The 144,179-nt window shown below is 44.5% G+C and overlaps 3 protein-coding genes and 1 long non-coding RNA gene across 5 annotated transcripts; all 4 read right to left on the bottom strand.

The window, feature by feature from the left end:
- LOC106502944 lies at positions 12,824 to 15,440 on the bottom strand. The gene is made up of 2 exons (XR_001296616.2): positions 13,459 to 15,440; positions 12,824 to 13,306 (listed from the first exon to the last, which is right to left on the bottom strand). It is a non-coding gene; the product is annotated as an uncharacterized LOC106502944 (long non-coding RNA).
- NUCKS1 (nuclear casein kinase and cyclin dependent kinase substrate 1) lies at positions 16,845 to 49,103 on the bottom strand. Of its 2 annotated transcripts, none has more exons than XM_018060064.1 (7): positions 48,818 to 49,103; positions 31,534 to 31,583; positions 29,866 to 29,971; positions 26,970 to 27,025; positions 24,479 to 24,631; positions 23,509 to 23,655; positions 16,845 to 22,501 (listed from the first exon to the last, which is right to left on the bottom strand). In XM_018060064.1, the coding sequence occupies exons 1-7, from the start codon at positions 48,832 to 48,834 to the stop codon at positions 22,302 to 22,304; spliced, it is 729 nt and encodes a 242-aa protein (XP_017915553.1). In that variant the 5' UTR covers positions 48,835 to 49,103; the 3' UTR covers positions 16,845 to 22,301. The 2 variants fall into 2 exon arrangements, with proteins under 2 accessions (XP_017915553.1, XP_017915551.1); XM_018060062.1 differs by having other exon boundaries at positions 23,509 to 23,658; positions 48,818 to 49,102.
- Positions 61,850 to 68,926, bottom strand: RAB29 (RAB29, member RAS oncogene family). The gene is made up of 5 exons (XM_018060065.1): positions 68,319 to 68,926; positions 66,411 to 66,482; positions 65,058 to 65,239; positions 64,644 to 64,765; positions 61,850 to 64,365 (listed from the first exon to the last, which is right to left on the bottom strand). The coding sequence occupies exons 1-5, from the start codon at positions 68,440 to 68,442 to the stop codon at positions 64,254 to 64,256; spliced, it is 612 nt and encodes a 203-aa protein (XP_017915554.1). The 5' UTR covers positions 68,443 to 68,926; the 3' UTR covers positions 61,850 to 64,253.
- Positions 87,653 to 109,168, bottom strand: SLC41A1 (solute carrier family 41 member 1). Its single transcript, XM_018060066.1, has 11 exons — positions 108,982 to 109,168; positions 106,301 to 107,311; positions 97,998 to 98,105; positions 96,819 to 96,890; positions 96,029 to 96,173; positions 95,740 to 95,886; positions 95,011 to 95,158; positions 94,155 to 94,234; positions 93,536 to 93,670; positions 93,101 to 93,249; positions 87,653 to 90,195 (listed from the first exon to the last, which is right to left on the bottom strand). Exons 2-11 carry the CDS (start codon positions 106,673 to 106,675, stop codon positions 90,010 to 90,012), a joined length of 1,545 nt encoding a protein of 514 aa, XP_017915555.1. The 5' UTR covers positions 106,676 to 107,311; positions 108,982 to 109,168; the 3' UTR covers positions 87,653 to 90,009.

The raw sequence follows: 144,179 nt of genomic DNA on the forward strand, positions 1-144,179 counted from the left end.
AGGAGGCAGCCCGACCCCCCACGCCCTCTGCACGGCCCCCCTGCTCTGCCCCTAGGAGGCAGCCCCCCCTTGGTTTCCTGTTCACCCCCACGCCTCGCTCTGGGTTTGCTCTGTGCTCCCCTCCACCACCCGCCCCCAGGCCACACAGCAGCCTCTGGCATCTCCTGCCTCCTTCAGCCCTGAGTCCCTGCCACGAAGGGGGAGCCTCCCGAGGTGATTATAAGTTCCCCAGAGAGACAGGCCTGTCATTAAGAGCAGACTTCCCACATCCTCCAAGCAGCTAGCGCTCCTGTGTTTTCCTAAGAAGACTCTATCGGAGCTCTCACAGGCTGCTCTTTGGGGACCCCAGTCTGGACCTGGAAGAACTTCTGGGAGGACTGCCTTTGTCTTTGAAAGCTGACACCCCAGAAGTTAAGCCCCTTAACGTCCCCACCACCACCTTCTAGAAAGAAAGCAAAGGGAGGTCGGAGGAGCAGCAGCAGGGCGAGGGACTCTGGGGGGCTTCATTCTGGGGACGGTGCCCCCAAGGCTTACAGGTGTGCAGCCCCCTCGGTATCTCTCTGGACTCGGGGGCTAGCGCTGCTTTCATGGCCGGGCTGAGACGGGTCTCACTGACCTCCTTGTGGCCAGGCAGCCTCTCACACCAGCCTTTCACTTTTGAAAAGCAGCTAGGAGTCTGCGTGCATTTTCTGTAAAGGGTCAAATAGAAAATATTTTAGGGTGGCCTCTGTCACAATTCAACTTTGCCCTCATGGCATGAAAGCAGCCCCAGCCAGTGTGTAAACAAGTCGACAAGGCTGGGTTCTGATAAGCTTTATTAATGAACCCTGAAATTTGGGTTTTTCATACAGTATTTTTTGTGTCAGAAAATGGCTTCTCTTTTTCCCAACCATGTAAAAATGCAAAAACCCTTCATCATTTATGGTCCAGACAGAAACTGGCAGTGCCTGGATCCGGCCTGCAGGCACGAGCTTTCTGTTCAGCTCTCCATTAGAGCTGCCCTGTGTGTCAGCCTCCTTAAATAAAAATAAAAGTTGGTAAAAGAAGTGAAGAAGTTAGCGGGTAACAGCACCTAAGCTCTATTTTACTGTCTTTGGGTAACCATGCGGATTTATTTTTAAACCGGTGCTTATTCCACATCTTATTTTGTGCTTTCATATAATTCTCTCATCCTCCCCACAATCTTATGAAGCCACATGGTAGCACTTCCGTGTTACAGATGAGGAAAATTAAATGCAGAGGTAAGGCAACCTGTCTGGAGCGACGCAGGTAATATACGGCGGAGTGCAGCTGCAGACTTATACTTGGTTTTCTAGTCTCAGCAGCCAGCGTTCTGCCCACATGTGGGCCTCTCTCTGCCCGAATGCAACCTCAGGGGATTCATCTGTCCATCCAAGAAAACATTGGTTAAGCCCCTTCTAGGTGCTGGGGACACACTCTAGGTCTCTCCATCTTGGAGTGTGGAGGAACCCGCACATGGCTATGAAGGAGGTAAAAGAAGACGATGTGTTAGGGTGCCTTTAGGGAGGAGGTGGCGGGAGGTCCAGGAGGAGAGCACCGTCTGAGGAGACACCGAGCTGCATCTGGAAGATTAAAGGGGAGCCCATCCCAGGAAGATGGGAGGGAAGGACGAGGCAAGAGGGAGAGCAGAGGGAAAGACCCTGAGGCAGGGCCAGCCTCTGAGGCAGGCGAGTGCCAGGAATGGGAAGAGAGCCAGAGCAAGGGAGGAAGGCTCTGGGGTTGGATTGGCGGGTATGAGAGTGGACTTCACTCTTGCGCAGCAGGAGGGCACCACCAGAAGCAGCCAAGCAGAGGAGTGACATGATCGACCTGATAGTTTTCAGGCTCACTGTGGGCCGTCTGAGCTTGCCAGGGAGACGTATCAATAACTCCAGTGAAAAAAGTGATGATGGGTGCAAAGACCAATGGACCAGAACTGGACAGTTGCTGACTGCTGGACCGGCTGTGGGGGGTGGTCCCTGAATGGGTGGGAAGGGCTCCTTGTGACTGGGCACACCCGAGGGGGACTCCGCCTCCATCTCCCCTCTCCCGCCACAGAGCTGGCTTTGGGTTCCCCGTGTCATACAGCAAACTCCCACCGGCTGTCTATTTTACATACGGCTGTTCTCTCAAATCAAACCACCCTCTCCCTCCCCCACTGTGTGCCCAAGTCTGTCCTATGTCTCTGTTGAAGAAAGAGTTAGTCGTGCCCAACTCTTCCCGACCTCATGGACTGAAGCCAGCAGGCCCGTCTGTGTCTCCACTCCTTCCCTGTAAATGGGTTCGTCAGTATCATCTTTCTAGATTTCATATCTATGTGATTTATGTGTTAATATATGATATTTGTTTTTCTGTGTCTGACTTACTTCACTCTGTGTAACAGGCTGCAGGCTCATCCACCTCATTAGAACTGACTCATGTGCATTCCTTTTTATGGCTGAGTAATACTGACTATGCCAAAGCCTTTGGCTGTGTGGATCACAATAAACTGTGGACAATTCTGAAAGAGATGGGAATACCAGACCACCTGACCTGCCTCTTGAGAAATCTGTATGCAGGTCAGGAAGCAACAGTTAGAACCAGACATGGAACAACAGACTAGTTCCAAATAGGAAAAGGAGTACATCAAGGCCGTATATTGTCACCCTGCTTATTTAACTTCTATGCAGAGTACATCATGAGACATGCTGGGCTGGAAGAAGCACAAGCTGGAATCAAGACTGCTGGGAGAAATATCAATAACCTCAGATATGCAGATGACACCACCCTTATGGCAGAAAGTGAAGAGGAACTAAAAAGCCTCTTGATGAGAGTGAAAGAGGAGAGTGAAAAAGTTGACTTAAAGCTCAACATTCAGAAAATGAAGATCATGGCATCTGGTCCCATCACTTCATGGGAAATAAATGGGGAAACAGTGGAAACAGTGTCAGACTTTATTTTGGGGGGCTCCAAAATCACTGAGGATGGTGATTGTAGCCATGAAATTAAAAGACGCTTACTCCTTGGAAGGAGAGTTATGACCAACCTAGATAGCATATTGAAAAGCAGAGATATTACTTTGCCACCAAAGTCCGTCTAGTCAAGGCTATGGTTTTTCCGGTAGTCATGTATGGATGTGAGAGTTGGACAATAAAGAAAGCTGAGTGCCGAAGAATCGATGCTTTTGAACTGTGGTGTTGGAGAAGACTTTTGAGAGTCCCTTGGACTGCAAGGAAATCCAACCAGTCCATTCTAAAGGAGATCAGTCCTGGGTGCTCATTGGAAAGACTGATGTTGAAGCTGAAACTCCAATACTTTGACCACCTCATGCAAGGAGTTGACTCATTGGAAAAGACTCTGATGCTGTGAGGGATTGGGGGCAGGAGGAGAAGGGGACGACAGAGGATGAGATGGCTGGATGGCATCACTGACTCGATGGACATGAGTTTGGGTGAACTCCGGGAGATGGTGATGGACAGGGAGGCCTGGCGTGCTGCGATTCATGGGGTCGCAAACAGTCGGAGACGACTGAACTGAACTGAATAGTCCACTGCATATATGTACCACAGCTTCTTCATCCATTCATCTGTTGATGGACATCTAGGTTGCTTCCATGTCCTAGCTGTTGTAAATAGCACTGCAGTGAACACTGGGGTATACATGTCTTTTTCAATCATGATTTCCTCAGAGTATATGCCCAGTAGTGGGATTGCTGGGTCATATGGTGGTTTTATTCCTAGTTTTTAAAGGAATCTCCATACCATCTTCCATAGTGGCTGTATCAATTCATATTCCCACCAACAGTGCAAGAGGGTTCCCTTTTCTCCACACCCTCTGCAGCATTTATTGTTTGTAGATTTTTTTGATGATGGCCATCCTGACCAGTGTGAAGTGATACCTTGTTGTAGTTTTGAGTTGCCTTTCTCTAATAATGAGCAATGTTGAGCATCTTTTCATGTGCTTATTAGCCATCTGCATGTTTTCTTTGGAGAAGTGTCTGTTTAGGACTTCTGCCCACTTTTTGATGGGGTTGTTTGCTTTTCTGGTGTTGCGCTGCACGAGCTGCTTGTATATTTTGGAGATTAATCCTTTGTCAGTTGTTTCATTTCCTATTATTTTCTTCTATCCTGAGGGTTGTCTTTTCACTTTGTTTATAGTTTTCTTTGCTCTGCAAAAGCTTTTAAGTTTGATTAGGTCCCACTTGTTTAATTTTGGTTTCATTTCCGTTACTCTAGGTGGTGTGTTGAACCTCACCTTTTGTCTCTATATAGAATCTTGCCCTCATTGTCCCCACTGCTTACTGCTGATGACTCTGTGTCTTTTGCTCAGTCCTTTCTTCAGATGGCGCCTTGATTTTTGCTCCTTGTTGAGGGTAACTCCCATCATTACTGTAATGCTCCCATCCTCCCTCTTGGATGGAAGTGCCAAAGTCAATTGTCTTCAGTCTCCAAGGAGTACTGACTGAGGACCCACTGTGTGCCCATGCAATGCAGTCATTGGATAGAAAATCACTTGATATTCACATAAACTGAACATCCATAGCAGCCTTATTTGTAATAGCCCCAAACTGGAAACAACCCATATGTCCTTCAAAGGGTGAATGGTTAAATAAACTCTGGTACCAACATACCACAAATTCAGTTCAGTTCAGTCATTCAGTCGTGTCCGACTCTTTGTGACCCCATGAATTGCAGCACGCCAGGCCTCCCTGTCCATCACCAACTCCCAGAATTCACTCAAACTCAAGTGATGCCATCGAATCAGTGATGTCATCCAGCTATCTCATCCTCTGTTGTCCCCTTCTCCTCCTGCCCCCAGTCCCTCCCAGCATCAGGGTCTTTTCCAATGAGTCAACTCTTTGTATGAGGTGGCTAAAGTGTTGGAGTTTCAGCCTCAGCATCAGTCTTTCCAATGAACACCCAGGACTAGTCTCCTTTAGGATGGACTGGTTGGATCTCCTTGCAGTCCAAGGGATTCTCAAGAGTCTTGTCCAACACCACAGTTCAAAAGCAGCAATTCTTCTGTGCTCAGCTTTCTTCACAGTCCAACTCCCACATCCATACATGACTACTGGAAAAACCATAGCCTTGACTAGATGGACCTTTGTTGGCAAAGTAACTACTCCTAAACAAAAAGGAAAAATAAGGATGAATTATTGATGCACACAACAACTTGGATGGATCTTCAGGGAATTATGCAGAGAGAAAACCCAATCCCCAAAAGACACGTGTGATGTGATTTCTTTTATATAGTATTTTTGAAATAAAACCTTAGAAATGACTCACAGAATAGTGCCTGCCAGGAACAGCAGGCAGGGATGGTTATAAAAGGGCAACACAAGGGATCCTTGTTCCCTGTCGTAACTTCAAAATCTGGATTGTGACAGCTCAAACATACACAGGTGATAAAACTGCATGAAACTAAACACTCACACAGGCACACGTAAAATGGAAAAGCTGAATAAGATTTGTGGATTGTATCAGGGTCAATATCCTGGTTGTGATACTACACTATAGCTTTGCAAATGTTACCTTTGGGGAAAAATGGGCAAAGTGTACAAAGAATGTCTCGGTATTATTGTTAGTAGGTTTTTGTCTGTGAATTTGCAATGATTGCGACAGAAAGAGAGAGAGAGAGAGATCTGCCTTCAAGGGGTTCCCGTTCTCCAGTCCTCTGCTGCTTTATCCAGTTCTGCGTTGATTGCAGTTGAGGTTTAATAATTGAGGGACTTTCTTGGAGGAGAAAGGGCCGACAGAGGATGAGATGGTTGGATGGCATCACTGACTTGATGGACACGAGTCTGAGTAAATCTCGGGAGTTGGTGATGGACAGGGAGGCCTGGCGTGCTGCAGTCCATGGGGTCACAAAGCCTCGGACGCCGCTGAGCGACTGGACTGACTGAGGCATAATAAACAAGTGGGCAGGTTTTCCTCGGGAAAGAGGTTGCTGAATCGTCATCAGAAGACCACAAATGCAGCTTACCCTCACTCCTCTGCATGGTTTCCCCAGTCCCAGCCTCCCCACCTGTGCCATTTTTTAAAACAAAGAATTGGGAGACAGAGGCGTTGGAAGCTGGGGTAGGCAGCCCCGAGGTCAGGGTCAGGGTCAGCCTCCCCCGGGCTCCACGGCCGGCTCCCTCTCGCTGTGGGTCTCGCAGCGACTGTGGATCGTGGGATCTCTTCTCTCTGCGTCTGTCTGCGTCCATCTGTCTGTCTCACCGACAGAGGAAAGCAGAGAGGTGCCCGTAACCCTCACATCCTGGCCTCTGCCGCATGAGCGACCTTCCCCGAGAGGCGGCAGCCCAGCTGCTTCCTGCTCCCATACCCGCCTCTCCGCGTGCTCACCTAGGATCCCACGAGGGGCGCTCTTCTGAGCCCAGCCCCCGGGGACTGGGCGGGCGGAGGAGGCAGCCCCTGGGAGAGAGGAGGATCCTGCAGCCGCGTCCCGGGCTTCGCCAACCTCCCCTCCGAGCCCGGGCGATCCTCCCTTCCTTCTCCCAGTCCTCCCCCGGCCAAGCTCGAGCCGCGGCTCCATCCCCGGCGGCGGCTCCATCCCCGGCGGCGGCTCCATCCCCGGCGGCGGCTCCAACCCCGGCGGCGGCTCCAACCCCGGCAGCTGCGCGCAGCAGGCGTGGGGCAGCCACACCGCCCTCCCACCCGGGCCGCGGCGGAGGGCCTGTGAGGAAACATCTCCGCTTCCTCAGGGCCTCTTCGGACTCCCAGGCCGTGTCCCCCACCTCCTCGCATCCTTCGCCAGGGTTTCCTCCCAGCATCCGCGTCTCTCAGCCCGGCGCAGAGGGGGATTCCGAGGCGTCTGCGTGGAGGAGGAGGCGCTCCGCGTCTCCAGGCCGGGTGGGGCGCCCCGGGCGAGGCCGGGGAAGGCAGGGGGAACTGCGAGCAGCTGCCTCCTTTCTTGTCCTTCCCATGATACCCGCGACGAGGGGGCACCGGGGACTTGGGTTTCCCAGCTCGGCCGGGAAACTATTTCCTTTCATAAAGAGGCATGTAATTAGCCTGGGGAAAAGGGAGGACCCCACAGTCAATGTGTCCTTTGGCTACACTGACGAGAGAGGAGGGGCCCCAGGGGGATGGGAAGCCCCCCTCCCAGCCTCTGCAACACACAAACCCTTGATGCTCTGCCTGTTTCTCTCGTATGCACACACAGGCCGCACTCAAAAGAGAAATCCTAGGTGTGCTGGAATGAATGGAAGACCTTTGGCATCTTGTTGAGTTGGGAGCACACTGTGGTGGATTCAGGAGGCAGGCAGACACAGGGCGACCACGGCTACACACGACTTGCTAGAGGAAGGTGGTCCCCTGGGATCCTGCCCTCCCAGCTTCCTGTTTCACGGCACTTCCCACTCTTCGCCAGCTATTCCCCCAGGACCCAGACCTCACAGGCCTGCACTGGCCGGCAGTTGCAGCCGGTTCACCGAGGTGCGGCTGAAACTCCCGGGCCTCCCCACGCCCCGCCTCTCTGCTCTATAGGAGCTGCAGCATTGAATCTGAGGGGGCTTGCGGGCCGAGTGGGCGTCCACACCACTCCCAACCCTCCCCCGCCCCAGCCCACGTCGCTACAGTCCTATTTCCCAGTCAGAGCCTCTCTGTTAGATGTTTCTCTGTGTTTCCACTGTGCACCACTCCTACCCCTAACCAGAGAGGTCTGAGCAGTCAAGAGAATGTTGTTTCCAGACAGGCCTAGCCTGTTGCCCTTCGGGGGCGCTGAGACATTCTGATCAGAGATCCCCATCTGGTTCTAGCCCCCAGGACCAAAATGTACATAAGAAGCCTGTTGTTTGCCAGCTATTTCATAGGACAAGTGTAAAAAAGTGCTCGGGAGGCACAGAGGGTGGGCAGCCGGGAGCCTTGAGACAAGTTGGCTGGGTGGTTCCCATCCCCTCGCTTACTTGGATTGCCCCCTCATACCACCTCCTGCAGAAGGCGCAGCCAGAGAAACTGCCGCATGCCTCTGCAGCACGAATGAAGGGCACTCTGGTTCCAGAGCCGAAGCTGCTCCTCTTTCATATTAGTGATGCATGATTAGCTTCGAGTCCCCTGGAAATAGCACCATGAGGCCTCTAGGCTGGGCGGGCTCACTTATGACCCTTATAACAACCCTGAGAAGTGGATGTCACTGACACAGTTAACAGTCTGAGAAAACGGACACTTTGGGAAAGTCATCATCCTGCTGGCGGAGAACCAGAACTTAAACCCATATCCCCGACTTTCTGTCTAAAGTTGTTGTTTTTCTTCATTATATATCTTTTAATCTATTTTTGGGAGAAGGCAATGGCACCCCACTCCAGTACTCTTGCCTGGAAAATCCCATGGACAGAGGAGCCTGGTAGGCTGCAGTCCATGGGGTCCCTAGGAGGACTCAGGACTTCACTTTCCCTTTTCACCTGCATGCATTGGAGAAGGAAATGGTGACCCACCCCAGTATTCTTGCCTGGAGAATCCCAGGGACGGGGGAGCCTGGTGGGCTGCCGTCTATGGGGTCGCAGAGTCGGACACGACTGAAATGACTTAGCAGCAATCTATTTTTTGGGTCAATTCACTGCTTCCTGATATTTCAGCTAGAGGCAGAATATGGCTATTCTGGGGAATGTCAAAATGCAACCTGTCAAAGTTGGCCTTAGTCAATAAAAAAGTAGCTGGAAAAAAAAAAAAAAGAGGAGCAGAAGCTTGTGCTTGTCAGGCCATGTGCTCCGGGGCACCCCCTCTAGACCTCGGTTTCTTCCTCTGTAAATTGGGGATCGTGACATTACCTGGATCTCGTGGGACTGTTGTAAGGATTCAATGATAAAAGCCATGATAAATGTTCAAGATGATTCCTTGAACATAAACACTCAAAAACAAGAGGTATTCTCATTATGACTAATGTTGGAAGAAATACAGGGTTAACAGCCCAAATGAGTTCTCCAGGGTGAGATGCAGATTATTAAAGGATGTTACTATGTATTTTCACTTTTGAACATGAACATCTGTGATTTGTCAAAGACATTTTCAAGGTCCAGTGGTCTTCCCAGAAAGAATTTGAAAAAAAAACCAAACACCTTAAGACCAAGGCCTGGATCTGTAGGAAGTCCAAAAGCAGGCAGGATTCTTAAGGCACAAGATAAAAAAATCAGAGGTACCAGACAGATGACAGCGGGATTCATTCCAGAGAAAAGGGCTGTTTCCATCTTTAGAGACTCTTAGAGAGGAATGAAGCATCTAGGGGTGAAGAAAATCATTTCCAGGAAAGGAAAATAAAGGTGCAGTTATGGGGTTTAATTGGTGCTATTGAGCCAAACAGATGGGTGCAATAACTGGTCTGTCGCAATAGCACCGTCTAGGCCAAGTCGCCTTTCCAATGAGAAGAAAAGGGCAAGGGTCTGGTCTAGCTGATCCTTTGTCATGATTTAAACTAGCAGAGGTTCTCAAACTTCAGTGTGCGTTGGAATCAACCGGAAGGCTTGTTAAACCCCAACAGTTGGGCCCTGCTCCGTTTCTGATTCAATAGGCCTGAGATGGAGCTGAAGATTTTGCATTTTGAACAAGTTTCCAGCTGATGCTGAGGCTGTTGGTCCAAAGATTACATTTTGAGAACCACTGGTTTAAAGCCCTTTTCCAGGGCAGCCAAAGTGTATCAAATTGCAGAATCCTTAATATCTTCCTTTCCAACACATATAACAGTTGCATTTACTTACTAGCCATCTAACTCCATCACATTGATTAGAAAATGAATACGTGCATTCTCAATTAAGAATTTTAAGAATGTGGAAAGCACAAAAAGAAATAAACACCCCATAACAAAGAAATCTCTTTGGAAAGTCTGACTGACACAAGCAAGAACTGACGTGGTCTATGCGGTGAAGAGAAGAACAGGGCTGAGGAAGGCAGGTCCAGGACCACTCACCCTGCGTCACCACTGGCTGCTTTTCTATTGAGAACCTGCCTTATTTGTCTGTCTGCCCCCAAGCCCACATTCTGACTCTGCAAGAATGTTGTGAAAGCTAAGCCTGAGGAGAAGAGGGCCATCCTGGTGCATAGCTCAGTTTCCTTAATACCACACTCTTAAGAGGGAACAAAATTCCAGTTCTCACGACCTTAAATGCTGACACTTTTCCAAAGTGCCTAATGAGGAGGAAGCATGTGTCATGCACATTAGCAGAGCTCAGAGATGCTAACTGCATTGCGAAAAGTGAGAATTTTACTAAAGCCCAGATGACCAGTTCTATCTCTTTAGGCGAGATAGCATGACAAGAGGAACTTGCAACTTCTGGGAGTTATTTTATCTACACGAGAAACACAAATGATCTTCTTAAAAATCTGATGGAAGAGAGTGTTCAAGATAACAGGCTTCTGACCAGAATTTCCGTATTTTTAGTCTGACTGTTACTCAACTCACATAAATCAAAGTTTAAAAAAAAAGCCTCTTCCATATCTGTTGAAATTGCATCTTCCTTCCCCTCAGACTGAAGAGAATTTGTGGGGGAGGAGGGAGCATCTATCTTCTAGCTCATCCCTGCAGTCCGGTTGGCAAGATGCTCTTCAACTGCAGAAGGGCCTCCTGATAGGGGCCTTCTACAGAGAGCACTCTAGCGAGGCCCCAGTGTCATGAGAACACAGGATATCACACTGTAACAGCGAAACAGCTCAGCTGACCCCCGGGGGTCTGTTCCTGATAATAGCTCCAGCAGATAGTTTTGCGGCTTCCTTTCTGGTATTAAACTTGAAAAACCAAAGATACAAAAATATAGTGATTTCATACACCAGAAATATGCTCCTGACAAGTATTTCTCATCAGCTCTGCAGTGAAAATGAGCGTTCCCTCTTTTAAAACGTATATCCCTTAACTAGAAGTACAGTTTGTAACTACTGGGTGGAATTTTTTTTTCATGTGAGAAGCTGAAGAAATACTCACACCCCCATCAGTTGTGTGCACCCCCACTATTAAAAATCCTTTTTGGGTTTCCTTGGTGGCTCAGTGATAAAGAACCCGCCTGCCAATGCAGGAGACACATGTTGGATCTCTCAAGGGGGAAGATCCCACATGAAGCGGAGCAACTATGCCCATGGGTCGCACCTAATGAGCCTGTGCTCCAGAACCTCAAAGCCGCAACTACTGAGCTCACCTGCTGCAACTACTAAAGCCCATGCCCCAGAAAGTGTGCTCTGCAGCAAGAGTTCAGTTCAGTTCAGTCGCTCAGTTGTGTCCCACTCCTTGCGACCCCATGCACTGCAGCACGTCAGGCCTCCCTGTCCATCACCAACTCCTGGAATTGACCCACACCCATGTCCATTGAGTTGGTGATGCCATCCAGCCATCTCATCCTCTGTCGTCCCCTTCTCTTCCTGCCCTTAATCTTTCCCAGCATCAGGGTCTTTTCAAATGAGTCAGCTCTTCACATCAGGTGGCTAAAGTATTGGAGTTTCAGCTTCAACATCAGTCCTTCCAATGAACACCCAGGACTGATCTTCTTTAGGATGGACTGGTTGGATCTCCTTGCAGTCCAAGGGACTCTCAAAAATCTTCTCCAACACCACAGTTCAAAAGCATCATTTCTTTGGTGCTCAGCTTTCTTTATAGTCCAACTCTCACATCCATATATAACCACTGGAAAAACCATAGCCTTGACTAGACAGACCTTTGTTGGCAAAGTAATGTCTCTGCTTTCTAATATGCTGTCTAGGTTGGTCATAACTTTCCTTCCAAGGAGTAAGCGTCTTTTAATTTCATGGCTGCAATCACCATCTGCAGTGATTTTAGAGCCCCCCAAAATAAAGTCTGACACTCTTTCCACTGTTTCCCCATCTATTTGCTATGAAGTGATGGGACTGGATGCCATGATCTTAGTTTTCTGAATGTTGAAATTTAAGCCAACTGTTTCACTCTCCTCTTTCATCAAGAGGATCTTTAGTTCTTCATTTTCTGCCATAAGGGTGGTGTCATCTACATATATAAGGTTACTGATATTTCTCCCGGCAATCTTGATTCCAGCTTGTGCTTCCTCCAGCCCAGCGTTTCTCATGATGTACTCTGCATGTTAAATAAGCAGGGTGAAAATATTCAGCCTTGACGTACTTCTTTTCCTATTTGGAACCAGTTTGTTGTTCCATGTCCAGTTCTAACTGTTGCTTCCTGACCTGCATATAGGTTTCTCAAGAGGCAGGTCAGGTGGTCTGGTATTCACATCTTTCAGAATTTTCCAGTTTACTGTGATCCACACAGTCAAAGGCTTTGGCATAGATCAACGAGAGAAGCCACCACAAGAAGCCCGAGGACCGTAACCAGAGAAAAACCTGTGCAGCAGTGAAGACCCAGCACAGCCAAAAATAAATAAAATTATTTTTAAAAATTAAAAAAAAAACTTTCACTAGAGTAGACTTGGGAATTATTGTCACTCTTCCTTCCCCTCTAAAGCCACCCTACATTGGGGCTGGTTAAAATTTACCCTTTTGCAAAAGTGTTCTTACTAATAAATAACTCATTTGTACTTCAGAGACAAAGCTAAAAGGATTTCAGTTTGGCATGAATGAGGTTTTCACCGCCCCTGTACCTTGCCTAGAGGCACACTACTGCTTTTGTTTGAGGCCGGTTAGTCTACAACTTAGGTTCAAGGCATTAGGGACACACAGCCTCATTCAGGCTCATAGCATCCCTTTGAAGCAAGGGAAGTCAGTCAGTCCCGTTGTATAAAATGGAGAATCGCGCATGGGGTATGGAGAGATGAGGGGCTGGGTAGGTAAGTGACTAGCCTAAGTTCACTCTCTGAGCTGATCTGCTTGATCCACAACCAGCCACAAAGCTTTTCTTAAAGCAGGTAGGAAAGATGAGGAAAGATGACATGAGGCTTCAATGAAAGGGAACTCATGCTTTAGTGGGCGTTATGTACTATTCTCAACTCTGCTGTTAACATCTGTTACACTTTTTATACAAGGCACATGCATTTCCTGGAACAATCCGGTTTTAAGTGTTTCACACGTTGGTTCCTTAAACTATAAAAATATCACAGAAATGCTAATACTCTGAGATCCAGACTGTATCTTAGACTGTTTTTTCCAGTGAGGAGTAGGACAAAACTTCATGACAGCACAGGTCCCAATTTTGGGCTGGGAATATCGTCACCATAATTTTCATCGTTGAAAATTGCTGGCTAATTCAGAGGAAAACCCCAGAAGCAACAGATGAGCTAGAAACTCTCATTGGCACTGTCTGGCAGTAGGAGCATGTCCCCTCTTAGACTTGAATCTCCCAGAGCAAGGCATCTGCTTCTCAGTGGCTGCCCAGGACATTGACTTCCTCAGTTAGTGACCCATGAGCCAAAGTTTCGGTCTTGTTGCTTCAGTCGAGGGCGTGGGAAGAGAAAGAGGGAAAGCAAGATTAGAAAAGGAGTGACTTGCTTTGTAATGACCCAAGACTAGCCCGTTGTGCAAGGTCTAGGGCAACAAGCACGGCCTTTGGCTGGGCACCGTGTGTGTGCATCCTGCGCACCTGAAGTCACAGCAGCAGCTCCCTACAATGGAGCTTTGGAGTCTAAGCTCTGCATTGTTCAGGTTTGCCAGGAAACGCTATTTATCTTGCACGTAGGCCAACTGTGTGACTCTACCGGACAGGTGGTTCCCCAACGACTTCTAGGGCTACCTGATTCCTGTAGAAACAATATGTTTGCCTCAAACACACTAACCCCATAGACACTGTTTATTCACCAAAAAAGAAGAGACATGGTGGTAAATTAGGTCAGAAGGCAGAAGACTGAATCCGGGAGCCTAGAGTCTGTAACCGAGATGTGGCCTGCATTAGATATGAAGTCAGATTACCAAAGCCCCAGCTCATGTTCCAGGATCTACCCAGAATGTCAACTGAGCCCTCTATGACTCCTAAAGACATCCCGCGTCTTAGAAAAGCGCTTTGCTATTTCATTTTTCTAAACTACATTAGAGGTAAAACTGTATTTTTAAAATGACCAGGATCTTATTCCATTAAGTCAAACTAGACAATCAATTTATAGTCACAAAGTGAGGATTCAGTGTATGTAACCACCTCTAAAGTTTTTGGGTAAAGACAAGTGTTTCATCGTCAACTTATTAATTATATCACTGTACACATTGAGCTCATTGATGAGAATCAATTTTTACCGCATAACTAATCTAGTTACCAAACTGGTAGTCACCCTAAGATTTAGGTCACTGATTTCCTTGTACCAGTGACTTTCTACCTCCTTCAGAGCCTTACCTAATCCATTTCTCCCCATCTCTTGTAATCAGGAGAGCCTTATGTATCCACGTTCCTGCCCAAGGTGGGCAAAGTGTTATCTACTAGACATGTTACATATCAGCCAAGGAAGTGGTCTTACACATGCTAAGAAAAGGGTGTGTATGCCTCCTTCCTACCAGGCTCCTCCGTCCATGGGATTTTCCAGGCAAGAGTACTGGAGTGGGTTGCCATTGCCTTCTTCTTATGCTATCATATCTTAAAGTAATTATTTTCTTTACTAGGGTGTAAACTCTGGCTGTGCTCTCATTCCCTGACCCCAGAATCAACACGCATTTATTTCACAATATTTGTCCAGGACTTTAACACTGAAGCAGGAGGTACACCCATGCGCAATGCTGACTGCTCCTGGTGGGGCCCCAGCCAAAACATGTCAAATGGGTACCTGTCCATTCTAGTAAAACAGTGGAGGGAAAGAGAAGCATGCCTTCAAGGCAAAGGAACACACAGTACCGTGTTGCTTTGAAGTCTCAGTAATTTTGTCCACAAGCATGTATATCATCAGTGCAACTTGTGCAAAAAGATGAGGCTTCTGAGCTGGAGGGCAATTTTAAAAGACAATGCTTGTTTCAAAATGGGGCCAAGAGTTCACAGCTACTTTTTTGAAATCTCAACATATACTTTCATCTTGGGACCATTATGCACAAAGGTTTTGGGAATTGTTAAGGGAATATAAGCAGACAGATATGCGTGAATCAAGAGATCCTATTTTGCACTGAAAATCAGAAAATGTTACTGCTGCATACACTAGGATCTTAAGCAGGCACACTGATCACAGGACATCGCTAACACAAGCAGATGGTAGTGTCTTGATACTGTGAGTGTTGAGCCCAGGGCAATATGGAAAGAGGTAAGGAGTGGGCTAAGCATATGGAGGACACCGCCCTCTACTGGCAAAGGGTGAGAGCGGCAGTCAAGATAACATTTTTCTCTATGTAGTCACTACCCTAGAACACAAAGATGAAAAAAAGGAAAGCGTTTCACATAAGCTGAAGCTTCCTGTCTAGGGACCACAGGGATTTCCAAGTAAATTAAAGCATTTAATGAGAAATTTTCATATTTCATTGAAAAGAAAATTTCCCATTAAATCTCTGATGTAACACTGTTCAAGGAGCACCTTTACTTAGTGATGCTGCTGCTACTGCCAAGTCGCTTCAGCTGTATCCGACTCTGTGCGACCCCATAGACGGCAGCCCACCAGGCTCTCCCGTCCCTGGGATTCTCCAGACAAGAACACTGGAGTGGATTGCCATTTCCTTTTCCAAGGCATGAAAGTGAAAAGTGAAAGTGAAGTCGCTCAGTCGTGTCCGACTCATAGCGATCCCATGGACTATAGACTATCAGGCTCCTCCATCCATGGGATTTTCCAGGCAAGAGTACTGGAGTGGGGTGCCATCGCCTTCTCCAGTGATGCTGAGGAATATGTTAAAAAGTTTATCATCAGTACAAAGGAGCTGGTTTTAGAACCAACAGCTGTGACAGTTTAAAGAATGACCTGATCCGAAGCCTTGTCACATACTAGCCACATTAAATCACATTCTACCTGAACCAATTTATTTTCTACAAAATTGGAGGAACATCTGAGCAATCTCAGTTGTTGGGAAGACTGAAAGAGAAATGCTTCATAGGCAGAAACCAATAGGGTACTGTTAAGTGATTATCCTTCTATCAAAAATTTTTAAAAATGTTGTTTTTTACATGAGCTGCAACGTTAAATTACTGTAGAGTAATGCTCACAGATAGGAGTCGAGGGAGGGACGGAGTTCCAAATGTGTCTCACCAAATATAAAGTACGCCTCTGGTGTTTGTTGCCCTGATGGCCTTTGAAGTCCTGTAAACCAGACTATTTCTTCAGCACTGTGCTCAAGCAGAAATCTGATGTTAATCATAAAACAGCGAAAGAAGGAAAAGTGGCTGGTCAACATTCTTAGGAAGTAAACTTTGGCTTGAAACAAACAACTCTATAAAAAATAAATGCCAAGTTAGCTAGTCACTAAAGGGTAACAGCATGCAAAAAGCACTTAATTTCAAAGCCAAGGTGAGTTTGTATGTGTATTATGTTTGGATGACAAGGCCCGAATGTAAATCAGGGGAAAGGCTGAAAAGGATAAAATCTCTAATACCTATAATATCTTGTACCATATTCTCCATCAAAGAGGTAACAATAGTTAACTGTAAACTGCAAGATAGTGTAATTCTTACAGGTATTTGAAATTGAACGCAAATGTCTATTTTACACATATAAACGTTATTCTTCATTACATATGATTGTTGAAAGGATTTTGCCCTTGTAAGACTTCATAACCTGGACATGAACGTGAGAAAAGACACTAACTAGGATTCCTCCTGCACCCAGCTTCCTGCTCCCTTGATTAATCAAAAGTTAATGAGTCTGTTTCTTGATTCCTAACTCTAGTCCTAGTTAAGACAAAACATACGTTTCCTGTTACCAACAACATTGATGGTCACTGCTAAAATAATTCTTTCATCTAGCAGTTTCCCCCTAAAGTCAAATTAGACTGGGAGGTGCCAGGCCAAGGTGCCCAGTTGTATAGTAAATCAGTGTATATGCTTGAGTATTACAAGAAGTACACAGAGCACGCATCTGGGTTACAAAAGCCCTTTTATAAAGCCATTTTTAAACAAAACAAAAAAAGTTTACAAAAGAAAAAAAGATACAGAAAAAGAATAACTTGCTTCATATGTCCCAAAAAGAGAAAAAAAATAAAAGGGACAATGCCAACATGCTCAACAATAAAGTGTTCTTTTTTCTTATTTTTTAATACAAAATACAAGCAAAGGATACACATACTTAAAACAGAGCTCAGGAACAGACACGCAGTCCTGGAAACCCTTCAGTAAAAGAAAGCAGGAGTTTGTTTTATCTTTGTTTATGCAGATACATACAGAGACTGGGATATGTAAAAATTAAGTATCACAAAAGACCATCGCACAAGTCTACCAATGCATGTTGCATCTAGAAGTCACGGACATGGTCAACAAAATCATGTTCACTTCAACCCCCATTTCATTTAAATTAAAAGAAAAAAACTTTTAAATAAGTGGTTACATTCAAACTTTTAACTTCCTTAGTACCATGCTGCAGGGATCAGCACTGTTAAGGTGCTGCGAGAACGCCCAGCCCTCTGGTGTCTGATCATGTATTCCCAGCAACATTACAGTCTTGAGGGGTGCCCGGGTCTCAGCCCATGGACAATTCCATACATTTAAGCAGGTTCTTTTCTTTCACCCTTCCTGCTTCTAGAACATAAACGGTTAAGGACCTCAATTAAGGAAGACTGGGAATTTTAGAGCTGGCAAAATGAAGTCTGAAAGATGAATCAAGGCCAACAATGACTGAGCACCTGGCTGCTGCTTAACCTGGCAAATCTTAAAAGTCGTTACTTCAACCTTGTGGGAATTAGGTGTAAAAGGTTTGCTGCAACATGTTCTTGGTAAACAAACTAAGTAGAGCTCTTATTTACAAATCTTGTAACAAATACTTCTGGAGGAAAAAAAAAAAGAATTCGCTGATTTCCAGAAGACAAAGTTTTAATTGCCAGACATATAACAAACACACACTCACACACACACCCACACAATACTTCAGGGATTTTTTATACAAGTTATTTAGGGCATAAACTGAGTACTATACCCCCACAACCCATCAAAAAAGGAACAACAACAAAAAAAATCCCAATTTTGCCCTCCCCCCATAATCTAGAAAACCCTCCCTTCACCCCGATGTACAAAGTGTATGCACAATGGTGGCGTCCCACCAGCCACACAAAGCATGCCGCACAGATGTCACCAGTCCAGTCACTCCATGGCATGGCAACAGGCAGGTTTACAGGGTTTTTTTTCCAATAGTGGTTAATACACAGAAAGCACCACTGTGAATTCTGAATTAGGCTTTGAGAAAAAAGTGTAACTAGGGATTTGGGAGTCAAGAAAACCTATTTTGTATCAAGCTTATCTCAAGAAAAAGGGAAAATGGGTTGCGGATTGAAATTTGGCTTGAAGTAGTTTGACGTCCCAAAATTCAAATAAACTAACTCCTTTTCAAATAAACCCAGCTCCATGCACAGAGAAAAGGACAACTCTAACCTCAAGAGCTATCCCTTGACAGAAAATGAATATTGCTTGTTCTATCTGAATGTCATAAAAACCGGAGGCCAGGCCTCTGCCTTTCCAAACTGCTAAGATGACAGCTTCCTCTAGGCACAGCTACTGGTGATGCAGGCACAGAAAGAAGTGTTCCAATCAAAACTCCCTCTCTTCATAAAAGCCACGATGGTCACATGACCTTTTACACAGCTTTCCCTGTAGCTCCTGGGATTAATTTCTGCTCCCGCCTTTCTGACACCCTCAAAGCATCTTCTACAGAAAAGGAAACGGAAAACCAGGCACTATTCCCTTCCCCAGTAAGGACTCTAAAACTCACTGTCACTTCAATGTTTGCAGCAAACAAACCCCAAAAAACCAGCCTCAAAAAAGTGTCAAGTTCAGTTTAGTTGATCATATCTGTAAGAATGTCAAACACTTCAATGGACTGTTAACCTCGAATTCCACTCTTGATTAGTTACCTGTAAGAAAATGCTGTTTGAACCAGTACCAAGAATAAGTACTGAACTGAGGGCTGAGCCTGGAACAAACCAGTTATTATGAGAGAAAATAAAAAAGGTCACCAAAAGCTCCATAATGGAAAATCAACTACTATTCTTCCAGATGCAAAGATTTCCACTCACTACTTCCCTAGAAGAGGAAAACACCCATTAATTTTCCTACCTGGACTCAATAGGGAACAGAGATATGAGAGGCAGAAACGTTTTACAACGCAGGACAAAGCTACCCTTACGAAAACTAACACGTATCCTCCGAGCCCACTCCATTGATTACAGTCTGAGGTGGGGAAGGCGAAGAGCAGCAGCAGGCTACAGCAGGTATAAAAGGTGCAGGCTACCTAGCTCTGTGTGTGTGTGTTTGGGAGGGAGGTCTGAGAAAAGCATCTGAAGAACTAGAATGTAGTGTCAGTCAGCGTAGCTGCCGAAATCCATGTTCCAGAGGTAACCCTAACAGAGCTAACGGAGAACTGAGATAACACCGATAAGCACTTCCAAAGGGAATGTCCCGCCTCCGGAGCAGCTGCCAACCAAGACAGCAGCACTGCCGCCGCCTCCTCAGAGGCGCTCTAGGGAAAGGGGGCATTTAGCCAGGGGCGGTGCCAGTGGGCAGTCACTAGCAGCCCGTCCCATAACCTGTCCCGACACCACTGTCAGCCTGACTCCTGAGCACCTGTTCCCAGCTGAGACGCCACAGCTGTCCTGGTTGCGTGCGTGATTTGAGGGGAAGACCAGAGTGTTTTAAATCATCAGCAAAACTGGAGAAAACAAAGGTCATTCAGAGCCTGTCTCTCTTGGGGACACAGATCCTCTTTTCCAGTCTATTAGAAATATACATTTTATAATCTCATGAATTAACCTTTAAAAAAGGGATCCCAAACAAAAAGCCTAACCAAATGCACACAAATAACCTAGAGGATGCGATTACTCTAAAGGATGTGCATATATCACAGAAACGTTAGTGCAGATTACTATAGTAAAGAGACTGTTACATAAAATACTAAGGCTAAAGTTTTAAAAGACCCTTCCCCCTAGTCTTCGCGAGGAAAGCACACGTTACTAGGAATGTTAAGACTTAGTTATAAACCCCTAAAAACAGAAGTGCATGGTGGAAACACTGATAGGTTTTTTAAAACATGTGAACACAAACCTTCTTGTTAAAATACCTGAACAAACCAAGAAAGCGAACAGAATAGTCTTTAACACCGCATTACAAAGTTCACAACTGTAAAGTCAACCATCATGAAAGATAATAGTCCAATTGCTACTTATGTTCAAGTTTTACATATTTGGCTGAGTACTAAAATCTCCAAATTCATTCTTTAACCTCCACAGTGCAACAGTGAAACGACACTCTGCCACTGGTGCTTTCTTTAAAAAAAAGAAAAAAATCAGAGTAAGGATATTCCTTACAGTGTCTTAAAAACACTCCTTAAATAACCTTTTTTCTATGAACATCTGTAGGAAAGCCAGGTTGTTTGAGAGAAAAATATGCTATAACAGCAGATAGAAAGGAACAGCTTTAGTATATACTGAGGAAGCAAATCTAGATTAAAAGGCAGAGGTTAAATTTCACTAATTTTTCAGTTTATCAGCACACTGTGTCCTGTGCTAAGTTGCTTCAGTCGTGTCCGACTCTGTGATCCTATGGACTGCAGCCCGCCAGGCTCCTCTGTCCATGGGATTCGCCAGGCAAGAATACTGGAGTGGGTTGCCATGCCCTTCTCCAGGGGATCTTCCCAACCCAGGAATCAAACCCTGATCTCCGGCGTTTCCTGCATTAGAGGCAGTTTCTTTACCCACTTAGCCACCTGGGAAGCCTGTTAGCACACTAAGACCCCCTAAACCTTGCCCCCATTAGCTCATGGTGTCAGAATGTGGAGAAGCAAACCCACCGATCTGTCTCCTGACTACCTTCATAAGGCGTGTAGCTGGTCTGTTGCCCACTGCACACAGGCCTCCTGGATGCATGGTTTCTCCCGCTCTGCAGAGCCCCGTAAACTGCTGCTGTAAGCGACACGCGGTCAGCAAGGGCACCGGTATACAGACAAACGCTAACTGAACAGTGTCGGAGCAGCACGTCACATACTCCCATCAAGTACAGGATATGAAGTGCAGAACCGAACCCGGAGAAACCATGCCCTGGAGCAGGGCTGCTGGGCGCTGCGAGTGGGCTGTGCAGGAGTGCCCTGTGCATTAGCGGGAAGCCAAGAGACGCGCTCCACACCTTGTTTCTACCAAGAGACGGGAAGAACGGGTCTGACAGGAAAACACTCTATCCCTCAGTGAAAGCAGAGCATGGCTCATGGACTCTGAGTGCACATTTATAGCATAAAAGAATTTCAATTCTCTGTCTCCATAAAGCAAAAATCTCAAGTCTTTGTGATTGAGTTTCACATTAACTGGCACTTTATTTTGCTTAAAACCTAAACATTGTCAGTTTGAGAAGAAATCCACTGTGATATATAGATCTCCCCATTTTAATTCTAGGGTTTCTTCTTTTGATCCTTGGTAAAATTTTTTATTCAAGAAACAGAATAGATACATATATATATTTAAAAACATGAACCATTAGAGAATGAAATAGGAAATCAAGCAAGATTTGAGTTTTGGATAGGAAATTAAGAAAGATTTAAGTTTTGGCGGCCCTTGCTTTTTTTTAAAGTTCTTTAAAGACTAGCTGAATAAAAGGATCACTGGCTCCGAGTCTCCTAGAGATAACAAGTGATGAAACTAAAAACAAGCAAACCTATATCCCCAAACAGGGTCAGGTAACCTCAGTTCCCTGCCCCCACAGTATAAAACATGAATACCTTTAGTAGCAGTTCAGAATTCATCTTTATCTCCTACCTGCCCCATCAGTGGAAGTGTAACATCATGATTTTTTAGACATCCGTATTTTTGTATATAGAATGTAAACTTGTATTAGATGACAATTGATTTTTTTTTAAATTCAGGTAGAGAAAGAAGCAATAACTTTTAACTAAACCTTCTACATTTTTTGATTCCTGTTCAACTTGCTACCATTTAGCAAAAAGCAAAATTTTCATAGTGTTTACCTCAAATCTTATTGCTTTACAACTGTGGCATACCCTCCATTAAAAATAAAAAGATGAAGCAGTCAATCCAGTGATTAATTTAACATGGCTTTCATTGGGAAAGAGGGGGAGGGGGAAGAGGGGGTCATGACGAAGAGACCAATAGACAAAAAAGGTAAATTAAACATACAATGCTTTTCTTTAAAAAAAAGAAGAAAAAGAAGAAAATGTTATTTTCAACAAAAGGGAAAAAAAGCATTGAAAGCCCATGAGTCAAGCCATAGCCAAAACCATATTCTATCTTAAGTAGCTTTTCTTTTTTTTTCCCTCTTTTTTTTTCTTTTTTTCTCTTTTTTTTTTTTTTGTTTTTTAAATAAAATCTCTCCCCAGACCATCATCACTTTTAATCTTCCCCAGACTGGGCTTCATCTTCAGACGCTTCATCCCCAGATTTCTCAGGTGGAGGGCTTGAAGACGTTTTCTTTTCCAGAGGGCTTTCTGGTTCCTCATCTTCTTCTTTGGGAGAAGGAGTCTTTTCCTTTGATGCCTTTGAAGCTGTGGGGCGACCCACTTTCCCCTTGCCTTTCACAGGACTTGGCGTCACTGAAAGAAGAAAAATACCAACTTGGGGAAGGGAAGAAACATCTAATGTTTTTAACAAAAATCAGCTACAGAACAATCTGTAAGAAAAAAATCAAAAGACGACACTCTGACTTACTGAAAATGAAGGTGGGTACTGGTTTTCAAACACTTTTAGCCAACACTACTATGTTAACAGTAATGTTTGTAATAAAGAAACAAGATGCTATAGAAACTACATAACATCCTTAGTGGCTTGCAAAACTGTCAGTTGTTTATGTTTAAAACTTGAGTGAAGAAGAGGGGATGCAACTTAACCAGAATAGAAAGCCGTCAAATACCTGTTATTTTTAAATTTTTTGGCCATGCTGCATGTGGAATCTTCATTCCCTCACCAGGGATCGAACTCGTGCACACTGCCCTGGAAGCTCAGAATCTTAACCACTGGAGGGTCAGGGAAGTCCCCATCAAGTAACTTTTAATACTTTCATCATTATCAAACAGTAAGACATGATTAATAAAAGTTCTATTTGCCAGAATTAAAAAAAAAAAAAAAAAGGCAAATCCAGCTTTCTGATTTAATGACAAGCTAGCTTCACCCAGAAGAATATCTGACAGAAACCACAAGGGCTCAAAAAATATGAACCTATGCTGTCAAGAGTGATTTCATTCTCTGTACAAATCAGAACAGTTAAATATATTACTGTAGGTATGTATTTTCACAATTTTCAGTCTTTAGTAGCTGCTGGGATTGTGATATCAGTGGGAAAAAAACAGGCAGTAATAGCTAAGCTGGTGCAGTGTGAATAGGTTATTCCCAAATCTTGCCTTCTGTACAGCATTAGCTGAAGAGCAGGGCCAAGCCGCCAGACTCCTGGAGGGGCTGGAGCCCTTACTAATAAGTGAGTGACACTTCCAGGCACAGGAGACAGGGCCCTTTTATTCTGCTATGTGGTCACCGCCAAGCCCTACTGAAGGGTTTCTGTAGGAAGCGTTCATCAGTGACTTGACCTGGCCTCTGCGGAGCTCACCTGTGGCCTTTAGCCTGGGCTTCGGCATTTTCTTTTCTTTTCTCTCAGGCTTCGACTTCTTAACCATCTTTTTGTTTTTCTTTTTTGAACTGCCATAGTCACTATCATCATCGTCTTCTACTAGGAAATCCTCATCACTGCCGGAATCTTCTGAGAGGAAAGAAGAATTTCAACGTCCAACTTAATGTATACATCCTTCCAAGTGAACAAAGGGAGAGAGCGCTAAGAATGGAGGATGGGATTTGGAAGTCGGACACTCTTGGGTTCTATTTGCAGCTCTACTACCAATTCGGCTGGAGCTGTCATTGGCCCCACCTGTAAAATGGTTTAACATGCACATGAGGGTTCCATGACTGACTGGTTTGAAGAGGAGGCAGAAAAACAGGAAGAGATTAGGCTTAATGTGGATAAAAACTGAAGTCATCAAATGACTCTTGGTAGTTCTACATTTTCCATATAGTCCTGATAAGACCAGGAAAATGAAAGTGAACTGATGTGGTGCGTTTGGCCCAACTATAAACAAAGTAAGAAACATACATACAAAGCTATACATGCAATTAATTAACCTGACTAACCCGTGAAACATCTAAATTCTGTTAACATCTTTTTTGCAAGGAGATGTCTACACCTTTCTCCACTAGGACAAAATACAGATCTTAATCACAGTACCCCCCAGGTAATTGTTACTCTAACAATGGTTCATTCAGTATATGAGAATGAATGATGTACTAAATCACTATCTGAGTATTTCATCAGTACTTGGGTACTTATTTGATGTACTTAATCAGATAATAATCGTGAGAATCTCTGAGTTTTTTAAAATATAAATAGATATCAAACAATCCTCTCTAATAACACTGAGTATCTAATTTAAGGGGCTGATTTTAACACTGAGCATCCAAAAAACTGCTAAAGTAAAACTGAGGTCACAAACTACAACCACGACCAAGACACAAGGCGCGTCACGCACTCTCCTGGAACGGCGCCTCGTCCTCCTCCTCTTGCTCCTCCTCGCTGCCCGCATCGCCCATGAGCATCTCCCTCTGCTTGGAGGCTGCCTTAGAGGCCGCCTGCCGTTGCTGGCGCACGCTCTTATGGTCTTCCTTCTCGTCTTCACTGTCCTCTGCAACATCAAAGTCACAATGCAATGATCAAAGGGTTAGGGTTTCACAGGTGACTGGGAAAGGCGGTGTAAGAGACGAACTGCAGCTTTACTTCATTCAGAAAGGGAAGATTCTGTTCCTAAAAATGTCTACGAAGTACGCAAAAAGAGAGGTGAAATTCAAAGAAGTAACTTGAATAAGGCTATGTACCCATTATTATGGGTTTCCCTGACAGCTCAGTTGGTAAAGAATCTGCCTGCAATGCCGCAGACCCCAGTTTGATCCCTGAGTTGAGAAGATCTGCTGGAGAAGGGATAGGCTACCCACATCCAGCATTCTTGACTGGAGAATTCCATGGACTGAGTCAGACAACGAGTTGCAAACAGTCAGACATGACTGAGTGATTTTCACTTTCACCCACTATTACATATAAAATAACCTAGGCATGTAGTTTTAAGTAATAATAAAGCTCAATTTAGGTGTAACAGATGCTTCCTATAACATGCTTTAAACTTACATTATTATTGTACCCTAAAATTCTCAATTACATTCAAACCTACCTACACAGGTTTTAGAAACTAAAGTAAGAAAAATATTTTAAACAGTAGAACAGGGGAAGACAGTTTTCCAACATATTCATTCTACGATACAAAACATACAGTACTCAAAATAATGCCAAACTACTACCCTTTTCAACGAATGAGGTGTGGGCATTTTAGTTTAGAGGAGATGGAGGGAAATCTTCAAAACACACATTTAGATCAATCAGATCTTAATACAATTTTATAATAAAAAATTACTCTCATATACTATAGTTTATTAATTAAAAACTTTTCAGCAAATAGTTGTGGTCGTACATAAATCTGACTTAAAGGGCAGGATGCCAGCCTACTGTCTGTAGACCAAGTTATATTTATATCAGTTTCACCTATAGCCCTGCTCCTGGACTTTGAGGCTCCCTTATTCTGTCAAGGTTTAGCTGTTACTCTTTTGGAAACACTAGAGTCTTATGAGCCTTGTTACGGACAGTGTTCAAGCCATCACTTTCACTACCAAAAACTTCACCTGAAGACAACAGACACAAGAACAGAGCTGATTTTGGCAGACTCAAAATTAAACCCACTTGGTAGGAGGTATGCTTAACATTAGTACAGAGTTATTCATCTTGAAGTGCTCAAATGCTTACAAACACAAGAGAGTCAAATTAGGGTTTACAAGGTAACTGAATAAAAGTGTATGTTACATTATCACAACATTACTAGATAGTGCGAAAAGTTAACACAATTTCTCTTCAGACAATCATTTAGCAGACTTGAACACGTGAAAGCAAAACCGCTCAGTGGAGTGCTCGCCTGATGACTCAGTGGAGAAAAATCCATCCGCCAATACGGGGACACGGGTTTGATCCCCGATCCGGGAAGATCCCACGTGCTGGAGAGCAGCTGAGCCCCTGCACCACAACTCTTGAGCCTGAGCTCCAGAGCCCGGGGGCCGCAACTACTGAGGCCAGTGTGCCTAGGGCCAGCCCGCCGCAACGAGAGAAAAGCCTGCGCAGCGGCGAAGACGCAGCACAGCCCAAGATAAACAAATTAACTAAATGATTAGAAAAAAATAGCTCAGCAGGGCGAATTCAGTGGAACTTTGTCTACACTTTACATATTACCTAAATACCATGGGAACGTAGACCGAAACTAACATGTTTGGGAGCAAGGTAGAACTCTCAATTCTTGAACGAGTTAAACTTTAAAAAATAAATACCAACAACAAATAATCAGGATTTAACAGTTAATCTAGTCAGAGTCTCTTTAATTGATTCTTTTAAGTTAAAACTCTTACAAAAAAGCTTTCTCTGTGGCTACTGTTTCAAAGGACCTCTTCCCAGCTAAAAAGTCAGACTAAAACTAATCACTGTTTGCTTTTCAACCCAGAGTCATCACTTCCTGTATTTTATACCTTGATTTCACTTAGTATTATATATATTCTATATAGTTTGATATCTTTTATTTGTTCATGTAAGTGGTTTTCAATTTTGATTATGCACAATTTCAATTATGCATGAGAATAATCTGTAAATACTTTTAAAAAACAAAGCCCCAACATCCCGCCTAGACTTACTGAATCAGAAGTCCTGGGATGGGATGGACATAAGTATGCTAAAAAAAAAAAAAGCTTTCACAGGAAACAGTAATAAGCCAGCAGGACTAAGAATCATGTCAGCTCTTTGGAGATGGAAACACTCAGTTTGTAACGTGGCATTTACCACAGAGCCTGGCAATACTATGAAACCACTTATTAAAATGCCCAATAAATAAATATGTAAATAGAATTATAGCTACTACATTAAAAATTGTTTACTACCTGCTGAATGAGAATCATCCTTCTTAGTCTTCACATCTTTTTCTTCTGAGTCCTCACTATAAGAAGAAGAGGGAAAAGTTTAAAAGTCTTAGGTTAAAATCCAAGTGAACATAAATCTCTAGAAATCTGACTGGAGAAGAATGCTAAAGAAAAGCTCTGTTATGCATAAAATAATTCAGATGCTGAGGAGTGAAACTGCTTCCATTATTTCCCTAATACATAGAGATACTGGTGACTAAGAACAATTTTATCCACTTTTGGAAAATATTGCTTCCTTTGAAGACCCAAAGGAAAAAAACAAAGATATCTCAACACAGGCTAAATCTTTTCACCTATGCATAAGCCCTGGTTCACAAGAACATTTAATAAGAAAAAAACTTCATTGTCAGAGACAGAGTGTGAATATAATGAAAATAAACCATGTTATGTATCAATGATGGTAAAGCAGGCAAATTAGTGGATAGCACCAAATATAGATGCAGCAAATACCTTTATAATTATTACAAGGTGCCCAGAAATTTATCTAAAGCAAAATGAAAATAAATTATCTCCTAATATTAATATTTAGGAGTCCAGCATGCTGCACATCAGAAATCTCAACACATAGGCCTGCCTTACATCATGGAGAAAATAAAGCAAGCCAAAGGTCACTGCAGGGTAGAAGTTAAAGAGTTTCAAAGTTAAATGGAAAATTTTATAAAAAATTTTTTTATGTCACAAAGATGCACATTTTATATCCTCACAAATTTTAACTTAGAAATCTGGTGTCTAGTGTTCTGTCTTTGTCATAAATTAATTAGCTGTATCTTAGGCAATTCACTTGGTACTCTTCAGTGCTAAAATTTTGATTCCATGAGAAATTCTGACAAACAACAACCAAAAAACCATACATAAAATTGTCTTCATAGCCTTCTGTTTTTCAACAGCAGATTCGGTAAATCTTTTGGTATTCCCATAATCTAGATCACACTCAAATTACGAACTATTGAGCCCCAAGATTCCTAAGCAAAGGAAAAACCCAAACACATTTCTTTACTAAGCAATTTGATCTAAATATACTGTAATTTTGAAAATTGTGACTGTTCTATCTAAATATTTTATGCAAAATAAGCATTTAATTCACAAGTCTATTAAATGATGAAGAATGAAATCATTTTCTCTATCTTACTGTTGAGTTTATAGAGACCATTAATCCTTGAGCCCCTTTAAAGTAATAGCTAAACTTTTAAGTAGACACCAACAGAAAAATCAACATAATACTGGTCTGAGGGAATAAACATATGAGACAATACAAATGGCAACAAAAACTGTATTTCAACCATTTTTGGACACATAGAGAGTAATAAAACCAAATGATTGCAACAATGAAAAATGTAGTCTAGATATCAATTATATTGATGAGACATGATAGGCAATAAGATGCTCATTCCTAGGGAAAATACAATAAAATAAATATAATAAAAGACAGTTTTAAGTCGGACTGCTGTATGAAACTGGAGTATGGACTTCCCTGAGAGCCCAATGGTTAGGACCTCGCATTCCAATGCATGGGGTGTGGAAGCCTTGTGACCAAAAAAAAAAAAAAAAAAAAAACACACACCCAAACATGAAACAGAAGCAATACTGTAACAAATTCAATAAAGACTTTAAAAATAGTTCACATCAAAAAAAAAAATTTTTTTAAACCTGGATTAGAGAGATATATTAATGAAACTATGGAAGAGTTATCTTCCTACAGTAAAATTTTACCTTATTTTTCCTAAAAAATTTTCCACATTTCTGAAATTCTCCAGGAAATAAAATATTAGAGGTTAGTGACTCAAGCAAACAGAAAATGCAGGTGAATGTATTAAATTTAGCTTTCTGTGAATTCAGAATGAAAGACTTCTACTCAGGGCTTTGTTATACTGATTTTAGTGCTCAAAAATAAATATCTTAGAAGAACTAATGAGAATTATCATTTCATTTCTTTGAAATGCTCATACTTAATAGTATTGTTTGGAAGTGGTGTAGTCTAATGGCTAAAAAAATGGATTTTGGAGTCCAGTAGACATGGTTTCAAAACCTGTTGGTTCATTTGCCAGTCCTTAGATAAATCACTGAGTCCTCTGAGTTAATGTTACTTACCCTAATAAAGGTTTTGTAAGAATTAAATGATAATGATTATAAATTAGCACATAATAGATACTGGCACATAATAATCTTAAATGGTAACTATCATTACCACCACCATCAAGAAGGTCTTGGTATAGTTATACTACACTGAATTTGAGAGCTTACATGTATGCCTGTAAGAGCAGAGATGAAAGCTACTGTTCCTTGGTCTTCTGAGGCAATTACAGTTAAAAATATAACTCATCTGAACTCATTTATAAAACGAAGGGAAAGGGAACAGCTCAAAATGATTAAATTATTTAAACAAAATAGGATTGATTATATAATACTCAGCAGGCAATGCAACTTAAGATTCTATAAGCTTTAGCTATAGTTCTGTCAGTGATTTGTGCCAGTGATTTTCTGAATAGGAAAGGTCACTTATTCTTTGCTCTTTCTACAGTGAAAATGCCAATAGTATCTTTGGGCAACAAATTATCAGTACATACTTAAACAATCTTTCTGCCTTTGTTCAGAGGTTTGCAGTAGCAACAAAATCATTCCGTCATTCCCAGAGCTCACTTGAGACTCCAGGTTGAGTCTGAGCAAGCCTCCATGACCTTAAAGAGGCTAACCTCTAGAATCAAAGCACTTCATGCTTTGATAATATGAAATACACAAAAACAACACCAAGAGCACTTTCCCAAAGTAACTCAAGAGTCCACCAGTTTAGAGATCAGAGACCACCCCCATCTTAGAGTGGTGGCAGTGTGGGCAGAAACGGATTAGCAATGCCTCTTACCTATCTTCCTGTGAATTCTTTCCAGATCGCCTCTTATTTTTAGCTTCTCGGGGAGATGATCGGATTTTCTTAGCTGGAGGGCCTGAATCTCTTCCATAATCTTCATCTAAACAGATTATGAAGATAAAATTTATTTATGAAGATAAAAATTTTCCAATTCGATGAACTATATTATGATTTTTACATATCAAAAATACCACAGTATTTACTGAGATAATTCTCTCAAGCTGTTTAACAGCTAAGAAGGCAGAATTTCCTAAATAATTTTCTTTCATTACAAAAAAAATTCTTTTCTACTCTAGTTCCACCTTGACTCAGTCATTTTTATTTTTGCCTATTGCTTTCTAGTCCTTATGTGTATACTTTAATATACTCACAAATATCTCTTATTTTATATTTAACCCTTTTAATTTGTTAAAGCCTTTAAATGTTTCCACATCTTTGTATTTATTTATTTTTACTATTATAGTAACATGGTTATATTATAAGCATTTTAGAATGTAAAGAACCCACAATTCTACAATCCTAACACAATTACTGTTATCAAGCAAATTACTTTTAAGCTAAAGTATTATATATAGCACACTCTGACACTTGAAAACACCCTCAATTTAAAAAGTGCCATAAAACCTTCAAGAGTGACCATTTCCAAACCTGTTCACTAGACCATTATATATAATCGTGAGGATCGAGAACAGTGTGAAGCTTCAGCAATTATTAAATGGTTGAATAATTATAAATTATGGAATACCATACAACCACTAACAAGCATAAACTTTTCATAACACAAGAAAGCTAAGTAGCGGCAGCTGGGAGAGGCACAGAATCCAAAATTCTACAGAAAGATGTCAGCTATATTTTTAAAAGGAAAAAAAAGACCAAAGCCTTTTTAAACAAAAAGGTTACTTGAGGGCTAAGGGACCTTGAATAATATTTGTCTCAGTTTCCTTATCGGTAAAATGGAAATAACAATACTTATAACCCCATTTTAACAGGACTGAGCTAAGGATTAAATGAGTAAACAAAAACATTTAGCAAGTATTGCCTCTGGGAAGTTGGGTTATGTTCTTTTTTTATTCTTCTTTATACATTGCTGTATTTCCCACATTTCCCCAAAGCATATAGTATCTTTATAAAGTAAAATTAGATTAAAAAAATAAAGAAAAAAAGAACAGTAAACACATCTTGAAAATGAGAGTAAGGACATATTCTAAAGAAACCTTTCATGGCTAAGATTTACAATACCCTAGCCTCTCTATAGTTAGTTCACAAATCAAAGGTGTTTCACAAAACCTCTCATCTTACTTCATCATGCAAAATACATACACGCTCCCTATTACAAGGTATGAGTTTTGTCATGATTATAACAGGATATATATTAACTGATAAACAATGTATAAGAATTATTGAACATTTAAACTTTAGACTCCAAAACTAGATAAGAAAAAAAATTATTGAAGTGTTTATTATCAATGATTTACTAAGGAAAAATTAAAATCCATGCAGGTTCAACATTTGTTTTGAGTGACACAGACTGATGTAATTTATATATGTCAAAATAGTCTAAAAATTAAAAATTATTTCAAAAGAATAAAAAAAGTGTAAATAAGCTGGGTATTCTTCCACTAATCAGTTCAATTTACTACTTACTGAAATCATAAAACTTACCAGCATCATCGGATTCCTGAAATTGTGAATAATCAACGACCTTCCTATTTCTGTAAAAAGAAAAGACTCTAAGCAAGATCATAAAAATATAGGACTTTTCTAAGATATTAGAACACACATTTCTATTTCATAAACAGAATTAGAACTAGCTCTCTGAAATTTATTTTTCAAAAAGCTGTCACCTCAGCCAAAAGAATGTCACATTGTGTTATAGGAAAGCATAGCTTAAAACAAAAGTATTTCAAATGACAATTCTTACAGTGCTCATCTCAGGGATAGCTCAAATATCATCCTTTCCAACAAAACAAGCTCCCAGGAGTACATAAAATAGAGAAATGAGCCACAGTACCATATATTCTTTATATACAGAGTCTGATACCATATGCACACAAACCAAAACTGTAAATGTTATTTTATTCACATTTTCCTGATAAATAAGGTTACTACTAATTTTTTTTTCACGGCAAAGTATCTTAGCTTTTAAATATAATACAGTCAATTATAATATACAAACTATGGTGACTGTAAGTTAAGCTTTACACAGAAGGGAATGGAAGAAACTGATTCATTCAAAAGCTGTTCTTGGGGACATCCCTGGTGGTCCAGCAGTTAAGAATCAGTGCTCCCAATGCAGGGAACTCAGGTTCAGTTCCTGGTCAGGGAGCTAGATTCCCTATGCTGCAGTTAAGACATGGCACAGCCAAACAGACATATAAAGATGCTCTTTATTAGAGAGCATTTGGGACCACACCTGACAGCATGCAGATCTCTGCTCCCATCCCACAGCAGTGAAAGCCTGGACGGAGTCCTACCCATTACACCACCAGGAAGCTCCCCTAAAGAGCATTTATTGAAGGAACAAGTTTATGTATCTGCTTGGCTCAGTGATTTTTAAGTCCTTTCAGTTCAGTCGCTCAGTTGTGTCTGACTCTTTGCGACCCCATGGACTGCAGCAGGCCAGTCTTCCCTATCCATCACCAACTCTCAGAGCTTGCTCGAACTCATGTCCATTGAGTCAGTGATGCCATCCAACCATCTCATCCTCTGTCATCCCCTTCTCCTCCTGACTTCAGTCTTTCCCAGCATTGGGGTCTTTTCCAACAAGTCAGTTCTTTGCATCTGGTTGCCAAAGTATTGGAGTTTCAGCTTCAGCATCAGTCCTTTCAGTGAATATTCAGGACTGATTTCCTTTAGGATTGACTGCAGTTCAAGGGACTCTCAAGAGTCTTCTCCAACATCACAGTTCAAAAGCATCGATTCTTCGGCGCTCAGCTTTAAGTACTGTGTGTGTGTGTGTGTGTGTGTGTGTGTGTGAAGTCGCTCAGTCCTGTCCGACTCTTTGCGACCCCGTGGACTGTAGCCCACCAGGCTCCACTGTCCATGGGATTCTCCAGGCAAGAATACTGGAGTGGGTTGCCATTTCCTTCTCCAGGGGATCTTCCCGACCCAGGGGCCGGACCCAGGTCTCCCGCATTGCAGGCAGATGCTTTAACCTCTGAGCCACCAGGGAAGCCCTACTTAAAAGTACTTTAAAAAGTATTTCTTCCTAGGTAAAGCATCTTTAATATCTCAAACAAATTTAATTCCTATTTTTCTACTTCATATTCTAAACTCAGAAGTTTAAAATTTCTGCCTTAAGAGAGATATAAGAGCTTCCATGTTAGTATCCAAACAGCCTGGCATTTTGAAGAACCTTAGATGCACTGTAACTAAGGGGAAATTGAACAAATGAATTGAAAGAACTAAGAGAAACATACCACCAACTGCACTTAAACCTAAGCTGAGGACTATTCCTGGTTTTATAGATTAAGACGCTTCCCAGGTTGCTCAGTGGTAAAGAATCCACCTAATGCAGGAGACAGGGGTTCGATCCCTGGGTGGGGAAGATCCCCTGGAGAAGGAAATGGCAACCCACTCCAGTATTCTTGCCTAGGAAATCCCATGGACAGAGGAGCCTGGTGGGCTATAATCTATGGGGTAGCAAAGAGTGGGACACAACTTAGTGACTAAATAACAGCACAACAATAGATTACGACACCGTTTAAAAGGAAAACCAGGGCAGTCAGAATTAGAGTGCAGGTGCAATGTCTATATAACATGCAAAACTGGTAGAGTAGGAGTGAAGTCTGAACACATGCTCGGGGCTTAGATGCGCAAGAGGGTGCGGCCGCATTTTTTCAAGCTGTTCTGGGTCTCCGTTGTGCACAGGTTTTCCTCCACCTGGGGTAAGTGGGGGCTTCATGTTATGGCGCACCGGCACTAGGACCTCCGGGCTTGAGAGCTACAGGCTCATGAGCTGCAGCCCCCGCGCTTAGCTACTCTGCGCCATGTGGGGCCTTCCCAGACGAGGAATCAGACGCATGCCTCCTGGGCTGGCAGGCAGGGTTTTTACCACTGAGCCCCCAGGGAAGCCCTGTGGACACACACTTGATTTAAGAGAGAAAAAGGACTCATAAGGAATTTCGCATTGTTTTTCTTTAGTCTACCAATAATGAATTATCTTCTGACTTTATTGCCTCAATGAGTCACGATGCAAAATCATAAAATATATTGTAACTATGTTTTAAGAAACTGAGTTTATATATTAAAGATACCATTCTATTAGGAAAGTCAATTTAAAAAACATGACTATTAATTCCACTTACATGAGTTACCTAGTCAAATGCAGAGAGACAAAAAGTAGAATGGTGGCTGCCAGGGGTGGGGTAGAGGAAGGTGGAGAGGTCAATGGTATGTATCGTTTCAGTTTTATAAGAGTTCTAGAGACTGAATGCGCAAAAATGTGAATGTATTTAACGACTGAACCGTACGTTTAAAAATGGTTAAGATGGGGCTTTCTCAGTGGCTCAGTGGTACAGAATCCGCCTTTAAATCAGGAGGCCGGGTTCAATCCCTGATGCAGGAAAATCCTACATGTGGCAGCGCAACTAAGTCTGTGCGCCACAATTATCGGCCGGTGTACACCATTTCTGAAGCCTGGGAGCCCTACAGCCTGGGATCTGCAGCCAGAGAAGCCACCGCAGAGAAGCCCGAGCATCCCAGCTAGCGAGCAGCCCCCACTCGCAGCAACGAAGATGCAGCACAGCCGAAAGCAGATGAATAAAATGATATAAAAGAATCAGGGAAAAAAGTTAAGATGGTAAATATGCTACTTTACCACAATTAAAAAAAAACTATTGGGGAGCTAGTAAATATTCATGTTCTAGCAAAATAGTGATTTTTAATGACAGACACCATGAAAAACAACATTAGGAACCCAATGCAAAGACGACCATTTTCTGCATTACTTAGTATCAAAGAAAATGGGACACTGAAGCAGAGGGAAAGGACCCAGGAGAGGGAGTTTCAAACCTCAACTTCTAATAATTATGTGCAGATTCTGAAACTGCAGGCGTAATAATTTTAGGTTATCCACGCTGGTGGAATTGCAGCTAAAATGCGGTACAATTTCCAGGGATCGATAGACATATCCTATGATACTGTATAAAGGCAAGTAATCATAATGGAAAAGGATCACTGTGGTTCTTAAATCATTAAGTTGTGTCTGACTCTCTGCAACCCCATGGACTGTAGCCCACCAGGCTTCTCTGTCCATGGGGATTCTCCAGGCAAGAATACTGCAGTGGGTAGACATTTTCTTCTCCTCCTTCTTCCTTCTTCATATGTAGAACAACTGAATAAACTGGGATTTTTTTTTTAACTTGCAAAAGGGAAAACACATTACATTTGGTGGTCAGATTAAGTATGGGTTCAATATAAAGAACTTTCTAACTGCTTGCTAATGATAGTTACACTTCTCTAGCGTATCCCTAGAAACACTCTTTACAAAGGAATTATGTAGTGATAAATACAGAATCTGCCAAGAGGAATTCCAGGTTCTGGTTCTAGAACTTCAGGCCAATCACTTACTCTCTGGGCCCCAGTTCCTCAGCTGTTGGAACTGATGACCTAAGTTGCTAGAAAGATCTAAAGAGCTGCTCTATAAAATTAAACACAATTACCAAAGTTTAATGAAAAACATGACTGTCAAATTCAAATAGTCAATGATCCTTTTGGGCATCACACAGCTTAACACATACTGCTGTGCCATTTGTTTTCTTCACTAATTTGAGCTCTTTGAAGGTAACAGTTATGTCTTATGTCCCCACTGGTGCTACAGAACAGGTAAAAGGTAGGCACCCAAATATTTTCTGAACTTTTTGCTCTTAGGGCCAAATTTTAAGAGCTCTGTTAGAAATCTAATTCTAGAAAATACTCTAAAGGTTAATTATCCAATCTCTTTAAAGTCTGGAGAAGGCAATGGCAACCCACTCCAGTACTCTTGCCTGGAAAATCCCATGGATGGAGGAGCCTGGCAGGCTGCAGTCTATGGGGTCGCTAAGAGTCGGACACGATTGAGTGGCTTCACTTTCACTTTTCACTTTCATGAATTGGAGAAGGAAATGGCAATCCACTCCAGTGTTCTTGCCTGGAGAATCACAGGGATGGGGGAGCCTTGTGGGCTGCCGTCTATGGGATCGCACAGAGTCGGACACGACTGAAGCGACTTAGCAGCAGCAGCTCCTTAAGTCTTTTTGGAACTCATTTCTTGCCACTTAACAATCAACACCAGAAGGCAACCAAGAATCAGGTTTCTTTTTTTTTTTTTTAAACCACCTGGTCCTGCAGCTTCCTTGCTTAGAATGCTTTCGTTCGTTATCAGTCTCATTCATATCAGCTACAACGTCACCTCTTAACACCTTTAATCCCTTACTGATACTACATAAACCACTAATGCCTGTCTCCCCTTTTAAACGTGAACTTCTTGAGGACAGAGGAATCCCTCCTTCACTTAGAACATCAGATTCAAGGCAGGTTTGATGAGTGAATGGATTTGGCCTCTCCAAAGGATTAGGGTGAGAAAGGGCAACAGAAGGGAGGATGTATGTGCCACTGGAGGTTTTAACCTATCAGACTTTCAATCCCACTGCTCTTAACAACAAAAGAAAATTCAGTTTTCTCCAAACTAAAAAACTGTATTTTAGATTTAAGAGATTTGAAAGGTGAATTTCCTGGCAGTCCAGTGCTTAGGACTTGGTACTTTCACTGAAGTGGTCCAGGGTTTAATACTCGGTCAAGAAACTAAGACCTTGCAAGTCGCCTGGCACAGCCAAAAAATTATTTAGTACATTTTCCTCTTTTTAGCCATGCTGCATGGCATGTGGGATCTTACTTAGTTCCTTGATCTAGCCTCCTGCTTTGGCAACAAAGACCACCAAGGTCCTTGGACCACCAAGGAAGTCCCATATTTCTTACCAATATATTTTTTTCTATCCTAGTTTTCAACACAGGAAAACTACAAACATGTTATGATGCCACTGAAAGCACGGAGTCTTAACTGCTGGAGCAACTATCAAATGCCAAAACCAATTCTTCAGTGTAAAACGAACATCAAAAACTCAAACTGGGAGGACAATACAAAATTTCCAATACAGACATTGTAAAGCAATGATCCTCCAATTAAAATAAATTAAATTTAAAAGTTTCAATATAGCATAAAAGTTAAACATGGATTTTAAATTGGGTTTAAATCCTGGGTCTCCCAGCTACTTCCCCTCTTTGAACTTCAGTTTTCTCACCTGTAAGACAAATAACAACAGCTGTCTCTCAAGGATGCCGTGAGTGCCAGGCACACAATTATCCAATAAACAGTAGCCATTATTTCTTGTAACCACTAACCTGTTCCATCCAGAATACCACTGCAATCTTGAACCCACCTGATTATACAACACTCTTGAACTATTTATCTGAACAGCATGATTAAATCACTCCTCTTAAAAACATTGTGTCTGGTTCTAGTATTATTTAGAAAGATTGTGTTCAAGAGTTTGTTGTTCATTTCACTAAAATGCAATGTCAAAATAGGTATTTTAACATTATTTCCAACTCTATGATAAAGTTTCCAGTTACCATTTAGGCCAGAGAAAGTAGCAATCCTAGCTATTTTAAATCCACCATTCAAGTTCCATCAATTTCTATCACTCAAATCACATGGAGTTCTATCTAAATAAGTCTAAAAATTTATACTAGAAAACAGAACTGTAACCCAGTAAGGAAAACAAATGTTTAAAATAGAAACTATAGGAACACAAAAACTTCAATTATGTGCCTGCTCTTATTTTAAAAGCTGATATAATCACTATATTTAGATTCTAAAGGTAACTTGGTTGCACATGAACCAATTCTTGGATGACCACCAGAGGGCTTTGAGATAAGTCCTCACTTTTGCATTGGTATAAAGTGCAAAGCTCCAGTACTCTTGCCTGGAAAATCCCATGGATGGAGGAGCCTGGTGGGCTTGCGGTCCACCGGGTCGCTAGGAGTCGGACATGACTGAGCGACTTCACTTGCGCTTTTCACTTTCATGCACTGGAGAAGGCAATGGCAGCCCACTCCAGTGTTCTTGCCTGGAGCATCCCAGGGACGGGGGAGCCTGGTGGGCTGCCGTCTACGGGGTCGCACAGTCGGACCCGACTGGAGCGACTCAGCAGCAGCAAAATGCAAAACTGAAAGGCAAAGTTGGAAGCTACACAAAGAACAAGAAAAGATCTATTTTTGGCACCAAAAATGGCTAACTCAAGCAATAGGATTTTTTTTTCTTCCTCTCTCTTGATCATCAACTTCCTTCTACTAAACAGTAGTAATTCTACCCCCAAAATATATTTTCTTTCTTATATCAGCAACTATCTAAGACCAAGTCAATAATATTTGAATAACATTCTAAAGATCAAGTGAAGTGAAAGTCACTCAGTCGTGCCCGACTCTTTGCGACCCCATGGAATTCTTCAGGCCAGAATACTGGAGTGAGTAGCCATTCCCTTCTCCAGGGACTCTTCCAAACCCAGGGGTTGAACCCAGGTCTCCCACATTGCAGGCGGATTCTTTACCAACTGAGCTATCACGGAATGAACAGTATTTCAGAGATGAAAATGACCACACCTTTGAGATGATCTACTAACCCTCTTAACCTTACAGATGAGAAAACAAGTAAAGCCACAAAATCTGATGCTAATCTGTAACAAATGTTCACATCAAATTCCAGGCAAGGAAGCAGAACTTTAAAATAGAAACACACATTTAATTGTTGACACCTTAAGCTTTATACTACTGAAAGAGCACAAAATCATTTTCTCAAGGAAAACCAGACAGAACTTATAAAGAACTTACACTGTTTAGCTCACTCAAGCAGACTGTCCTTCCATTTGTAACCCTGAAGAAATCACACTGCTCTGGTCAATGCAGGGAAGAAATACCTAGCTAATTTTCTAGAATTTAGTTTATCTGAGTTTTGAGAAACAGCTAACATAGCTCTTTTCACTAATCATGTAAGTGGTAAATTTCTAGAACGATGTTTTTCGGTCTGCCAGTCACAACCTGTTATTGGCTCCTGAGGCCAATTTAGGGATGTGTGCCTGTGAGTGTACTCAATCACTTCAGTCGGGCGGGTCCAACTCTTTTCGACTCTGTGGACCGTAGCCTGCCAGATTCCTGTGTCCATGGGAGTCTCCAGACAAGAATACCAGAGTGGGTTGCCATGCCCTCCTCCAGGGGATCTCCCTGACCCAAGGATCAAACCCACAACTGTGTCTCCTGCATTGTACGCAGGTTCTTTACCCACTGAGCCACCTGGGAAGCCATTCAGTCAGTTAGTTCAGCAGCTCAGTCGTGTCTCTCTGCAACCCCAAGCACCGCAGCATGCCGGGCCTCCCTGTCCATCACCAACTCCTGGAGCTTGCTCAAATTTATGTTCATCGAGTCAGTGATGCCATCCAACCAACTCATCCTGTCATCTCCTTCTCCTTCCATCTTGTCTCTCCCAGCATCAGGGTCTTTTCCAATGAGTCAGTTCTTCACATCAGGTGGCCAAAGTATTGAAGCTTCAGCATCAGTCCTTCCAATGAACATTCAGGACTGATTTCCTTTAAGATTGACTGGTTTGATCTCCTTGCAGTCCAAGGAACTCTCAAGAGTCTTCTCCAACACCACAGTTTAAAAGCATCAATTCCTTGGCACTCAGCTTTCTTTATAGTCCAACTTTCACATCCACACGACTACCGGAAAAACCATAGCTTTGAGTAAATGGACCTCTGTTGGCCAAGTAATGTCTCTGCTTTTTAATATGCTATCTAGGCTTGTCATAACTTTTCTCCCAAGGAACAAATGTCTTAATTTCATGGCTGCAGTCACCATCTGGAGTGATTTTGGAGCCCAAGAAAATAAAGTCTGTCACTGTTTTCATTGTTTCCCCATCTATTTGCCATGAAGTGATGGGACAGGATGCCATGATCTTAGTTTTCTGAATGTTGAGTTTTAAGCCAACTTTTTCACTCTCCTCTTTCATCAAGAGGCTCTTTAGTTCCTCTGCTTTCTGCCATAAGGGTGGTGTCATCTGCATATCTGAGATTATTGCTATTTCTCCCAACGATCTTGATTCCAGATTGTGCTTCATCCAGTCCGGCACTTCGCATGATGTACTGTGCATACAAGTTAAATAAGCAGGGTGACAATATACAGCCTTGATGTACTCCTTTCCCAATTTGGAACCAGTCCGTTGTTCCAAAGTGAAGCCCTTACTGATGTGTAACTAGCATTTTTTTTTTTTTGCCACACAGGTGGGGGATCTTAGTCTCCCCGACCAGGGGGTGAGAGCACTGAGCCTTAACTACTGGACCGCCAGGGAATTCCCTGTAACTAGCTCTTTAAAAGAAAAAGCAGCAAATAGAAAATATTAGAGAAAACTGCACCTAAATAACTGGCAAGTTCCTGAAGCTTGTCTCTGTGTTTGTATTCTTACATGTAACAAAACTGCAATGTCAAACCTATTCCTTACAGGAACCCCATAGAAAATGTCTTGAGAGCCACTGCTTTAGAATATACTGATTTCCAAAGCAGTTTCACTTTTACAAGAAACAGTTATAATCTGTGGCCACAAAAGTACAACATTTTTTCCTACTTTAATTCATCTTTTCACGAAAATCACTTTTTTAACCTTAAGCACTCATAAAGCCTATCCAAGGTTAGTGGCCTGTGGGGGTCGGGGGAAGGGTGATAAGCCACCAGGTACTGGAACTACTGGGCCTGACAGCTGGCCCAGTCTTACCCCAAACACGTTATCCTAGTAATGGATATACTGTAAGGGCTTGACTGAGGACCTCCATGATCTCCCAAGGCTACTAATTCTAAGAAAACTCCATAATGGAAGTTTCCAGTGCCGTGAGATCTGCCTCTGAAGTCCACGCTCCAATTGTCTAGCTCCTGGTATTGCCATGGTCTAACTCTCAACTTTCTTCCACAGAGCAGCCCTTAAAATTGAAGTGAGTTTCCACTCTTCCCTCCAAGGCTAAATATGAAAATTTCTGCTTATCACCAATTACTATCCACTCTCCCCTTAAAACTTAGGACATTTTACCTCTATTTTCCTAACTCTCAAGATTATTCATGTGCCAAATTTTCTCAGGATGTAGGAAAATTAGTTCATAGAAGCTGAGATACATAAATTCAATTCAGGGTAATTTCTCACAATTGCTTATCTTTGAGCTTCATGTTCCTTTTGACTAAGAAATGTTGATTTAACTGCATATCATTCTGCTTTTTACAATTAAATAGAATTCAAAACCATTCACAAGATACAAGAAACCAAAAAATTTTAAATAAAAATTTAAAAATCAAGTAAAGAGTTCTCAGTTCTCCAAATGGGAATAGTAAATTTCTAACTTCTGCACGAGAATAAAGGCATTGTGAATGATGAGCCAGATATATATTAGATAGTTATTACAATTCCCTCCTAAACCTTTTATCAACTTGCTAGTATTTCAGTTCAGGTGAATAAATATGAACTATTACATGGCACTCCTTACTCCCAAAATAAATTCAGTTCCTCCATATAGGAAAACATTTCCAAACGTACGTTTACTGCAAAAACTATGCAATCAGGAAGAGTAAACCTCAAGCAGCTGAGATTAAAGGGGTCTCAGGTGAGCACATTACCAAGCAGAGTCCTGTCTGCAGCAAAGTCTTGGAAACTTCAGCGGACTCTTCCAGTTGTCTTAATAACTATCAGGGACAAATGTGTAGCCTAAGAAAGTCAGATTTACTGACTCATAAAGATGATGGAACATCAGAACTGTGGAGCATCTAACCCAACAGGAAAACTGAAAAGGATTTGGGGAAGGGTACAATTTAGGTGAAATTTAAATGAATCAGTGTCTTGATGGGCTCAAAGCACAGTAGGACTATGTGAAAACGGGTCTTCATCAGGTTTAGACTGTGAAGTGGACCTTGGGTCCTATTTCTTGGCAAAGAAGTTAAGGTAGATGTGAATTTTGTGCCCAAGAAGTCCTTATTTGAGGCTTCAAGGACAGCTTTTCCTGCCGAGTGTGATGTCTCCCTCTAATGATGCAGCCTCAAGCAGCAGAGTCTGATGGTCTGATTTTAGAGAACTCAGTGGGAGAGCAGTAGTCAGAAGAGTATTCTAGTTTACATTTATTCATTATTATAAACTATTATAGATCTTTCCAGTTGTAGCTTCTCTGGAAGAAAGTCTGTTATCTCTGCCCAATGAATAGATGGCTGGATTTTTACTTCTCAGTGGAGCTAAGTTTTAGTTTAAGAAATTCACTTTCTGGGTCATTTTATCTGGACAGATGAAATCTTCCTGAAGATCACCTTGCTTTGCAGGTAACTGTACAGGTGCACAGTTCAAAAGATACTAAGAAGCACCTGAAAATATAGCCAGTTGAAACACTCTGGCAACCTAAAGTTTTTCAAACACCTCTGACTATTTAGATACTAGTTATTTTAAAAATATGGCAATGCAATTCTGTAACATCAGTTCTACTTTCTAGAACCTAGATAGGAATACATTTTTTGAGACAAAACAAAGGGATGCCCCAGTTTGATCAAGTTGTCATGTGCTAGATCAAATGTTTTCTCTGTCTACAACACTGCAGTCTCTATTTCTAGACTCAACAATCCAAGAAGCCACTTCTTCATAATCCAGAACAGTATGTTTATTTCCCTTTGCAGCTAAGAATTTAAAAAGGCAAACAGAAGTAACACTTCACAGGATACTCAACAACTTCATTAAGTTCAAGTGACTCAAGTTTGCAAACTCTATGTGACTGCCTATCATTAACTCTCAACTCCAGAGAGGCACCATTCACATGGACTGTAATGTGGATGTTAACTGGGTTGGTATCCCAGAGCTACACAGAACAGTGGCCTTGTTTTTTATATTTCTGGGGAAAACAGACCAAAAACATAAATAAAACCAATCTCCCTTTCTTTATTCCAAATTACTTTCTCCTTACTAATGAGTTGTATTGCTAAATGATTTCAATCACTAAAAGTCAACCACTTACCTTAATTTATAACTTGTCAAGTTAAATCAACTCCAATTTATTAATCTTAATTTCCTAATTGTAGTATACTAATGAGTTTTATAATTGGTGCTGAACCTTTTCAAATGCTATGGTCTTTCTCCTTTGGTTGTTTAATAATATGATGAAATCAGTGAAAGATTCTACATTTTGTTTCTGGGACATATTCTACTTGATATTTTTAATACATACTAGCTTCAGTTAGCTATGTTTGGCATTCTTGCATCTATGTGTATACGTAAAACGAGCCCATTAATTTCCTGTGGTGTCCTTTGGGTGGTTTTGGAATCCATTCACTTATCTTGGTCAGGGAAAAATGCCGACTTATGAACTGTATTCACTTAGAGCCATGCTATTTTCTTCCCGCAAAAGCCTCACACTACTTCAGTAAGTTTTCCTCTGCATTCAAGTGTTCTTTTCCTTTAATGAACCTCTTCGCATGTTCTCTTACTCTTGCCCCCGACTCTCCTTTTCTCCATTCACACCCTCCCCAGCTTACTCTAAAGTTGGTCGTGTCCACCGAAGTCCTGCTATGAACTAAACGCCTCCAAAGATGGCAAAGTGTGCTGCTACCACGTGAGTAATGCCCCGAGGCAGTGACTCACAGAAACGCTCACACTGGCTTTGGACTGGCCAGTTTCTATTGGAATTCCTGCTTCCTCTTAACGGTTAGGTCACCTGGGCCAATTATGTAATTATCTAAGTTTCAGCTATCTCACATACAAAATAGGGATAATATATATACTTTGCTTAAAGAGTTGTTTCAAGATTTTTATTTTTTCTAAAATTAAAGGTTGAGAAAGGAACTGCACTGTTAAAAGGCCCATTCTCTCATCTATGATTTGGAAATACAAAAAGTTCTGAAAACCAAGTTTTTTCATAATGTATATGGTGGTAAATATATGAGGGGCAAACGAGAGGATTTTTAGAATTTTAGTGTGAAAATTCCTAGGTTTTACCAGAGATTAATGTGTTTCATTATAGGAGCACTACCCCAGACTGGTGATAGTACATTATATATTCAGTATAGGAACCCTTTTACTTTTTTTAAATCTTGTTACCTGCTTAAAAGTTTTCAAAATACTGCTCTCTCAAACACATATAGTCCCCCCAGTAGTTTCAAACTAAGGATTGTGGACCTGTAATACATTTGGTGTGTAATCAAACAATTCAAATCTGGAAGAGACTTAAATAAGTAAGACTCATAAAGCCTAAATCCACCTTTACTATTTCTACACCTTAGCTCCTTGACTTCAAAGTTATCACTTCAAACAGATGGTATTGGATTAAGCTGAAGTTCTTTCTAGTTGTTTTTTTAACAAATGCTTTTAATTAACTTATCTCTGAAAGTTAAAGATTGAGTTGGAAAAAAACACAGATCGCTATTTAAAACATTTTGGCCATATATTTCCCCTCAACTATTTTCTATATAAATCTTAACCACCGGTGCATAGAGAATGCACTCACCATTAAAGATGACTAAATAAAGTAGCATTTGCCCATCTTCATGCCAAACACCAGGAAGGAAAGAGTGGTACCACAGAATGAATGCCAGCATTGTACTCAGAAAATCTCAGTTCAAATACTGGCTCTGTTTGATAGTTCTGTGACATTGAGTAACATACTATTGTAACTTATTTTGTCATCTGTTATTTTAAAAAATGTTCTATTACAGGGTGATAAGGATAACACAAGATAAAGTGAAATCCTCTAGTGGAGTACGTGATTCTGTATTTATACTTAGTAAATGTTTATTTATTTTAAATGTTTATTTAATTTCTCTAAAATCAAACTTAAAACTTTTTTTTTTTTTGGCTGTGCCATACAGCTTGCAGGAGGATCATAAGTTCCCAAATAGGGATCAAACCTGGGCCATCGCAGTTAAAGCATCAAGTCCTAAGCACTAGACCACCAGGGAATTCCCAGTGTTGTCTTACTCTAGTTTTCACATTAAATATATGTATGTTGGGAAATGTTGAGTATTTAAGTGTTGTTACAAAATTAACCCCTCCATTATCCAGGCTTTGCAAGTTATGTGAGATATTTTGGAAGGTAAAGTCTACAAAGAGTTTGTCTTTTTAGAGGAAAGTGACATGTAAGTAACAATGTACAGATTCAAGGTTAATAAAAATCACACTTCTTTCACATGCACACACACACATCCTGGACATAGAGAATAAGATGAGATACAAGGAACCAGGCTCATCTAAAACCACATTTATTAGTATATGACATTTTTAAGTATCTTCCTGTGTCTACCTGGGGGCTTTCCAGGTGACGCTAGTGGTAAAGAACCAGCTTGGCAATGCAGCAGGAGACGTTAAGAGATTCCGGTTTGATGCCTGGGTAGGGAAGATCCCCTGGAGAAGGGAATGGCTGCCTACTCCTGTATTCTTGCCTGGAGAATCCCTTGGACAGAGGAGCTTGGCCAGCTAGAGTCACAGTAGACTTAGCACGGTGTATACTTGGTATCAAAATCCAAACTATCGAAAATTTTCAGGTTTCTAAGTTTTTCCCTTTAACAGGCCATTTTGAAACTGATTTCCCGGTAAGAGAGTGTCTTTTTAAAAAAAAAAAAAAAAAAAGAAACCCAGACACATTCCAAACAAAATTCTCTTTGAAAATAAAGCAATTTGAAATCTTGGAAAAGCTGTTAATTCTCAACAAAAGTATAAACAAGACCCAAAATAGTTTTATCAGTATGTAAGAGCCTATGCTTTCACATCTAACTTTCAATGTTAAAGGTTCTTTGCAATCTCAAGTACTAAACAAAAAGAGGCATGATATCAAGTACACTTACAAGATGAAGAAAGGAGAAATAGATTGATCTGAGTGACTTGGGAGTATTTTCAATAAGAAAGGATCTCTGGAGAATACACCAAGCCGAATTTCAAAAAACCCACTTTCTAGTCCGGGCAAGTCAGTAAATCTCTGAGCTTTCTGTTTCATCTTTTACAAGTAGTAGCATTTTTAGTCCCTACCCCAAAGGATAAGAGTCATAAAAACAAAAGTTCAAAGTGTCATACAGTCAAGTAACATCAATTCTTATCTGGTAGAAGGTAGAACATTTATGTGGAAAGGGGGAGGATGAGGGTAAGCAGGGCTGGAAATTAAGAAATCTAGGTTCTAGGCCCAATATTGGCATGTATTAGCGGATGACGCAAGGCACTTCACTTGTCCAGGTCCCCACATAAAGTCACTTGCAAGATGAATTTGCCTAAATTTCTTTCTGGCTCTAAGACTGTAATTTTATGCTATAAACTTGAATCCAAGACCTAAAATATTTGAGCTCTCATTATATGTGAGTCATATATTATAAAAGGTGAAGAGAGCAATATAGCCTGAACAAAACTACTTAGATATGTGTGGCACACACATCTGTGGAAAATCCTGCCGTAGCTGATCAATTCCACTCATTCGGAAACTGGTGTCAAGCAGCCATTAGTACATTTCTAAATCTCCTTTAAATGCTCAGGTTAACATTAAAATAGTCAAAAACATAAACCAGAAAACCCTCAAAATTATATACAGGCCTAAGGACAGAAACATATCCCTAAAGAAGCTGCAAAGACACTTATCCAACACGTGCTTTTTTTGGTTTTTGGTTTGTTTTTAAACGAAGTTCATCATTCTGATACTGGGTCAACATCTGTAATTTTTGGTTACATTCCCTAAACAGATTCAATTACACCTTGAAATAAAAGCACTGCCCTAAGACAGAACTTTTTTTATTGCAAATTTAACAAACCACCAAACTCAAGTTTAATTATTTCTGCTTTATTATTGATCGAGTATGTAAAAGACTTAAAAGACAGTTACAAAGAGGCTTCATCACTAAATATATAATCAGAAACCAAGCTGTTTGAAATTAATAATTTGAAAGTGACTCAAAAAAGTCTACAATATATTTAAGTTCATTCTTCAATTAGGGGCAAATAAAACACTTAAAAAAATTACTTTTAACATACTAAGAAAAAAGCTGTGCACAAATCCCAATGCCTACCAAAAAACGCATTAGAACGTGCTTAATGTATTTATTCCCACCTGGTGATATTTTTTAAAAATCCAAGTTTTCAAGAGATAAAAGATGTTCCTGTCCCAACATATAAATCTGGGGGCACAAACTCAGGCAGAGGAGTTAAGTTGCAACAGTGAAAAGTCATCAAAACCTAGTGAACTGCGGTTAGAAGGTAGAGAAAAATAAATCCATTTTCATCACGCAGTAATTTACTTCCAGAAGACAGAAGATCCAATCCAGGTGAAATAAATCTTTATTATGATAATTGTCGTTTGTTCTGATCCTAAAGAAAATACTCTACGAAAATTGACCGGATACACCGGTTAATTATTATGCAAAAAAGTATGCATACTATAATTTGAAATATCGATTCAGACTCCGTGCCAAAATGCAGGCAGAACTCTTCCCGGTGGCGACGGTAAGGCATCAGAGATGCGGGTTGAAATTAAGCAGAAAGGCTGTCAGGTAGGCAGTGAGCACTCTCCTCACGCCCACCCGGATCGCAGGAGTATGCAGTCCCAGACCACCACCAGTTGGAGCGGGCAGTCTAGTCTGGAGACAGAACGGTGTGCAACGTTTAAAAACCCTTTCCGGGGTTCCAAACCTCCCTTTACAGCTCTAGGTCAAAATACTTCCGTTTCTCACAAAACTTGGAATGGAGAAGGGGGAAGAAACTTAAAATACCTAAAAACGAAACCTGTTTATCCAGAAAACACAACGCCAAGTAGCCAATCCTTACATTGACAGCCTCAAGGACATTATGTTAAAAATAACATTTATTAGCAACAGCGCTCCTTCTTAAGGCCGCACCAGATTGGATTAAGCCACACCCCTCCATAAATGGCACATTCCATACAATAGCCAGGACAGCAGAGGGCGATTCCACCGGGCGCTGGGGAACGGCAAACTTGTTGACAGTCTCAGAATGAAGTCCAACGGCTGCCCGACCCTAGCCCGTTTATTATTAAAGTTACTCGGGGGGTGAAAAGATTACAAACACACCCGAACGTGTTCGGCCACGTGAGAGGAGAGCCGGGTAACGGGAAGGACGAGCACTCGGGATTTGGGCTGTGCAAGTTGACCCGCACCTCTCAGAGCAGGGACGATTCCCCGAGGAAGGGCATTTCTAGACGGGGGCCGGGAGCGAACTCGGGATGGGAGGTGCGGGGGGTTACCCCGCTCAGAAAGCCCCAGGCGGGGCAGAGGCCGCAGTCGGCGCCAGGGCCCAGCCCCGAACTCTTCCTCCCGCCTGAGGGGAAAAGAACGCGTCCCGCCCACGCCCGGCCCCGATCCGGGAGGTGGGGCCCTGCGGAGACCCTGGAGGACGGAGGCGGGCCGCCGCAGCAGCGCGGCCCCTCCCGCCCGGCAGGGAGCAACCCCGTCCGCTGGAGAGAACGGGCCGCCTCCCTCCACCCCCACGCGGGCCGCGCGGGGCAGGCGCTCCACGGCGCCTCTGCCCCAACCCCCAACGAGGCCGGGCCAAGCCACCAAGCCCGCGGGGCCGGCCCCGAGGAGGTGGGGCCTGCGCGGGGGCGCCGACTTCACACCCCTCCCCCTCCGGCCCGCCCCAGTGCGGCGAGTGGGGGAGGCGGCAACGCGGCCCCAGGCCCTGCAGCGGCGCGGGGCGGGGAGGAGCCCGAGCTCGGGCGCGCAGCCGCCGCCCCCGCGCAGCCCCGCGCGCCAGCCAGGCCCCCCGCGCTCAGGGGCGCGCGCGGGGCCCGAAAGGGAGGAGGCCGCGCGCGGCGCGGAGAAGGCCGGCGCTGCGCCTCGGGCCCCCCCCCCACCACGCTCCCTCACCACTCACCCCAGCCCCCTCCAGCCCGTTCCAGGCCTCGGACTCCGCACTGACCTGACAGGCCGAGACATGTTCGCTGTCGAAACAGGACCGAGTCGAGGAGCCAAAGACCAGGACCCCCCCCACCCCGCGCGCTCGGCGCCCCACCCCCCCCAACTTCGGCCGAGGAGGCCGCTGCCGCCGAGCCCCGAGCTGCTGGCTTCTCAGACTCCGCCGCTCCCTGGTTCAGGGCCCCTTAATCAGACGAGCCCCCCGCTCCCCAGTCTCTTCAAAATGGATGAATCAAACCAGCCGAAAATGCGCCAAAGCCGCCGGACTACCGAACCCACTAGGGCCTCTGGGCTCCGCCCCAGCACGACCGGTCATTGGCAGCTCCTGCCAGATGCGCGGAGCTCATTGGTCCGTTTGAATCATCACGTCCCCCAGGCTCCGCCCCGCCCGCGGAGAGGCCCCACCTCCTCCGTGAGGTCCTGTTTGTCAAGATTCTCTGAGAGCGCACGGCCGCAAAACAAAAATGGTCGCTGCTCGTCCCGCCCCCTGGTTGCCTCTCCGGAGTTGCAGATTCGTCTTGGGTCGCGCCTTAGGACGACTGAGAAAAAAGATTTATGAAGGGCTCAGTGTTATTTAATGTTAGCTTAATGATACATCATTTCGCCTGTCTTGGTCATTTATAAACTCCACTGACAGCAAAACCTGTGGGCTAGGCAGCTGATTCGTCAGCAAGGGGCTGCTTCTGAATTGGAGGGAAACTTCACAGCTTCAAAAATTTTGACCTTAAACCCACAAGCCCCTTCGCCTTGCTTCACCGTTAGACCTCAGGAGCCCAGCAACTGCTGGAGCAGGGAGGCAGGCTCTCAGTCAAGGAAAAACTTCACCATCAATTTCCATTCTCCATTCAGGGCCTTGAGATCACTTCAGGGTCATTAACGTCCCAGTCGTGGACTTCAGGGCCCTAAAAACTAGGAGCAAGAGCGCTGGGCCAGAAGGTTTTTCTGTTTGAACCTCAGGTCCACCACTTAATAGGTGTATAGCTTTACCGCTCTGTGCTTCAGTTTTCTCCTATGTAAAATGGGCAACTACTGAATTCGTAGGATTCTTAGGGTTAAATGAGTTGATATATTAAAAGGCTTTAGGACAGTCTCTGGAACAGTAAGCGGAATGTAAGTATTTGTTATTAGTAAATTCATATTCCTAATTCCTTGGTGGGGATGGGGGAGGGGCTGGCTCAAGACTCAAGTCAAATAACTGAGGGTAACTCAGATCGTTCCATTTAAATCTATGAACATTTGCTGGAAGCATAGAACTCTCGGAAGTAGAGCTCAGGATCCCTCTGGGAAAGGCCAAGGTTTACCCGACCATTGTAAAACAGACTTCAGTCCCTGTTACAGGCAGCCTGTTAATAACCAACTGAAGCCACAGTCCATAAACAAACAAACCAAACCTTTACTATTGCCTCCTGAATGTCTCCCCTTGTAAACTCTGGCTTCCCTGAGGGAAAAGAATAGCACAGTCCACCAGTAAAGCGTAAAACAAGTTATATTTTCTCTTCCATGTCGCGCCACCCTTTCCCCCGTGAATGTTGTTGGTAGTTAAAAAATAAAGCATACCATTAAGTACATTCACATCTCCAGAATATTTTCAACTAAACATTATACTTAAACACTAATCCCCCATTCCCTCTCTCCCGAGCCCTGGTACCCACCATTCTTATTCCTGTCTTCATGAATCTGACTGCTGCAAGGAACCTCACATAAGTGGAATCATATAGTATTTATCCTTTTGTGGTTGGTTTATTTCACGTACCATAATGTCCGTTCAGGTTCAATCATGTTGAAGCATGTATAAAAATTTTCTACCTTTTAAAGACTAAATACTATATCATTATATGTATACACCACATTTTGTTTATCCATTCCTCTGTCAGTGGACACTTGGATCAGTTCCAGATTTTGGCTATGGTGAATAATTGCTGCTGTGAATGTAATATATAAATAGCTCTTCTAGCACCTGCTTTCAATTTTTGGGAATATATACCCAGAAGTGGAAATCCTAGCTCATACAGTAACTCTATTTTTAATTTTTTTGAGGAATCTCCATTCTATTTTCCATAGCAGGTGCACTATTTAACGTTCCCACAAACAGTGCACAAGGGTTTCAGTATCTCCGTATCTTGCCAACACTTTTTTTGGTTTTATAATTTATTTACTTTTGGCTGCACTGGGTCTTCATTGCTGCACAGGCTTTTCTCTAGTTGCAGAGCAAGGGCTTCTCATTGTGATGGCTTCTCTCGTTGCAGACCATGGGTTCTAGGGTATGTGGGCTTCAGTGGTTGCAGCACATGGGCTCATTAGCTGCGGTTCCCTGGCTCTGCAGTACAGGCTCAATAGTTGTGGTGCACAGGCTAGTTGCTTCGCAGCATGTGGGCTCTTCCTGGATCAGGAATCAAATTCATGTCTCCTGCATTGGCAGGTGGGTTATTTACCCCTGAGACACCAGGGAAACCCTTGTTTTGGTGTTTTTTGATAGTAGTCATCTTTTTTTTTTTTTTTTTTTCTGGTGGTAGTCTTAGTGGATGTCCAAATATGTTTTGACTAAGGATTGTCATCCATTATTGCCACAATGCCAGTGCAGAGGCTGGTGTGGCGCAGTCACAGGTGACTTTCTTGGAAGCTCTATTATTAGGTCAGATTGCTGTTATTTAGCAAATACCATTATTTGTTATTGTGAGATGAGGCAGAGGAATTCTTGTTATTCATTTATCAGGCAATGAAAGGAACTGACCAATCTACATATCCAGGCAAATGGAAAGTTCAGAACAGGTTTTCTGGGCCTTGGCACTGTAGTTTACTTCCAGGCCTATGTACAGATGGCCACAGAAGGCTATTCCTCTTCTAAAGTGAGGGTCATATCCTCGCTCTCTCCTTAGCTTCAGCTAATAGCTTCTGTTTGCTTGTTTATTCACTCAGTATTTCTTTTTTTCTCTTTTTTGAAAACACTGGATACCCTTTTCATTTGTTCCAGGTACTGTTTTTTTGGGTTTTTTTTGGCCGCACTGTGTGGCACATGGGATCTTAGTTACCCAACCGGGGATCAAACCTTTTCCCCCTGCAGTGGAAGTGGGGAGTCTTCACCACTGGATCAGCAGGGAAGTCCCTTCACTCAGTATTTCAACAAACACTGTCTCTCAGGAAGGAAGGAAGACTTGAACTTCTAGTTAACTTTTTAGTGAGCAAGGACAGAGTTATGCCTACAAGACCCCTAGAACTGTTTCCCTACCTGTCAGGAGAATCTGAAATGCAACCTCCAAGGTCAGATCCCTCCAGTGCATCCCCACACAATCTCCCCTGGACACCTGTCTCAAGCACAGCCACTCTGTAGGAAACTGAAGACAGACACTAATCATCTGGTGCGTTAGATATCAGATGCACTGTCAGTTAACCTTGAAGAGACAATATACGAAATCATGAAAATGAAACAGGCTCAGGAGACAGAAAAGACAGTTACTCTTTCTCCCAGGAAATGAGATTTAATGGCTTTGGGAACCCAATGCTTAATTTTCCCTATGATTTTAGTTACATTTTGAGAATTAGCCTTTTCCTTCTCCCCTGCATATGTTAAAGACAATAAGAAGTGACAGTGTGGGGCAGTGAGTCTGATGGTTCTTTCCTACCCCTAACAAAGACCCATTTCCTTCAAGGCTATGCTATAATTTCTGGGAACTTTGTAAAAAATTTTGAGCACTTACTCCATGCCGGGCACTTCCAGTTCTGTGGCTGCATGAAAATCAGCCAGCCAGGTTTAAAGATAGACTCTGCTTCAACATAGTTTTGGAAGTTTTAGCCACAGCAATCAGAAAAGAAAAAGAAATAAAAGGAATCCAGATTGGAAAAGAAGTAAAACTCACACTGTTTGCAGATGACATGATCCTCTACATAGAAAACCCTAAAGCCTCCACCAGAAAATTACTAGAGCTAATCAATGAATATAGTAAAGTTTCAGGATATAAAATTAACACACAGAAATCCCTTGCATTCTTATACACTAACAATGAGAAAACAGAAAGAGAAATTAAGGAAATAATTCCATTCACCATTGCAACAAAAAGAATAAAATACTTATGAATAAATATACCTAAAGAAACAAAAGACCTATATATAGATAACTACAAAACACTCATGAAAGAAATCAAAGAGGACACAAATAGATGGAGAAATATACCATGTTCATGGATTGGAAGAATCAATATAGTGAAAATGAGTATACTACCCAAAGCAACCTATAGATTCAATGCAATCCCTATCAAGCTACCAACAGTATTTTTCAGAGAATTAGAACAAATAATTTCACAATATGTATGGAAATACAAAAAAACCTTGAATAGCCAAAGCAATCTTGAGAAAGAAGAATGGACCTGGAGGAATCAACTTGCCTGACTTCTGCTTACTACAAAGCAACAGTCATCAAGACAGTATGGTACTAGCACAAAGACAGAAACATAGATCAATGGAACAAAATAGGAAGCCCAGAGATAAATCCACACACCTATGGACACCTTATCTTTGACAAAGAAGGCAAGAATATACAATGGAGAAAAGACAATCTCTTTAACAAGTGATGCTGGGAAAACTGGTCAACCACTTGTAAAAGAATGAAACTAGAACACTTTCTAACACCATACACAAAAATAAACTCGAAATGGATTAAAGATCTAAATGTAAGACCAAAGACTATAAAACTCCTAGAGGAGAACATAGGCAGAACACTCTCTGACATAAATCATAGCAGGATCCTCTATGACCCACCTCCCAGAGTTATGGAAATAAAAGCAAAAATAAACTAATGGGACCTAATTAAACTTAAAAGCTTTTGCACAATGAAGGAAACTATAAGCAAGGTGAAAAGACAGCCTTCAGAATGGGAGGAAATAATAGCAAATGAAGCAACTGACAGTTAATCTCAAGAATATACAAGCAACTCCTGCAGCTCAATTCCAGAAATATAAGCGACCCAATAAAAAAATGGGCCAAAGAACTAAACAGACATTTCTCCAAAGAAGACATACAGATGGCTAACAAACACATGAAAAGATGCTCAACATCAGTCATTATCAGAGAAATGCAAATCAAAACCACAATGAGGTACCATTTCATACCGGTCAGAATGGCTGCTATCAAAAAGTCTACAAACAATAAATGCTGGAGAGGGTGCAGAGAAAAAGGAACCCTTTTACACTGTTGGTGGGAATGCAAACTAGTACAGCCAATATGGAGAACAGTGTGGAGATTCCTTAAAGAACTGGAAATAGAACTGCCATACAACCCAGCAATCCCACTGCTGGGCATACACACCGAGGAAATCAGAATTGAAAGAGACACATGTACCCCCAGTGTTCATCGCAGCACTGTTTACAATAGCTAGGACATGGAAGCAACCTAGATGTCCATCAGCAGATGAATGGATAAGAAAGCTGTGGTACATTTACACAATGGAATATCACTCAGCTATTGAAAAGAATGCATTTGAATCAGTTCTAATGAGATGGATGAAACTGGACCCTATTATACAGAATGAAGTAAGTTGGAAAGAAAAACACCAATACAGTATATTAACACATATATATGGAATTTAGAAAGATGGTAACGATGACCCTATATGCAAGACAGCAAAAGAGACACAGATGTAAAGAACAGACTTTTGGACTCTGTGGGAGAAGGTGAGGGTGGGATGATTTAAGAGAATAGCATTGAAACATGTATATTATCATATATGAAACAGATCGCCAGTCCAGATTCTATGCACGAGACAGGGTGCTCAGGGCTGGTGCACTGGGATGACCCTGACGGATGGGATGGGGAGGGAGGTGAGAGGGAGGGTCAGGATGGGGAACACACGTACAGCCATGGCTGATTCATGTGAATGTATGGCAAAAACCACCACAATACTGTAAAGTACTTAGCCTCCAATTAAAATAAAAAATAATAAAAAAAAGAAACTATGTAAGGCTGTATGCTACACCAACCATAACAGAATGACAAATGTTCTTTCTTAAATACTTCAATTAAAGATTCCACATTGTCCATTAAAAGAAAAATAAAGATAGACACTGCTTCTACTGTCTACAGGAGCTCAGAAAGGGACCTGTCTTTGAAGACCCTGCCAGGAAATTAAAGAAAGATTCTCCAGAGTTGTGTTTTCTTTTTCCTCCTTCTTCTTTTTAAAAATCTTTTACCTCCAACCTGCTGACCCTCTGTCCCATCACAACACTCATAAGAAAGGGTGGGATAGAGGAGCTGTGTGTTTCGTTAGTCTTTCTGTAACCCCAGTGGGCCAAAAACCTTCTTGGAGATAGGTTCATGGTTAAGAAGGATGCTTCCTTGCTCAGGTCACAGCCAGAAAAAGACTGGGCCAAAGTCAATTTAAACTTTCTAATTCATTTTCTCAAGTGTAAATTTCTGATTTTCTCAAGTGTGTATTTCTTCTGCTCCAGACTTCCATCTTCCTTTCTATTCCTAAGAATGTTAAGAGATGGGGCTTCCTTGATGGCTAAATGGTAAAGAATCTGCCTATCAGTGCAGGAGACATAGATTCAATCCCTGGTCTGGAAAAATCCCACATACCATGGAACAACTAAGCCTGTGCACCACAACTACTGAGCCTGTGCTCTAGAACCCCAGGAATCACACCCTGCAGCTACTGAAACCCTTGTGCTCTAGAGCCATGTGCCGCAACAAGAGCAATGAAAAGCCTGCGCACCACAAGGAAGAGCACCCCTGACTCGCCACAACTAGAGAAAAGCCCACGAAGCAAGGAAGACCCAGAACAGCCAAAAATAAATAAAAGAATGTTAAGAGCTAAGTTTAGGTGGGTTTCTGTTACTAAGACAAACAGGATGTACAACTTGACATCAGATTGAAGGAAAAAAAAACCAACACTAACACTCGCTGTTTTGCTCAACAGCAATAATAGAAAACTTGCACTTGTAACATGAAAGATAACACAGCCTCATCCATCTAAACCACCAGCGAACACTGTTAAGTGAACACTACTGAAAGGGGAAGCCCCAAGGTATAACAAAAAGAGCACTGCGTTTGTGATGAAGAATATTGGCCCTGAGCACTGTGGTTTACTACCTAGGTGATCTTCAGCAAATTTTAAATTCTTGTGCCTCTGCTTCTTCATCTGTAAAATGGGGATAATTATGTTGGCCCTTCCCTCCTTCACGAGATCAGTGTAACAACAGCAACAAAAGGGGCTCCCTTGTGAAAGCAGGCTGGACACTATGGAGCACTGTAGGAGGCAGAATGAATTACACTGTCTTCACTGAAGAGAAAAAGGCAAATCCAACAGCTGGTTTATGCCTCCACCGGAACATAACAATCCTCGGGAGGAGAGTAAACAAAGAGTGCCCACAGCTACACATGGAGAAAAGGTGACAGAAGTGATGACAGTCATCTTTTACCTCCATGAATATCCAAGGAGGTATGTTCATACGGCCACCTGATGTGAACAGCCAACTCATTGGAAAAGACCCTGACCCTGATGCTGGAAAAGACTAAAAGGAGAAGAGGGCGGCAGAGGATGAGACGGTTAGATAGTATCACCAACTCAATGGACATGAACTTGAGCAAACTCCTGGAGATAGTGGAGGACAGGGAAACCTGGCGTGCTGCAGCCCATGAGGCCGCCAAGAGCTGGACATGACTTAGTGACTGAACAGCAATAACATGTCCAGGGTGCTATCACTCATTCTCCACTATCTCCTAACCATTCCTAGGAGGACTGTATTCTGACCACACCCAGTATGGACATGATTCTACCAACTGCTGCTAGCCTCTCTGCCTCCAGTGAATCCCAGGATATTGGAGTTCCAGTCCAGTATCCTGCCTGCCTAGCAGGCATTTCCACTTGAATACCCACAAGCTCAGTTCATCTATGCCAAACAAATTATCTCCCCTACCCACATTCTTTTCCTGACTCCTCATTTCTGTCAGCAGCATCTTCTTAATCGCCTGAGCTCAAATCCTTGGTGCTACTGACTCCAACCCAACCCTTCACTGTTAGTCTTCAACACGGAAACCTCTTGATTCTTTCTTCATTGCATTTCTCAAATTCACTATTCACTTGCCATGTCCATTGTCACCATTCATGCTTAAATTACTGCAACAGCTTCTCTTCCCTTTTTGGAATGTGTGGTAGATACAACAGACAACACTGTCTTCCTGAAGTACAGCACTCATGGCATTCCTATAATTAAATTTTCAATATGTCCTTATGGTTCTCATAATAAAGTCTGAATGCTTTATACTAACATTTAAGCTGTTGCCAGAGTTTCTCAGGCACAAGTCTAATATTATTCTACTTTAAACCTCTCCATGAACTGGGGAAAACATTTACAATATATATGAGAAAAAGTTAATAACCTTAATATATAATGAGCTTTTACGAAAGCACTAAAAAAAGACAACAAAGTAAAAACAGACATAGGCTACAAATAGGTGACTAATGTAAGAAATAAAAATGACAATTACATTTAACCATAACCAAGTGTTTTCTGTTTTTTTTTTTTTTTTACATTTCACTACTTAAATTGGTAAAGGTTGAAAACAGTCTTGTTAAGGATATGGATAAACTGGCCCCTCATATCTTACTGGTGGGAGTATATAATGAGACCAACATTTTGGAGGGAAATTTGGCACTATATTTAAAGTATGTATACCCTTTGACTTACTTCTATGAGTTCATAAAGAAGGTTTCACACAAGTCTATAAATTTATAGAGAGATTCTGTGGCACTATTTGTAGAGAGGAAAAAGAAATAATCCAAACATCCATTAATAGATAACTGGTCAAGTAAATTATAATACATCCATACAATCCTATGCAGCAAGTAAAAGGAATGAGGTAGAACTGTGTGTTCTTACAAGGGGAGATATCCAAGATACATTAAAAAAGAAAAAAAGCAAGTTTCAGGAAGCTGTGTATAAATTTGTTTTGTTTTGTTTTTAGGAGAAAGAGTTGTACAGCTGGGACTGCATATGCAGAGAAAATCCTGGAGGAATATTCATACTCTTAAGTTGTCTTTTGGAGGTCAAATTACAAAAGAAATCTATTTCCTTCTAAAAAATATATTATGTGAATTATAACAATAATGTTCTTGGCCCTACTACCAGCTAGTCATGTGACTCCTTAACAAGTTCCTTAACCCACTACTCCTCAGTTCTATGACCTAATCTCTGGAACCTGTGAACGTGGGAAGGGGAACTAGATTGCTAATCAGCTGATCTTAATATAAAATTAACCTGGATTATCTGAGCAGGCCCAGTGTAATCACAAGGGTCCTTAAAAGTCAAAGAGAGGGACACGAAATGTCAGAGTGATAAACTGACTTGACGGACTTTTGCTGGCTCCAAAGATGGAAGAAGGGGACCATGAGCCCAGGAATATGCATGGCCTCCAGAAGCCAGAAAAGGTAAGAAAATGATTCTTCCCTAGAGTCTCTAGAAAGGAATGCAGTCCTGCCAACAACTTGATTTTAGTCCAATGCAACCTATTCTGGATCTCTGACCTCCAGAATTATAAAATAATACATTTCTGTTGTTTTAAGCCATTAAAAAAATTAATAATGTTTATGTATTTTTCAATTAGGAAAAAAATATTAAAAAAAAAACCCTTTTAACAGTTCTCCAACAAAATGAAGTTCAGATGCCTCAGCATGGCCTATAGAGCTCTTCCTGATTCACCCTATCTCCAATCTCATCTTCCCACAGTCCCCTGCTCTCCTCCATCCGTCCTCTCTCTACCCCAGCTCCCCCCACAGCTCCAGGTCTAACATCCATCTACTGTCCTTACAGCAAGCTCTGACGTTTAGTGAGCGCCCCCCGCCTTTATTCCCTTTATCCTGCCTAAGAATGCATTTCTTCTTGTGCTCCTCCAGTTGGCGTGCCCTCTTCCATGAGGTTTTCCCTGACCTCCTTCCTTGTCCTGCGTCACTACAAGAAGTAGACCCCCTTCAGTGAGATGCAATTCTTTTACATGCCTGGCTCTCTTCTGGACTGCCCTTCCTGGACAGAAAGCATTTCTTCCCCAGGTCTTATCCCACAATTATAACAGTAGGTATACCACTTAATTAGTGACCTATATAATCTCTCCATGGTCTTTCTAACCTTATTTCCCACTGTTCTGTAATATGACCCTTTTGGTCTACTGGTGACTACTCAAACCTGCATAAAAACTCTAAGCCCCCTTTCTTCCCAGCCTGAAATCCTATCCTACCTCTTTCTTGATTGGTATCCATCTCGTGTCCTACTTCCCTTTAAGAAATCTTTCTTGACCGCCTTCCATGAACTTCTATGGCATAGAGCTTTATATCCTCCACAGTTCCTACTGTAATACTGGATACATAAAAAGTATGCAATGAAAACTGCCTTAAGTGTGAATACAAGCATATGAAAACAGTCTGCACATGAAAAAAATGGACTGAACATAAATTTATCAAAATGTAAACAGAGGTTTTGTTTGGGTTGTGGGACATTTTCCTTAAGGAGCAGATTTAAAATTGTTATAGAAGTACTTAAAAACCTGTACACCCATTTAATAAATTACTCTTTATGTGGGAAAATGTCAAGGATGCCACCACCAAAACAGACACATACAAAACAGGAGGCAGTTTATTTAGTAAAAGGAGCTCCTGAGGTTAACACAGCTAAAGGTTAAAAATGAGTTTGCCACTCTCTAGCTGTCTAAACTTGAGCAGTCTTAATTTTTGTGTCTTAAGTGTCTACACATATAGAATCTTGGGATCATTGTGAAAATAGAAATAATCCATGGGACCTGCTTAGACAAATATGTATTTGGCTTATAGAAACATTCAGATGTTAGCTACTGGCAACAACAGTTGAAAATGCAATGGCTGTTAAAATCCCTGTACTTGCATATATAAAACAAACAACAAGGTCTTACTCTATAGTACAGGAAACTATTCAGTGTCTTGTGATAAACTATAATGGAAAAGAATAACTTTTAAAAAATTTCTGTATTTGCTAACAATAAAGCTGATGTTCAAAAGTAAATGACAGTCACTCCATTTGGGTGACATTATCTTAGTCACTGGAACTAGTCAAACATCTCAGGACATATCTGTGCTGCGTGCTATTCATACAACACTAAACTTGACCCCAAGTTTAATTACACACATCTCTGAACATGATCTCAAAGTCTATCTAATACAAACTAAACTTCCAACCCAAAAAGGGCCAGTTCTGTTTCTCTAAATGTCTGGGCTCATATTCTATTAATAAAATAGGTTTTTCAGGTCAAAGGCTTCCCAGAAACCTAAATGACAGAATGGAGATGGGGAATTTGAAGATTTGCAGTTATGTCTTGGCTTTATTACAGATTCAAATAGCTGTCTTTCATTAGTCAAATTTTGAGACAGTTTTTCCCTCAAATATAAAATGAGAACGGTTTACTTTCTTATTTCCAGGTTAGCGTAAGAAACATGCACAACTCACAGGTCTGAGGGAAGAGTTTATGCAAAGTCAGATATTGGCATCTAGTACTACTGGACTGCCTTTCTCAGGTTATGATAAATCATAAAATGTCTATCTTATTTTCTTCCTTTCATATCTGCTTTTCCTCTTTACTGCCATTATATGTAGGTTAGTTCCTAATCAGTTAAATCAAGTTGAGTGTAAAGAAAGTTATCAAAACAGCACCATTACATAGAAAAGTACTGTTAAGTGCAAGTAATGGTTAAGTTTGTGTGTCAGTTTGACTGGAACATCGGTTTACCCAGGTATTTGGTTAACCATTATTCTGGGCGTTTCTGTGAGGGTGTTTTGGGATGAGATTAACACTTACATTGGTAGATGCCGTAAGACAGACTGATTTCTCTAATATAGGTAGGCCTCATCCAGTTAGTTGAAGACCTGAACAGAACAAAAGGCTGACTCCCCATCCTGAGTAGCAGAGAATTCTCCTGCCTGACAGCCTCTGAACAGGAACATCAGCTCTTCCAGTCTGCCAGTCTGGGGACTTGAACTGGGGCATCAGCTCCACAGGTTTCAGGCTTGCCCAGCCTCCATAATCACACGAGACAAATTTTTATAATGTATCCCTTTACATATATATACACACATATTCGTATCTATACATACCTACATATCTGTATCTTATTAGTTCTATTTCCCTGGAGAAACCTAAAGAAGAGCAATACCATTATTATACTAAAACTCTGCAGATAAAACTGAACAAAATTCAGATTATGCTTGAAAGCCAAGGAGAAGGCAGGGTTTTTCTAACAACAACAAAGATCATGCGTAGATATATTTTCAAGTCAAAAATACACGTAGAGCTCTTTCCAATGCACATTTTCGAGTGGCTTTCTACCTATTCTACTTTGCAGCATGGAGGGTATCTGCCTTTAATAAATGAGCCATGTACACAGCTGGGGCCCCTTCCTATACATAGTGAAGGGGGTGAAGGAGAAAAGGGCACTGAAGTTTATTTCCTTGAGCAATCTAATCACTGGATTGTACAGAATATCTATCATGGAAATTTTTACATCTGCTAACCTTGGCCACTGCCTACAAAAGGATAAAAGGCAGGAAGAGCCTTCTGTTAGATGGGACAGTGTTCTGGGGACAGAATGCAGACCAGCTAAGGAAAAGAGTTAAATCTGGAGATAAGGGGGGAAATGAGGAACCCAAATAGTCCTCAGCTATTGTTAAATGAGTTAGAGAAATAATCTTAGAGCAACTCCGGCTCATTACAGCACAGAAGAGCAAACCATCACTTACTGTTGAGGGGCCTTCCGTGACCTGTGGTTCCTTTCCCAGCTTGTTTGATCACTCAGCTATTCTGTTCAAAGTAGCAAGCCAAGGCAGTCACAATTCCACAGCTCTGTTCTCGGCCTTTCCTTGCATCTCTTAGAATACTCTGCGGGGAATGCCTATGCTTTCTTCTTGGCCACAGACTAGCTGGATGAGTGGAGGGGCATCTTGTCTCAAATATGGAAATTTCTCTAGGGAAGGGCTACAATGATGTCCATGTTCCAAACAGTTTTACCCAAGAAGTAGCATCCAAATGATAAGATTTAATTATTTTTAATATAATCACATTTCTAATCATGTAAATATTTTTTTATTCTTCCTTATCTTAATTACTTTCTCTTTTCTTTACAGATAGGGATATGGAGAGGAATTATATTTCACTTTCTTCTTTAATTGGTTTCAGGGCCATAATGTTCACCATTTGGGAGAGAAAATCCAGAAGGGCTGGCAGGCCAGCCTCTAGTAATGCTTGAAAAGGCAGAAATATCCTGAGTCAGCCAGTGGGAAAAGAAAACATATTCAATTTTTAAAAAATGGTCACATTTCCATGCAGTATTTGAGAAGTTACATCAAGTACTAAATTGGAACAAGGCAACTGGTGCTAGGAAATTAACATATAACAGAGTAACATTTACCTTCATTTTAAAGAAGGTATTTTAAAAAGTCTCCATTTCCATAATACTCTTATCAGTATAAAATAACACTTAAACAAACTCATATTGAAGGTCAATAACTACCATGAATACAACACTTATTTCCCATTTATTTGTGATTTTGCAGGGGTTCAAATCATTGAATAAAAATCAATTTTCTTTTCACAGAAAACTTGTTCTTCCACTATTATTTTCAGAATCATTGTAATAAAAACTCTACCTGGAATGGGTAATACAAAAGAGAACTTGAAGGTCTAAAAAGACTGTGCAAAATTTATAACAACTGGCATTAAAAACAAACCACCGAAGGCTCTGATATCTGGCTTCTGATCTCTTAGGAGGGTGGTTTTCAGTCTTCACGCGTGTGTGCTAAGTCACTTCAGTCATGTCAGACTCTGTGCAACCCTATGGACTGTAGCCCATTAAGCTCCTCTATCCATGAGATTCTCTAGGCAAGAATACTGGAGTGGGTTGCCATTTTCTCCTCTAGAGAGAAGATTCCTGACCCAGGGATCCAACCCTCATCTCTTATGTCTAGTGCACTGGCAGGCGGGTTCTTCACCTCTAGTGCCACCTGGGAAGCCCCGGTCTGGTATGTGTCAAAATCACCTAGAGAACTAACGGAGCCTACAGAAGCCCAGGAACATTTCACTGGGAAGGCCTGGATCTCTGCATTTTTACCACGTTCTCCAGCTGTGGTTTCCAAACTGGCCTGATCAGAATTGCCTGGGAAGCTTTGAAAACAACAACAATGAATCCCCAGGTTTCACTCCTGGACACTGTGATTTAATAGGTTAGACTGGGAAACACAAATCTTAAAACATTTTATTTTAAAATCTTTAAACAAACTTTCTAGGTGGTTTTGATCAGATGTGGGAACCACAGACTTAGAACACTTATTTAGCTATGTGTCTCTCACAGAGCTCTAAGTCTGAGCTCACTAAGAATACTCATAACTCTAGGTAGGTTATAAATCACCATCCTGTGAGAATTTAACAAATTAAACTGTCTAGAAGTGATTGGATACTAAAAACTCTACCCAATTTAGCACTTAAATTACCTAATGATTTTCTATCTACTTTCCACCCCCAGGCAAAGGTCTATACATAATATTTATTTCCTATGACTGTTAAGTGCTAGCCACAAAAGTGCTCATAAGCAAGTTGTCCCACAGGATTTTGTTCTGTTAACCTCTCCCTCTTCTTCCACTCAGACTACCAGAGCTTTGAGGAACAGACCTATTTTAGGGCACCATGGCCAACTGATGTCACTTGCAGCATTATGCAGCAAGACAGAAACCTGCAAACCTGGTCCCCAGCCCACTGGGAAAAAGACACTAGAAAACATTAATGTGAGAATTAATTTCTTTGGAGAAAGAAATGCTCTCACCAAAGAGTTCATTTAAAAGCTTGGCTATTCTTAAAGCCAAGACAAGAGAAAGCTAATACAACTTTAGAATCTTAAAAAAATACAGTGACTTTTGGTTTAGGGCCTTCAGTAGCCCTAAACACATTATCTGGCCCCACTCCTCCTGCATTTCAGAATCAGATGTTTAATTCAAAGGCAAAACAGAAAGAATCTGAAAGCAATGGCCAACAAGGAATTTGGGAAATGAGCTTTGATCTCACTTTCCTTGTAACTGAAGTCCTATCAGACTGGGATATCAATATAAATTGAACGGAAAAATATACTCAAAAGCAGGTGAGAATTATGCTTCTTGAAACACAGATGCTAATTTCTAATCCTTGCCACAAAATCAATCCCAGATCACAAACTGAGGGATGAGATGATCTTGTTTGGAGAGAAGACACCGGTCTCTCTAAGCCAGCAGCAAGCAAGAGGCAGAAATGCCCATGGGTCCCATGTGTCTTTTCTTAGTGATGATGGTTCTCCTTACCAGACAGTCACCAGCAGACAGGTCAAATGTACTTAGTACAACTGTTGGATGGGCAACCAAAGGGAAGAGAAAGACTTCCTGGAGCTGGGAGGGAAAACAAGCCAAATGCTACTAGCAGCAGGCCCAGCTGGAGGAGGGCTTGGTTTGCAGGTTGATGTAGTTCCCCTGGGTGGACAAAGACATATCTTCTCTGGAATTGCTCATCATCTTTTCAATGAGGACTCTAAAAATCAAATAAAATATAAGCCTCAGAAACTGAATGGTGAAATGGCAGATATTGTCTGTTTTGTCACCAGATGGTATTCAGTAAAGCCACAAGGTTTAAATGCCTCACTGTCCCCAATTATCTCAGGAGAGAAGACAGCATCCCTGGCCTTCAGAAGTTGGCCTTCCATTGGCTCAGTCTGTTCTTGTTTGCTCAGAAACAAGAAGGTCCAAGATGCTGCAGTGAAAGATGGGTAAATCTGTATGCTTATCCCTAGAACAGCATAAGCTACTCACCTCATGGCTTCATTAATATTTTTGTTCTCCTTGACCGAGGTTTCTGTCCAACCTGTGAAACCATTCTCTTTACTGAACCGGTCAACCTGGTCTCGGCTCACTGCCCAAGGGGATAGATCACACTGGCAAAGAAAATAAATTAAAGGCACCACCATAAACTTCCTGGGAATAGGAACATTGCTCAGATACACGTGGATTTAAAATAGTTCCCCCAATGGCTAGAACAGAAGCATCAGAAATCTACAGTCAACGCTCTTCTCAAAGAAAGTTTCAACATCTCTTGAAGAGAGGTAGAGAAGATTTTGCCAGCTTGAGAAGGGCAAGTGGAAACCTAGAATCAGAGTGCATTTTAGATTCACCTACTCTCTGACCACAGACTGAAGCCAGGGGCTGTTTTCCAAGCTGACCACATACCTTGTTGGCTAAGAGCAGGCAGGGTACCGGCTCTCCATTGGGCAGTGTGAGCTTGCTGTCCAGGTCTTGTTTCCATTTCTGGCTGTTGCTGAAGGTAGTGGCATTGGTAACATCAAACATAATAACACAGGCTGAGGCATCCCGATAGTAAAGTCGGGTCATAGAGGTGAAGCGCTCCTGCCCTGGGAAGTAAGACAGTTCTTGAGAAGGTGATCCTCAGAACCAGCTTGGGGACCCTCTCTGACACCCTGCCTTTTCCATCTTCATTTAAGGAAAGAGGGCAGTATGAGGAGCGGGTGAGTCCAGATTCTGTACCCAGATCATCCACTTCCAAATTCCTGCTCTGTCATTTACCATCTATGTGACTTTGGATAAGTCAAGGTTTCAGTGCTTCAGATTGCTCATCTGTAAAGTGGGGGGAAAGCAGTGGTTTTTTATTACAGGCTAGTTGTAAAGATTAATGAGTCAGTGAATCTAAAACGCTTAGAAAAGTGATTAGCAAATAATAAATAAGGGTTGTTGTTCAGCCGCTCAGTCATGTTCAACTCTGTGATTCCGTGGACTGCATTATGCCAGGATTCCCTGTCCTTTACTATCTCCCGGAGTCTGCTCAAACTCATGTCCATCGACTCTATGATGCCATCCAACCATCTCATCCTCTGTCGTTCCCTTCTCCTTCTGATTTCAATCTTTCCCAGCACTAGGGTCTTTTCCAGTCAGTCCACTCTTTGCATCAGATGGCCAGAAGTAATGGAGCTTCAGCTTCAGCCTCAGTCCTTCCAATGAATATTTAGGGTTGATTTCCTTTATGATTGACAGGTTTGATCTCCTTGCAGTCCAAGGGACTCTCAAGAGTCTTCTCCAGCACCACAATTTGAAAGCATCAATTCTTTAGCACTCAGCCTTCTTTATGGCCCAACTCTCACATCCACACATGACTATTGGAAAAACCATAGCTTTGACTAGACAGACCTTTGTCAGCAAAGTGATGTCTCTGCTTTTTAATACACTGTTTAGCTATTATTATTGTCTTTTCACTTGTTTCTCACCAAGGTTAGCTGGAAACCTTAGAAAGAGCACCCTCTGCCTGCTGTGGGAGCATCCACCTATGGTCTTCATAGTTCACTACCTCACCACCCCTCCACCCACACAGAGACTGCTCTATATTTATTCAGGGTAAAACATTTACAGAATACATCTACAAAAGCTCTACATCTATTCAGCTTACATATCCTCAGAGCAGTCTGATCATTCCAGCTTCAGAAAAAAAAGTTTGGTTCTACTTTTTCTCTGAAAGCTTGTTGGTTAAACCAAAATGTCTCCCCTTATTCTTGTCCCGTTTTCCCATCCTACCTGCAATATCCCACAGCTGGAGGCGCACCATCTCTGAGTCAGACCACTGGAGAACCTTCAGAGCAAAATCCACTGAAAATATATGTATAATATACTTGAATAAAGTTTACCTTTAAAAAGTCCACAAAGTCATATCAAACATGCAGATACAACCCTAGGGACACACAACTCCAATCAAATTCATTCATTCATTGTTTGTTTATTTGGTTATTTTAAGCCCTCAATGGACCACACCCATGTACTAAATATGGGACATATAATTCACATGCATCTTCTGAAGGCATCTCTGGCTTTTACTCTCTTGTCAAACCAATTATTTGATCCTACTAATATTGCCTTATCTCTTTTCAGACAGTTGGCTCAGGCTGAGAAAACTCAATTGGAGAATATTAGGTGAGAGTAATTACAAAAACAACTCCTTATCTCAGGTTAAACAGTTTTTGGAAGATTTAGGGGGCTTTCTCAGGGAAGGGATGATGAGGTAGAAGACAGAAATAAGGTAAGTGTGTTGGCCTTTGCATTTTCCACGTTCAATTTCACTGTTGGTTTCTAACCCAATTGTATTATGAGAAAATCACACCCTTGGGGGAATTCTACATCCTTCATAAGGCTGTAGGAATTATCCTGGGCAGGAATGAGATAAAGTGAAAAGGTCCCAGAGGATTCACCCCATGGGTGATGCTTAAGAGCCGTGCTGGAAGCTCCTGCCACATCTGTAGATGCTGAGACTCCATGAGTTAAGGCCAAGGGGGAAGAGCGTTTGACAAAGACAGAAACAGGATAATTTCTGATGTTTGGAAATATATTTCTTCACATCTATGACAGAAATGAAAGCTAGGGGAAATTTAGAATAAACACTGAAAAAAATAGCCAGTCAATTATATTCTTTACTATAGGAAAACTAGAGCAATTGTTAAAAATTAGGGGGATACTTTAAACCAAATCCGTGAACCAGAGGCCCTCATGTTACTTATTTGTTTGTTTGTTTGAAACTTAAAACCCTTCATTTTGATGGATGCTCTTAAGGAAGATGTCTTAATTGCATGTTAATTTTTAAAAATTCCATAATGAACACTAGTGTACATTTTCAAAATTTGTATTACAAAAGTTCTTTTAATGGAGATAAATAAATGTTTGTTATTTTTCCTCTTCACCAGCTCTCCCCAACTAAACTTTTAATTAAAAAGCATTCTCCTACTTCTGGAAAGATAGTTGAGTCCAAAGGCCACACCTGGAAAGAAGTGAATTAACTCCTGGTGTCCCCTTTGTCCTTTGCCTCCCTAGTTTGAGAGAAAAAGGGGTGGGAAAATAAAAAAGTGGTATATTTTACACTAGGAATAGGTTGTCTTTAAACAATCAATGGACAAAAACCACACAGCTCATCAGCCTCTGACAGTGTCCAAGTGCTCTCCTGGGCAGGCATCTCCATAACGAAGCCAGGCTCCTTGAGGCCAGGTTAAACACCCTTCTGTTCCTTCAACAGCTGTCTGTAACTCTCGTGAAAGGTAGAACAGCAGCCCCAGATGGTACCTAACCAGGTTCTCAGTGGAGTCCGCTTGTCGCAGAGATTTGCCGGTGACTGCTAGAAAGGCTGGAGGCTTGAGTTCACAGTTCCCCAGCGAAACGCAGCAACTGCTCATTTTCTCACCCACCCTTCCCCATTTCCTACCGTCACACTTTGCCTTTCTCTCTCGAGACAGCTCTGACTGGGAAAATTTAACTGGAAACCACCCCCCCACCCCCCCGCCCCGAGAGACATGCACATCAAACACCAGGGTCTCAGACAGCTCCTTCCTGGCCCGGGGAAGGACCCAAAGCCGGCAAAACCCCCGGCCCCCAGCCCACTCCAGTCCGCGGCTAGTCGCAGGACCCCGGCCGCTCCCCCGACCGCCCCTCGCAGCGTCTCACCTCCCACCGTGGACTTGTAGTGTTTGCTGAAGCTGTCCTGGGAATATCGCTGCACCAGGGACGTCTTGCCCACCGCGGCGTCCCCCACCACCAGCACTTTGAACAGGTGGTCGCGGCTGCTCATGGCTAGCGGGATGGGGGGCTCGCTTATTTTCACCCCTTGGTCTAGGGACCCCCGCTCAAACTGAAGTGTGGCATACCCGACCCATGGCCCGTTAGGGCGACTCCGAAGAGAAAGCAAAAAATATAAAAGGAAACTTTGCGCTCAACTAGACGCGCTTCCTCCCCGCGCTGCCGCAGCCTGGGCGGAGCGCAGGGCGCAGGCTCTGAGCCCGGGGCTGTTACCTTCTTCCCCTGCCCGCCCGGCCGCCGAGAAAAGGGGCGAGGCACCACGATGCCTCACTCTCCTGGACTTCCCCGGAGCTGCTCCGGCGGGCGACGGAGCACGGCCACCTTATTTCACCTCACGGTGGGGAGGAGATGGGGGCCATCCCCTAACTGCACAGACCAAATTCGGGGGGAAGGAGAGCCGTATGCCTAGCCTCCCCCGGACCCCGGACCGCCTCAGGTGGCGCGGTCCCCTCGCCTGCCTCCGCGTGTCACGTGCAGCGTCGCTTGGCGCACTACACTTCCCAGCGTACCTTGCGGCGAAGGCCGCTTGCCGAGCGCAGCGACTCGCCCGCATGGGTTCCTGGGAGTGTAGTTTATACGCTATTTTTTTTTTTTTAATACACTTAGTTTCAAACTCCTTCAATGGTTTGGAATTTTATTTTTAAATAATTCTGCGATAGAAAACATCCTTCAGAAAGCGGTTTGTTCGGCATGATCTAACCTTCCTAAATCTGTCTCCACATACATGTCTCATCTTTAATAAAAGTTTCATGGAGCTAAGATTAAAAAAATTATTCCATAGATTCCATATATTATTTCCACTAATAAAAGCTCAAGCCTCATTCCCTCATGCTTCAAGTCCATTTCCTAGTCTTCCAAATGGATAGATAGACATACCCACCCCAAAAGACCTCAAACCAGTCAAATTCAAGGACAGATTAAAAGACCGATTCAGGAAATCCCATGTCGTTAAATGTTAGTTATTAATATTTAATAACTTGCTACTGCAGTAAAGACAGAAAACAACAGACGGTTCCTCATTCTCACTTGCACAATCTTCAGTCACACTACACCGCTCACATCATTTGAGTTGGAAGCTGACTGAAGTACACTGCCAGTCCTCCTCCATTTGTTTTTGCTGTTGCTCATGAATAATGATTAAACTACAGTTTTGTGAATATTTTTAATTTTTTAGTCTGTAACTTCTGACCTGCCTGCCCTTTAGGTAGGAGTTAAGTGGACATGAGCTTCATGGCAAACAAAATAATCTCCATTTTCTATGCTTTTCCCAAGAATAGAAGAGAAAGCAACAGGAAGATGAAAAAAATCAACCCTGCTCGGGTCTCTTGACCTTAACCTCGAGGAGAGACCATCAGCATGATTCACAATGTTTGTTAACCAGGTAGGGAAGGTCAGGCTAGGCTTCTCATCTTTTTGGAATGTCCCAGTTTCCTTCCCAATAGTCTTTTCTCAGTTTCCATTGGCTTTGACATAGTGAACAATTTCTGGAAATTTGCTTCTCATGTGACTTAGTGACGCCAGTCTTTCTTGTTCAGCCTCCTTCTTCTCTGATGATCACCTTATTTCACCATCCTATCACTCTTTAAGTATTTCTAAAGGCTTGATTCTTGGTCCCTGAGCTGATCATTCTTTAACCTTTTTACTTTGGTGAATTGACCTTGGCATCACATTTCTCTTTGTCTAAGTTTTATTTATATCTTCATCTCCAATCAGTTTTGCTCAACTGATATAAAGGTACTTTTAGTTGGCTGTCCTGCCAGAGCCTCCCTTTCACAGCTTCACCTCAAAAACAACTGTTTCTGTCACTGGCCTCATCATTTCTTCCTTCCACTCAGACCTGAAATTTTTTATTTTACTGTGGTAGGAACACTTAACATGAGACCTACCTTGTAAGTTTTTTTTTTTAAGTTTTAAATTATGCAGTCACAGCAATGTAAAAATACAAATTTTAAGTGTGCAATAGAGCTTCAGTGTTGTACAGCAGATCTCTAGAACTTATTCATCTTGCTTAAATGAATCTTATGCCTATTGATTATTAACTCCCCATTTCTCCCTCCCTCCAGCCCTTAGTCACCACTATTTAGTCCATTCTTTATTTCTGTAAATTTAACTGTATAGGTGAAATCATGCAGTAGATTTTCTTTCTTGGATATTTCACTTAGCGTAACTAATATCTTTAAGGTTCATCCATGTTGCAATGTATTGCAGAATTTCCTTGTTTTTAATGGCCAAATAATATTACATTGTATGCATATACAACTTTTAATTTTATTTTAAAATTTTTATTGGAGTAGAGATGCTTTACACTGCTATGTAGATCTCTATTGTGCAGCAAAAGAATCCGTTATGCGTATACATGTATCTCCTCTTTTTTGTAATTCTTGCACATGTAGGTCACTACAGAATGTTCAGTAAAACTCCCTGTGCAGCACAGAAGGTTCTCACTAGTTATCTGTTTTATACATAGTATCAGTAGTATATATATGTCAATCCCGATCTCCCAGTTCATCCATCTCCCCTTTCCTCCTTGGTATCCATGGATTTGTTTTCTACATCTGTGTCTCTATTACTGCTTCATAAATAAGATCATCTATACCAATTTTTTTAGATTTACATATGTTTTCAGTTCAGTCACTCAGTCATGTTCGACTCTTTGTGACCTCATGAACTGCAGCATGCCACGCCTCCCTGTCCATCACCAACTCTCGGAGTCCATCCAAACCCAGGTCCATCGAGTCGATGATGCCATCCATCCATCTCATCCTCTGTTGTCCCCTTCTCCTCCTGCCTTCAATCTTTCCCAGCATCAGGGTCTTTTCAAATGAGTCAGCTGTTCGCATCAGGTGGCCAAAGTATTGGCACTTCAGCTTCAACATTAGTCCTTCTGATGAACACCCAGGACTGATTTCCTTTAGGATGGACTGGTTGGATCTCCTTGCAGTCCAAGGGACTCTCAAGAGTCTTCTCCAATTTGTTTTCCTCTGTCTGACTTATTTCACTCTGTATAACAGTCTATAATAAGTCCATCCACATCTCTAAAAGTGACTCAGTTTCATTCCTTTTTATGGCTGGGTAGTATTCCATTGCGTGTGTATGTATACAAACACACATACACATATATACACACATATGTATTCTTTGGAAATGCCAAAAAATGTTCAAACTACTGCACAGTTGCAGTCATCTCACAGACTAGCAAAGTAATGCTCAAAATTCTTCTAGCCAGGCTTCAATAGTACATGAACCATGAACTTTCAGATGTTCAAGCTGGATTTAGAAAAGGCAGAGGAACCAGAGATCAAATTGCCAACATCCACTGGATCATGGAAAAAGCAAGAGAGTTCCTGAAAAACATCTACTTCTGCTTTATTGGCTATGCCAAAGCCTTTGACTGTGTAGATCACAAAAAACTGTGGAAAATTCTTCAAGAGATGGGAATATCAGAGCACCTCACCTGCCTCCTGAGAAATCTATATGCAGGTCAAGAAGCAACAGTTAGAATTGGACATGGAACAACAGACTGGTTCCAAATTGGTAAAGGAGTATATCAAGGCTGTATATTGTCACCCTGCTTATTTAACTTCTATGCAGAGTACATCATGCAAAATGCTGGGCTGGATGAAGCACAGGCTGGAATCCAGATTGCTGGGAGAAATATCAATAACCTCAGATATGCAGATGTCACCACCCTTATGGCAGAAAGTGGAAAAGAACTAAAGAGCCTCTTGATGAAAGTGAAAGAAGAGAGTGAAAAAATTGGCTTAAAAGTCAGCATTCAAAAAACTAAGATCATGGCATCTGGCCCCATCACTTCATGGGAAATAGTTAGGGAAACAGTGGAAACAGTGTCAGACTTTATTTTCTTGGGCTCCAAAATCACTGCAGATGGTGACTGCAGCCATGAAATTAAAAGATGCTTGCTCCTTGGAAAAAAAGCTATGACCAACCTAGATAGCATATTAAAAAGCCAAGACATAACTTTGCCAACAAAGGTCTGTTGAGTCAAAGTTATGGTTTTTCCAGTAGTCACATGTGGATGTTAGAGTTGGACTATAAAGAAAGCTGAGTGCCAGTGAATTGATGCTTTTGAACTGTGGTGTTGGAGAAGACTTTTGAGAGTCCCTTGGACTGCAAGGAGATCCAACCAGTCCATTCTGAAGGATATCAGTCCTCGGTGTTCATTGGAAGGACTGATGTTGAAGCTAAAACTCTCATACTTCAGCCACCTGATGTGAAGAGCTGACTCACTGGAAAAGACCCTGATGCTGGGAAAGATTGAGGGCAGGAGAAGGGGACGACAGAGGATGAGATGGATGGATGGCATCACCGACTAGATGGACATGAGTTTGAACAAGCTCCAGGAGTTGGTGATGGACAGGGAAGCCTGGCGTGCTGTAATCCATGGGGTCACAAAGAGTCAAACATGACTGAGTGACTGAACTGAACTGACATATATATATATGATTACATCTTCTTTATCCATTTTTTGTTGATGGACATTTAGATTGCTTGCATGTCTTGGCTGTTGTAAATAGTGCTACAGTGAACATTGGGGTGCATGTCTTTTTGAATTACGGTTTTCTCTGGGTATATGCCCAGTAGTGGGATTGCTGGGTCATGTGGTAGTTCTGTTTTCAGTTTTTTAAGGAATCTCCAAACTGTCCTCCAGAGTGACTGTATCAATTTACATTCCCACCAATAGTGCAAGAGGGTTCTTTTTTCTCCACACCCTCTCCAGTATTTATTGTTTGTAGATTTTGTGGTGATAGCCATTCTGACCAGTATAAAGTGATATCTCATTGTAGTTTTCATTTGTATTTCTCTAATCATTAGTGATATTGAACATTTTTTCATGTGCTTGTTGGCCATCTTTATGTTTTCTTTGGAGAAATGGCCATTTTCTGATTGGACTGTTTGTTTGCTTTGCTATTGAGCTGCATGAGCTGCTTGTATATTTTGGAAATTGATCCTTTGTCAGTTACTTCATTTGCAAATATTTTATCCCATTCTGAGGGCTGTCTTTCCATCTTGTTTATGGTTTCCTTTGCTGTGCAAAAGCTTTTAAATTTAATTAGGTCCCATTTGTTTATTTTTGTTTTTAGTCTCATTACTCTAGGAGATGTGTCAAGAAAAGATCTTGCTGTAATATATGTCAAAGAGCGCTCTATGTTTTCCTGTAAGAGTTTTATAGAGTCTGGCCTTACATTTAGATCTTTAGTCTATTCTGAGTTTATATTTGTGTTTGGTATTAGGGGGTGTTCTAATTTCATTCATGTAATGTAGCTGTCCAGTTTACCCAGCACCATTTATGAAAGAGGCTGTCTTTGCTCCACTGTATATTCTGGCTTCCTTTGTCAGACATCAGGTGACCATAAGTGGGTGTATGTATCTCTGGGTTTCTGTCCTGCTCCACTGATTTATACTTCTGTTTCTATGCCAGTACCGTACTGCCTTGATGACTGTCGCCAGTAGAATAGCTTTAAATCAAGGAGCCTGCTTTCTCCAGCTCTGTGGTGTTTTTTTTTTTTTTTTCTCAAGATTACTTTTGTTATTTGGGGTCTTTTGTGCTTCCATACAAATTGTAAAATGTTTTGTTCTAATTCTGTGAAAAGTGCTGTTGGTAATTTGATAGGGATTACATTGAATCTATCGGAGAAGGCAATGGCACCCCACTCCAGTACTCTTGCATGACTGAGCGACTTCACTTTCACTTTTGTCTTTCATGCATTGGAGAAGGAAATGGCAACCCACTCCAGTGTTCTTGCCTAGAGAATCCTAGGGACGGGGGAGCCTGGTGGGCTGCCGTCTATGGGGTTGCACAGAGTCGGACACGACTGAAGTGACTTAGCAGCAGCAACATTGAATCTGTAGATTGCTTTGGATAATCACTCACAATATTGATCCTTCTAGTCCAAGAACATGGTGTATCTCTCCATCTATTTGTGTCATCACTGATTTCTTCCATCAGTGTCATAGTTTTCTTCATACAGGTCTTTTACCTCCTATGTTTTTACCTAGGTTTATTCCTTGGTATTTTATTCTTTTTGTTGCAGTGGTGAATGGGATAGTTTCCTTAATTTCTCTTTCTGGTCTTTCATTGTTAGTGTATAAGAATACAAGAGATTTTTGTGTATTGACTTTGTATCCTGTGATTTTACTAAATTCATTGATCAGCTCCAATAGTTTTCTGGTGGCATCTTTAGGATTTTCTATGTTTAGTATCATGTCATCTGCAAACAGTGACAATTTTACTTCTTTGCCAATTTGGATTCCTATTATCTCTTTTTCTTCTCTGACTGCCGTGCTGGGACTTCTAAGACTATGTTGAATAATATTGGTGAGAGTAGGCACCCTTGTCTTGTTCCTGATCTTAGAGGAAATGATTTCGGTTTTTCACCATTGCATACACAATTTTAAAAAATTCATATTTTGATGGACATATAAGTTGCTTCCTTATCTTGGCTATTGTAAGTGGTGCTGCGATGAACATGGGACTACTAACATCTCTTTGAGATCCTGATTTCAGTTCTCTCGGATAAATTTCCAGAAGTGGGATCATGGATCATATGATAGTTCTATTTTTAATTTTTTCAGGAAACTCCATGCTGTTTTCCATAACGGCTACAGCGTTTACTTTCCTACCAAAAGTGTACAAGAGTTTCAATTTCTCCACATCCTTACTAACACCGATCGTTTCTCTCTTTCTCTCTCTTTCTTAAAAAAATAATAGCCATCCTGACAAATGCAAAGTGATACTTCATTGTGGTTTTGATTTGTATTTCCCTAATGATTAGAGTTATTGATCACTTTTTCATATATATATTTTTGCCATCTGTATGTCTTCTTTGGAGAAAAATCTATTCGACTCCTTAGCCAATTTTAAAAATATGTTGTTAAATTTTTGTTTTTGTTAGTAGAATTTCCACACTTTTTTGCTTTTCTTTTTTACATTTTTATTGAAGTAAAGTTGATTTACAGTGTCGTGTTAGTTTTAGGTACACAGCAGAGTGAATCAGTTATATACTCACATATATCCACTCTTTTTTAGATTTTTTTTCCCCATATAAACCATTGCAGAGTATTGAGGAGAGTTTCCTGTGCTATACAGTAAGCGCTTATTAACTATCTGTTTTATGTAGAGTACGGTGTCTATGGACCTTGAGCATTATTAATATTTCCTCTTACACACATTCCTCTGAAGCCCCTCTCTTTTATTTTTAAGATTTTTAAAATTCATTTTTAATTGGAGAGTAATTGCTTTACAGTGTTGTGTTGGCTCCTGCCGTACAACAACTCGAATTAGCCGTAATTATGTATTATATTCCCTCCCTCTTGAACCTCCATCCTACCGCCCATCCCCCTTCTCTAGTTTGTCACTGCAGCAGGCTGGGCTCCCTGTGTTATACGGCAGCTTCCCGCTAGCTGTCTATTTTACACATGACAGTGTAGCCCCTCTCTTTTAAAAAATCAGTCACCACATCCTATTGGTCCTTCCTTCGAAGATATTTCTTCCACTCATCCTTTACAGTTGTATCCAGTGCTGTTTCATTACTCACTCCTGGATCACCTTCAAAAACCTGTTTATTGGTCTCCCTGATTTTAGTTTAAAAATCAGTTTAGATTTTAAAGTCTTCAGTGCATCCTATACAGCCAGCCAGGTTGATTTTTCTAAAACTTTATTCAGTTCAGTCACTCAGTCGTGTCTGATTCTTTGTGACCCCATGGACTGCAGCATGCCAGACATCCCTGTCCATCACCAACTCCCAGAGCTTGCTCACACTCATGTCCTTTGAGTCAGTGATGCCATCCAACCATCTCATCCTCTGTTGTACCCTTCTCCTCCTGCCTTCAGTCAGGGTCTTTTCCTGTGAGTCAGTTCTTTACATCAGGTGGCCAAAGTATTGGAACTTCAGCTTCAGCATCAGTCCTTTCAGTGAATATTCAGGGTTGATTTCCTTTAGGATTGACTGGTTTAATCTCCTTGCAGTCCAAGGGACTCTCAAGAATCTTCTCCAACACCATAGTTCAAAAGTATGAATTCATCGGCACTCAGCTTTCTTTATGGTCCAACTCTCACATCCATATGTGACTACTGGAAAAACCATAGCTTTGACTAGATGGACCTTTGTTGGCTTAGTAATGTCTCTGCTTTTTAATATGCTTTCTAGGTTTATCATAGCTTTTCTTCCAAGGAGCTTTTAATTTCATGGCATCTGCAGTGATTTTGGAGCCCAAGAAAATAAAGTTTGTCACTGTTTCCATTGTTTCTCCATCTATTTACCATGATGGGACTGGGTGCCATGATCTTCGTTTTTTGAATGTTGAGTTTTAAGCCAACCTTTTCACTCTCCTCTTTCACTTTCATCAAGAGGCTTTTTAGTTCTTCTTCACTTTCTGCCATAAGGGTGGTGTCATCTGCATGTCTGAAGTTATTGATATTTTTCTCAGAAATCTTGACTGCAGTTTGTGCTTCATCCAGCCCAGCATTTTGCATGATGTACTCTGCTTAGAAGTTAAATAAGCAGGATGACAATATACAGCCTTGATGTACTCCTTTCTCAATTTGGAACCAGTCCGTTGTTTCATGCCCAGTTCTAACTGTTGCTTCTTGACCTACATACAGATTTCTCAGGAGGCAGGTGAGGTGGTCTGGTATTCTCATCTCTTGAAAAATTTTCCACAGTTTGTTGTGATTTGTTCCTTCATTATTTACCAACTGTTCAAAAAGAGGCCCACATCCCTGACTGGTGTCAGAAGCTTTCTGTACACTGGTCCCACCCTACCTAACAAATCTGTCTCACCTGATCTCAAATGGGAATTGTTCCCCTCTGAAAGGTGATGCTCCTTCTACTCTTTAAAATCCCAATTTCTTTCTTTCTTTCTTTCTTTCTTTTTTTTAAGGCAGGGGAGGATTTGATGGGATATAGCCAATTCTACAATTCTGAGCACAGTTATTAAGCTCTAGCATCCCCTCCCAGGACATATTTTTTGGAACTGATTGGCTTTGACTATGCTGGGTCTTCACTGCTGCGTGTGGGCTCTTCTATTGTTGGGGCGGGTGGGGGCTACTCTCGAGAGTCGCGATGTGCAGGCTTCTCATTGCACTGGCTTCTCTTCTCGTGGAGCAGGGGCTCCAGGGCACCCAGCCTTCAGTAGCTGCGGCACATGGCTCAGTCGTTGCGGCTCCCAGGCTCTAGAGCTCCACGGCGTGCGGAATCTTCCCAGACAGGGATTGAACCTGTGCCCCTGTCTTGGCAGGCAGATTACTATCCACTGTACCACCAGGGAAGTCACCAATTTAAATTTTGACTTTGTCTATTTGCTTCGGGTTCTTCACCTATCAGGATACCTCTCAGGCTTCTTTTCATACACCTAACTCTTACCACACTTTATGTTCTCAAACTTCAGTGTACATTAAAATCGTTGGGGGGTGCTTGTTAAATATGAACATTCTGACTCTGCAGGCCTTGGGTAGGACCCAGGGAAATCTGCCTTTTTGTTAAGTACTAAGGTGATGCCTAGATCAGATCCACTTTGGGAAATGCTGCTTTGAGGCATGACTTAAGTATCAACCCATTTAGCAATATTTCCTTATTATTGTATTTCCTATATTATACAATATCCTTATTATTGTAGTCCTTGTTCATCACCTGGAGCATTTACAATTGGTTTGACCTGCAGACTGGTTCCAAATAGGAAAAAGAATACATCAAGGCTGGATATTGTCACCCTGCTTATTTAACCTATATGCAGAGTACATCATGAGAAACGCTGGGCTGGAGGAAGCATAAGCTGAAATCAAGATTGCTGGGAGAAATATCAATAACCTCAGATATACAGATGACACCACCCTTATGGCAGAAAGTGAAGAGGAACTCAAAAGCCTCTTGATGAAAGTGAAAGAGGAGAGTGAAAAAGTTGGCTTAAAGCTCAACATTCAGAAAACCAAGATCATGGCATCTGGTCCCATCACTTCATGAGAAATAGATGGGGAAACAGTGGAAACAGTGGCTGACTTTATTTTGGGGGGCTCCAAAATCACTGCAGATGGTGATTGCTGCCACTAAATTAAAAGATGCTTACTCCTTGGAAGGAAAGTTATGATCAACCTAGACAGCATATTAAAAAGCAGAGATATTACTTTGCCAGAAAAGGTCCATCTAGTCAAAGCTATGGTTTTTCCTGTGGTCATGTATGGATGTGAGAGTTGGACTGTGAAGAAAGCTGAGTGCCGAAGAATTGATGCTTTTGAACTGTGGTGTTGGAGAAGACTCTTGAGAGTCCCTTGGACTGCAAGGAGATCCAACCAATCCATCCTAAAAGAGATCAGTCCTGGGTGTTCATTGGAAGGACTGATGTTGAAGCTGAAATTCCAATACTTTGGCCACCTCATGTGAAGAGTTGACTGATTGGAAAAGACTCTGATGCTGGGAGGGATTGGGGGCAGGAGGAGAAGGGGACGACAGAGGATGAGATGGCTGGATGGCATCACCGACTCGATGGACATAAGTTTGGGTGAACTCTGGGAGTTGGTGATGGACAGGGAGGCCTGGCGTGCTGCGATTCACGGGGTCACAAAGAGTCGGACACCACTGAGCGACTGAACTGAACTGAACTGAACTGTGGTCTCTTAACTGACCAATATAAAATTATTTAACATATATACAAACAGTACATTGCAAAGTAAACAAGAGTGTCAAATACAAAAATTGGGCTTTGACCCTGGTTGTCTGTAAGAGGAGCTACTGTAAGTTTGCCAGATCTGAAGTATGAAGATTTAAGATGGAAGATTAGCAAGTTCCTGGTGTCTCCCCAGCTTACAGAGTTTCTATCAAAGGAGAGACAATTCTTTTGGTGGGAATAGGGGTATTGCATTTCTTTAATAGTAGTTGCAGTTTCCCAGAGAGACAGTTATAAATAAAGGAGAGAGAGAAAGTACATGCAGAGTGCCGAACGTGAATTTGCATGTACGTATTTGGAACACAGCTCTTTGGAAGCTGGGGAAAGTGGTCAGCCTTGCTCTGATCCTGTCACAGTTCCAGTGGGTGCTTGCCTCTTTCCTTTGTACTTCCCATTTTTTATTTAAAAATTTTTCAAGCCCATTGAAGTGTTAAAGAGTATAATGTATGTCAATATGCCCTAAAACTGAATTTTCGATGACTGACATTTTGCCTCATCTGCTTTGTCTCTTTGTGTACATGTATGTATCAAACCACTCGAAACTAAGGAGCACACGGTTCATCCCTACACACTTCAGTACACAGGATCTAATAATTAGATTCTCTTATAAAACCCAAATATTGTAATCAGTTCAGTTCAGTTCAGTCGCTCAGTGGTGTCCAACTCTTTGCGACCCCATGAATCGCAGCACGCCAGGCCTCCCTGTCCATCACCAACTCCCGCAGTTCACTCAGATTCACGCCCATCGAGTCAGTGATGCCATCCAGCCATCTCATCCCCTGTCGTCCCCTTCTCCTCCTGCCCCCAATCCCGCCCAGCATCAGAGTCTTTTCCAATGAGTCAACTCTTCGCATGAGGTGGCCAAAGTACTGGAGTTTCAGCTTTACCATCATTCCTTCCAAAGAAATCCCAGGGCTGATCTCCTTCAGAATGGACTGGTTGGATCTCCTTGCAATCCAAGGGACTCTCAAAAGTCTTCTCCAACACCACAGTTCAAAAGCATCAATTCTTCGGCACTCAGCTTTCTTCCCAGTCCAACTCTCACATCCATACATGACCACAGGAAAAATCATAGCCTTGACTAGATGGACCTTTGCTGGCAAAGTAATGTCTCTGCTTTTGAATATGCTATCTAGGTTGATCATAACTTTTCTTCCAAGGAGTAAGCATCTTTTAATTTCATGGCTGCAATCACCATCTGCAGTGATTTTGGAGCCCCCAAAAATAAAGTCTGACACTGTTTCCACTGTTTCCCCATCTATTTCCCATGAAGTGTTGGGACCAGATGCCATGATCTTCGTTTTCTGAATGTTGAGCTTTAAACCAACTTTTTCACTCTCCTCTTTCACTTTCATCAAGAGGCTCTTTAACTTCACTTTCTGCCATAAGGATGGTGTCATCTGCATATCTGAGGTTATTGATATTTCTCCCGGCAATGTTGATTCCAGCTTGTGTTTCTTCAGGGTAAATGTGACTCCATATTAGACCTGTTTCTTTTACCTTAAACTTTGAATTCTATTGATTTTGTTACAAGTTAAGAATGTTGCCTGTCTCCTGAAATACACAGTATAACTCATTCTCAAAGCTCTGACCTTTAAAGGTATAATACTTTTCCATTTGTAAAGAAATAAAACATTGTAGAACAGAGAATAACATTTGTCTTGTTAGAAGTTTATAGGAGAATCATGACTTGACCTATGCGGACAGCTGCAAGAAAAAAGGATTCTAACACCAGAATGTTTGTAACAACTCACCACAGTCACTCCATCTTTGATATAAAAGTAGCCTTGATTTTAACTAGGTAAAACGGTTCTCTGGAACATTAGTCCACCATCTGCTTGATCAGCTGACTTTCAAAATAAAGTTGTGATTCCTTGCCCCCAAAATCAGCTTTCCATTTATTGGCTTGTTGTGGGGTGAGCAATAGGAGCTTGGACTTGGTAACAATACCATTATCATACCTAACAAAACCTTAGCTCAATAATATCATAAACAATTTACATGTATCTATATCCTTTGAAATATTTTTTTTTCTCATTTCCCCTACTCTGATCCAGAATACAATAAAAATTCATGCATTGCATTTGGTTGTTTTATTTCTTTAGTGTTTTTTTTGTTTTGTTTTAATGTAGAACTACGCTGTATCCTAGGGGCTTCCCTGATGGTTCAGACAGTAAAGAGTCTGCCTGCAGTGGGGAGACCCAGGTTCAATCCCTGGGGTGGGAAGATTCCCTAGAGAAGGAAATGGCAACCCACTCCAGTATTCTGGCCTGGAGAATCCTATATACAGAGAGGCCTGGCAGGCTACAGTCCATGCGGTCACAGAGTTGGACATGTCTTAGCAACTAACACTTTTCCTTTCATGCTGTGTTCAATATAGGAGCCAGTATCCATGTGTGAATATTTATATTCAAATGAGTTAAAATTAAATAAATTTAAAATTCAGCTCACCAGTCACACTGGCCACATTTCAAGTGTTCACATGGGATAGTGGCTACTATATTGAACAGCTCAGACATGGAGTATTTTTCTTATCACTGACAGTTCTGTTGAATAGCTTCAATCTACAATTCCCTGTCTTTTTTTTTTGTAACACTGAGTTTCTTTCTTTTTTTTCTAATATCTTTGCCTTTATTTTTTTCCTTTTCTAAACTTTATTTTTTTATTGAAGGATAACTGCTTTACAGAATTTTGTTGTTTTCTGTCAAACCTCAACATGAATCAGCCATAGGTATACATATATTCCCTCCCTTTTGAACCTCCCCCCCATCTCCCTCCACACCCCACCCCTCTCTAGGTTGATACAGAGCCCTGTTTGAGTTTCCTGAGCCATACAGCAAATTCCCATTTTAAAAGAGTTTTATTGTAGAGAGTCTGGGTTGTTGACCTACATTCTAGACTATCTGATTATTTTCTCAAGAATAGATCTGGAAAAGCGTTTTTGGCAAGAGCGCTACATGAGGGACATAGCGTACAGCTTATTGCATCATTCATTTCAGGTTGGTGACATCTACTGCGTGAATTCAATAAATATTGATATTTATTAAAGAAGTAACGCAGCGCCTGGAAATTGTCTAACAACTTGGGGGTTTGACTTCAAATAGAAGACAGAGTTTAGGGAATTTCCTGGTTGTCCAGTGGTTAGAACTTGGGGCTTTCATTGCCGTGGCCAGGGTTCAACCCCTGGTTGGGGAACAAAAATCCCGCAAGCTGCGAGGTGCAGCCAAAAGAAAAAAAAAAAAAGAGAGAGAGAGAGTTTATATAATCTCCATAGCTTCACTGTTGTGCTAGGGAGAGAGCGGAAAAATGCTTTGTAACATGAAGTGAGACAGCAAGTGGCCCAGGAGCATGGATGAGGCGGATGGAGCAAGAGAAGGGTCAGACCACAGCTGTCCCTCAGCCCCAAACTCCAGATTCACTTAAGTAATCGTAGCTTTTTGGTGGTTGCTTTGGGCACAGGAAGTAGCTTGGTGAGATCCCTGTGACCCAGCTAAGCATTCAACCGGAAGGCTCTGCAGCAAGGTGCCCTAGGAAACCCTTTAGAGAGAGGCTGGCGGGCTCAAAGGCCAATGTGTCAGTCACTTCTCTGCAGGCTTGTGCCCAAGTGTGCAGCTAGCTTTGAGCTGGGAGTATCTGGGGGAAACATCAAATCCCAGCTTTCACAGCTTTTGCCACCGCATTTGCCTTCTTCCATGGATACCCTCCCATTCATTCCAAATAAAGACCAGGGAGAGAAGACAGGAAAAGGGGTAGAGGAGAATGTGTGGTTTAAAGAACTGAATGTGGGCTTCATTCAGTGGGAATAACTCTCCTGCCAATGCAGGAGACACAGGTTTGATCCCTTATCTGGGCAGATACTGCATGCCGTGGAAAAACTAAGCCTGTGAGCTTCAGCTGTTGAGCCTGTACTCTAAAGTCCTGAAGGCACAGCTACTGAGCCCAGGCTTCCTAGAGCCCATGCTCTGCAACACGAGACGCCACTGAACTGAGAAGCTTGCACGTCCCAACTAGAGAGTAGCTTCCACTTGACTCAACTAGAGAAAAGCCTGTGCATCTACGAAGACCTGTTGATGTTGTTTAGTTGCTAAGTCATGTCTGCCTCTTTTTGACCCCATGGACTGTAGCCCACCAGGATCCTCTATCCATGGGATTTCTCAGGCAAGAACACTGGAGTGCCATTTCCTTCTCCAGGGGATCTTCCTGATGCGAGGATCGAACCTGCATCTCCTGCTTGGCAGGCAGATTCTTTACCACCGAGACACCTGGGAAGCCCCAGTGAAGACCTAGGACAGCCAAAAATAAGTAAATAAAATTAAAAAGAGAACACAGTGTGTGTCAGCATTTCACTGAGAAAGTCACATCTCTAACAAAGGCATTCCCTTCACACAGATGATTTTAATTTTCTATGTCTTTTCAACTCTGTAAGAGGTGAGCAAGGCAGAGATTATTGTACACATAGACCATCCTTAATTACCCACTGACAACCTCCTATTCCTCCACAAAGAGCTTGGAAATACTGTGTTCTTCCTAGGCCTCCCAGAGGTAAACTCTAAAATCAACATGTCATGAGAAGTTCTGAGGCAGGAGATCGTCTGATTGGAGTACAAGCAAATCTAAAGGAGAAATGTGTGGGTTTGAAGGGAAGTTGGTCGATCTCAGCCGCGAAGGAGACACTGAGAGAAGAGCTCACAGCTCCCTGGCTTCTGTCTGGCAGAAACTAGGATCTGAAGGGAGGACTCAGGCAGCTGACTAGCAAGGCATGGTGCTACTGTATTTTCCGTGATAAAACGAACTTCTCTGTTGTGATTCCGGGCTCTCTAAGTGCCTTCGGATCACCTTTCTCCTGGGTAAATTCCTTTCGGGCAGCGATTCTGCAGGCCAGGCGGACATGTCTGTTGGGCCCACCGACCATCTAGTCTCATGCACAGGCCTCTGTTAGCTTGTGGGCATAGGTTAGCCTCCCCAAGATGATTTCTGGATGGGACTGAGTTTCTGGGCTTCTGAGGATGAAGCCAGGTCAGAGTCACAGTTTTCTTACTCCACGGAGACCTGTGAAGCTGGCTGGCCCTCCTCATGGCCCAGCTTTGTCCAACCTCAACTGCAACCATCCCACCAAAGAGCAGAATCCAGGGTGGGCCTGGGCCCATCAGCTTCTCAGTTCACTAGTTCCTTCGTAGCATCCCACACTCTATGTCCTGAGCAATTCTCTTCTCATTTCAATTAACATTATATATCATCATAATAAAAGTTTGCTTATTGAATCTTCTGTGTGCCCACAGAACGGCCCCACAGAGAAGGCATTATCATTCCATTCTACAGATGGGACAGTTGGGGACAAAGGAACTGAGAAAGCTAAGATTTAAACCAATGTCTACATCTAGAGCTTGTGCTTTGCTATTCTATTTAAAACTAAGCTGCGAGAGGAAACTAGGGTGACTTCTCAGAAGAATATAGCATCCTCAGCATGTTTTCCAAAAGTTACCTCCTTCCAAAAGTGGACACGAGGACTCTTACTTATTGACCTCAAAAAATAAGCATCCGCCTTGATTGGAGACGGCAGGCTGGCAGTCGTGCCTGGTTGGGGGAGTTGGAGAATCTAGCGATGTCCTGGGATATCCCAGAGGAATCTGGCCGTCAGCTTTGACCCTGACACAGGACAAAGCTAATCTGGAGGGTAAGCGAAGCAAGAGACAGTGTGTAGGTTGGGTGGGTATGTGCTGTGCTGGTCTGTCCTCTGCAGCATGGGGGCCCCGGGGAGAGGATCACTGGTTGTGGTCCAGGCTTGGCATGGGGCTCCCCGAGAACAACTCAGGCAACGGTGACATCTCGCCACTGCACCTTCTTGAACCTGTATTGAAGGCTGGTTTGATTTTTAGCCTTGAAATCCTATTAATATTCCACATTTGATTTAGTTCCTTTCCCCACACATTTCTAAGTCCTAAACCCCAAAACATATGCTTCTTTTCAGAGTAATTTGTGAGGCAGTCAACAAGTTAGGTAACGTACTTGAAAGTCACATCCGTGACAGTGCAGAGTCAAGGACGGGTAATCACGTGTGCGTCCCAGGCAGGCCACAACTTAGAGCTCGCTTAAAGCAATGATTTCTACCTACATGTTCAACATTCCCTTGATAGAATCTAAGAGAAAATAGTTTCTGTAATGTTCAAAATAAGAAATTTGTTCCCAAATGTGCAAAATGAGGAAATTTTACTGTGCTCCAAATGTGACATACTTTTTACTTATTTGGGACTATTTTCATTTAACTTAAAAAAACAAACAAACCAAGAACTAGACAATATTAGTCAACCCCACTTAACTAAACATGAATATAGCCATAAGGTCTTACAAATTATGTTAAAAGCTGTTTTTTTCTGTCTGGCTAACTGGTCCTCACTTTCCTGCAATTTTTGTTGTTATTGATTTGACTGCACTATATGGTTTGCTGACCAGGGATTGGACCCAGGCTATGGCAGTGAAAGCCTGGAATCCCAACCACTAGGCCACCAGGGAATTCCCAGCAGTTTGTTTTCTTATTAGCTTTTTAAAAAACTTTTTTTTTTTTTTCCCAAGCCAGACACTTTCTTGGGAGTCATATTAAAAACTTTTATATCTAGATAATCATAATAAAATATAGTGCTGTAAACAGCACTATACACTGTTACTGAATTCAGTTACTGAATTTTAGCTGGAGACAGCTGGATTTCAGGAGACTATCAGCTGACTGATCTCAGGGTTGGTGGTGTTGCCTATAATTATGTTGCAAAAATATCATCAGGGATAGGATGGCGCCGGGAAGCTTGTTTTTAAATGCCCACTGGAAGATATTGTCTATTTCTGTAGACAATTACCCTTTTGCAGCAATACAAGGTGTCTCAAGGGCAAAACTGGGATAACATGCACTATATTTTTGACTATTTCAGTCTTGTGTTGTCTATGCAGGGACACCTTGGCCAGTGCTTTCCTCTGGCTCCAGGCGTGGTGGGCTGAGAGAAAGCTGGGTGTGGATCCACAGCCTTGGGCACTTAACCCTTCTCTGCCAAAGGCTATCACTAGTAAAATGGTGATAAAATCTTTTGTGCAGAGCTTTTAAAGATAATATTGAAGTTGTAATTGAGGCTATTATTTAAAACTATATCATATAAAATATTATATATTGAGATATCTGAATAATAGCAAGCAATTATACTATTTCCGTTAACTTTAAATATTACTGCTTTGAAAAGTTAGTCCCAGAGTCCAGGCCCATTATAAAAGGCTGATTTCTTAAATGTTTTCATCAGGAAAAAAAAAAAACCCAAAACATGGTAATAATGTGAAGTGATGGATGTGTTAACTCAATGGCGGGGAATCCTTTCACAACATATACATATATGAAATCATTGCAGTACACACTTTAACTATCTTACAGTTTTGTCAATTATATCTCAATAAAGCTGGAAAAAAGGCTGATCATTGAGTAGGGTACTGCTCAGCACTGTGTGCTATGTAACATGGTCTTGAATCTTTGAGGGACGTGTCCTGGGTGGGCAGTGGTTCCCAGCAGAGGCTTTAGAGTCAGGCCTGGGTGGGGCTGCACGGTGACTCTGCCCTTCCCTATCTGCCATCTCAGAGAAACTGCTTTGTCACAGACGTGTGTGTCTCTCAGAAGGTTGTGTGTCACTCCCTGCCCTGCAAACTCCAGTCTATGGAGTGTTTGTAGTTCCCAAAGGCGCCGGGCTCACCGCCCTGTTTGGCTCACCATTTCTCCTCCATGTCGCGTCCCTCCTCTCACGCTGCTCTCTGCTACTCTTCCTGGCTTCCTCGACTTCCCTGATCCTCAAGACGTGGTCAGGCGCTCTTTCCATCCGCCTGCTCCCCAGTCACTCCTGCGTCACCCCTATGGTCAGTGTATTGGCATTGTCTAGAGACTGGCCCACTTCCCTTTCACTTTAAATTGACGACTACGTTGGGGTTTGGTGCATGCCAGGCACAGTGTTTATTGCTTCCTGTGAATTATCTTATTGAAGTCTCCTAACGACCCTAGGTATCCGTACAGATGAGGAAACTGAAGCTCAGAGAGGGTGAACGGCTTGTCCAATGTCACACAGACAGAATGAGAAGATCTGGATCCAGGCCAGATTCTAAACCGTTTGCGGTCAATTAGACATTTCTAAGCACTTACAGTGCTGAGCATGGTGAAGGCAAGTGTGAGTACTCAACAGATACAGCTATTGTTAGTGTGGCCCAAGCAGGGGATACACCTCTGCAGGGAAGGACTCTTAACCCCCAGGTGCGCCCTTTGCCAACACCCCAACCAGGGTCGAGTCAGTGAGTGGAGAGCAGGGGGGATACCCCAGAGCAGCACTGGCTGCTTCTCAAGAAATGACTGTTTCCTATCACACGTCTCTGTATTTAAGAGCGACTTCATTTCTTGTCACTCTCTGGCCTCTTTCCACTTCTATGCAAGGAGGGGTGGGAACACAGAGCAGGCCCAAGAGAGCAGGGGAAGCTGCTTTTGGATGAGACACACAGGAGCCACCAACCACCTAAATAAACGTCCTCTTTATTTTACCAAATATAATTTATCAGTTATGTTGACATTTGTCAATTCAGTTATAGTCACTATAAATAATTCTCTTAGGACACAGTTTTGTAACTTTTTAAGGATATAAGAGTAAACCAATGTTGCTCCCCACAGCCACGCCAGAAGTCCATGTGGTTTGTGCAATCGGGGGAAAAGAGACGGATCGTCCATGAAAGTCATGAAGTTCATTTTCTTTCCCTCTCGCCCTGCAGACCTCCCTCTGCTCATCCTCAGGGCTTGGGGCACGCCTACCTTCCTGCTTCTCTGGCAAAGGAGGGCACACCGGACTCCTCCAGGGCAGCCTGGCTGAACTCCAGAGAGGAGAAAGGGGTGAGTGCCTGGGGCGGGGGTGACTGCAAACCACAGGGGCACAGCCTTGGGGGGCAGAGGAGTTGGTTCTGACGCCTGTACAAGAGCCTGTGTGCAAACATGTCTGCAGATGGACGACGAGATAGGAGAATGCCCGAGAAGAGCAGGAACAAGGCCAGGCTGGTGTCAGTGAACCCTGCTGGGGGCAGCCCCAGCTGAGTAACCTCTACAATTCCAAGTCTAAGGGTCTAGGCTCTGACCAGTGGCTTGGGTGGAAATGCAGAGAGAAAGCATCTTTAGAGGCGTAGGGCAAGTTCCTTGGGGTGAGGCAGGGTGGTGTTGAGAGGCGGGGTCACTGCCTGGCCTTCCTCTGGAGACAGGCCCTTTAGCTGACAGAGGGGGAGAGCCGAAGGGCAGGCTATGGACAGAGAGGCTGGAAGAAACCTGCATCCAAATGCCCAGGTCTGTCCACATGTGAGTGTGGACAGCAGAATTCTGACCTGTTCACAGTAACGTGCTGGGAGGATGCAGAGCCCCCAGTGTTCTCCCACTCCTGGGCCGGGTAAGCTGGAAGCGGTGGGTGGATGTCTGGCCTTCTAGATCTGAACCCTCTTTCGGGTGACTGGTGAGGAGATGGAAGGAAGCGAGGGTGAGAGAGGGTAGTGTAGGGAAATCAGGAGTGGCTGAGCCACGGGGCCTGAGCTGTGACCAGTGCTGCACGCAGGTGGGAGCCAGGAGCGGCGTCGAGATGCAGACCCTGCTTGGACAAAGAGGGAAGTGCAGTGGGGACACTTTCTCTCTGGACTGCAAAGGGCACACAGCCCCTGTGCCTGGGGAATGAGGCGAGGGGGGGACTGTTTCCTCTGGCCAGTCAGTACCCGGCACAGGACCGGACGCGTAGTAGGCGCTCAATCAACAGCGCTCAGTGAATGTCAGACTGCCTGCAGAAGCGCGCCTCTTGGGGAAGCGGTGTATTTGCTGAATGAGTGAATGAATACACGATGGATGTGGGCAGAAGCCAAGAGAGAGGAAAACTGACCACCATGGCATGAAAGAATGAGATTTCAGGAAGCAAGAGATTCTCAGGGGCCATGAGATTATGTCCTCGGGACAAACAGCAGCAGTGAAACACCCATCAACCGCCCAGCGCTTCTCCACAAACCCCTTCTCCGTCCCTAATCTCTGAAGCCAATGCAGCAAGCTCTGAGGAAGGTCATGCTTAGAAATAATTAGAGATAAAGGTGAACAGAGAAGAAGAATCAGGTATTTGGGTCCAGGGAGGATGTCGATTTTGGCAAACCTATGGGTGGACGTGGGCCAACAGGGAGACCAGGTCACGGCTCATTTCTTCTTGGATGAGACAGTCAGTTGGAAAAAAGATCAGAGGGAGCGGCTGGTGGTATTTATCAGGCAGTTGGGTAAGGAGCAAGTATACAATTTAAGGAGTTCACCTCATCCTTTTGGAGAGCAGGGCAGAGAACAGGGCTAGGATTACTTGGGGCTAGGAGCAGCTGTCTCTTGCTTAGGGCTTTGAAGTTGGTCCACTTCTAGAAAACGTATGTGTGGGGGGAGGGGAAAGCGACATTTATCCCTCTGTTCAACCAAAAAGAAGAAGAGAAAACAAAGACAAACCCCCCAAACCGAAACTGGAGTTTGCTAAAGCTGAACCAAGTGTCCCCGCATCCTAGATGGAGACCCCTGCCCCAGGCCTCTCCCCTGGAGTCACCCGCCACGCAGTTGCACTTGGTGACTGTCCTAAACACCTACTTGTACTGTTCACCTCAGTCCCTCTGTCCTGTCTGAACTCTTACTCCACAAACTTGGCTCAATGTATAAAAATTCCCATTGAAAATAATGAGAATTCGGTATCCACGTGAAGTCCTAGAAAGAGATGGGAGTGGGATGGGGGCGGGGGGAGAAGACCGCCCCCCCTCCAAAAAAAAAATTTCAAACAGGAAGTGTTTGAAAAAAATTTCAAACAGATGGAGAGAAGGTTGAGTGACCAGGCTAGTCCCCGACATCTGTGTCTCGGTCCCCAATGAGCCAGAGGACGTGGAAGCTGAGTGCCAGGAGCCCGGTGCCGAGAAGGTCCCCCAGGGCTGTCAAGTACGGGATGGAGAAGTTGTCTGGGTCCAGGCCGCGGCCCCACATCCAGTGCACCATCCAGTCTGCGATGTAGAGCAGGATCAGCACCTGGAGGACAGAAGGGCCAGCCTACAGCCACCCCTCTCCAGGGGGAGCCAGAGGCCACGCGATTGCCCCATTCACTGCACCGCAAGGCTCAGCTAGCTGCAGCCAGTCCTTAAGCAAGTCAGCTCATCTTTTTGGCTCCACAACCCCTCTGTTTCTCCAGCCCACAGTGACCACCTCGAACAGATGACCGAAGGAATCTGAGTTCATCGGGAAGGAAGGTGCCTCTGTTCTCCGGAGCCGCCTACATTACATTCTGCTCCCAAACTGACCCGACAAGAGGCTTGCTAATCAACATCCTACTTGTTGCAGGAATTCAGTCCTCTTGCCTCTGATTCTGGGTCATCCTATTCTCGGGTCACTCCAATTCCTGCCATGTTGGCCTCTGTGGGAGCCCAGCAGGCGGCTGGGGGGTTGGAGTTTGCTTTTCAGAGAGGGATTTGTCCTCAGAGCAGAGTGGAATAAGGACAGTGTGAGAGGCTGCTGCCGGCACAGTTGTCCGAGTAACAGTTGATTATCCCCAGCTGCCTTCCTCCTGACCCTTCCCATTCTGCTCAAAGAATGCAGGTTTATTTTAACATTAGTCCTAGCAAAATAGAGTTAGGAATAAGTCAGCTGAATACCAAGCACACAGTGCGTATCAGTTCAAAAGACGCCTTGGATGATCTGCTGCTGTGACGTACCTGCCCCTTGCTTTTCTTCCATTACTACAGATAATTAAAGATGATCTAGATTAGAACCTTGCTAGTGGGCCCAGGACCAGGGGCATCGACAGCTGGAAGCTGGCGAAAAATGCAGATTCTTAGGCCTCATGCTGGATCTCCTAAATCAGAAACTGCCTTTTAACAAGATTTACATGCACTTTTACGTTGGCGATGCCCTTGGCCTAGAATACTACGGAGACGTCCACAGGCCTGCGTCTTCTCTATACTCTGCACAATTCCTGGCAGTTGGGCTCCCCAGATGACTGCATCTGAGCAAGAATGAAATGGTTTCTAACGGTAAAGCTCTGAAACAGTCATTTAGGAGGTTTTACTCCTGACTGTACTTTGTAAATACTGTGGTATGCAAATTCTGCCCAAAGGGGCTTAGTTCCTGGAACCAGAGCCCACTGGGGGATCCGGAAGCCAGATGTGATACCTAAATTTAGGCAAACTGGTTACTCTCCAGTCTTCTCTCCAAGGAAGGCAAAGGTTACAGTTTCAGCATCCTTCACCTTCTGCCTTGCCCTGCACATAGCGGCCTTGGACTTTTGTGGCCCTGACCCTGAGTGAGGGAGAGCCCCCTCGAACCTCCTCCCCCCATAACTTCACACCCTTGCCAGCAGCTGCAGAACGGTCTCAAATAAAGAACGTGGCCGAGGACTTGGGGACGTGCCCCAGGAAGGGACGGGCAGCAGCTGTCTCCACATTCCAGCCTCCCGAGCAGGCCCTGGGAACATGCCGGGAGGAGGCAGCGAGGGGATCAGGAGTCCCACCCTGGCCCTGCACCAGCCGGAGAAGAGAGGAGGTGAGCGTGGCCCCTGGCGTGTTCACAGTGGGGAACAGAGGCAGGCTCGCCCTTCCCAAGGTGGCCGAGGGCCGCCCTCCAGCCACAGGCCCTGGGCGCCCACACCCACTCCTGCTCTGCAACGCGCGCTTCACCCCAGCTCGCAACTGGGGTGACAGCTGTGGGGAAACTGCACGTGGTTGGCCCAGACCTGGCCAAGATGTCCCGACACCCAATAATGCGTGCGTTTAAAAACAAAGTAAGATGAGAAAAGTATGCATGTTTGCTTGCCTACATATGGAATGAGCTTGAAGGATCTGTGAGAGACATAGATCGACAGAAGGTCCTACTATAAAGCGCAGGGAGCTATACTCAGTATCTTGTAACAAACTATAATGGAAAAGAATACGAAAAAGGACGGATATACGCATCCTTTATATCTCTATGTATGAATCACTTTGTGGTACACCAGAAACTAACACAACGGTGTAAGTCAACTCTATTAAAAAAAAGAAAGGGAGGAACAGAGGACACCCACGGCTCGTGAGGAAGAGAACTGGGTGCATGCCCAGAGGGGAGGAAAGATGTGTCAGTGGGGTTTCTCTATCGACCCTTTCAAAGTGTTTGAACTAACCTATTCAAAAAACAAATCTATAGAAATTGAAAGTGTAATCATAAGGATTAGATTGGCTATAAAGGGGTTGCATGAGAGCCTTGTGGTGACGGAGCTGTTCTGTGTCTTGACTGTGGTGGTGGTTACGTGAACTATGACTGATAGAACTACACACACACATGAGATTGGATATAAAACTGGCGCAGTGTGAATAGCTCTGTGCATTATACCAACACTGACTACCTGGGTTTGGTGTTGTGCTATAATTATGCAAGACGTTCCCACTGTGGGGAGCTGGGTAATGGGTACATTGGCTCTCTCAGCACATTTTGGGGGGGGGGCAAATTCTTATGAATACATACTGATTTCAAAATAAAACCCTGAAAAAATGTAGCAAACAGCAAGGGAGAAAACATCCTAGTATTAGAGTAGGAAGGCTGGATGGGATCCTAGAGACTGTCTAGCGCAGTGGTTTTGACACATTCTCAAGCTGTGAAATCCTCTACTTAAGTGAAATCTCCCAAGGAAGCCCAGCATGTGAACAAAGTCACATGGAGCTCCGTGGCCAGGCCAGTGGGGGTGGCACCTGCCTGAAATCCAGCACCTCTGCTTCACTCCCCTCGATTTGCAAATGTGCTACTGAGGCTCAGAGAAGTAAAACAACTCACGGAAAGCCACACGGCCTCTTACGGGCTGGGCCGGAACTGCGGTCTGCTCTCCTGAGGCCCCGTCCACACCATCCCTGGCCCTCCCTTCCTAGCCCTGCAGGGCGGCCCTGGCCCTCCCCACGCCCCTGCCTGTCCGCACCTGGAGCAGAGCAGCTGTCATGTAGAAGATGATGAAGATGAGGGTGAGGGTGGTATGCCCACCCTGCATACAGCTGATGGTGTAGAGAAACACCAGGTGTCCTGGGACCACGAGGAGGAAGAGCACACGGGCCGAGCGAGAATTCACATCTAGGACCAGCGGAGAGGGGGCGTGAGGCAAGAAGGGGGCCATCTGGTGCCAGGAGGCGCCGTGCTGCACGCCAGGGCAGCAGACGGCGGACTGTGTCTGCATCCGTCCCACGGCGCCCAGCCCCCAGGGTGCCCCAGGAAAGGCCAACCTTCCTGCCTGGGCTCCCCCTCTAGGACAGCTGGTGCACACAGCCCAACAGACAAGGAGAACCCGCACAACTGGGCTCCAGCTGTTTCTTAAGTGATGATGTGAACCCAGGAGAGGAGGCGGGAACTCTGGCATTACCAGGGCTGAAGAAGGTGGTACAGGGGCTGGGGCATCGGCGGGGGGCTTGCTCCGAGTTCTCCCCTGGCGTCCCGTTCATGTGGAGGAAGGTGGAGATGCGGCTGGCCTGCACGGCCACCAGATTGCCCCCAACACCTGTGGAGACATGTGAATCCTAAGCTGTGGTGGGCCTGGGGAGCGGGGAGGGCGTGACCCATCCACCAGTCTCTAGGAGAAGACGGAGACACTGAGCAGGGAGACTCCTTTCCAAGGTGTCTTCAAGGCTCCTCCCATCCTCCCAGTTATGGAGACACAGCAGTCCCCTGTAGCCCCGGCGGGCAGAGATCGTGGGCAGGGACAGATGCATAGACGCAGGGAGCCTGACTTCTCTACCCAGACAGCGTGTGCACCTGCGGGCACACGCACAGCTCAGGGCACAAGCCTCGCAGTGATCAGTCCCTCTCCAAAGTTAGGTGGACCCAGCATCCCATGCTCAAGCACCGGTTCCAGGAACCAGTCCAAGTCTTGAACTCTTTGAGCTGGACTCTCTTGCCTGCTAGAACCCTGATGGATACAAAGCCCCCAGACCCTCTGATCCAGCCCTCTCCTTTCCCCCCAGCAGCTGATGCCGAGACCTTACCGTTAATCACAGGTGTGAAGACAGCCATCCCTGCAAAGTTGGGGTCTGAGACCGTCTTGTCCAAGATGAGGCCTCCCACACTGCACAGACACAAAGACCGCTGAAGGCTTCTGCTCCGGTCCCTGGGGTGAGGCCGCAGGTCCGTCTGGACGTGGGCAGTGAGGCGGCTCCTGGGAGTCCCTTGTCCTCCAGTCCTCGCCTCCCCTTGCCAGAGCCAGCAGATGCCCCTAACATTCACCCTAGCATAGCACCCCGGGCAAGCTGGTGCTGCTGGGTCAGGCAGCCACCTCCTTCAACCACCTCCCAAGTTGGCGTGAGAAGCTGCTGGCTACCCTGCCTGCTCAGTCAGTGTTTATTTCCCCTCTGGTAAGAAGGCTGGACTTTTCCTCGGGGAACCAGCTCTCCCAGACTCAGCCACTGTGGTCTGCTTGACCCTGCTCCAACCCTGAGGGTGCGGCCCCAGGCCCGCGCAGTCGGAGCAGCACATCTCTGAGGCCACAGTGACTGGTTCACGGACAGTCAGTGAAATTCTATAATGGGACTTTGCAGAAGAGTTTAGAGAAAGAATCTCTCTCCGCCTGTTTATGGAAGCAAACCTGAAGCTGCAGGCCAGCACGGAGAAAAGCAGAGCTGAGAGATGGAGAATGCTGGGGCCCAATCATTTATGTCCCTGAGCCCAGCTGGGCGTAGTCAGCTCCCTAAGCCAGTGTGGCTTCTAATGAAACCCCTCCACACGGCTCCGTCACTTCCAATAGAAGCTCACGTGACTAAGCCACTACTGCAGGCATTTCTAGGGTCCGGGCCGCACTTCCTCCTTCCAGAGCTGGGAGGGCGGCGGGTGGGGGCTTGGGCCTACCTGCTGATGGCCATGGCGATGATGACAGGCTCCCAGCCCGAGTACAGCACCTCCCTTGTAGCCGGGCTCCGCCGGGCCAGCATCACCCAGACGGGGAGCAGGGCCACGAAGAAGACACACACCAGTGGGTAGATGTACTGCCAGATTCCTGAGAGGCGGAGAGGAGACGCAGGTGACCGCAGGCTCCCTGCTCCCAGCCTCCCCTCGGCTCAGCCTGCAAAATCCCAACAGGCCAGCGGTAACACCACGCTAACTGCCAGCAAAGCTATCTACTCATCTGACGCTCGCTGTTAACCCGGGAGGTACACGGGGGCCAGCCCTTTCCATTCTGTAAATGAGGAAACCAAGGTGAACCCTCCTCAGACACTGAACTTATCAGGGGCAGAGACCAGATCCTAGGTCTCTTGATTTGATCCCTGGAAAAATCTCCATCTCCTCTCTTTCATTGTGCAAGCAGATTCTAGCCTTAGTTCCTTTCCTTTGCCCTTACCCCTCCATAGGACCAAATAGATTTCTGAGATACGTTCACCCCTGCTCCCGCTGCCTGCATGAATCTGAGATAAGAACTCAGCTTCATTTCTGTGAGGCAGGGAATGATTACAAACTGTGTTCCAACCAAATGGTTAGGAACAGAGGAGAAACCCTTACATGTGTGTGAAAGCGCTGCCACGTCTCCCAGTCCCACCCAGGAATCCACCCTGGTCGAGACCTCAGTGACCTCAGCCTCACCCTGCTCCAGGTAGAGTCCCCAGCTGATGCCCGAGAGCAGTGCCAAGGTGATGAGGTCACCCAGGCTGGCAGCAATGGGCGTGGCCACATTGTCTGGGTTGATGCCAATCTTGCGAGAGCCAATGATGACTCCAATCATGATCATGCCTGGGGAGGAGGGAGAGGGGCCGGGCAGGGGAAGACGAGATGACGGGGCATCCGCCAACCGAGAGGGAGACGGGAGGGGCCCGGTTTTGGACACCTCTGGGACCGCCCTGCCTCCTCCCTGCCCCTCCCTCGCCCTCCTTACCCAGGACCAGGGAGGCAATGGAGGCCGTGGCCACGCTGCTGGCACAGAGCAGAAAGGCGTGCGGGATGCTGAAGTGGCCATCAGGGATCCAGCCGAAGACCACGGCGGCGATGGACGCCAGGAAGCCCACCACCGTGGCCTGCACCTGGGGAGGGGAGCCGTGACTCAGGGAGCAGGGCGCTTCTCAGCTGAGGTCACAGAACACTCAACCAGCCCTCCTCCTGCCCCCAGCTGCTCCAGGAGGCAGGCAGAGCTGGCCTGTCCAGTCCTCCCAGGCGGGAATGATGTCTTTATTTATTTAGTTTCACACCAGACACCAGTACTGGGTAGTGCACCCTGCAGGAGCCCAGGACATGTTACTGGCTGAATGAGTGCTCCTCTGGGGCCCTGGGGAGGGCCCACAGAGCCTGAGACTTCATCCAGACACAGGCCTGGGACTCAAGGGGAGGAACTCCTGGTCCGGAAAGTGTGCAGCCTCATGGGGACATGGGACAAAAGTAGTCAAGGGCCTTCAGCATTCCAAGTCTCCTCCTGATGTGAGCCGGGGGGACACAAGCCTCCTGCATCACTGCAAGCAGAGAACTGACACTGAAGATCCTGGGAATCCCTCTGATCTTGGCCATTTTCCTGGGAAATCGGGAAAAACTCCCAGAGTTCATCTGGGAGAAGGCAGCTCAGCAGGACCTTGGAGCTTCACTCAGGAGCCAGTGGGTGCTGACTTAGGCCTGTCACGTTCCTGCCCGGGGAGGAAGGAGGCTGAGCCCCACCGGCCTGGTCCCTGCTCTCTTACCTGAATGAGGGCCATGTTCCCAGTGATCATCCGCCAGAGCTCCTTGGGTGTGTCCATGTGCCCGATGTTGGCCTGGGAAAGGGAGGACCAGGGTCTGGAGCGGCAGGCTGGGAAAGCCTGCAGCGCCGTTAGCTAGGATCCTGCCTGGATCAGCAGACGGTGTACGTGCCCCAAGACCCTGGACCAGGGTGTGACCCGCAGGGAAAGTGAAGCAGGGTGGAGGGGCTGGATGAGAGGGAAGGCGCAAGATTGCCTTGAGCTCCTGCCTCTGGCTGGGGGGTGGCCAGGGGTCTCGTAAGGCAGCTCCCTCTTCTCCCCTACTCTCAGAACAGAGGCCGATTCTGGGCTCTGCCCTGCTTATCCGGGCAGCTCATCCCCATACGGGTGAGAAGGAACCAATCAGTCCCTGGCTCTGAAGCCAGCTGGCCATCCAAGGGGAACAGGTCAGCTGCTGGTGCAGGACAGAGGCCATGAGAGTGTTTGGGAAGGACTGAGGTGGCTGGGAGCAGGCCAGGAGGGCAAGATGGGGAGGGCTAGGCAGGCTGCCACTTCTCTCTGCTCCCTTCTCTGGGCTCATGGCCATGCGGGGACATCCCTGCCACCTGGCTCCCCTGGCCTCCCATGTTTTACCGCTTCCTACCTCCCGCCCCATGGCCCTGAATCTGGTTTAGTCTCCGAACTACGACGGCTGATCTAAGAGGTTGTGGGAGGTGGGAGTGACGAGCCGCCCCTCTTCCTCGATTCCCTTACAGAAGAGCAAGCTGCCGTGGGGGAGAGGGAGCGGGGTGGGAGGGGGCTGGAAAGGCCTGGCTCTGCTCCGGCCCAGCTGCAGAGCAGGGCTGGAGATCAGAGAAGGCCCCCGGCTGTGCAGGTGAAGGGACCAGCGTGATGCTCGCCTGGCAAAGCTGCACAAACAGTCACGAGGCGGGTTGCGAAGCAGGGGGTGGGGCAAGAGTCCAGGGATGGCTGGGACCTCCAGAAACCGAGCCTGGGAACCACTCTGAGCAGGGAGCCCCTGACCAGGGGCAGGACAACCAGCCTGGGATCTCCCTGAGCCTTTCCAGCCCGGACCCACCTTGCGGACCTGAGCAGCTGAGAAAGGCCTGCAGTGCCCGCTTGGTCAGGCTCTGTGGTGCCTGAGTCTCTGTGTGCCCCACTCCCTCCAGCCAGGACACTCACTGCGGTGGAAAGCCTTGATGCCAGCGTCATTTCCAGGTTTCCCTTAAGGCCCAGCAGTGCAGGCACCAGGATGAAGACCTCTGTCACCTTCTGGAATACTTCCCAGTGCTACAAGGGGAAAACAGAACCCAGGAATCTCAGGGCCCCACAGGGCAGGCATCAAAGTTGAAAGTGAAACTGAGTCCCCTGAAAGTGAGTTTATGATTAATTAATAAACTCTGCTCCGAGTATATGATTAATGTTGCTCTCCAAAACTTTATTCCCTTTCCTGTCCCTGTCTGAATTCAGTCCCTTTCGTGCCCCTTCTGACCTCAGTCCTGTGCTAACTAAGCAGCAATCTGCGAGTCAGATGACTAAGATTGCTGCGATCAGTGATAACATTGTTACAAGCTCAGGTTGTTTCTCCTGGGTGAGATGAGTTACCAGAGCATTTTTGTTCTTTCCCTTTAAATCCCCTCACTCAAAGACCAAGTGGCAGAGGCTCTGAGGCTTGTTTCCCTCGCCTTGCCTGGTGTCCTGCAGTAAGCTCTTGCTGCTGCTGCTGCTGCTAAGGCGCTTCAGGCGTGTCCGACTCTGTGCGACCCCATAGATGGCAGCCCACCAGGCTCCCCTGTCCCTGGGATTCTCCAGGCAAGAACACTGGAGTGGGTTGCCATTTCCTTCTCCAATGCATGAAAGTGAAAAGTGAAAGTGAAGTCGCTCAGTGTCCAACTCTTCACAACCCCATGGACTGCAGCCTACCAGGCTCCTCCGCCCATGGGATTTTCCAGGCAAGAGTGCTGGAGTGGGGTGCCATCGCCTTATGCCCTTACTTTGCTGCAAACCTGCAATGAGAGTTTGGCTTTCTGTGCTGTGGGCACACGAGCCCTTGCTTGGTTACGGTTGAAGAGTCTGGGAGCAGGGGGTTGAGAAGGAAGTGGAATCAGCAGGGAGTGAGCTGGTCAGACGCCTTTCCTCCAGGAATCCTGGAAGCAAACCAAGTCCATGATGCTCCAAACAACATAGCCCCCTTCCTACCACCCAGAACCGGGGATGTGCAGAGGGTCTCCCCCAGTCAGGAGACCCCAGCCTGGCTCTGCTTCCTGTGGCTACTTTGTGGAGCCAGGACAGAAGATGGTGGGGACCCATGCAGCTGAGTCACCCTGGAGCTGGCTTACACCCCAGAATTCCAGCACGATCCCCCTTCAAATCGCCTTCAGTCTAGTTTCTTTGTGGCTTCAGCCTCGGGTGGTGTTGTCTCAGCTGTTGAGCGCTGGGCTCCATGGGGCTAAGGAGATTAGAGAGTTTGTTTGGCTTCTATCTCCAAGGGCTCTGGGCCTCAGCCACAGCCGCTCTCCTTCAGAAGAGGCTCTGAATAAAGACGGTGGCCTCCAAACCTCAGAAGGCTTGTCTGCAAGAAGCTTGTCATTCCTCCTCGGCCCTGTCACCCCAGAAAGCTCCCGCAGTCTCTCAGTTAGGAAACGGAGGGCTGCTGGTGCGGGAAGAGCACAGGCGCGTTCATTCCGGCCCTGAGACCGTCAGGCTCCACTCTCCGGCCCGTTCTTCCAGCTAGTGTCTTTTAGGTCTGCACTGAGTGCCCGGCTAAGGGCTCTCTGTGCAGTTTTTCATTTTACTCTATCAAAAACCTGGTGAAGTAGGAGCTATTCTTATCCCTGTTTTGTAAAGGAGGGCACTACTGAGGTTCAGAGAGCACTATATTCAGTGCTGGGAAGGAGAAATGCAGGAGCCGGGACTGGCTATTTGAAAGCTACTTTAATTGCAACTGAAACTGAAGACTTGCAAGAAATGCTGGGATTGAGTTACCTTCCCTGGCCCCAAGGGCAACCTGAGTTCCTTTCTGTGCTTCCTTTTCTAAGAATGGAAACATTGATGTTTGGCAGAAAACAACAAAATTCTCTAAAGCAAGTATCCTTCAATTGAAAAATAAATTAAAAAAAAAAAGAATGGAAAGCTTTCAGGTTCGGAGAGGGGAGGGGTCAGGCAGCCAGATGGAGATACGCAGGCTGATCAGACTACCAAGGTCAGGGAGCGAAACGCAAGGGCACTGGCCTGACAGCCTCTGGTCTCCCACGTGAGACCACAAGGGTGGGCCACGTGCTCTGTCCCCAACATTGTCCCACAGAGGCCAGCAGGGGCTCCTTAGACAAGTTACAAGGCCTTGAGCTCCTGACTGTGAAATGTACACTTCAGGGGCCAGATCAGATGGTCCCCAGTGGCAATTCCAGGACTGACACTACAGTTAATGACAAGCAAGGCTGCAAATCAGATCCACAGTGAGATATCACCTTATACTCGTTACGATGGCAACTATTAAAAAAACAGAAAGTAACAAGTGTTGACAAGGATGTGGAGAAATTATAAGCCTTGAGCGCTGTCGATGGGAATGAAACATGGCTCAAACGCTATGGGAAACAGTATGGCTGTTACTTAACAAATTAAGATGAGAACTACTCTGTGATCCAGCGATCTCACTTTTGGTATTTATACCCCAAACACTTGAAAGCAGGGTGTCAAAGAGATATTTGCACATCCGTGTTCATAGCAACGTTATTCCTAATAGCCAAGAGGTAGAAGCAACCCAAGTGTCCACTGATGGATAAATTAATAAACAAAACATAGTCTTACATACACAAGGGAAAGTTATTCAGCCCTAAAATGGAAAGAAATCCTGTTATATGTAACAACATGGATGAACCTTAAGGACAGGACAGTGAGTGAAACAAGCCAGCCGTAAAAAGACAAATACTATATGATTCCACTCATATGCGGTATCTGAAGTGTTCAGCTTCCTAGAAACAGAAGTAGCTTGCTGGTTACCTGGGACTGGGAGGAGGGGGGAAGGGAAGTCGATGTTTAGGTGTAGAGCATGGAGTTTTAGCTCTGTAAGATGAAAGTTTTGGAGACCTATTTTACAACAATGTGAATATACTTAACACCACTGAACTGCACATTAAAAATGGTTAAGAGGATAAATTTTATGTTCTGTGTGTTTTTTTTTAACCACAATTTAACCACAACAACAAAAAAGAGGAGCACGGAAATCAGAGGGGACTGAGGCTGGGGGAGGCCGCACACGGGGTCCGATAAAGGCAAGGACCTCTCTTTTCTTGTCAGAGTTCTTCTTGTGGGTATGGGGGTGTGCGTGTTGACAGTGGGGGTCCCTACCAGGACCCTCTCATTAGGGCTAGAGTGCACCCTTCCCTGAGCTCCTGACCTAGCCCCTCACAGTGGAAGGTATAGGAATCTTTTTAGGGAAGGTGCTCTCTTGAAAACCAAAGATGGGAAAGAAACCCCCTGACTCCCTGCCACAGTTGCTGAGCTTTCAGACACCCACAGGAAGAGCCAGGAGGGAGGCACATCCTTTCTCGGCCCTGGGGCCCCTAGAGGGGAGGCGGCCCCACGAGCCCCATGTGCTCTGGAGGAGCTCAGGCACTGTTGCTCTTGGCCAAGGCTGGTGCGTACCGCTGGGGCTCCAGCTCCCAGCAGGCAGGGCCGTGCCCCGCTCTGCCCCCTTCTCCCTCACCTCGACTGGACACGTAGCTCAGAGAGCAAGCATTCCTTCTGCGACATCACCCCCTCCCAATAAAAGTGGCTGACTGGCGGTTTTGGAAGCTTCTCTCAGAGCCCAGCCTCATATCCCCTCTTCTCTGCATAACACCCACCTCTCACAGCTTCCAAGCCTCCGGTTCTGTGAAAAGCTGTGATCTGCAGGTAGGCGTATGTAAAATATGTGTGTGTATTGGCAGGGTGAAGAAGCCCGAAAAGAAATACTCCAAGTGTATGCCAGAAATATTTTCTGGATTGTTTGTAAGGAATATTGTCTTTATGATTAAGAAAAAAAAAAATATGAAGCTCAGCTAAACCCTCTAGCTGCCACTATATTATATACTAATACTTAAGACATACTATAAATATATATATATGAGGTTATAAATATCCTCAAATCCTTGCACCCCCTTAGCACACATACAGCTTCTCCTTCAACTACACTAGGACTTAGAAGGGATGGGGCTTTAGCAGCGAGGCGGACAGACAAGCAAGTAGAATCGGCACCCATGATAACAGCCCCTGTCTTCCGGGCCTGCCAGGAGACAGTCTGGACCCTCACACCACCTGACCCCCCACCCAGCAACACCCTGAGCTGGCACTTGGTCAGGGTAGCCAGTGGCTACACACATCCTTTCTTCACCTACAAAAGCCTCTTAGGGGAGCCTCTGATATGCATGTGTGTGTGCGGCGTGCATACACACACACTCAGCTCTGGGAGGGCCAGGGAAGCAGGCTGGCCCTGAGATGAGCAGCGGGTAGAGAGACAGGGGCCAGGGGACCAGTGTGTCTCCTTCCTGCTTTGGCCCAACTCAGGCCCATCCTATTCACCCTGCCTGGAAGTGTCTGACCCTGAAGGCAGACCCATGAGCCAAGCCTTCACCCACGCCTTCCTGCTCTGCTGGGGATGGAAAAGGACACGTTCCAGGAAGCCCTTGGCGGGAGATGCGGATGGCACACAGGGGCAGATTTCACTGGTTCTCAGAAATGTGGCTCCTCTTTCCTTTCCTTCTCTGTCTGTGGATGCTGTGGGGGGGGGGGGGTGGTGCAGTATGGGGCTCACTGGTTCCTGATGGCTCGGAGGAGGGATGAGCCTGTGGCACCCCCACAATAATCCTGACTCATCACCAAAGGTTTCACACCTCAGTGACCCTACTGCTGTCTCACCCTGGTCTGTTCCTCTTCTCTCTTCCATCTGACATCTCTTCTGGCCTCAAAGAGAGAACCAAGTCTGCCTGGAGTGTTCTGCCCAGCAGGGAAGAAAGTCACAGGCTGGAAAGGCTGGAGTCAAAGACACAAAGCCAGCTCAGATCCCCAGCAGCTCCGAGAACTACAGGAGAACCTGGGAAGCTGAGCTGGAGCTGCCTCTCAGGCTGAGGACTGAGTCAGCTCAGATGAGTGTAAACCCAGCTGGCACCTAAGGCTCTCCCTGCCACCTGTAGGCATCCTCTAGGTGTCCAAGGAGGAGGCCCTCAGGGCAGCGCCTGGGGACAGAAGGCTGGGCAAAGTGTGATAAGGGAGGCAGATACCTGAAACCTTGGGGGCAGGCCAGCCAGGGAGGAATGTTTCTGCTCCACCCTGCTTCCCCAAAGCCATCCTTGCCATTCACTTTCACCTTTGCAGACTCCTCTGTACACACAAAAAAGCCAGAGGAGGAGGCGATTGGGGGAGGGGGTGTCTCCTTTCCTCGGGATCTTCAGCACATGAGGAGTGAGGATAAAGAGCTGGGAGACTCACCTGTTTTAACACAGCTTAGAATTCAAGTGATGGAGAAGGAAATGGCAACCCACTCCAGTGTTCTTGCCTGGAGAATCCCAGGGACAGAGGAGCCTGGTGGGCTGCTGTCTATGGGGTTGCACAGAGTCGGGCACAACTGAAGCGACTCAGCAGCAGCAGCAGAATTCCAGGGAAGGCTGGCACACCACCTCCTGCCACCCCCATCCCTCCAAGGGCTGACAGAAGAGGAGAGTGAGGTGCCCTGGGGCAGCCCAGGACTAAACCAGGAGGCTGGGCGAGGCCTCTGCAGGATGGAGGCTCCCCAACCCAACCCCCTTCATTTCCTACACTGGGCCCAGTCCCACTTTCCTTCCCAATGCTTCGGGAACTTCAGCCTCGGTGGGGCGGTTGCAGCAGACTGCAGTCTACTTAATCTCTTCCTACTTTGGGCCAGTAATCAGTCCCTTATCTCACTGCAAAGGTGGCTGCACACTGAGTGGAGAGAGGGCAGATAAGAGGAGACAGAAATGGGCCTGGGGAAAGGACTGGGGCTTCTGCAGCAGTGGGGAAAATGAGGGCCTCAGACCAAGGAGACGTCTGCACCGGCACGGCCTTGTGCTCAGCTGCTCTGAGACACAGGGGACACCCTACAGCCAGCTCCTCCCAAGGGCCGCTTCGAGGCCTCCATTCCCCTGCAGTTCAGCTTAGCTTGTGAGGGGAACACGCAGATCTGAATCCTTAGAAACTGTCCTGCTCCTCCTGACCCCAAGATTGCCAGTCACCTCTTTCACCCCCTTAGATACGGAATAAAAACCTTCTTGCAGTCCCTGATTTCTCTGCTCCTGCCATCCCTGCTGTGACTCGACTGCAACCATCTGCCGGGCTTGCTCCACACACGCTGAGGGAGAAGGCTGGGGGCAGGCGCAAAGACAAACCAGCCACTCTCCTCCGTATCAACTGGACCTTGGCTCTGGGGTGAGCCGAGGTGTCACACCAAGGGCAAATGCTGGCCCTCTGTGGGCACACTGGGCAGGCTCCAAAGTTTACCTACCTGGGTTTCTCAATGTCTCAGGGTAAGGGGTAAGATGCCGGAAGTCATTTCCAGCTCTAGAATTCCCTTGAGTGCGTAAGAGAGGGGGAGGGAGTGGCCCTCAGAGAATCTTTGTTCTTGCTCATTTAGAATATAACTCCAGTTGTTCCAGATTCCAGTCTACCCTGTTTTTCAAGGAAAGACAAAAAGCAGACTCCTCCTGGAGTCTTTAACCAACTTTGGAACCACGGCCACGGTAAAGGCTATAGAGGCTGAGGACACAGGTTCTGGGTCCGATGACCAAGGACAAGTTACTAATCCCTTTGAGCCATTGGTTCCCTGTCTACACAATGGGGACAGTTATGGTTCGAACCTCACAGGTCCACAGAAGAGTCCAACAGATGCTGCCCACTGCCGTTCTTACTTTCTAGAAAATAAAATAACCCCTCCTATGTTACCATCAGACCCTGGTTCTACACCCCTTTGGAGGCATCAAACCAGAAGTGGAAACCTCTGAGAATGAGAACCCAGGCCACAGGAAAGGGATGGAAGAGGTGGAGAAACTGCTACCCTGGTCTGATTTCTCCTCCTCTCAGCTACCAGGGTGAGGAATCCAAAGTCTGCCCTCCCGGCTCCAGACTGGCATCCCAACATCCATGAGGAACGATCCCCAAAGAGACAGGTTAAGGGAGACAGAAAGCATGATATAAACACCATCCTCAGTAGCAATCAAAGGAGCAGGGTCCCCCTAAGGTCTCAAGTCAAAGTGGTCCAGGTAGACACCATTGAAAGAACCTCCTAGAACCAACCACCCTGCTTCCTTGGACAGTGGCCTGGTAAGACTCGCCAGCAGGACTCTGTATTGTCATACGCATTGTTTGTAGGGCTGGCTCGGCAAAGGCGAGGGGCTGCTGAAATCCACATCCTCCTGAGAGATTCCATGGCCAAGGACTCACTGGCTGGGGCAGGGGGCAGGGGCAGGCCCAAAGGGCAAAAGCCAGATCACCTCCAGCCTTCCTATTTCTCTGAGTACCTAGGACAGAGCCCAGAACTCAGCAGGAATCTGATACATGTTAATGATTAACTTAGATAAACCCGGCACTTTCAGAAAGCTTTATATGTCTTACTAACTTCAAAAACTTTAGCTGGAAATATAGCTTTAAATCATCCTGGGGACCTGGAGGTCCCGGGTAAGTCCTAACCCACAATATGCTAACACAGCATATCCCTGGCTGTTAGCCTCCTGGTTCTGCCAATTCCTGTCGTTAGTTCTACGTAGGAGCCTCACAAAGAGCTCTCTTTGCCCACCACAGGTTCGTGAAAGACAGGTATGGAGCAAGGAGAAGAGACAGTTCTGTCCAGGTTTAGTTATATTTTGTCCCCCTATTTGTCACATGATCAGCACTTCTATGTCTGATCACGCCAACCCCCCCAAATCATGTCTCAGCATGTGCCCACCCCCATTCTCTAAGGAGAGCCTGCCAAGGTTACATGAAGACAAGCAACACAAAATGCCTTTAAGAACCTTCTCGCTTAATTTGAGACCCTCTTGGCAGCTGGACAAATTCCTGCCCAGCAGGGGGATGAAGGGAAGGCTTGAGACTGAGCTTTCTACTGTGGGTATCCTTGAAACCCCAAAATGAAGGGGAAAGAAAGCCTAAAGAGAAGGCCCACCATCTAAATGTCTCCTAGTGAGCTGGGCTCAGCAGGAATGACCAGCAGGGATGGCAGGCAACAATCTGCTCCATCTCTCCTCTTCCAAGCCTGAGCTTGGGAATCAACCCTGCTTCTGTTTAAGCAATACAGCCCTGACCACCTGTCCCAGGGCTACCGGGCTTCCCCAGGGCTTCTGTAGAAAGAGACTAGAGGACATGATCCAAAGGGAAACAGTGTTCCAGGAAGCAGCAGCTGCTTCTGACAGGGAGGTGGAGGAAAAGCTCCAAGAGACAGTCTCCCAGGAGGAAAAGACGGTTCCAGGCTCAGCGTCCAGGGCCGCCCTCCCAGCTCCTACCTGCACGATGTCCAGCACCATGCCGGCGGCCACCGTCCCGAAGCCGGCCAGGAGGAAGGGGAACAGCACCTGCAGCCCGATGGAGAAGGAGGTCTCCTTGAGCGGGGAGGGGGCGGTGGGGCCATGGTCGGAGCTGACGTCGTCACTCTCGTTGCTCTGGCTGCCGTTCTCCAGCAGGGCGTCCTCCTCCCGGAGGCCCTTGGCATTGGCCCGAGACTCAGGCACCACCACCTCGACCTCCGCCCCGTCGGGCCCCAGGAACTCCGAGGTCCCGGCCAAGGGCTCTCGGCCCGGGCCCTCCGAAGAGCAGGCCGAGGCGGCGGGACCAGTCCCGTTCAGCTGGTGGGAGTCCTTGGGCTCCGGCTTGGAGGACATGTCGCGGAGGGAGGAGGAGAAGGGGGGAACTCTCCTCTTTGTTTTTCCGCTCTCTCTCCCTTTCTGACTCGGGAAAGAACTTAGTCTTGGGGTGAACGCAGGCGCGGTGGCCGCGGGACCTCTTCCCGCGGCTCTCCGCTCCTATCGGGCGCTTCAGAAGCTGATCCACCGACAGGCAGCCCCATCAAGCACTGAAGCCACAAGCTGGAGGGGAGCAGGAAACTCCGCACCAGACGCTGCAGCTGGCGCTTACGGGTGCAGATGCCCGACCCAGCTGGCCGAGAAGCTTCTTGGGGGGAGCTCCTCTGGCCTCCTAACTTCTTTGGTTCTCAGCGCAGACTCTTCAGAGTCAGGGGCATCCAGAGCAGAAGAGCCGGGTCAAGTGTGGGGTGCCTCTCAGGTGGCCCTGCTTTGATGACAAGCAGCCCGAGTTCAGATCCTTCCGCAGGCAGAATTGGCCTGGGGGGGCCTCTGGCTGGGCTCCGTCAGCTGCCCACAGCTCCTCTGGCTCTGCTGGTCCCAGGGCAGTGTCAGCCCTCTTTCTCCTTTTTTCCAGAGACGTTCTTCCTTTCTGGGAAGACCCTGTATCTTCTCAAATCCCTGGTCCTCACAGTCCCAAGAATCTGGATGGAACACCTTATGTGGGAAGAAGGAAGACAAGGGAACGTTACGATACTGCAGAAAACAGCTCCTACTGCGAGAATATTCCCATACGACAGGCATAAGGAGTTTGCTATTTCCCTTCCCTTTTCACTAACAACCCCCATTCCTGCCCTGCAACATCTGGATGCCCAGCAGGCACTAGTCCTGCCATCCTCCCAACAGGCAACGCACTGCCCACCAGGGACCACCACCATGGTCAACAGCCACGAGACAGGCCAGCCTGGGACGGGGAAGATGCTGTGCAGGAGACCTTGGCATTGCCTTCTCAGCAATGGGGGATGGGAAGGGATGTCCTGGGGGATATCCCTTCTTGAATGTCCATTAAGAACCCAAAGTTATTAAAATGTGGTCTCCTAGCGGAGTATGTTACAAATTCAGTCACAAGCTCCCTACAGTCACTTGGCTGTAGAAAGCGATAGTTTACAGTCATAAGGCAAATAAGCAGGGAGAATCTGACTACTGAATGAAGGTCCCTACACCCCTACAAACCCTAGTCCCTGAGGGAAAAAAAAAAAAAAAACAAAACTGGGAGGACTCCCCGGGCAATGGGACAGGCCTGCCAGACCAAGGCCAAGAGCCAGAGGCCTACCCACTCCTGCCCTTGAGAGTCAACAGTGTTACAAAAAGCTCAGACACTGACTTGGATCCAGGCCTCTGCTACTTCTCTCCCCCTGCTCTTGGCCTTGTGAGCTCTTCAGATAGGACAAGAGTGCTATCTCACTTTGAAGGGAAGGATGGTAACACTGTGGTTATTACGCACACATCTCAGTTCTCTAGGTTCGCCCTGTTCCCCACGGTTACTGAGAGTTGGATATAATGGAATTCTTAAAAAACAAAACCAAAAAAGCACCATCCGAAAAAATAAATAAAACAGAGAAAAATAAAAAACAAAAGCAGCATAAGCCAAAACGTGCTTGCTCCCAAATGCATGTCTCTGTAGGGTAATGGCCCTACTTCTTGCCTACAGGAATCCCCAGGCCTTGATCCCACCCGATTCCATCCCACCAGAAGAGCTCTCACAAGCAAAAAACACGTTTGAAGAGAATTTCCCTAGGAAGGATGAATAGGTCCTTAAGTATTCCAAACACACACAATTAGTCAACTCCAGTTTGGGGAAGGGTGGACCAAACTCCAGTAACTGGCCCACGGGAATTGTTTTCTCTTTCTAGCCACTCACGTCACCAGGACTCCCTTTCCCAGTCTCCTTAAACACTGTCCTGTTAGTTCTTTCAAAAACCCTCACAAGAGATCCAGGAAGAAACCTCTGAGCAGGAGAGAGCCCGCGGTTCCTGTGCCAGAAAAGTTTCTGAGTCCGCTAAAACCTGACCGGTCCTCCTCCTCCCGTCTTTCTGGCAAGTTACCTAACCTGAAACAGGGCTCGGAGCGAGAGAAGCCAGCCCCTCATCCGCTGCTGCCAGTAAAGAGACTTCAACCGGGCCTAGGCCCGGGGATGAAAGAGGCAAAAGTGACCCGGGATGCTCTGGGGAGGGGACTAAGCAGACGGCTTTCGTGTCCCCGAACCCAGAGATTGGGAGAAGTATCTGGGTGGCCCTCCGGCCTCTCCTCCAAACAGACTCAGCGAACGCGCGGGGTGCCAGGTCCCTCGGCCTCGCCACCCACCCCCTAGACCCAACAGCACTGACCTGCCCCTCACTCGGGAGGAAAGGGGGCGCCTGGCGACTGGCGGCGGGGACCCGTGGTCTCGGGGGAGGCAGGGGTCCCCCTCTTCTCATCACTCCTCCTCCTCTGCAGTCCTCCTCGGCCCCCGGATGCCCCCCGCCACACACACACACACCCCAGCCTAGGCGAGCGTCCAGCCGCGGCACCCGGCTCGCTGGGCGAGCGAGGCCGCCGCTCTGCTTCCACGAGCGGTAGGTGGCCCGGGCGGGCAGGACAGGTCGCCGCGTCCCAGGCGGGGCGGGGGGCAGTCCGGACGGCGAGCCGTGGGGCCGAGCTCGCTCGCCCCCAATCCCTTCTTGCCCGCAGACTTGGGCTCAACTGGTTGGCTGCTAGCGGCAAACGTGATCTGGGGCAGAATGGGTGGCACCCCCATTCCATCAAAAATAGATTCCGGATGGACAGCGGCAGCCCCCAATCAGAGGCGGCGAGGGGGGCGGGCTCGGCCGCGGCCCGGCCCCGGGGGCGGGGCGCCGGGGAGGCGCAGTACGCGGGGTGACGCGCGCCGGAGGCCGCTCGCCGGTCCCCGCGCTGCCCGCGTGGGGCCGCCACCCCGCGCCGGGGTCGCCCCTCGCCCCTTAAAGGCGTGCGCGCCGGTGCGCGTCTACCCCTGGGTACGGAATTGTTTCCTTGTGCCTCTGGCCTTCGGCAAGACCGGGAAACCTCCCCGCGGAGCCGCCAGCTCTGACCGCCGGGGCTCAAACCACCCTGCCGCGGCTCTGCGCCCCGGGCTCGGTTCCCGGAGAGAACCGTACTTACCTTGTTTGGGGACACAGCCTCTTGCCTGCTGGGGAGAAGTCACCTCCGCTCTTTCCGCCAGATGCCGCGTTCCTGCAAGCGCGTGGCTCAGCCTGAAGGAACCGGCCTTAATAAAGTCCCAGCCTTCGAAGGGCTGGAAATGGGCGGGCGGGAGGGAGGGAGGAAAAAGAGGTCAAAACCACCGCTGTGGTCCTACACTCACCGCCCGAGGCGGGGCGGACGGGAGCCTGGGTTCCTCTGACCCGCTGATTCTGGTGGCAGCACGGAAGGATGTATCCATCCCGGGCTAAACAAAATCCAACTTTCCCTGACGCACCTTCTGGGATCAAAGAGGGCTGTTCCCATTTCGCCTTTTGCCACTTCCTCCCTGGGGTATATCCACCTTTCCAACGCAAACGGAGAACCAGTTCTTTTGGGGATGTTTTTGGTGTACGGGGTGTGATCTCCCCCGAAAAGGAACCGCCACCCTTGGGTTTTCCCCTCTTGTCAGTGGAACCTGTGACCAGTGGTTCCTTCCTGTCATTTTCCTCCCGGAAAGTGGCTCAGGGGTGCATTCGAGCGTGACTCTAGGCCCCCGGATGAGTTTTGAAGAGAGAGAACACCGCGGAGAGAACACCGCGCTGGGTAGGAGCTTCTGGCTGCCTCTTCCTCTTTCTGAGATACCGCACCCTCTCCCCCACCCCCCAGCACGCACGCACCCCAGCACGCACAGAGCAACAAGAGCAGGTAATTAATTCCCTTGCGCAAACCCGCACAGTCTCGTCCCTATTTCCCACTCTAGTCCTCAGGATTATTCCAGTTTAGCTGCTGGGACATTTGGCATCAGGGCCTGCAGTTTCTTATAGCACCTAGTAGAGGAAATGGCTGTGTCAAAATTGAGGTTCTAATTTGGCTAGGAACACTACGTCTTTCTGCCTGGATACAAAAGTAACTGCTAGACTAGGAAACATTGGGCTGCATCCAGAAGGATCCGATCTTGAATTGGTGGTGTAGGGGTGGGTAGGGAATTAAGGCGAAGGTGTCTGGAGACTTTTCAGTTGAGGGCTGGAAATAATTCCTGCCCCTGCTCCATTCAACAGTCCTCTCTGTCCCCTTTACATCTTGACACAGCTGAGCCACCTGAATGTAAAATCTTGATCCACCTCCTATTCCCTTTCTACCTTCCTTTAAAAAAATCCTCCTGAAGCAGTTCCCTTCCCCTGTAAATTTTTTTTAAATAGAATTTTCCACCAGATCTGTGGGAAGGTGCACAAATCCTAAATATGCAGGTCAACAGATAATGACACAGTGAACATACCTGCATGACAGCCCCCCAGGTCAAGAATTCGACCATAACCAGCACCCCAAAAGCCCTCTTCATGTCTCCCCGTAGTCCCTGCCCCACCGTCCTTCCTAAATTAACCTCTGTCTAATCCCATATATTAGTTTTACCTGCTTTTGAACTTTATATGAATGAAACCATTCAGTTGGTACTATTTTGTGTCTAGCTTCTCTCACTCAGTATTATGTTTGTGAAATTTAAGCCCAAGGGAGCAGTAGCTCATTCATTTTCATGGCTGTATGGTATGCCATTGCAGCTGTTGATGAAAAAATAAAAATCAATAGATGATCTGAGAAAGAAATGGAAAACTTTATTCAAGCCAGCCTGAGTATTATAGCTTGAGAGACAGTTTTTCAGAAAGCTCTGAGGACTGTTCTGCCTGCTGGAGGGCAAAACATAGTTATATGTGTTTTTGAGATGAAGGTTTATACACTGAATGATGTATTGACAGTTTATGCTATCCAGATGTGCAGAACAAAGCAAATAATGGGGCATCATGACCCCTTACAAGACTGAGAAGGGATGTTATCTCCTAAGGAGTTCTGATTAACGCGTATTCACAATACATACTGAAAGGGAAGGAGGAGGCCCAAATGGGCAGACAAAACTTTTATGTTTCAGTTGTTCTTGTCTTGTAATAAAATATGAGTTTTATTTCATCACCATTAAATGCATATACCACAGTTTATTTTTCTATTATTCCGTTGGTGGACATCTAGGTTGTTCCTAGTTTGGCATTATTATGAATAAAGTTGCTGTAACAATTTTGTTTCTGTCCATTGGCACACTCATGTTTCTATTTCTGTTGGATATATATTTACAGACAGACTTACTGGGTCATCAGTTCAGTTCAGTCACTCAGTCGTGTCCAACTCTTTGCGATCCCATGGACTGCAGCACGCCAGGCTTCCCTGCCCATCACCAACTCCCAGAGTTTACTCAAACTCATGTCCATTGAGTCAGTGATGCCATCCAACCATCTCATCCTCTGTTATCCCCTTCTCCTCCTGCCTTCAATCTTTCCCAGCATCAGGGTCTTTTCAAATGAGTCCCCTGTTCGCATTAGGTGGCCAAAGTATTGGAGTTTCAGCTTTAGCCTCAGTCCTTCCAATGAACACTCAGTACTGATTTCCCTTAGGATGGACTGGTTGGATCTCCTTGCAGTCCAAGGGACTCTTAAGAGTCTTCTCCAACACCACAGTTCAAAAGTATCAGTTCTACTGGGTCATAGAATATGTTTATATGCTTAGCATCAGTGTGTGTGTGCATGCGAAGAAGTGCGTGTGTGCGTGCGAAGTTGCTTCAGTCATGCCCAGCTCTTTGTGACTCTATGGACTGTAGCCCGCCAGGCTCCTCTGTCCATGGAATTCTCCAGGCAAGAATACTGGAGTGGGTTGCCATGCTCTCCTCCAGGAGATCTTCCCAATCCAGGGATTGAGCCCATGTCTCTTTTTGTCTCCTGCATTGACAGGTGGCTTCTTGACCATCAGTGCCACCTGGGAAGCCCTTTAGGATCAGTAAATGATACAAAATAATTTTCCAAAGTGCTCATGTTAGTTGACACTCCTGCAGGCAGTGTCTTAGCATGCCAATCGCTCCACATCCCCATCACACTGTGTCGTCACTCTATAATGATTTTAAAATGTTAGCTGGTCTGCTGGGTGTGCAATGATACTTCATAGAGGTTCAGTTTTGCATTTCCTTAGTACTGATTGAGGTTAAGCACCTTTCCATATGTTTATTTGCTATTTGGATGTCTGTTCAAGTACTTTATTTCTTTTGTCCATTTTCTTTTAAAAAATTATTTATTTTAATTGGAGGCTAATTACTTTACAATATTGTAGTGGTTTTTGCCATACATCAACATGAATCAGCCATGGGTATACATGCGTTCCCCACCATTTTCTATTAGGCTTTCTGTGTTACCGTTTTATAGGAGTTCTTTATATGTTTTAGATAAGAGTTCTTTGTTGGTTATGGGTATTGCAGATATTTCCATGAGTATATAAATACCGAAGACCTCAGTTTTGCAGGTCTTCTGAAGCCTCGGGGCCACTGGAGCACTAATGTATTCCCAGCTCCTAGCACTTAGTGGGTGCTAGTGGTAAAGAAACTGCCTGCTAATGCAGCACATGTAACAGATTTGGGCTTTTCTTCTGGATGGGGAAAATCCTCTGGAGGAGGGCATGGAAACCCACTCCAGTATCCTTGTCTGGAGAATCCCATGGACAGAGGAGCCTGGCGAGCTACTATCCATAAGGTTGCAAAGAATCAAACACGACTGAAATGCCTTAGCACACAGCACACGCAGCACTTAGTAGGTGCTAAATAAGGGTGTTGAATGAATGACGGATAAGACGAATGAGACTCATCCAGGTAGTCTGTGCTGTGCTATGCTGATTCCCAGGACCTCACACTGAGAGGGGCTGGAGGGGACAGATTTTCTTCCAGCCCAGCCAGCTGTGTGACCTTGGGAAGGGGAAGATGCCCAGCCCTTCCCTGCTGAAAAAGCAGAAATAGATACAGTTTGTGCAGAGAGAAGCACAGATATAGGGAACAGAGGTCATAAGTGAGAAGACAGGAACTAGCAGCAGGTAGCAAACTGGCCAGATGCTCCAGAAGGAGAGACTGGGAAGTGGAGGAGGGGATGGTGTCAAGGAGATGGTGAGGGTCTCTGAGCATCACAGTGGGTCTCCGTATGACAAGAACCTCCAAGCTCATGTAGGCGCTGCTCCCACTTACTCTCTCCCCCTCGTTTTTTTTTGGCGGATCTGCTTGGCTTCCTGGGTTTTAGTTCCCTGACCAGGATTGAACCGAGGCATCCCCCAGCAGTGAGGACACCGAGTCTTAAGCGTGGGACTGCCAGGGAATGCCCTCCTGCTTGCTCTTAAAGCGTGTTAGGTGAGGCAGCTCTTCGATGCTTTTCCTTTCCAAAGGAGAGAACTTAAGGGGTCCTCATTCCTATCTCCCCATTAAGGAATTCTTTTTTTTTTTTTTTTTTTGGGTCAGGTCTGAAACTTCCTCATGGCCTGTAATGTCCATCGTGAAGATGGAAGACGGTGGCGTCAGTGCCGGCCCCTCCTCTCCAGGGCATCCTTCCCTAGGCCTGCGCATTCTCTCGCCTTCTCATGTCACATTCTCTCCCCTGTCCTCTCTTTCTCCTCCTTCAGCTACAGCTGATACCAGGTCAGGCCAGAAGTCTGACCGATTTCCATGAGTTCAGAAGAGAAACTGTCCCCCTCACAGCACCACAACAAACTCACAGCATCCACTTTCCAGGTCTTTCCTCCAGAAGACAATGAGGCTGCAGCTGCTCCAGAATTTTCTATATAGGATAAACTTGGGGGCTTAGCACTTTAGTTGACAAGGGGTCCATGGAGTGTCATGGAATGGCACTCTTATAGCAAGCACCGCGTTTCACTTAGACTATGAGACTGTTGACAGGGGTGGAGGATTTAGAGGAGGGAGGAGGTGTGGATAACTGCTGGAGCCGGTGGAGTAGCCTGTGAGGGACGTACCTCTGTGGGCAGCCGTCTCCAGCACTTTTCTAATACATGGTTCTTTTGGCTTCTGTACTGGGGTCCCCCAGGTCGTGTGGCCTTTCTTTCAGGAACAGCTGATGTCTACCTGCCTGCATGCTCATTCTGAAACATCGTAAAATTCCAGAGCCCTGTAAACCCTGAATCCCATAAGCAGCATGGTATAGCCACAGGACTCACCTGACATGGCTGGAACGTTTTCCGTCTTTCGTTTCTGCTGAGAAAAGGATGACGTGCCCCATTTTTCCCCTTCCTACAACCCCTCCCCAGCTATGTCCCTCCCAGAGGTCAACATCTTTCCTGCTGACCCGAACTAAGGTGATATCCTCTTCCGGCTTCCTTCAGTTTAGGAGGATGTGGTGACGGGGGTGGATGGGGAAGTGTGGCCATCTGTGCTCAAAGCTGGGTGCTCTCATCACCCCGTTTCTTCTCTCTGAACTCTCTGTTCCCAAAACTCCCTGGATACTCTCCCTGGATTCCTTCAGGCTGGATGGTTCCAGGTATTTTGGAGCTGTAGTTCTGAAATTCCCGCGTATAACCGGGAGAACTTAGCAGCAAGCAAAATAGGCTGGTGAGCTATAACTGGGGAGATGAAGTCATCTTTGAGAGACAGAGTTGCAGAGTGGAATGTGTCACAGCTTTGTAATCACATGGGTTTGAATCCATGCTTAGTCACACGTTAGGTATGCGACCGTGAGCAAACTCCTTTATGTCTCTGAGCTATATCTAAAAAAATGGAGACAGTGTTCGCTTCCTTAGAGATGCTGTGGAGGTTAGAGACACCATCGCGTTTGGAGCACTTCCCGCACACAGTAGGGAAAGGATGATTTCACCGAAGAGGAAGAGGCACAGAGAAGGGCTGAGGCACCTGTCGGGGCAGCGCCAGCTCCCTGGGACTCACACTGAGGTCTGTCCTTCACAGACTGAGGGCCCTCCTAACTGCAGAGGGTTTAAGAGGGCCGCTCTGTCACATGGGTGTGGCTGCGGACGCAGTCTTGGCGGGGCATCACCCCAAAGTTTTCACCAAAGGTGAGCAAGCTTCACCTTTCCAGAGCCAGAATGCTAGACGATCATATTCTGAAAACCAGATTATCTAGTTTCAGAATGCCCCCCTGTGTTTACTGCCCTTTGATTATCCGCTAACTCAACGTTTCCTAAACAGGCCTGGTCATAGGAATCACCTGTGGGCACTTCTCTTAAAATATAGATTTCCAGGCCCCTCTCCTGGAAATTCTGTTTCCACAGATCTGGTGCCAGGCCAGGAAATCCATCTTTAATTAGTGTCCCAGGTGACTCCCACGATCTGACCAGTTTGGGGAAGAGTGCCCCAACCCAGTGGTTCTCAATCATGCTCCTAAAAAGAACCTCTTGGGAAGCTTTAACAACAATTTGGCTCCCCAAGAGGAGGAGCCTCCCCATAGGAGAAAACAATGAACGCTTGGAAGGCTCTGGGGTGTTTAAAGACACAGAGATGCTTCAGTTGAATCTTCCTGTGTGGATTTATATATTGACTCATTTAATCCTCATAATTACTCTATGAAGTAGGCTGTTGCAATGCGATAGCTCAAAACCAAGTCACTGAAAAAAAAAAAAAAAAAAAAAAAAAAAAAAAAAACCAAGTCACTGGATTAGAGAAAAGTAGGTGGCGCATTCTGGGGCTTCCTTGGTGGCTCAGACGGTAAAGAGTCTGCCGGCAATGCAGGAGACCTGCATTCGATCCTGGGTCAGGAAGCTCCCCTAAAAAGGGAATGGCAACCCTCTCCAGTATTCTTGGCCTTCTCTGGTGGCTCAGTGGTAAAGGCTCCTCCTACGATGCAGGAGCTGCAGCAGACGCAGGTTCGATCCCTGGGTTGCAAAGACCCCTTGAGATGGATTTGGCAGCCCACCCCAGTATTCTGGGCTGGAAAAACCTATGGACAGAAGAGCCTGGTGAGCTACAGTCCATCGGGTCACAAAAGAGTCGGACATGATTTAGCAACTACACAAGAAGGTGCGTTCCAAAGTTACTTAGGGGTTTCCCTGGTGGCTCTGTGGGTAAAGAATCCGTCTGCCAATGCAGGAGAAAGAGGTTCTATCCCTGATCAGAGAGGATCCCAATTATTGCAGGGAAACGAAGCCCATGTGCCTCAACTACTGAGCCTGTGTCTGGGAACCAGAGCTAATGAGCCCCAGTCCAGTTCAGTCGCTCAGTCGTGTGCGACTCTCTGCGACCCCATGAATCGCAGCACGCCAGGCCTCCCTGTCCATCACCAACTCTCAGAGTTCACTCAGATTCATGTTCATCGAGTCAGTGATGCCATCCAGCCATCTCACCCTCTGTCGTCCCCTTCTCCTCCTGCCCCCAATCCCTCCCAGCATCAAAGTCTTTTCCAATGAGTCAACTCTTCGCACGAGGTGGCCAAAGTACTGGAGTTTCAGCTTTAGCATCATTCCTTCCAAAGAAATCCCAGGGTTGATCTCCTTCAGAATGGACTGGTTGGATCTCCTTGCAGTCCAAGTGCAGGGGGCCGCTCCGCAGAAAGAGAGAGGCAGTAGAACTTCCCTCAGCAAAGCCGAGGGGTCCCGAGGAGAGGTGAGCCTGCTGTCCGCCAACCCAGTCCCTCGGCGAGAGACAATCAGACGCGACAGGAGTTCCATCTAAGCAGTTCCGCTTTATTGCCCCCCAAACTCTTGGTTTATATAGGCAAGCAAGGGCATTTGTGAGGGACTTTCCATAGTTGCACCGATCACATTAAAGGTCAAGTCGTCATGCGCTTCATTGTAACAGGAGTCTATGATGATCACGCGCTGTCCACGTGCAAGGAAATCAAGAGAGCCAATCAAAAGTTTTGACAAACAACTTACGCCACGCCCTCATCTCGTCTGCCAGGCGCCATCTTAGCTCTAAACCACAAAGCTAGCCCTTCATTTTCACGGTTTCCCGTTTAGGGCCCCACGTCCAAGGGACTCTCAAGAGTCTTCTCCAACACCACAGCTCAAAAGCATCAATTCTTCGGTGCTCAGCCTTCTTCACAGTCCAATTCTCACATCCATACATGACCACAGGAAAAACCATGAGCCTACCTGCTGCAATTACTGAAGCCTGAGTTCTACAAGAGAAGACACTGGAATGAGAAGCCCCAACTAGAGAAAAGCCTGTGCAGCAATGAAGACCCAGCACAGCCAAAAATAAATAAATAATAAAGATTTTTTAAAAGCAAGTTACGCAAGACAGTCATGTATGCGTCATAAGTCCCTTCAGTCGTGTCTGCCTCTTCTTGACCCTATGGACTGTAGCCTTCCAGGCTCCTCTGTACTTGGGGATTCTCCAGGCAAGAATGTGGAGTGGGCTGCTGTGCCCTCCTCCAGGCGATCTTCCTGACCCAGGAATCGGAACCTGTGTCTCTTAGGTCTCCAGCATTGGCAGGCAGTCCTTTACCACTAGTGACACCTGGTAAGCACAGGATAGTCAGTTGTTGTTTAGTCACTAAGTTGTGTCCGACTCTTTGCAACCCCATGGACTGCAGTATGCCAGGCTTCCCTGTCCTTCACTATTCCCGAGTTTGCTCAAACTTGTGTTCATTGAGTAGTGATGCCATCCAACCATCTCATGCTCTGTTGCCCCCTTCTCTTCTTGCCCTCCATCTTTCCCATCATCAGGGTCTTTTCCAATGAGTTGGCTCTTTGAATCAGGTGGCCAAAGTATTGGAGTTTCAGCTTCAGCCTCAGTCCTTCCAATAAATATTCAGGGTTGATTTCCTTTAGGATGGACTAGTTTGATCTCCTTTCAGTCCAAGGGACTCCCAAGAGTCTTCTCCAGCATCACAGTTCAAAAGCATCAATTCTTTGGCACTCAGACTTCTTTATAGTCCAACTCTCACATCTGTACTTGACTACTGGGAAAATCCATGGCCTTGACTATATGGACCTTTGTTGGCAAAGTAATGTTTGTGCTTTTTAATATGCTGTCTAGGTTTGTCATAGCTTTTCTTCCAAGGAGCAAGCATCTTTTAATTTCATGGCTGCAGTCACCATCTGCAATGATATTGGAGCCCCCCTAAAAAAAGTCTGTCACTGTTTCCATTGTTTCTCCATCTATTTGCCATGAAGTGATGGGACCGGATGCCATGATCTCAGTTTTCTGAATGTTAAGCTTTAAGCCAACTTGCATGTGTGCGTGCTCAGGCACTTCAGTCGTGTCCGACTCTTTGCTACTCTATGGACTGGCTGTTTATCCATGGAAGCCTCCAGGCAAGAATACTGGAGAGGGTTGCCATGCCCTCCTCCAGGGGATCTTCCCAACCTGGGAATTGAACTTGCATCTGCCTGTGTCTCCTGCATTGCAGGCAGATTCTTTACCCACTGAGCCATCTGGGAAGCCCTTAAGCCAGCTTAAGGGAAATGCAAATCAAAACTACAATATGATACCACTTCACACTCACTTCAGTTCAGTTCAGTTCAGTCGCTCAGTGGAGTCCGACTCTTTGTGACCCCATGAATCGCAGCACGCCAGGCCTCCCTGTCCATCACCATCTCCCGGAGTTCACTCAGACTCATGTCCATCGAGTCCGTGATGCCATCCAGCCATCTCATCCTCGGTCGTCCCCTTCTCCTCCTGCCCCCAATCCCTCCCAGCATCAGGGTCTTTTCCAATGAGTCAACTCTTCGCATGAGGTGGCCAAAGGACTGGAGTTTCAGCTTTAGCATCATTCTTTCCAAAGAACACCCAGGACTGATCTCCTTTAGAATGGACTGGTTGGATCTCCTTGCAGTCCAAGGGACTCTCAAGAGTCTTCTCCAACACCACAGTTCAAAAGCATCAATTCTTCGGCACTCAGCTTTCTTCACAGTCCAGCTCTCGCATCCATACACTCACTAGATTGGTAATAAAAAAAATAAGGGCAAACCCCAGAATATATAGCAAGTATTGGTGAGGATGTGAAGAAATTGGAACTATTGTGCATTTGGTGGTGGAATGTAAAGTGGGGCAGCTTCTGTGGAAATAGGTCAGTGTTTCCTTATAAAGTTTAACACAAGATTATCATATTATCCAGCAATTCTACTCCTAAGCATATGCCCCTAAAGAATAGAAAACAGAGGAGAAAAGCATTCCAGTTAGAGGCAATGGAGTGAAATGGCAGACAGGCAAGGGAGAATGTGTCATTTTCAGAAACAGGGAGTTCTCTATGTGGCTGCGTGCATTTGGAGAAGTGGAGGGTAAAAGATGAAATGTCTTTGATGGTTGTTATACAGCTTAAGACTTACTTTACATGGATGTATTGTTTTACCTGTTGATTTCATTTTTCCATGTAGGTCTTTGAACATAGAGATTTTATATTTTGAAATTTATATTAATTTTTAATGCCTTATATTTTAAAATTTCTGTAATGTTTGCTGACATAGTCTACTTTTATAATGAATATATATACACACAGTTTTTGGTTTTTTATTTTTGGTCACATTGTGTGGCTGTGGGATCTGAGTTCCATGACTAATGAATCCAGCTGTCACCCTGTGCATTGCAAGGCAGATTCTTAACCACTGGGCCACCAGGGAAGTCTCCCTAAAAAGATTATCCTTTAAGAGCAGTTTTCTTAAAGGGCAATTTTAAAATTTACAGTAAAGTTGAGAGGACAGTACAGAGATTTTCCTTATGCCCCCTGTCCCCATATGTTCATCGCCTGCCCCATTATCAACACTGCTCAACAGAGTGGTACATTTTCCACCAGTGTGAACCAACATGGACATCATAATCACCCAAAGTTTACCTTAGGGTTCACTCTTGGCGTTGTACATCCTATAGGTTTGGACAAGTATATAATGATATATTCCTCTCATTATAATATCATATAGAGTATTTTCACTGCCCTAAAAGTGAAGAGGAGCTAAAAAGCCTCTTGATGAAAGTGAAAGAGGAGAGTGAAAAAGTTGGCTTACAGCTCAACATTCAGAAAATGAAGATCATGGCATCTGGTCCCATCACTTCATGGGAAATAGATGGGGAAACAGTAGAAACAATGTCAGACTCTTTTTTTTTGGGCTCCAAAATCACTGCAGATGGTGACTGCAGCCATGAAATTAAAAGACGCTTACTCCTTGGAAGAAAAGTTATGACTAACCTATATAGCATATTTAAAAGCAGAGACATTACTTTGCCAACTAAGGTCCGTCTAGTCAAGGCTATGGTTTTTCCTGTGGTCATGTATGGATGTGAGAGTTGGACTGTGAAGAAGGCTGAGTGCCGAAGAATTGATGCTTTTGAACTGTGGTGTTGGAGAAGACTCTTGAGGGCCCCTTGGACTGCAAGGAGATCCAACCAGTCCATTCTGAAGGAGATCAATCCTGGGATTTCTTTGGAAGGAATGATGCTAAAGCTGAATCTCCAGTACTTTGGCCACCTCATGTGAAGAGTTGACTGATTGGAAAAGACTCTGATGCTGGGAGGGATTGGGGGCAGGAGGAGAAGGGGACGACAGAGGATGAGATGGCTGGATGGCATCACGGACTCGATGGACGTGAGTCTGAGTGAACTCTGGGAGATGGTGATAGACAGGGAGGCCTGGCGTGCTGTGATTCATGGGGTCACAAAGAGTCGGACACAACTGAGTGACTGAACTGAACTGAACTGAACTGAAAAATCCTCTGTGCTCTGCCTATTAATTTACTTTTAATATTAAATAATATTCCATTGGTTGGATGTACCATAATTATTTATCCATTCACCTACTGAAAGATATCTTGGCTACTTCCAAGTTTTTGGCAATTATAAATAAAGCTGTTATGAACATATGTATACAGGTTTTGGTGTGGATATGTTTCCAACTCCTTTGGGTAAATACCAAGGAACCCAATTGTTGGCTTATATGGTAAGAGTATGCTTAGTTTTGGAGAAGGGCATGGTAACCCACTCCAGTTCTTTTGCCTGGGGAATCCCATGGACAGAGGAGCCTGGCAGGCTGTAATACTTGGGGTCGTAGAGAGTCGGATGTGACTGAAGTGACTTAGCAAGCGCATGCTTAGTTTTGTAAGATACTGCTGAACTGTCTTCCAAAGTGACTGTGCTATTTTGTATTTCTACCAGCAGTGAAAGAGTTCCTGTTGTCCCACATGCCCAACACCCTCTGATGTTTTCAGTGCTCTGGATTTGGGCCTACAATTTTAATAGATGTGTGGCAGTTCCGCATTGTTTCAGTGTGTATTTCCCTGATAACATGTGATGTGGAGCACCTTTTCGCATGCTTATTTTCCCTCTGTGTATCTTTGGTGAAGTGTCTGTTAAGGTTTTTGGCCCATTGTTTAACTGGATTGTTTCCTTATTGTTCAGTTTTAAGAGTTCTTGCACGTTTTGGATAACAGACCTGCCTCTTAACATGCTGATTTAAACTTACAAATTTGGCTCTTCTTTATTATTATTTTTTTAATTAGACCCTTAGCTATTAAGTCTCATTTACTCTTTTAAAAATTGTTTTAATATTTTTAAATTATGAAAGTATGATAACACAGCTACAGGAGACTTGGAAAATACAGAACAAGGTTACATATAGTTCCACTGTATATTACAGTTACTTTTTTAAGGAGATAAATTAAAGACTTTTAGTTGGAGTTTCAATATTAAACTCTCAAAAATTAATAGAATAAATATACAGAGAAGTAGAAGGATACAGTAGACCTGAAAAGCTCTGGGAACCAATTCAAGTCTCATTTAGTCTTAAAGCATTAATTTACGGTGCTATGTTGATGACTCCCCAAGTATCTTTGTCTTAGACTTCTTCTGAGCTCCTCACTTGTGTGTCTCAACCCTTGTTACTTGTCATAGCCAACATGGAGCTCGTCATCTCCTGATGTCTACTCCTTCAGTCTCCCCTTCTCAGTAAATGCAGTCACTGTTCCCATTTGCCCAATGCAGCTGGCCGGGAGTCCTTCCTGGCCCCTTCCTCTACTTCTCCATCCCCGTTTGTTGCTGTTGTTTAATCGCTAAGTTGTGTCCGCATCTTTTGCACCTCCTTGGACTATAGCCCGCCAGGCTCCTCTGTCGATGGGATTTTCCAGGCAAGAGCACTGGAGCAGGTTTCATTTCCTTCTCCAGGGGATCTTCCTGACCCAAAGATTGAACCCACACCTCTTGCATTGTCAGGCAGGTTCTCTACCACTGAACCATCACGGAAGCCCTCTTCATCCCCCTACCCTCCATCAATCATCAGCTGCCGTCTACTGGCTCCACCTCCTACAGACTTTTCTTGATTTTTAAAAATTCAGATAAAATTCACACAACATAAAATTAATTATTTAAAAGCATACACCTAACTTGTTAATGGATAAACATCAAGGTCCTACAGCATAGTACAGAGAACTATATTCAGTATCCTATGATTTAAAAAAAGATTACATAAAAATGTGTATATATATATATATCTGAAACATTTTGCTTTATAGCATAAATTAACACAATGTTGTAAATCAACTATATTTCAGTAAATAAAATCAAAGCATACAATTCACTGACATAGAAACAAACTTACAGTTACCAAAGGGGAAGGTGGAGGGGATAAATTAGGACTTTAAAAGGTATACACTGTGTGCACGTGTGCGTGTGAAGTCACTTCAGCAAGAATACTGGAGTGGGTTGCCATGCCCTCCTCCAGGGGATCTTCCCAAGCCAGGGATCAATCCTGTGTCCCTTATGTCTCCTGCATCGGCACGCGGTTCTTTACCGCTAGTGCCACCTGGGAAGCCCCAAAAGATAAACACTGCTATATACAAAATAGATAAACAAGGACCTACTTTATAGCACAGGGTACTATATTCAATATCTTGCAATAACGTATAATGGAAAAGAATATGAAAAAGATTCAGTTGTGTATATATATATAAATATATAAAATTGAGTCATTTTGTTGTATATGTGAAACATTGAAAATCAAATATACTTCAATTAAGAAAAAACGTATAATCTGTTAGCTCTTAGTATATTTACAATGTTGTGCACCTATCACTTCTGTTTATTCTTCATAAGACATTTTCACCATCCCAAAAGGAAACTTCTTAACCATTACTCCTCACTCTCTCCTTCCCCTAGCTCCTGGCAATCACTAACCTGCTTTCTGACTCTACGGATTTTCCTGTTCTAGACATTTCATAAAAATGGAGCCATGTAATATGTGACCTTGTGTGTCTGGCTTCTTTCTCTCTCCACATGATTAATTCGAGGTTCATCCGTGTGCAGCATATGTCATGCCTTTTTATGGGTGAGAGGAGTCCGTGGCACAGATACAATGTATTTTGTTTATCCCTTCAGCTATTGGTGTCCAGCTGGGTTGTTTCCATCTATTGGCTATTGTGAACAGTGCTGCCGGGAGTACAAACTTTTGTTTGAATATGTGTTTTCAATTCTTTTGAAAGAATGCTTCAGAGTGGAATTGCTGGGGGCTTCCCAGGTGGTGCTAAGGGTAAAGAACCTGCTAAGAGTTGGACACAGCGGAAACAGCTTAGCACAGCACGCACAGTGGCTAGCCGGAAGACTTTTTTAATACGCCTTTCTCTGATCCACTGCCTGGATCTTTCAACTGTTACATTGTAACAGCCTACTTCACCAGGTAATTGTTAGTATTAAATGATTATAATTATAATAATTGAATGACCATATACACACAAGTCTATGTCTATATATCTATTTCTATCAATCTATTCTTGTTTAGTCACCCAGTCGTGTCCAATTCTTTGCAACCCCATGTACTGCAGTGAACCAGGCCTCCTGTCCCTTACCATCTCCAAGAATTTGCCCAAGTTCATGTTCATAGTGATGCCATCCAGCCATCTCATCCTCTGACACCCTCTTCTCCTCTGCCCTTGAGTTTTTCCAGCATCTGGGACTTTTTTAATGAGTTGTCTATTCACCTCAGATGACCAAAATACTGGAGCTTCAGCTTGAACATCAATCCTTCCAGTGAATATTCAGGGTTGATCTCCCTCAAGATTGGTTTGATCATCTTGCTGTCCAAGGGACTTTCAGGAGTCTTCTCCAGCATCACAGTTCGAAGGTATTAATTCTTACACATTCTACCTTCTTTACAGTCAAGTTCTCACAATCCTACGTGACCACTGGGAAGACCATAGCCTATATGGACTATATGAACCTTTCTTGGCAGAGTAATGTCTCTACTTTTCAACACACTGTATAGGTTTGTCATTGCTTTCCTGACAAGAAGCAATTGTCTTCTGATTTCTTGGTTGCAGTCACCATCTGCAGTGCTTTTGGAGCCCAAGAAGAGGAAATCTGTTACTACTTCCACCTTTCCCACTTCTATTTGCCATGCAGTAATGGGGTCAGTAACGCGGGCGCAGGAGGGCCAAGAGGAGCTACTCCATGATCAAGGTCAGGAGGGGTGGTGGTGAAGAGATACCCCTCATCCAAGGTAAGGAGCAGTGGCTGTGCTTTGCTGGAGCAGCTGTGAAGAGATACCCCACGTCCAAGGTAAGAGAAACCCAAGTAAGACGGTAGGTGTTGTGAGAGGACATCAGAGGGCAGACACACTGAAACCTTAATCACAGAAAACTAGCCAATCTGACCACATGGACCACAGCCTTGTCTAACTCAGTGAAAGTAAGCCAGGCCGTGTGGGGCCACCCAAGACAGGCAGGTCGTGGTGGAGAGGTCTGACAGAATGTGGTCCACTGGAGAAGGGAATGGCAAGCCACTTCAGTATTCTTGCCTTGAGAACCCCATGAACAGTATGAAAAGGCAAAATGAGAGGATACTGAAAGAGGAGCTCCCCAGGTCGGTAGGTGCCCAATATGCTACTGGAGATCAGTGGAGAAATAAATCCAGAAAGAATGAAGGGATGGAGCCAAAGCATAAAACAATACCCAGTTGTGGATGGGACTGGTGATAGAAGCAAGATCTGATGCTGCAAAGAGCAATATGGCATAGGAACCTGGAATGTCAGGTCCATGAATCAAGGCAAATTGGAAGTGGTCAAACAGGAGATGGCAAGAGTGAATGTCAACATTCTAGGAATCAGAGAACTAAAAAGGACTGGAATGGGTGAATTTAACTCAGATGACCATTACATCTACTACTGCGGGCAGGAATCCCTCAGAAGAAATGGAGTAGCCATCATGGTCAACAAAAGAGTCCGAAATGCAGTACTTGGATGCAATCTCAAAAACGACAGAATGATCTCTGTTCGTTTCCAAGGCAAACCATTCAATATCACAGTAATCCAAGTCTATGGCCCAACCAGTAATGCTGAAGAAGCTGAAGTTGAACAGTTCTATGAAGACCTACAAGACCTTTTAGAACTAACACCCAAAAAAGATGTCCTTGTCATTCTAGGGGACTGGAATGAAAAAGTAGGAAGTCAAGAAACACCTGGAGTAACAGGCAAATTTGGCCTTGGAGTATGGAATAAAGCAGGGCAAAGGCTAATAGAATTTTGCCAAGAGAACACGCTGGTCATAGCAAACACCCTCTTCCAACAACACAAGAGAAGACTCTACACATGGACATCACCAGATGGTCAACACCGAAATCAGATTGATTATATCCTTTGCAGCCAAAGATGGAGAAGCTCTATACAGTCAGCAAAAACAAGACCAGGAGCTGACTGTGGCTCAGATCATGAACTCCTTATTGCCAAATTCAGACTTAAATTGAAGAAAGTAGGGAAAACCACCAGACCATTCAGGTATGACCTAAATCAAATCCCTTATGATTATACAGTGGAAGTGAGAAACAGATTTAAGGAACTAGATCTGATAGATAGAGTGCCTGATGAACTATGGATGGAGGTTTGTGACATTGTACAGGAGACAGGGATCAAGACCATCCCCATGGAAAATAAATGCAAAAAAGCAAAATGGCTGTTGGGGAGGCCTTATAAATAGCTATGAAAAGAAGAGAAGCCAAAAGCAAATGAGAAAAGGAAAGATATAAGCATCTGAATGTAGAGTTCCAAAGAACAGCAAGGAGAGATAAGAAAGCCTTCCTCAGCGATCAATGCAAAGAAATAGAGGAAAACAACAGAATGGGAAAAACTAGAGATCTCTTCAATAAAATTAGAGATACCAAGGGAATATTTCATGCAAAGATGGGCTCGATAAAGGATAGAAATTGTATGGACCTAACAGAAGCAGAAGATATTAAGAAGAGGTGGCAAGAATACACAGAAGAACTGCACAAAAAAGGTCTTCATGACCAAGATAATCATGATGATGTGATCACTCACCTAGAGCCAGACATCCTGGAATGTGAAGTCAAGTGGGCCTTAGAAAGCATCACTATAAACAAAGCTAGTGGAGGTGATGGAATTCCAATTGAGCTATTTCATATCCTGAAAGATGATGCTGTGAAAATGCTGCACTCAATATGCCAGCAAATTTGGAAAACTCAGCAGTGGCCACAGGACTGGAAAAGGTCCATTTTCATTCCAATCCCAAAGAAAGGCAATGCCAAAGAATGCTCAAACTATCGCACAACTGCACTCATCTCACATACTAGTAAAGTAATGCTCAACATTCTCCAAGACAGGCTTCAGCAATACATGAACTGTGAACTCCAGATGTTCAAGCTGGTTTTAGAAAAGGCAGAGGAACCAGAGATCAAATTGCCAACATCCACTGGATCATGGAAAAAGCAAGAGAGTTCCAGAAAAACATCTACTTCTGCTTTATTGACTATGCCAAAGCCTTTGACTGTGTGGATCACAATAAACTGTGGAAAATTCTGAGAGAGATGGGAATCCCAGACCACTTGACCTGCCTCTTGAGAAATCTGTATGCAGGTCAGGAAGCAACAGTTAGAACTGGACATGGAACAACAGACTGGTTCCAAATAGGAGGAGTACGTCAAGGCTGTATATTGTCACCCTGCTTATTTAACTTACATGCAGAGTATATCATGAGAAACGCTGGGCTGGATGAAGCACAAGCTGGAATCAAGATTGCCAGGAGAAATCTCAATAACCTCAGATATGCAGATGACACAACCCTTATGGCAGAAAGTGAAGAGGAACTCAAAAGCCTCTTGATGAAAGTGAAAGTGGAGAGTGAAAAAGTTGGCTTAAAGCTCAACATTCAGAAAACGAAGATCATGGCATCTGGTCCAATCACTTCATGGGAAATAGATGGGGAAACAGTGGAAACAGTGTCAGACTTTATTTTTTTGGGCTCCAAAATCACTGCAGATGGTGACTGCAGCCATGAAATTAAAAGACGCTTACTCCTTCGAAGGAAAGTTATGACCAACCTAGATTGCATATTGAAAAGCGGAGACATTACTTTGCCAACAAAGGTCCATCTAGTCAAGGCTATGGTTTTTCCAGTAGTCATGTATGGATGTGAGAGTTGAACAGTGGAGAAAGCTGAACGCTGAAGAATTGATGCTTTTGAACTGTGGTGTTGGAGAAGACTCTTGAGAGTCCCTTGGACTGCAAGGAGATCCAACCAGTCCATTCTGAAAGAGATCAGCCCTGGGATTCCTTTGGAAGGAATGATGCTAAAGCTGAAACTCCAATACTTTGCCCACCTCATGCAAAGAGATGACTCATTGGTAAAGACTCTGATGCTGGGAGGGATTGGGGGCAGGAGAAGAAGGGGACAACAGAGGATGAGATGGCATCACTGACTCTATGGACGTGAGTTTGAGTGAACTCCGGGAGTTGGTGGCATGGCGTGCTGCAATTCATGGTGTTGCAAAGAGTCGGACACGACACAGCGACTGAACTGAAGTGAATGGGGTCAGATGCTATGATCTTAGTTTTATTTTAATATTTAGTCTTAAGCTGGCTCGTTCACTCTCTACATTCACCCTCATCAAGAGGCTCTTTAGTGCCTCTTGGCTTTCTGCCTTAGAGTGGTATCATCCGCATATCTGAGTTTGTTGATGTTTCTCCCATCCATCTTGATCCCAGCTTGTAACTCGCCCAGCCTGGCATTTCTCATGATGTGCTCAGCGTATAGGTTAAACAAACAGGGTGACAGCAGACAGCCCTGTCATACTCCTTCTCAATCTTGAGCCAATCAGTTGTTCCATACAGGGTTCTAAGTGTTGTTTCTTGACGCGCATATAGGTTTCTCAGGAGATAGGTAAGATGGTCTGGTATTCCCACCTCTCTAAGAGCTTTCCGCAATTTGTCATGATCCATAAAGTCAAAGGCTTTAGTGTAGTTGATGAAACAGAGATAGATGTTATTCTGAAATTCCCTTAGTTTCTCTATAATCCAGCAAATGGTGGCAGTTTGATCTCTAGTTCCTCTTTCTTTTCTAAACCCAGCTTGGACATCTGGAAGGTCTTGATTCACATAATGCTGAAGCCCAGCATGCAAGATTTTATGCATGACCTCACTAGCGTGGGAGATGAGTGCTATTGTCTGATGGTTAGCACAGTTTTGGTGCTATCTATCTATAGCTACCCCTATTTCTATACCTATCCCTTTACGTATATTTATATCTAGGTATAATTATTTAGTACAGTGCCTGGAATATAGCACTCACTGTATGTATGTACGTTAGAAAGAAGGAGTAAAGTGAAGATGAGAAGAATGGAAAGGTGGAAGTGAGGGAAAGTACCCCCTCACCTGTTCTCTCCTCTCCCACTCTCGGCATGTCAGGCTCCAGAGTTCCTGTCCTGATACACGAGGCCCGTCAAGCCTCCTTCCGGTTTCCTGGAGGCACCAGGCTCTTGTTTGCACACTCTGTTCTGCTTGGCACATCCTTTACACTCCCCCCTCCCCTATTCTCCCCACTTCTTTGCCTTGTTAACTCTTATCTAATCTTGAAGTCTTAGCTTATTCATGACCTGCTCACCAAGAGGGCTTCCTGATTGCCCTCAGGAGGCACCGTGAAAGTGAAAGTGAAGTCTCTCAGTTGTGTCCAATTCTTTGTGACCCCATGGACTGTAGCCCTCCAGGCTCCTCCATCCATGGGATTTTCTAAGCAATACACTGGAGTGGGGTGCCATTTCTTTCTGCAGGGGATCTTCCTGACCCAGATTGGGAACCTGGGTCTCCTGCATTGCAGGCAGAGTCTTTTTACTGTCTGAGGCACCAGGGATCCCTGACCAGGAACCATGGGGCATATACAATAGGATTTTACCTCCTAGATCTGAGCAAGAGAGCTCCTTACCCCAGTCTCATGCTTTAGAAGGCACCGCAGATTACGGCCACAAAAGAACTAAATCTACTATAAACCTAGAGGTGCTTCTGTCCACTGGGGTTCAGCTCTCAGTGCTGGTTCAGAGCACCTGGTCACCCTAAACACACGTTTCTGAGACTAACACAGTTCAGGCCCCAGAGAACCACTTCTCTACAGAAGTTGCTCTATATCTTCGGAAAAGAAAAGTTACATCTGAAATGTCCCAAAGATGCGGCATTGTGGGTTGTGTCACTGTGAACTTTGGAGATGACATAGCTTTGGAGAGCAGGGAGGAACTGAGCTGTCAAAGTGTGCTTAGCTAAGGGAAAAGAAAATTGACTTGTCAAATCCTTCCTCTCAGATAGCATGACGGCAATAGATTCCTGCACGGTGTGTTATTTCCCAGGAGTGCTGAGTGACCACTTTCTTGCTTCTCTTTGAGTTCCAATTTCTGGTTCTGGAGGCACTCAAGAATTAGTGTAATATTTGCTGAGGACATTTTGACTGTTCCAAAGAGGCAGGGAGAAAGGTCAGTATATATGTGATTTTGGTCAAGGGGGAATACAAGCAATCAAGCACATATTTTCCCAGAAGGTTTCTGCTAGTCTCATGAAGCTTTTGCTAGTCATGAGAAACAGTCAGCACCATGAAGGATTTTAGTGCTTTTCTAGATTTGGGGAAATATAAGAATTGGGCTTATATTAATAAAATTGGATCCTGAAAATATCTATCTGAAGACCTGTCCTGCCAGTTCCCGATTCCTCCCTCATACTGGTGGAGGGTGGGGAGTTGAAAGATACTGAGACACACCCATCCAGCCTCTAGACACTGGGTGGGGTTTGGTTGGAAGATATCAAGTAATACCTGCCCAGCTGAAAGATACTGGGGTGGGGGCTGGTTGAAAGATACCAGGGTTTGCTCAGTTGTAGGAGATTGAGTCAGAGAAGGCAATGGCACCCCAATCCAGTCCTCTTGCCTGGAAAATCCCATGGACCGAGAAGCCTGGTGGGCTGCATGCAGTCCATGGGGTCACTAACAGTCGGACATGACTGAGCAATTTCACTTTCACGCATTGGAGAAGGAAAGGGCAACCCACTCCAGTGTTTGTGCCTGGAGAATCCCAGGGACGGGGGAGCCTGGTGGGCTGCCGTCTGTGGGATTGCACAGAGTTGGACACGACTGAAGCGACTTAGCAGCAGCAGGAGATTGAGTGGTCTTGCCTGAGTGGTCAGGAAAGGCTGATCTGACACTTGTCCTCAATTCAGCTGCCCTAATAGTAATTTGTTAGGGTAAAAGTGAAGATGTTACATGAGAGCTTGGCGCTGAAGAAGAAGGATGAGACTCCTCCTGACCAGTTACAGTTTTCTCAGGGGACTGAGAAATTTACAAGAGTGGTAAACACTGAGTCCTCACATCATGCAGTGGTCCCATAGGGAAACCCATTCATTAATTAAAGCACTTGCTCTGCTTGCAGCGGGTGGAGACTAAGAACTGGCGATTCAGTGATCTGAGTATCCTTGGTGGTCTTAGATTGCTGGAGGGAGAAACAGACACATAAGAAGATCTGAAATGTCTGGGGGTGACGGCTAGAGAAGCTAAGCTCACATGGCCCACCACACAGTTTCACTAGGGAATTTTACCTCTGACAAACTCAGCTTAAAACGGGAAACAGGCTCTGAAATACAGAAATAAGGAGCATCAGAGAGCCAGCCTTTAACTAACACCTCAGTCAGGGTTCAGTTCAGTTCAGTTCAGTTCAGTCGCTCAGTCGTGTCCGACTCTTTGCAACCCCATGAATCACAGCACACCAGGCCTCCCTGTCCATCACCAACTCCCAGAGTTCACTCAGATTCACGTCCATTGAGTCAGTGATGCCATCCAGCCATCTCATCCTCTGTCGTCCCCTTCTCCTCCTGCCCCCAATCCCTCCCAGCATCAGTCTTCTCCAATGAGTCAACTCTTCGCATGAGGTGGCCGAAGTACTGGAGCTTCAGCTTTAGCATCATTCCTTCCAAAGAAATCCCAGGGCTGATCTCCTTCAGAATGGACTGGTTGGATCTCCTTGCAGTCCAAGGGACTCTCAAGAGTCTTCTCCAACACCACAGTTCAAAAGCATCAATTCTTCAGCACTCAGCCTTCTTCACAGTCCAACTCTCACATCCATACATGACCACAGGAAAAACCATAGCCTTGATTAGACAGACCTTAGTCGGCAAAGTAATGTCTCTGCTTTTGAATATTCTATCTAGTTTGGTCATAACTTTTCTTCCAAGGAGTAAGTGTCTTTTAATTTCACGGCTGCAATCACCATCTGCAGTGATTTTGGAGCCCAAAAATATAAAGTCTGACACTGTTTCCACTGTTTCCCCATCTATTTCCCATGAAGTGATGGGACCAGATGCCATGATCTTCGTTTTCTGAATGTTGAGCTTTAAGCCAACTTTTTCACTCTCCTCTTTCACTTTCATCAAGAGGCTTTTGAGTTCCTCTTCACTTTCTGCCATAAGGGTGGTGTCATCTGCATATTTGAGGTTATTGATATTTCAAACTTAAACTTGCAAGTACCTACTTAACTTGGGGAAATTATACTAAAGGAGATTTCAACCTAAAATGACCAAATTGAGGTTCTTTTGATATTCCAAAATTGATAGTTTTGTGCACACAGTTAGAAAATGTTGGCCGCAAGATCAAACAGACTGAATAGAACACTTACTTTGATTGGTATCTAGAAGCTTCTTTCGAAACTACGTCAGGATGCAAAAAGGCTGCTAGCAGTCTGTCATTGACTTGTTCTTCTTCCAGCCCAGCATTTCTCATGATGTACTCTGCATATAAGTTAAATAAGCACGGCGACAATATACAGCTTTGACGTACTCCTTTCTCAATTTGGAACCAGTCTGTTGTTCCATGTCCAGTTCTAACTGTTGCTTCTTGATCTGCATACAGGTTTCTCAGGAGACAGGTCAGGTGGTCTGGTATTCCCATCTCTTGAAGAATTGTTCAAGAGAAAGTTAGCCTGAAGGAAAAAGAAAATGCCTTGAGGGAGGAAGTCTGATTTAGGAGAACCTAGTTTTCACTCCCTGTGCCTTGAGACCAGAGCTCTCAGGATCACTTATCTATCAAGACCGTCTCTAATTCCTGAAACTAAAAAACAAACACCAAAAACAGGGAATGAAGCTAGATCTCTCATTGTGTCTGTCTGAATATATGTATGTCTCAGCATGTATCTGTCTTTGGATAGAATTCTGAGGTTAATCTGCTAATGAGCTCTAATTTAATTTGCCTGAAGAAAAGTAAGTGCTTACAAATCAAACAATTCTAAATATAAGAAAAATTAAGCTAAACGAATTTCAGATTCATGTGAACTGGGAAATACTCAGTATTAAATTAGTACCTGTCAGTGGACGTGAGCTTGAGCAAGCTCTGAGAGATGCTGAAAGACAGGGAAGCCTGGCATGCTGCCGGCCATGGGGACACAAAGAGTTGGACATGACTGAGTGACTGAGCAACAGCAACGTGGCATTAATGTTCAAGTCTGTTGATCTGATTAATATAGACATGTCTTAGAGTCATCAGTATAATACTTCCATTGTGCTTAGGCTTAATATAGACTAAATAAGTTCTTATTGTATCTGTTACAAATTTGTCAGCAAGGAAAGGAACTTAATGTGAAGAAACTTTTAAGGAAACTTTTAAGGAAAGAAAATGTAAATGAGATAAGAGCTTTCAGATAAGATCCATTAAGAGTAATTATGTTTTAGTCTCTCCAGATTTTGAGAAATTGAATTACTAGGGTTGTGCTAAGTTAAGTGATGAAAGCTTATTGAATACCTAGGTCACTCCCAAATAAAATGAGATAACTGAAACAGTAATTAATAATCACTGGCTTCCTCTTACAGAGAGACTAAGGATATTTTAGGCTATTCATGAATATGTTTGCTGCCATCTTGAGATGTTCTCTATAAGAAAGGAAGTGTTTTTAGAAATTATCATTAGTATTTATGCTCACCAATCTACAGAACGCTAATATAAAGGTCAGCTCATGGTTGCTTAAGGAAAGTAGGATGTGTTTTCAGTAAAAAAGGCATGAAGAATAGAATTGCATTTTGTTAAGGGAAAAGGAAGTAGGTCTGACTTATAGATGGCTGTTTCTGAGTGGGAAAATAGTAATGGTATAGAAAGTGATGGCTACAAAGAGGTTTGTGAAAAGTGGGCCCTGAAAAAAGATTTTGTGCATCACAAGTTTTCTTAAGATGCTGAACTGCCTTTGATAACAGATTTTGAGCTCTTTACTTTTAAGTGATCTGCTCTGTATTTGTCTTTGAAATTTGTTACTTTGGCTAAGTGAATAACTATTGCTTCATAGGGACCTATGATCCTATCTGATTGAGTGTTCTAAATTCTTTTTGATATTTTTTGACAAAACTTCCTATATCAAAATTTAATGAAGTCCTTTGACCTCTAGCTAACTTTGGGATGCTTCAAAGGGCCCCAGAAACATCCCAAAGAGAGATGTAAATTAGGTTCATTTGATACATTAAATTACATTGGAAGTATTGTCAAGTGAGTAATAGATCTTCTCAGGTTATATTGTATGGTAAATGTTACTAACATAGATATTCTAAAATTTATATGGAGTTCCTAAAATTCTGAAATGTCCTGGTAAGATGTTATCAGTCATAATTCTAATTATTATCTGCAAGTGTTGTATGTCACAGCAGTAACCACATTACTTTGTCAATTGCATTGTAATCAGATTTTAAATGAGCCTTAAGTTATCATTATAGACAGTTATGGTTTTAGGCCGAGGCTTTTGCAAAAAAGCTTCCTCTTGAAGAAGATTAACAGAATTGGATAAATGTAAGTTTCTGACTTTTAGATCATAATGCTGAACTGAGTAAGAAATTAAAGAATCCTAAGGAGAAACCGGATGGCTTCAAAAACTGTTAACAAAAAGAGTTAGTTAACAAAAGGACTGAGTAAACCTGTAAAAATGGTTATAATTTTTATGGCTTCTGTCTGAAAATTACTGGGTTGAATCCGTGTTTTACAGGTGAAAGGAAAACCGTCCCATCAAACTAACTATGACCTACAGTAATTTGGTAAATCATACTTTTGTAGGCAGAACGGAAACACCTTTTTTTTCCTATCTGCACCTTCCAGATGTCATAATCTGTTAGGTTTCCAGCAGCTTCATCAGTAAATCAGGACAGGTGAGTTGGAGAAGGGGACGACAGAGGGTGAGATGGTTGGATGGCATCACCGACTCAATGGACATGAGCTTGAGCAAGCTCCGAGAGATGGTGAAGGACTGGGAAGCCTGACGTGCTGTAGTCCACGGGGTCACAGAGTCACGCACGACTGAGCGACTGAACAACAAAAGGAAAGCTACCTCGCCAACAGGGACAGAATCTTAAGGTATTTGGGGACCTTGTAAAGGGAGAAGCTCACCTAGATTGGAAAGGTGAAACATGTAGTAAGCCCTTGGCATAATTTTCCTAGCCCTGAGAGTTTTTTTCTAAAGTTCAGTTTGAAGTTTTAAGCTTGGGGAAAAAAAGTTGTTTGAGACTCCTTATAACAATTTCAGTAAAGCAAAAAGCCTATGTGATCAATTATAGTTATATAAATTATCAGGCCAAGATATATTTTTTGAGACCAGATTTATTTTGCAAACAAATTAATCTTAATTTGGATATGTTTGGTAGAAATGAGAGTAATTTTAGAGATTAAAAAGATTATGTTTCAATGAATGTCAAATCCCAATTATGTAAATGAGGGTCTGTATTTACTCACTTGCCAGATAGTTCCTTGCTGTTATGTTATATTAATATGAAGTTAATCAAATTACTAAAAGGACACTCTAAGTTTTGTTTCCGAAGCTTATCTCAGTAATCTCTGGATGAAGATCAGATGCTCCATGACCTGACAACAGGGGATTACATATACTGGAAAAGACATAATTTAAAGGGCTATCTCCAACCTGGATGGAAGGACTTTTAAATCAAGTATTCTTAACTAGTTCATGTACAGTGAAACTGAAGGAAAATTGACTCTTGGATTAATTCCCACTTCTAAAGGCTGGACTGACTATTGGACTAACCTAGAGAGAGCCAGTCTAAATACTGGACTACCTAGAGAGAGGACTGCTGACCTCAAACTCACCTTAAAACGATGCTCAAATAGAGGAAACTACACCTACACCAGGAAGAGAAGAAAATGATATGAGAAGTAGACAGCTTACCAAGATCTGGGACCTGATTTGTGTGATCTTGACTTCTTAGACTTTTGCATATAAATCAAAAATTTTCTATCATCGATTTGATCCTATGCTAGTTTTAAAAATCAACTCCAATTGTTGAGTTGTGGTCAGTTATCTGCATCTATTACTTCTAGATTACCTTGGTGGATTTCTCCACTTCAAGAGTCTAATTGGAAGAAAGTTCAGTCCTATTTAGGCTACTCTTGATATTACTAGGTAGAATTCTCTCACCTGGTGAATTAATAATACTTTCTCTGACCCTGGCCATAATATGAATTTTCCTCTAAGCTATTCAAGCTCAATCAGAGCAACAGCAAAAATTCAAGGATAAAACCTCCCAAAATTATGGGATGGATTTATGACATTAACACTAGGTTGTGTGGCACCCCACTCCAGTACTCTTGCCTGGAAAATCCCATGGATGGAGGAGCCTGGTAGGCTGCAGTCCATGGGGTCGCTAAGAGTCAGACATGACTGAGCGACTTCACTTTCTTTTTTCACCTTCATGCATTGGAGAAGGAAATGGCAACCCACTCCAGTGTTCTTGCCTGGAGAATCCCAGGGACGGGGGAGCCTGGTGGGCTGCCGTCTATGGGGTCGCACAGAGTTGGACACAACTGAAGCGACTTAGCAGCAGCAGCAGTGGTCATTTCAGATTTAAGCCCCCCTTCTTTATCTTGGGAACAATTAAATTATACTAAGGATAACCAGCCTTAGTAACACTAGGAAACTGGGCTAGGAGTCTTATGGACAGTGCCAACATAAAATTTCCCTGAAAGGTAAAAATTGGTACAGAATAGTCTAAGTCAGATGACCTGAGAATATACTGGGATGCATCTAGTGTAAATTCTGGCTTCATTCTTACTTAAGACTTTAATAATATGGATAGCTATGTTATTTGTACTTTGGTTGTTTTACAAGATAGTTGTTTCTTGCATTACCAAATGTGTGACTGAACCTCCAATGAAAATAAGCAATTTGAAGCAGTTGATCAAATATATAGTTCTGTACATGATCAATGACTGTAATAGTGTAACTCTAGATACGGGAAGGTACCATAAGAGTGAATTTTTCCTGGATCATAACAGATTAAGACAGGTTGGTCCAGAGTCCTTTGATTACTATTGATAAGACCTAGTCCAGTAATAGCACACTGAGTGAGTAGCCTGTCTTTGAAATCTTCACCAGACCTAGGAATGAGCCTTCCTTGCACCGTGTTAATAGTGAAATTGTCATGAAATGCCTCCCAAAGTCTGGTCGAATTTATGACCGTGATGGCACTCTGTCAACTAAAAATTGGCACTTATCATCTACCTCTACAATGATAAAATTGTGCTCCTGCTATTGCTGTCCTTCAATACCCACTGAAAGGAGTTTAGAGTGGAGAGCAGAAATGAGGCACTCTGTGCTTGGGGGGAAAACTGATAGGATAGGTCTTCTGTTTTCAGGAGCTGATTTTATGAGTCCAATTCTTGTATCCCTCCATATCTAGAAAAACACTAAAATCCTTCATGGTGACAACTGTTCCTTGTGACTAGCCGAAGTTTCATGAGACTAGTAGAAACCTTCTGGGAAAATATGTGCCTGAGTGCCCGTATTCCCCCTTCACCAAAATCACATATGTACTGATCTTTCTCCCTGCCTCTTTGGAGAAGTTTCTCAGAGCTATCTGAGGTGCTGTCTCCCAGGCTGCAGTCCTCACTTTGCTGCAAACAAAGCTTAACTCACAACTCCCATGCTGTGCATTTCTAAAAGTCAACAGTAGGTCTAGATGTCACACGTGAAACATGATATGCTTTTTATTAACAGCCACATGGACACTGAACATAGAAATTGCAAATAGCTTCATTTTTATTAAAATATTTAATTAGGTTTAAATATTTTAAAAACTAAAGAAGTGTCCAGCTCTTCAGAAAAAACTGGGTTTCTATTATTTCCTCTGGAAGAAAAGAATACTGGATTGAGAATGGCCAAGTTTACAGCAACCTGTGATCAGAATCAAGGGACTTCAGGAGAGAACAAGTTGGCATAGGTGGGCGTGGAGTACACCTCTCCCCACGGATACATCAGGACTACACCTTCAGACACAGACGTGCATGGAGAACACCAGCTGAGAGTGGACAGGAGGACCTGACCAGAGGAAAAGAATTTATAGACCCACGCAAAACTCGGGAGGATGAAGGAGCCAGGGGGAAAAACAGGAGTGTTAGTAGGATTGGACTTGCCCTCGGCGGGTGGGGAAACTGAGGCAGGGGTCCCATCCCCACAGCGGGGCAGTTGTCAGAGTCAGAGGAGAAACATTTAAGGCTGAGAGTGAAACACCTGATCTGGAATGGAAATGAGGATGGAATGAGAATGGAATGGAATAGAGAATGGAATGAGAATAAATGGAATGAGAATCAGACCGTCTGTTGCAGCCATACATATGCCAGGCAGGAACGCAGGTCTCCTGGAAGAGGCAGTGGTTGGGAGCTGGAGTTTAGGGATTGAGGAGCAATCTTAGTTCGAGGGCTGCTGTTGACTTTGGAGAGACAGATGGAGGCAAAGTAAGGGAGGAGATTGTGGTAGGAAATGCCTGTGGAGGAAAGCCAGGCAGCCATGGAAGCAAGGCAGTACTGCTGAGTCACACATAGGGGGTGGAGCCATCACCATAGCCTCTCTCTCCCCACAGGCCAGCATCCACAGCTGAACAACAGAGAGGCTGGCCCATCAAATGCCTGACTCACTGAACTACAGCGTAGGACCCCAGCCAGAGGCCCCTTCTGTGTACCTGACGTGCTGAACAACAGAGAAGGACCCCAGGCAAGGGAGCCCTTTAGGGCCTGAATGGGCGGAGCAATGGAGAAAGAGTGGCCAGAGGGGCCTTCTGATCACCAGCTATAAGAGGCTGGAAAAAAGACTCTGATAAGCCACAACTCCTGCCGTGGAGGCAGCCCGTGTCCCTGCATATTTGGTGCTGCCAAAGGCCCTGCCACCCAAGTAGCTGTGCCACCTTTACACTCAGCTCTGGGGCAGAGCTGGGGCAGAGCTGCCACAGGCAAAAGAGTCGTGTGTCTATGTGCGCAGGATCGCTTCGGTCGTGTCCGGCTCTTTGTGACCTGGTAGACTGTGGCCTGCCAGGCATCTCTGTCAGGGAGGGGGCTCTCTAGGCAAGAACACTGGAGCGTACTGGCCCCTGCTGGTTGCACTATATTCCCTGCTGCCCTAGCCGCCAACTCCCCTGAGGACCTGGTGCTGCCAGAACCCCTGCGACCCAAGCAGCTGCACCACCTCCACACCTGGCCCCCACTGGGGCAAACCCAAGTCCTCCAGGGCAGCCTCAGGAGCAAACCCCAGTGGACGACCCACAAGCAGAGGTGGAAATAAAACCACGACTGAAACCCAGGGGTGGTGTGGCTAAGGAAGCAGACCCAAAACCTTCCCACCAGCTGTACAAGCTGCAGATGAAGTCCACTCAATCAACTAGCAGGACTCGGTGTCCATGGAATATATAAAAGGCCATTGAGAGCTCCCACAAAAGAAAACGCACTAGTTCTGATAGCTGTGGGCACTGGAGGCAAGAACACACAGGAGTAGGTTAGAATCTGAGCTGCCCCCCAGCAGGTCCAGAGATCAGCACAGTGTTGGAGGGCATCCTAGGGTGGTGAGGTGGACTGTGACTCCCAGTGCGGGAAAGGACCCTGAGAGCAGTGACTCAAGAAAAACATTTATTATTCTGTTTTGACTTGTTCTGTGGATTCTTTTGTATTTTTTCTTTTTTTTTCCTCCTCCCCCCACTCCCCTCATAGTAGTTGCTGATTTTACTGGCACTATGAAATCTAATTCAACATCTGAGCTTTTCAAATTTTTTCTGAGTCACATTTTTTATTGTTGTTATAAACTCCTGCCTCTACATTGGGCTTTTGTAGTTCTGCGGAGATTTCCTCCCCCCCCACCCCACCCCGCCTTTTCTTTCTTCTTCTGCTTTTTTTTCTTTTCTCTTTTTTGTAATTTTAATTTTTAATACCTATTTTTCTACATTTATTCCTTTGTTTGCCTTCCTACTGTCCTTTTCCCCTTGCAGTTAATCTTCAGTGTGTATAAATCTCCTTAATCTATCTCTATTTAACTTTGCATATCTATTCCTTCTTTCTTTTCTGTCCTCTCAGTATATTTGTTAGTTTTGTTTTCATTGCTCTATTCCCCACTTGGCACCTTGCTTTAGTTTTGTTTTCCAGTTTGTGCTCTAGTTAGTTTTGTTCTTAACTGGTAAATATACTTTTTGATTTTCTTTGTTCACTGGGTCAATATATTATACTTTATTTTTGTTGGACCGTTTTAACTTTGCTCGTGGGTGTATATGTATATATTCCATTATTTTAATTATTATTTCCCTGATTTTGTAACTGCCATTTGTCTGGGGTTCATCTTTGGCTTCTCGTTGTTGGGTATTTGTTTTAATCTCACTTAATGCCATAACAAACCACTTGTGGAATCTTCGTTCCTGACCAGAGATCAAGCCCTGAGCCTTTGGAGTGGGAGCACTGACTCCAAGACCCTAGACTACTATAGAACTAACCCCAGGGAGTATCAAATATGAGAACTCACACAAAGGAAACCACTTGAATACAAGACCAGGCATTATCCAACCACCAGCAGCACCCTGCGCAGGGCATCTCATCTAAACAACAAACAGAACAAAAATACAAATAAAATCATCAGCAGACAGGATTATCACCTCACTCAGGCTTGCCCATCAGAGGAAAACAAACAAACAAACAAACAAATCTCACCCTATACAGATGCTTACACAAACCACTGGACCAACCTTAAGAGGCCAGAAACCAAAAAGAAGAAAGAATTCAGCCTTGAAGCCTGGAAAGAGGAGACCTCAAACACAAACTGAAAGATTAAAAACTATATGATAATCTCAGTAGATGCAGAAAAAGCCTTTGACAAAATTCAGCACCCATTTATGATTAAAATTCTTCAAAAAAAAGGGCACAGAAGGAACCTACCCCAACATAGTAAAGGCCATATATGATAAGCCTACAGCAAACATTATTTTCAATGGTGAAAAACTGAAAACATTCCCCCTAAGATCAGGAACAAGACAAGGGTGCCCACTTTCACCACTATTATTCAACATAGTTTGGGAAGTCCTATAGCATTCAGAGAAGAAAAAGAAATAAAAGGAATCCAGATCAGAAAAGAAGTAAAACTCTCAGTTTGCAGATGACATGATATTGTACATAGAAAACCCTAAGTGAAGTTGTTCAGTTGTGTCTGACTCTTTGTGACCCCCGTGGACTGTAGACTACCAGGCTCCTCCCTCCATGGGATTCTCCAGGCAAGAGTCCTGGAGTGGGTTGCCATTTCCTTCTCCAGGGGATCTTCCCGACCCAGGGATCGAACCCAGGTCTCCTGCATTCCAGGCAGTCGCTTTAACCTCTGAGCCACCAGGGAAGCCAAAACACTACTAGAGCTAATCAGTGAATTTAGCAAAGTTGCAGGATACAAAATCAATACACAGAAATTGCTTGCTTTTCTATATACTAGCATGAAAAATCAGAGAAATTAAGAAATAAATCCCATTCATCATCACAACAAAAAGAATTAAATATCTAGGAATAATCTTATCTAAGGAGGCAAAAGAACTGTACACAGAAAATTATAAGACACTGATGAAAGAAATCAAAGATGTCATAAACAGATGGAGAGATATTCCATGTTTCTGGGTAGGAAGAATCAATATTGTGAAAATGACTATACTACCAAATGCAATCTACAAATTCAATGTGATCCCTATCAAATTACCAATGGCATTTTTCACAGACTAGAACAAAAATATTCACAATTCATATGGACACACAAAAGATCCTGAATAGCCAAAGCAGTCTTGAGAGAGAAGAATGGAGCTGGAGGAATCAACCTTCCTGACTTCAGATTATTCTACAAAGCTACAGTCATCAAGACAGTATGGTACTGGCACAAAAACAGAAATATTGTCCAATGGAACAAGATAGAAAACCCAGAAATAAACCCATGAACCTATGGGTACTTTATTTTTGACAAAGGAGGCAAGAATATACAATGGGGCAAAGACAACCTCTTCAATAAATGGTGCTGTGATAACTGGACAGCTACAAGTAAAATGATGAAATTAGGACACTTCGTAACACCATACACAAAGATAAACTCAAAATGGATTACAGACCTAAATGTAAGACCAGAAACTATAAAACTCTTCAAGGAAAACATAGGCAGAACACTTGATGACATAAATCAAAGCAAGATCCTTTATGACCCACCTCCTAGAGTAATGGAAATGAAAACAAAAGTAAACAAGTGGGACCTGATTAAACTTAAAAGCTTTTGCACAGCAAAGGAAACTATAAGCAAAGTGAAAAGACAATCCTCAGAATGGGAGAAAATAATAGCAAATGAAACAACTGACAAAGGATTAATTTCCAAAATATATAAGCAGCTCATACAACTCAATGCCAGGAAAAAAAAAAAAAATCAAAAAGTGGGGAAAAGACCTAAACAGACATTTCTCCAAAGAAGACATACAGATGGCTAACAAACACATGGAAAGATGCTCAACATCGCTCATTATTAAAGAAATACAAATCAAGACTACAAGGAGATATCACCTCACATCAGTCAGAATAAAGTGAAGTCGCTCAGTCCTGTTGGACTCTTTGCAACCCCATGGACTGTAACCTACCAGGCTCCTCTGTCCATGGGATTTTCCAAACAAGAATACTGGAGTGGGTTGCCATTTCCTTCTCCAGGGAATCTTTCCAACCCAGGGATCAAACCTGAGTCCCCTGCATTGCAGGCAGATGCTTTACCATGAGCCACCAGTGGAGCCCCTAAAAGTCTACAAACAATAAATGCTGGAGAGGGTGTGGAGAAAAGGGAATGGGAATGTACTGTTGGTGGGATGTAAATTGATACAGTCACTATGGAAGATGGTATGGAGACTCCTTAAAAACTTAGGAATAAAACCACCATATGACCCAGCAATCCCACTCCTAGGCATATACGCTGAAGAAACCAAAATTGAAAAAGACACAGGTAACCCATTGTTCACTGCAGCACTATTTACAATAGCCAGAACATGGAAGCAACCTAGATGTCCATGACAGATGAATGGATAAAGAAGTTGTGGTACATATACACAATGGAGTATTCAGTTCAGTTCTGTTTAGTCGCTCAGTCGTGTCCGACTCTTTGCGACCCCACGAATCGCAGCACGCCAGGCATCCCTGTCCACCACCAACTCCTGGAGTTCACTCAGACTCACATCCATCGAGTCAGTGATGCCATCCAGCCATCTCATCCTCTGTCGTCCCCTTCTCCTCCTGCCCCCCAATCCCTCCCAGCATCAGAGTCTTTACCAATGAGTCAACTCTTTGCATGAGGTGGCCAAAGTACTGGAGTTTCAGCTTCAGCATCATTCCTTCCAAAGAACACCCAGGGCTGATCTCCTTCAGAATGGACTGGTTGGATCTTCTTGCAGTCCAAGGGACTCTCAAGTCTTCTCCAACACCACAATTCAAAAGCATCAATTCTTCGGCGCTCAGCCTTCTCCACAGTCCAACTCTCACATCCATACATGACCACAGGAAAAACCATAGTCTTGACTAGATGGACCTTTGCTGGCAAAGTAATGTCTCTGCTTTTGAATATGCTATCTAGGTTGGTCATAACTTTTCTTCCAAGGAGTAAGCGTCTTTTAATTTCATGGCTTCAATCACCATCTGCAGTGATTTTGGAGACCAAAAAAATAAAGTCTGACACTGTTTCTACTGTTTCCCCATCTATTTCCCATGAAGTGATGGGACCAGATGCCATGATCTTCATTTTCTGAATGTTGAGCTTTAAGCCAACTTTTTCACTCTCCTCTTTGACTTTCATCAAGAGGCTTTTGAGTTCCTCTTCACTTTCTGCCATAAGGGTGGTGTCACCTGCATATCTGAGGTTATTGATATTTCTCCCAACAATCTTGACTCCAGCTTGTGCTTCTTCCAGTCCAGCGTTTCTCATGATGTACTCTGCACAGAAGTTAAATAAGCAGGGTGATAATATACAGCCTTGATGTACTCCTTTTTCCTATTTGAAACCAGTCTGTTGTTCCATGTCCAGTTCTAACTGTTGCTTCCTGACCTGCATACAGATTTCTCAAGAGGC

The sequence above is a fragment of the Capra hircus genome, chromosome 16 (assembly GCF_001704415.2).
Source record: "Capra hircus breed San Clemente chromosome 16, ASM170441v1, whole genome shotgun sequence".
Classification (NCBI taxonomy): domain Eukaryota; kingdom Metazoa; phylum Chordata; class Mammalia; order Artiodactyla; family Bovidae; genus Capra; species Capra hircus.

Bases quoted from the DNA above. Each gene is read 5' to 3' on its own strand.
- SLC41A1 (XM_018060066.1), bottom strand. From the start codon at position 106,675: ATGTCCTCCAAGCCGGAGCCCAAGGACTCCCACCAGCTGAACGGGACT. The intron at 95,887-96,028 runs GTAAGGAGGGCG...CCTCCTCCCCAG, and splicing joins CATTGCCTCCCTGGTCCTGG to GCATGATCATGATTGGAGTC. The intron at 90,196-93,100 runs GTGCGGACAGGC...TCTGTCCTCCAG, and splicing joins TGACAGCTGCTCTGCTCCAG to GTGCTGATCCTGCTCTACAT.
- NUCKS1 (XM_018060062.1), bottom strand. The intron at 29,972-31,533 runs GTAAGTTTTATG...TAATCTGTTTAG, and splicing joins TCAGGAATCCGATGATGCTG to ATGAAGATTATGGAAGAGAT. The intron at 24,632-26,969 runs GTAGTAAACAAT...TTGATGTTGCAG, and splicing joins GGATGATTCTCATTCAGCAG to AGGACAGTGAAGACGAGAAG.
- RAB29 (XM_018060065.1), bottom strand. From the start codon at position 68,442: ATGAGCAGCCGCGACCACCTGTTCAAAGTGCTGGTGGTGGGGGACGCC. The intron at 64,766-65,057 runs GTATGTGGTCAG...TTTCTTTGCCAG, and splicing joins GCCTGCTCTTAGCCAACAAG to TGTGATCTATCCCCTTGGGC. The intron at 64,366-64,643 runs GTGAGTAGCTTA...TTTGATTTTTAG, and splicing joins AATATTAATGAAGCCATGAG to AGTCCTCATTGAAAAGATGA.